The sequence below is a fragment of the Hyaena hyaena genome, unplaced genomic scaffold, assembly GCF_003009895.1.
Source record: "Hyaena hyaena isolate Hyena2069 unplaced genomic scaffold, ASM300989v1 scaffold_1573, whole genome shotgun sequence".
NCBI lineage: Eukaryota > Metazoa > Chordata > Mammalia > Carnivora > Hyaenidae > Hyaena > Hyaena hyaena.
The window spans coordinates 155,924-286,159 of NW_024082210.1; the positions used below are offsets into that span (position 1 = coordinate 155,924).

At 37.8% G+C, this 130,236-nt stretch overlaps 2 protein-coding genes across 5 annotated transcripts; one reads left to right on the forward strand and one right to left on the reverse strand.

Moving 5' to 3' along the window:
- Positions 1-19,949: 19,949 nt before the first annotated feature.
- LOC120226054 (hedgehog interacting protein) lies at positions 19,950-109,622 on the reverse strand. The gene is made up of 13 exons (XM_039224248.1): positions 108,842-109,622; positions 102,918-103,110; positions 96,481-96,637; positions 95,584-95,785; positions 51,574-51,725; positions 51,018-51,191; positions 50,263-50,406; positions 46,862-46,983; positions 44,218-44,341; positions 43,122-43,252; positions 40,086-40,167; positions 24,404-24,552; positions 19,950-21,693 (listed from the first exon to the last, which is right to left on the reverse strand). The coding sequence occupies exons 1-13, from the start codon at positions 109,118-109,120 to the stop codon at positions 21,500-21,502; spliced, it is 2,103 nt and encodes a 700-aa protein (XP_039080179.1). The 5' UTR covers positions 109,121-109,622; the 3' UTR covers positions 19,950-21,499.
- LOC120226055 (translation initiation factor IF-2-like) lies at positions 109,570-112,651 on the forward strand. 4 transcript variants are annotated; one of them, XR_005526931.1, is made up of 3 exons: positions 109,570-110,052; positions 111,633-111,728; positions 112,016-112,651. XR_005526931.1 is itself a non-coding variant. In XM_039224250.1 (2 exons), the coding sequence occupies exons 1-2, from the start codon at positions 109,584-109,586 to the stop codon at positions 112,039-112,041; spliced, it is 495 nt and encodes a 164-aa protein (XP_039080181.1). In that variant the 5' UTR covers positions 109,570-109,583; the 3' UTR covers positions 112,042-112,651. The 4 variants fall into 4 exon arrangements, 1 of the variants encoding a protein (XP_039080181.1); XR_005526933.1 differs by lacking the exon at positions 109,570-110,052 and adding an exon at positions 110,071-110,253; XR_005526932.1 differs by lacking the exon at positions 109,570-110,052 and adding an exon at positions 110,264-111,533.
- Positions 112,652-130,236: the final 17,585 nt, after the last annotated feature.

Below are 130,236 nucleotides of genomic sequence, written 5' to 3' on the forward strand. Positions count from 1 at the left end.
TCCATGTTTTAGCTATTGTGGAGAGTGCTGCTATGAACATTGGGGTACATGTGCTCCTATGCCTCAGCATTTCTGTATCCCTTGGGTAAATTCCTAGCAGTGCTATTGCTGGGTCATAGGGGAGTTCTATTGTTAATTTTTTGAGGAACCTTCACACTGTTTTCCAGAGGGGCTGTACCAGTTTACATTCCCACCAACAGTGCAAGAGGGTGCCCGTTTCTCCACATCCTCGCCAGCATCTCAGAGTGTTCTCTGATTTGCTCATTTTAACCATTCTGACTGGTGTGAGGTGGTATCTCAGTGTTGTTTTGATTTGTAGGGAAATGGGAAATTTAACAATGCCTGGGGTGATAAATGATGCTGAGTTCATTTAATGGACTAAGTGGAAATCTCATCTGGAATTTTAATTGTGACATAAGATCTCACCCTCTTCTCTTGACCCAGGCTCCAAACACAGGCGTTAGGTAAATAGTCAAAGTGGTTTGGATTTAAGCCAAAAAAGTTGCTTTGCCAGGTAAGTACTTTAGACACATATGTTATCTTTTATGTCTAGATCTTGTCTTTCCTTCCACATTCTCCGCATTTTGAGAAAAAGCTTTCCCTCTACACCTGTGTCTTCCCAGCATGTCCTGGACTGGTCTTCTGTAAACATTTGTCACTTGGTGCATTGTTGTAAGCGTCCTTAACACCATCCTGTGATTAAATCGGTGTTTTCTGGCCCTAAAGTCAGGTTGTATCATAGAAATGCAAGAGAACATGTAAAGGAAGGAAACCTCCAAATTTGGTCCTTCTCCCACCCTCTAACCTTCTTTCTTTGATTTTCTCTCATCATAGAAACATGGGGATGACTTTGTTTTGTTTTCGTATTTTTTCTAAAACTTTGGTAACCAAATTTCCCTTTCTCCTTTTACATTGTAGTAAGTATAATATGATATGAATGTCTTTTTGATATCTAGTATGGTAAAGGGGCTCATGTACAGGAAGCACATTAATATTAGATCTTAAGTCAAAATGAGTGGAAGAGAAATACTTTAAAACAAGCTTCTAGGAAGCCAACAGAAACAAATCAGATAATTTCCTACAATGAAACAAGTAAGTTTAGAAGTCAGTCTTCATATATATCTGTGATGGGAGGGGGTCAACAGTAGGTAAAACATGTGAGTTCATGTCCAGAAAAATATCACAATGCTTTGTGACATAAATGCTATAGACCTCCCATGTGATTTCTGTGTTTGATATTCAGCATGCCTTTGAAAAATCCTGTGGGCTATTTTTTTACCAAAGTTGGTAACATAGTGAGTCCAGCTAGATAGCAAGCAAGCTTACCAACAAAGTATGACTACATTGTAGTGTATGAAAGTCATCATCAGAAATAAATGTTTGAAAACAAAATGAGAATAAATATTATTAATTTGGCAGTCACGTTGTGGGAGGCAACACAAATACCTAGAAATTTAGAGTAATGAAGTCATAGTAATCTCAATAAGTTTTTTTGAAAAATGGATAGACAGATTTAAATAAACTCTAAATCCTCCCCCACCTTTTCTCCTTATCAGGGAAAAAAGACAAAAACAATATTGTTCATTATACTAATGAGATGCTGGGCTAGTTTGGTCAGTCAGACCTCAAACGAATTGCATTTATATCCATGGAACACTATTTTCAAAAACACATTCACTATGTTATCTTGTTTAATGTTTGCAGAAATGTGGCAATTATCTTTATATCCATTTTATCACTTATGAAATAGGTATAGATCATGATGTCTTCCAAATGTTAACCTTTCAGTGTCTCTTGAATATGGCATTGGAAAGACCACTGATCGGTGGCTTCTGACTTAATTTCCAGTGCTGGTCCAGCGAGTCCACCGCCAGGCCATTATCTACTCCAAATTACCTTGGGCCTCTAACTAGGAACACAGATTAATTAATTAATTAATTAATTTTAAAATTTATTTATTTATTTTGAGAGAGAGAGAGAGAACAGGAGGGAGGGGCAGACAGAGAGGAAGAAAAAGAATGCCCAAGCAGGCTCTGCACTGTCAGCACAGAGCCTGATGTGGGGTTTGAACACATGAACCGTAAGATCATGACCTGAGTTGAAACCAAGAGTTGGAGGCCTAACTGACTGAGCCACTCAGGCACCCTGATCACAGATTAATTTATAAAGTCATCATTAATTCATAGATTTCCAGTTAGAATAGCACATGATCTTGAATTACATTCTGAAGTCAAAGGACCATAATAAGAATTAGCTGCAGTAGCCCGTCCACCCCCATGTTCTCTTGCTGAGGCACTCCCCCTAGAAGAGCACTGTTGCTTTCTTTGAAGCCATCCAATACATCCACAATTTAGGTGTACTTCAACTTCAGTATTCAGTTAAGGCTTTCCCTTTTGCGCATGTCTACAGGAGAAAGAAGACAGCATTTAGTTTAATCCTGAGGGTTCTTCTTCTAACAGTTTGTAGGCTACTTTTGAAAGAACTGAAATGATCAATAGAATTTCTTAAAATGTTGCTACTCAAAGAGGAGTCCTTGGGGCAGCAATGTTGGAATCAGAATCAGCTTAGAAATGTAGACTCTCAGGTTCCACTTCATACTTAGTGAATAAACTTCTTTTCACAAGATCCCCAGGTAATTGGTAAGAAAGGAAATTAAAGTTTGAGAAACACTGGCCTATAAGACAGAATACTAATTAACAGGGCTGGGGATTGGGATTGGGGGGTCGGGGTCAGATACAGCATCTGAAGTTGAAGAAATGAACGCATCCTTTCAGAGCTTTGGTGTTCTGGAGGTTTGGTATGTGATGCCTGCTGTTCAAGGTTTTTGGCACTAGAGGGTGACATTAGGCTACATAGCTGAGGGAGCAAGGCCTCCCTCCAGGAAACAAATGGGCATCTTAAAATGAGGTACTATTAAACATTTTTGGTCTTGTGTTAAATTTACTCTAGTTACCAAATAATGACTGACATTTATTAGCATGAACCATGTGCCAAGCACCGGGCCAGGCCCTTTATGTGAATGGTTTCATTTAATCCTCAGAGGGGCTATTATTGCCCTACTTTAAAGATAAATTGGAGCTTCAGGAGATCAGGGAATATATTTATGGTCACACAGCTAAGAAGTGCTGAGAAGCGATGGATCAGACTGAGTCTGACTGTGAGCCTGAGCTCTTGGCTCCTCTCAACAACCTGCAGGGCATGCGTAATTAAATAAACAACTGTGACTTTGTTAAACAACTAAAATAGAAGAACAAAGAATTAAGTTAAAATTCTGTACATTTTTCATGCACTTTCTTTGTGAGGCAAGGGAGCACAGAGGTTATGTCTACAGGCTCTAAGGTTATTCTGTTCCACAGGAGCCACTAGGCAGGCATGGCTCTTGAGCACTTGAAATGTGGCTACTGTGGCCAAAGAAGTGGATGTTTCATTTGTTTAAACCTGACTGGTTTCCCTTTAAAAACTTGGTCCAGTTATTGGAAGCTTTTAAGGATGCTTGGAACAACTTGGGTATGTGAATCTACTTTTTCAACTGTCAAGTAGTTTTTATAAAAATTTCATGCCTGAATTAAAATGTGCTGTGAGTGTAAAATACAGACTGGTTTTCAAAAACTTGGTATAAAAAAGGATAAAAAATTCATTAATAATTTATGTATTGATTACATGTTGAAATAATATTCTGGGTACATGGACTTATATAAAATGTATTATTAAAAATAATTTCACCTATTTCTTATTTTACTTTTTTAATGTGGCCACTAGAAAATTTTAAATGACACACAGGGCTCATGTAATAATCCTGTTGGACAATGCCACTCCCAGAGCTAGATTGTTGGGTTCAAATTCTCATAGCTTAATATGAAATATTAATAGTCTTAAAAGCTACAAGAATGCTGTGCCTGTCCATTTCCTCATTTGTGAAGTGGTGAAAGAATATCTGCCTCGCATGGGAGGTTAAGTGAGTTATTATTTGTAAAATGCTCATTGGGTGACAGTTATACATGGGTCTTTTGTGTTTCTGCATATCTTATAAAGCAGAAGCACTGAATGCCTTTGCTCTGAATTATCTTTTTAAGTATGCTTACATAGCAAACAGCCTTGGAAAACAGAGGTAGCTTCTCCCTCTAAAGTAAAGATCAGGTCATTTTGCCTACTATTCGTTATAAAAGGGTTGGTGTTCCTAAGCTTGAAGTTCCTTTTCTGAAACTAAACCACGGTGTGTGCAAGTACTACTTGGCCCCTTCTGTGTTACTTTATGAAATTTGGGGCTCAGAAAACTGGATGCTGGTTATGGTTATTGTTTTGAGTAATAAACTGTCCTTTGTCTCTGAACCGGGAGTCTCATGTCTTCTGCCAGCATTCATCGTGAAATTGAGACAGGCTAATTTGTTAGCTTCCAAGAAGAGGGAAATCTCAGACCCTTCATAGTTCTTTATGGTACTTAGACTAGGTGTCTGGCACAGAGCACTACATAAGTATTAGATGTTTTTACTTTTACCCCCCACTTATTTCCATATGGTTGAGTTGAATTGCTACTGTCTTGTGCCTATTGTGTCTACTTCTATTGAGGGATAGATCTTTTTTTCATTTTTTCTTTGAGCCTGTGACATTCTGCTTGGCTGTACCTAATTGTTCATGCTTCACAGTTGACTTCACATTGCATGTGGTAAAATTGTTAGAAATGAATCATAGAGACAGCCTAATGGATTTGATTTTTTCTCTCTCTGAATGTTGTTGGTCATTGCTCCAAAATTCTTCTCTTCCAGGGAAATTTTATAGAACTAAAAATAAAGGCACATAGTGGCACTCTCATACTCCTGGTTCCTCTGTCTGTACTTTGGGAAGTTTGGCACATGATAAGAGTCAGCCACCATCACCTCTGTCCCCCAACATTCTGTGTGTATGGTGCTACTTCTTCATTTGTTTATACTCAGAGATGTGCGTACACATTATTACAGTGCATAGTTTCCACACATGCATAATGGTTTTAACTGTACTATAAAACTATACCTAGAGTTAAAAATTTTGTTGGTTTTGGTCAAAAGCCAATGTGAAAAATTTCAGAGTAAAGGGTATACAGTACTCCTTAGTACTGTAATAGTACAGTATACTATTTGGAATAAGCTATGGGATCAAAACATAAAGTCAGGGGAATGTGAAACATTTCAGTGTGAATTACATGTAAGGGATTATCAAACAAACACATCACCAAAGCATATGAACTGTACTCTCTCTGAATTGCCTTTAGGTCTGGTTTTTTTTTTTAAGTAGACACTCTATTTTTATATTGCTAATTTAAATTAAGTTTAATTAAAATTAAATAAAATTAAACATTCGGTTCCTCAGTCACACATTTCAAGTGTTTGATGACTGGATGTGGCTCGCTAGTGGCTACTATATCGGAAGCTGCAGACAGAATACATTCCTATCATCACAGGAAGTTCTACTGGGCAGCCCTGCTCTAAAAGCTCATAAATAGGGGTGCTTGGCTGGCTTTGTTGGTTAAGCATCCGACTTCAGCTCAGGTCACGATCTCAATCTCACAGTTTGTGGGTCCCAGCCATGCATTGGGCTTCGTGCTGACAGCTCAGAGCCTAGAATCTGCTTCGGATTCTGTTTCTCCGTCTCTCTTGCTGCCCCTCCTCTACTTGTGCTCTTTCTCTGTCTCTCAAAAATAAATGTGTTAAAATTTTTTTAAAGAGAATAGATATTTGAATCAGATGGTACGTATTGTTCTACAATGAGCAGCATTAAAAGTTGCTTCCAAGGCATTTTGAAATAATTCTAGATAAAGTGATTTTATATTTTTTAAGTCTATATCTTTATTTAAATATATTTATTCACAGTGGTGTTTTCCTTTAAAAATATTTTTCTCTTGATAGGAGTCTTTCACAGCGTTCAGTTATGATGATGTATTATCTTGGCACAATTTGCATAGCTTAAAACTAACATATATTTGTCTATGGTTACATGTTGCCCTAGCAACCCAGTTTAAGTTTATTTTGAACAAGTAGATGAATTCCAGCATACCTGAAAATATTGTACTTGTCTGTGCGATGATGATGCTATTGCCGAAAATGAAAACAGCAGCTATGGTACTAGCGGCAAGCAGCCCCAGCTTGACATCATGAGGATGACTGACTGCCGTGCACAAGTATTTACTCTGTGCCCTTGTGTACATTCTACTCAATGAAGCACAAGCCTGGAATTAAGATATAGGACATATCCTTGTTTCCCTTTTGGAGGCAGAACCATGTTTCCATCGAGGACAGTATTACTATTCTGTCCTTGCAGTTAAAGCAGCCTATAAACCATGCTTTAGATCCTTGCCCTTCAAAGTGTGGGATGGGACATGTACCAACAGCATTAGCGTTACCTAGGAATTTATTGGAGATCTAGAACCTCAGGCCCCACCCCAGACGTACTGAATCAGAATCTGTGTTTTAGCAAAGTCCCCAGGTGACTGGAGGCACACTGAAGATTGAGAAGCACTGCCTTAAGATAATGAAAATGAGACCTCAGTAAGTCTGAAGCCATTCCCGGTGCACAGTGTTATGAGTTGAACTGTCTCCCTCACAGAATTCATATATAGGAGTCCTAACCTTCAGTACCTCAGAATGTGTCCTTATTTGGAGATAAGTTCTTTACAGAGGTAATCAAGTTAAATTGAAGTCTTTAAGGTGAACCTAAATCCAAATACCTGAGGCTTGGCTAAAATTTTTTAAACAAAAGCTTTAAGATCTCTGTGTTTATTCATATGTTATATATGTGATAGATACGTGATGTTTTCCTATGTCTGGATTATACTGGCAAAATTAATTGACAAAGGGCTCTATTTAATTGGCTTAAAGAAAAATAAGTGCTTATGTAAACTAATCGAATTTTTTTTTTGAGTTCACATGATCTGAGATAATTTTGATAAATAAAGTCTCCTTTAATTTGTTGGTTTAGTAAAAATGGCACATCTTCAGAGTTATCAGCATGTTTGTTTGTTTTTTTAATTTTAGAGTGGAGGGGGGAGAGAGAGAGTGCATGTGGGGCAGAGGGGCAGGGGGAGAGGGAGAGAATCTTAAGCAGGCTCCACACCAAGCACAGATCCCAATGTGGGACTCGATTTCTACAACCCTGGAATCATGACCTGGGCCAAAATCAAGAGTCCAACACTCAACCGACTGAGGCACCAGTTGCCCCCACAGTTATCAGCATTAAATATAATGCCAATAAATAACTGATTCTAGCTGGGTTTATTAATCAAACAAGTTAATACTATCTCTGCTTCAAACAAGAAAATCCACTTGAGATAATGGCTAATTTTGCCTAATGTCTCATGAAGTTTTTGTGAGTAATGTAAACATAGTTATTGGGAACAAATGATATAGATAGATAAAAATGGGATAAGAATTTTTAGGTGCCAGGTGCCTGGGTGGCTCACTGGGTTAAGTGTCCAACTTTGGCTCAGGTCATGATCTCACAGTTCTGGGTTCGAGCCCTGCATTGGGCTCTGTGCTGACAGCTAGCTCAGTGCCTGGAGCCTGTTTAGGATTCTGTGTCTCCCTCTCTCTCTGACCCTCCCCTGCTCATGCTGTCTCTCTCTCTCTCAGAAATAAAATTAAAACATTAAAAAAATTTTTTTTAAGTTTTTAGGTGCAATAATTATGTTTTATGGTATGTATACTTAAAAAGAGTAGCTTCCACAGATCTTTTTGGTAACTTGAAACTGTTGGGTTTTGCTAAGTTAAATTAAATGTTGGAATTTCATTAAATATCTGAATTATTTTCCAAGCAAGATAAAACACTAGAACATTGATCACTGAACATAGGTTTATCTACTTTTGTCTTCCTACTGCAGAGAAATTAAAGATAAATTTAGGACTGTTAGTAAGCATGTCTTGTGCCACACTGAAAGACTGTACTATTTAAAAGGACATATGCTTCTAGATATTATAAAATGCATTTATAAATTTATTGGTCCGCAATTGCTTACTTCTTAGTTTTCACTAGGAATTAAGGATTCTAAGGGTTAAGAATTCTAATTCTAAGGGTGTGTATATATATATATATATATATATACACACATATATGTTAATATATGTATGTTATAGTTAATATATGTATGTTATAGATGTATGTATATATAACATATATATACATACACTAGTAGGAACGATAAGGAGGGAAGCAAATGACCATACATGAGAAGGCAAGGAAAGTAGGGTGTGCATTATTGGTAAGAGAATAGTAAGTTGTAGAAAGTTTGTGGAAAAGAAATCTTTGAAAAGGATATTTTTTAAATGTGTGGTCCAGCTACCTAAGATTAAACTGAATTTATTTAAAAATTAGTTAATATCAAAATCCACTCATGCAAAATTAGAGTTTGCTTTTTCTCTCTGTGAAAAGGACATTTTCTGGATTATTGGTCTGCTCTCAATAAAAAAAATTGTATACAAGGTTTATTTACCTTTAATGTAATTTGTCTAGCAACAGAGATTCTGTATTTTGCTTTTATCGGGTCATTGATTACTTAGAGAAGCTGAGTTTTCTCTATTAAAAGAGCAAACAAAAACCCAAACTCTTAAGTACAGAGAACTTCATAGTGACTGGGGAACCTACTTTACTGGTCAGGTAGTTGGACAAGTTTGTGCTGTTTGGCCAGCATTTTCACTGGGCATACCACCCTAACTCTTCAGGACTAATGGAGTGCACTAATGGCATTATAAAGGCTTAACTAACAAAATTGGTAGAAACTCTAAAAATACCCTGGCCAAAAGCACCACTGTTGGTTCTTCTGAATCTCAGATCCAGTTCTTTTGGAACCCATATACTCTCATCTTTTGAAATACTCACCCGATGCCCAATGTGCGCTGCTTACTTTAATCAACAACTGATAAAAAGACGATAGTTTTAATATTATACAGGCCTAATTGCATCTTGTTTTTTTTTTTAAGTTTATTTATTTTTAAGAGAGAAAGAGAGCATGTGCTGGAATGCAAGCGTGAGTGGGGGAGGGGCAGAGAGAGGGAATCCCAAGCAGGCTCTGAGCTGTCAGTGCAAAGCCCGATGTGGGGCTCAGCCTCACAAATTGAACTGTGAGGCCATGATCTGAGATGAAATCCAGCATCCAATGCTTAACCCATGTGCCCCAAGGCCTAATTTCTTCTGTTGAAAATAACCATACCTCAGTAGAGCAATCTTTCCACAGGGTGCTCCCAGGAGACAAAAACATCAGACATAATCTGTAGCCTGGAGATTCATCACTGGAAAAGACACCTTCAAAGACACCTTCAGAAAGACTTCCTCCCACCTCGCCAAATGGGACCTTAGCAGGGATTGAAGCAAATGACACCTGAGACAGATAGCTTTCTGAAGGTGACTGGGCCAGACTTGTGTACTTTTTTTTTTTTTTTTTTTAGACCTGGACTTGTGGGATGAGTACTGGGTGTTTTATGGAAACCAATTTGACAATAAATCGTATTAAAAAAAAAAAAAGACCTGTATACCTTTTCCTTGCTGTTGCTTCTTATTTTCTCTCTATAACAATGTTTTCATTCACCTTTCCCAATCTATTGCAAAAGGAAGAGACCTTTCTGACTGCTGGATCTGTCACCAGAGACTCCAATCTGTTCATTTCGTCAGAGACCTCTTCGCCTTACCTGTAACAGTTTCTCCTTAATCCCCATTGTCACTGTCAATTATGCTTGCAAGACTATGGATGTTAACTATTGGCTTAGGATATTACGGCTAGATGTTCCCATACCTTGCTTCAACCTCTCCCCAGTCATTACTGTACTAGCTCAACTAAGCACCTCCGTCTCTGAAAATTGTATGATATTTATTCGGCTTCCCATGTTCTTTTCCTTATTTAAATACAGTCTGTCTCCACCCACCCCCCCACCCAAGGGAAATGCAAAGGGCTAACTCCTTTTTGCAAGACTTTTTAAAAAGGCCTCTTTAGGAACGGACAGTATCTCACAGAATATCATCCCAGTGCCTCTGATCCCTTGCTTAAAAGGTCAAACATGAAATGTCAACTAATGGATCTTTCAACGACCAGACCTTAGCTAGAGTCCTCTGTTCTCCACCTGGCTTCATTTTTGTCTGTGGTGGATGGCATTTTCATGGGCATATAAATGTTTAGATATTGGGTGAATTGGAGGTCAATGTTTATTAGGACATTTAATTGTCCACGTTAATATTCATAACAACTCAGGAGCCTCCGACCGGTCTGCCTATTGGTCCATCCAATTAAGCCTCCATGGCCATCTTAAACAGGAACTTCCAGGCATCACACATGACTCTGGGTTTGCCCTAGTAGGGAGATCCTTTCTCCCTTGGGTCAGAGTAAGTGCCAGTGAACATCTATGATCAGAAATCTTTCCCCAACTTTAAAAGACCCAGCTGATTTCATAGCCAAAGCAGCAGCAACTCAACTATGATCACTTGACTCATTGACTAAGGCAGTTTGGGATAATCTCATTGCCCTGATTACCTACTTACTGAAAGTGACATTTGTACAATAGCTAGTACCACCTGTTGTATCTGAATAAATGCCTGTAGAGAGGTAGAAACTCAGTTATACAAGATCAGGGAACAAGTGCACTGATTACAACTAATTTCACCTGGCTCTCGACGATTCTTTGATTGTCAGTTGGCTACTTTTAGGTCTTAGGGTCATGATTTAGAACCATCATTTAACTTGGACTTGTCAATTTACTTTTAATTCTGTTTTGCGTAATTATTTTTAAACTTTGTATCTGTTGCCTGTCAAGTCTCTGTAGAAGTGATGCACTAAAAATAAAATGATGTTAGCTTAATGCTTTGAGATGATTTCCAATTCATACAGTCTAGACAAGATATGAACTTGAGAATGGGAAATGCCTGAGAGCCCCTCCTTCTACCTTCATTGTTCAAATGCAGCTTCTATGGTTTCCAACACCACCTACTCTCCCAGAATGTGGGACATGACTCTCAGGAATGGTCCTTCCTGGCAACAAGTTCATAGACAGACAAAAACATTTAATAAATAAATAATCAGATATGTGAGCACTGATGGTTTTCAGAAAAGATCTATATCCAAAGGGGTAAATATGAAAATGTGAAGAAAACCTGAATGGGGTGAGGAAGCAGTGAAGAGAGGGTTTTCACAAATGTACCATTTATCACAGCTTATTTCATAACCCCCCTTCCCCCCCACCCCCACAGGAAGAAGCTACTTTACCTACTCCAGCAGAACAACCTACCTAGCAACAACTCAGCCAATGAGAAGCCACCACAACCCTGAATTCTTGCTCTCCTTCAATAGATTTTTGTTCAAAATATCCCTACTTCCATCTTTCCCCTATAAAAGCAAGACCGTCTCTTTTGTTCTTTGAACTTGCTGTGGTTCACCATATTTTGCATGTTCCAAATTGCAATTCCTCTGCTATTTTCAAATAAACTCATTTCTGCTGGTTAAAGAACTGGCTATTTTATTTTTAAGGTTGACACTTCTGTATCATGAATTGTCCACTTTTAGATGATGTTTACCAGGCATTTATGCCCTTTTGTCTGCCCAGAATATGGTATCTATCTGTCAGGTAGGGTGCCCATAGCAGTCTTTTTGAGAACATGGTACATGGAAGAGAGAATAATGTTTCTGACAGTTGCAAAATTAGACATTAAGGACCCTGGAGGGAGTGGTAGTCTCTCTCTAACAGTGTATTTCTTCAGCACAAAGAAAATGATGACCACAGATTAGATGGTGTTGTAGAAATTTAGAGTGCGAAAAAGTTACAAGTAGAGAGGGAGGAAGGCAAACCATAAGAGACTCAAAACAAACCGAGGGTTGATGGGGGTGGGGGAGAGGGGCAAGTGGGTGATGGGCATATTGAGGAGGGCACTTGTTGGGATGAGCACTAGGCGTTGTATGGAAGTCAATTTGACAATAAATTATATTTAGAAAATAATCGATTTTACTTATTTAAAAAAAAAAGAAATTTAGAGTGAGAGCTGTGAGACACGAAAGGACTAAAAAATGAATCACACCAGGGTGGAAGAGCAGAAAACAACAATGAACCACAGAAGGTAGGAGGCTGGGAGACTAGAGAAAAATGAGTAAAAGCTTCTTTTCTTAGAAAAGAAACGTAGTAGTCAACTTACTTCTGCCTAAGATTTCCCAATTTCAGATCTGTAATCCACATGGATTCTGGGATTAGTAATATTAATAGCAATACTTGTTAGAGTTAGAAGGAGCCTTACATAAAGAAACTGAGTCCTGGTGCAGAGACTTACACAATATCACCTGGCTAATTAGGTGTAGATACAAGGCCAGGATCCCTATCTCACAGCCCTAGTCCTGGTTCCTGCCAATCTACCTGGCATGCGTGGCTTTTGGTAGCTGTAGATCATAGAACAGAGTGTCAATGATAATATAAATTGCTTTACACGAAGCACATGGATTTTGGATGAAGTAGTTTTAATTATAAGGCTATAAATATGTCAAAAGGATCTGACAACATCTTATTAAGTTACAAGAGTGAGCTCAAGTAGTTTCTGATGTGGGCATACTCCCAAGAAGAATGAGTTTTATAGTCAGGAGGTACCCAGGCTTCTCCCTCTGTCTTCCTGCCCCCTCTTTTCTTTTTAAATTCTGGTTCTTTTAATCATAGAAAATGTCATAGAGAAATCAAACATAAATCAAATTACGGATTTGCAGAAGAAAGAGTTCATCCAGGTTGTTTTTCTTCCTTTTATCTTCTCATTTCTTTGAATGATGGTAGGATTTAATTTCCAGAGCGACCTCTTTGGAACTCCAAATAGGAAAAACTGTATTTTTTCTTTGAGATACTAAGTGTAGCTGCTATTTTAAGTTGTATTTTCTTTGGAAATAGTACATTAGTCTAAAAAGATACATATATATAAAAGTGAGTGTAAAGAAGCAAATTCATAAAACTATCTCTTAAATTAGCTATCAGACTCCTAGACAAAACTAGAAGCTGATAGGTTTTGTTTGTTTATTTTAGGAGCTGATAGTTTTGTTTTATTTTTTAATGTTTTTTATTTATTTCTGAGAGAGAGAGACAGCGTGAGCAGGGGAGGGTCAGAGAGAGAGGGAGATACAGAATCTGAAACAGGCTCCAGGCCCTGAGCTGGCTGTCAACACAGAGCCCGACGCAGGGCTCGAACCACGAACTGTGATATCATGATCTGAGCCAAAGTCGGACGCTTAACCGACTGAGCCACCCAGGCGCCCCAGGAGCTGAAAGTTGTAATAGTACATATGTGAAGTATGAAAATTCTTCTTTTCTTAAATGTTTATTTATTTATTTTGAGAGAGAGAGAGAGAGAGAGCTATCCATCAGCACAGAGTCCAATGAGGGGCTCAAACTCACAAACTGTGAGATCATGACCAGAGCTGAAATCAAGAGTCGGATGCTTAACTGACTGAGCCATCCAGGCACCCCGTGAGGTATAAAAATTCTTAATGATAATTGTGGGAATGCCTTTTCCATTGGTAGCTGCCTAAATAATTTAAGAGTTTGTATCAGGTTTCCAGGTAGGATCTCTTTGACTTCATCTTCCCATGATTACATTGGGATTCAAGGCAATGAATTCTGAATGTGTTCTCTTACAGGAGATCTCATTGTGCTCCTTTGTAATTCCACTATGTTATCTCTTCTCATCTGTGTCTGACACACTCTTATTAAGACATGTATCACATTCTAAAAAAGGAAAACAGAAACCATTACAAAGGGAATTGAATGCCGGGATCTGATTACACTGGTGATGGCACTGCTGAGAAGCCAGTCAAGGGAGAGTGAGGGAACTCAGAGAGATTAGCAACAAGAAACCATCTGCATCTCTAGGCTGTTCCCTATGTATGATTATTATTTTCCTTAAGGCAAGTATGCAGGAACTGCTCTGTTAGGAATGATAAAGGTAGAAGATGCCCTCAGGAGATTTATGATCTGGTTGGAAGACCAGCCATGCGCAGGAAACACAGGGTGATTAAGGGCTAAGCTGTGGGGACTGAGACTAGAAGCGCAGTGCTGGAGGAAGAGAGAACTCTGGTGCTCCCCTGGCAATGTGGAATGAACTAAAGGGTGCCTTTCATGGGGTGATTTTGCCTAACTTAAAGCTGTTAGAGACTAATCGGACCTCAGGGACCCTGCTATGAATAAGCACTTTATAACAGTTTTTATTCTCTTAGAAATAATGATCTCGTATGGAGAAACAGCTTTTCTTCTCAATGAGTCAGAGATGTATTTATTCAGGAAGAAAGGAGACCCTGATAAAATCATTTTGCTCTTCTAAAGAGCATTGGCAGATTTAAAATTTATGTTCAAAGTACCATATCTGACCATACATATAAATACTCCTGATAGGGTTAACTGAAAGGAAAATGGCAAGCTTTGGGCTATCTGCAATCACCTTTTCACATGTCTCTCCCCTTCTACATACTTCTTCCCTTCAATTTGGACTCTCAGTACTCTCAGCTGCTCTTTTATTAATTCTTACTGACTTAAAGGGGTCAGATTTAAACTATTTACAAATTAGAATAAATTTGAATCAACATAACCTCTTATGGCCATCATATATATATATATATGGATATGTATATATCCATGCATATATATATATGCAATGAAACTGACCCTTAACATTGGCATATATTTTGGGGAATAAAATGTTAAAATTAGAACATGAAAAGTGACAAAAAGCAAGCATATTTTAAGGAAGTAGTTTGGGTACAGAATATTTGAAAATAAGCGTTTATATAATCATTCTAAATATTTAGGAAAAACTTTTGAATACTAAAATAAAAAAGAATTTTAGAATAGCACATATACATCAGGTCATAAGATAAAGTTTAATACATTTGATCATGTTAAAGGACACAAAACACAGCCAATCTAACCAAATTTCAGGCATGCATTTACATAAATATATTAAATTAAGAAAAGAAATTGTACAATTAAACATCCTTTTCACCTAAAAATCATTAAATCCACAGATCAACAATAAAAACCAATTCTCTGCATTTACCACTTCAAGATACAATCGTTCTATTTTAAAGATAACACAAATACACTTGTTAGAATTTATATGCATTATACATATATTATATATTACATAGATAGTGTGTATACATATGTAGTGTTTGTACAGATAGATAAATATATATACATGGATGTGTGCACACGTATAGATACACACAGATGTACTTTCCGCCATCTGTACTATTATTGCTGGACTCTAAAGTTGAGTTGAATTGGGGCTGTTTGGGTGTGATCGATTATTATCTTTTCCTTCAAACATGTTCATCATACCCACTGGGCTCACAATCCCCCATTGTAAATGTCCTTGCCTTTTCTATAGCACATAATCATGCTAGGCACTTCAATAAATATTTGTGGACTTAATGAATGGAAAGGTAGCTGAATAATAGAGGATTGATCAAAGAGAACTGAATGTTTTAATAACTTGGTTAAATAAATCAGATTAAGTCAAATTTAGAGGGATTATCTGAGCCAATGGCTTTGCCTGTTACTCTTCTAAAGAACATTTATGGAAATCCCAACTAGTACCTATATTAATCTGCTCTCTCAAACATATACCTGCCTTTACCACTTGTTCCCACAGCTTTCCACCTCCTAATGGAAATTCAAGCAAATATTTGTTACTTGTCAACAACCTAAAGGAAAATGAACAGCTAGAAGAATGAAAACATGTTAGAAGAATAATAAAGTTAACTATTCTTTAAAACTGGACAAAATTAATCATAAAGATAAAGCCAGGAGAGACACAGGGTGGTTTTTTTTTCAGATTTCCTTTATACTTATTGATGATAATGATTTGATAATTTCATTTTAATTAAATGGGTTTCTTTCAAATTAATAGTCTTCAACACGTCCTAGGGAATTAAGCCACCCAAATTCCATAGTAGCTTCGTATCATTTATCTTGTTACTATGTCATTCTTGGTGAAATGCATGTACAAAAATGTCCTGTGGCTATGAGATATGGAGAGTACCTGACTTCTCATAAGGCTGTTAATTTAATCTCTCAATAACAGTACTATGAATAGAATGTATTAATAGTATTAGGTTTTACTATACATGAAATAGTAACTTATTCTAGGAAAAGTCATGTCTCCGATTTTAAGAATGAGGTAAAGAAATGTCCAACATACATTCTGGGCGTAGACTACACCAAACCTGATCACACATTGTGCATATGAATGGAAACTATTGGCTAGTTGTTAGTGCAAAGGGAAACGTACCGGAATTAGTTTCTAATTATGAAGACAAAGCTTATTGTAAATTCATCCATTATGAATTTTCCATCACTGTCAATGTTCTGTTCTTTCTATACTATGTGGTAAAAATTGTGCTTTTTTAAACTTAACGTATTACAGTCAATTGAGATAACTCACCAAACATTTGCTAATTTGCATATATATATATATATATACACACATGTATTTTGATTTTAGGTAATATATAATTGACATATACAAAAAAAAATCCTTACTGAAACTAGATGTCTGGCTGTGATATACATAAGCAAATTCTAATAGGTTAGAATTCACGTTGAATTGATACTTTTTGTTTTTTGGTAGGTCAATGTGTAGTCTGGCTAAAAAATAAGGCAGTAACAAGTTTTAAGCCTAAGGCTTTATGTGGATACAAGGAATCCATTATTTATTCTTTATTCTTTCAATCCATTTTTATATGACCTATACAAAAGAAAGCAAGGTAAACGATGGGCATCTCTTGGGTTCATATTTAATTGGAGATTTTAAGAAAAGTGCTCATCTCACAAATGAATACATCTCTCATAGCAGCTAGGGAAGTGACCACTATGATTGACAAGAAGATGGCACTTGTGCTGTCTTGAATGCAGCTCACTGTCCTGAATAGTTATTTTAAAGCAATTTTAAAACTTAGGAGAGGATATTTAAGAGGATATTTAAGAGGATATTTAAGAGGATATTTAAGAGAAAGATATTTAAGAGAAAGAAGTGTTGAAGTTAGCTCCAATTAGTGCTTGGCAGGTTTTACGGTCATGGTTTCAGTATTTTTCATATTGAAATGTTTCTATTCTTCATTGTCCACCTTCTTTGACATCATTAATTATTGGAGGTATGACTACCTTGAGTTACAGTGAAGAGAAAGAACATAAGATAGCAAATATATTTTTTATAGGATACTCTGAAGAGGGCCTTTCTGAAAGTATTCACAGTAATAAGCCCACTCACTTCCTAGCGGGGATACAGATATATGTACATTTTCTGGGCATGGAACTCTGATCTGAGTTCTCTGGAAGAGAAATCAAGTCTCATCCCAGAGGTGGGGAAAGGAGAGATTTGGAATAATCTTCAAAACAGACTTCATAGAGATGGTCATGCCTGACTAGGAAACAGCTGCTAACTTTTACTACCATTAGCTCAAGCTCTTGACCAGGATATTCTTTGTGTTTTCCTGTATCTTTGATGGAAGACAAGCCGAGCTGGAGCATCCAGGCTTGTAGTCATTTATCCTTTTAGTTATTTATTTCGACAACTATAATAGGTCGATTTGATAGATTCATAGTTGTCTATGTTCTCCATGATAGAGTCTGAGCACATGTGACATTGGGAGATGGTGTTTTTCAGGAAAACAAAGAAAAGATCAAAATGAGCAAAATCAACAGCTATCTACCCCAGGACATTGTCATTATGGGTGTATTGAGGACATATCTGTTTAGTCAAAACGGATAGAAATGGAAGAGCAGGAAGAGGTAACAAGGAAGAAGGATATATGGGGGGGGAGGGGAGAGAGAGAGAAATAGAGACAGAGATGGGGGTAGAGATAAATACCATAGGTAACATTCTATAGAGACACTCAGAAACTTTAATATATCCATCAGCCAACTCCACCTGCCAAGGTATACTTATTTTTCCTCTTAAAAATTCGGGCTTGGTGTCTCTTTTTTGTTTCAAAGCTAAGAATGTTAGACTAATAATTAGGTTTAAGTTCATGTGTACTTTGAAAGACCCTGGATGTAGCAGCTCACCTCATATTTTATGCCTGGTAGGCTTGTTTACAGTTTATGATTCAGAGATTTAAAAAAATAATATCGAAAAGAAACATATTAAAGTTGTTGATACACTGGCATGTAGTTATTTTCAAAGAAATCAATAGACAAGAGGTGCCTGCTCTGAAGTATATAAATGAAAAAGAGAATGGTTTTCTATTCAGGTCGTGTGTCTCTGTTGTATGTGTATGTTTCTCTGCTCCTTGTTTAGGAGATAGTCCACTAATCTGAGAAAACTTCCATGTATTCTTTGTGTTGGAATAAGAGATATATTTTACAATAGCCATATTGAAACAAAATTCCAAGAAGGTATAGATGGAACTTTTTATCATCATTGAAGTTGTTTTTTTTTTTTTTTTTTTAACTCTTCCTTTCTTTTCAGCCTAATGATGTGCCAGTTCGGTTTTCTTCTCATTGCCTTAAATAACTGTCCAGAAAACAAGGTTCTATTAAGCAGGACAAGAGTTTGGCAAAAGCCGTGGTAGAAAGTTTTTTTCCAACCCTTTATAACTTCCATAACAGCATTTCATATTAAATTGACACCCAGGGCTTAAGCTCCAGAATGGACAAAGGGATAATAATATAAATTTTTCTATTTCTTTATTTTTATCTCACACATCTACATTCATACCAAGAACATAATTTTCTCCATTCTGATTGTGTGCTTTCAGAACCAAGTAGATGCTGCCATTCACATGATAAAACAGTAACTTTTCCCTAGCTCATACTTTTAACCAATTCCTACCTGCCTATCATGGATCATTAAAAAGAATTCTCCAGTCACAGTTTAAAAATCTGATTGGAAAAAAAAAAGGTCAAAGATTTTTTTGAAATGATCACTGAGTTTAAAATACGTCGCCATCAATTAGCCACTGCTATTTACTTCTCTCCCAAGGACAAAAAGAAATGGCTCCAACGACTTGACTTTCTTTGCTCGGGTTTAAAATCCATGGATCTTGCTATCTTCTCTTTTAGAAGAGTTTGGCCTTTTCTTCTAATGGTTCACAATAGAAAAGGCAGTGACACCTGGGGTACATATGTTTTTCTAAGACATCTGAAACTCTTTCACTTGGGAAAGGACTGTGTAAAAAGTCTGGGTCTGGTCAATTTAATATAGATATCTTTAAACAGGAGGACTAATGGCAATATTACACCTTTTCTTTTGGAAAGATTGTTTTGGAAGAGATGGAAAGATTAAGTGTGTAAGAAGAAACCCTGGATTTTCAGATTTTGCTGAATATATAGCAGTATCCTTATTGTTTTCAGTGAAACTATGAACAGGAGAATGTGTAATAAAACTGCACAATTTGACAGATTTAGACAGCTGGCTTTCTCACCAGAAGTTCACATTTTGTTAATGTCACCCACGTTGAATAAGGGATGATTAGATGGTAAGGTCCATTTACAAAAATGGTTGTCAGGACATTTTTTTTTTTAATTGTAAAACTTTCTGTGATGGAATTCAGTAAAAGGGCTATGAAGAGAAAGCGAAGGAGACAAAAGACTGCTATTAACCTCCAGATGCGGGCTACTGCAGGTTCATTGCAAGATTTGTCACACTCTTGGGCCAATGAAGTGTTAGTGTGACTGGAAGGGACCACCCCTTTTCTGGGGTAAGAGGGCAATTTGGTCTCCATGCTCATTTAATCCCGAGACTTCTTTGAATAGACTGTCAATTGAATCTAAATTGTGCAAAATTATGCATGCACTTTTTAATGCAGGCTATTGTTCACTAAGCACTGAACCAAGATTTCTCAACCCATTTCCATTTGGCATGAGGTCACTTGAAACTTAAGCAATCATATATGGAAGACAAGAGCAGTGTACTTAACCAACCTTTCTACGTAAATGCTCACTGTGCTTTAATTGCAAACCTCTCACTTTAAAACAATAGAGAAATACTAGTTAAGCGATTTTATTCTTTTTAATTGAGGTTCATATTCCCAAAGGTAAGGAACAGGCTTGGAAAGTCAGCCTGTGCTCATAATCTATACTTGTCTACAATTTAGATTCTGGAAGAACAGATGTTTACACAAGGGCAACCAATAACGGGTGTGTGCATGTCACGATAGATGTTTTCTCAGTAGTGCAAAGAGGCCTTATGACTTTGTTACAGTCCAAGGTGGAGAGCCGGCCTCAAAAACCAGTAAGAAAAATGTCTATCAGTCTTTTTGCAGCTTTAAATTAGATCATGGCATTTCTTTAAAAACCTGAACAGAACATTTACAGAAATGTATTCATACATTAACCAAGGAGGATTTTCACTGAGTTCTTAAAAGGAACATATACATTAAGACTCCTATTTGGCAAGAATTAGGATTTTAAAAATGTGTACAAGTGACAGCTTACATCGCCCAGATTTGTTAGAAATGAGTGAGCTCTTCTCCAGTGAGGTTCGTTCAGTGTGAAATCTGCAACGTTCTAATCACATATACTCTGACAGTCTTGCTATGGTGAAAAGCACTTTACATATGTTTAATACTGGAATTTTATAAGGATTGGCTGTTTTCTTGCTTTTTCATCTGTCATTAATGATTACATGTTGGCACAAGGGCACATTGCTAGATTAGATCCACAGCACATTAAAGACTGTTTGCTTTCTCACTCCCCTTCTTTCCAATTAAGTTGGTGAAAAATGTAACTTTAGTATTTTACAGGACAGGGCAAAGGTGTTTCATCTAGGTGATGTCTATATTATAAAAATAAAATAAAAAATATAAATAGGTAACACAAACCCAGTGCCTATTGTTAGATACAATATATAATAAAAGCAGACCTTTTAGGAAGATTGATTGCAGAATATGCCGTTATGATTTAATTATAAAACACTTGAAAACAATCTTGAGATTAAACTAGAGTAACCAGATTTCTCTGCCAATAAAAAGGTAAGTGGGTAACATTCTGTAATTGGATACATTGATACAATTGAAAATTATAATTTTATATCAAGTCGCCCATTTAGAAATTCATCAGGGAATTCTGAAACATTCTCTCACATTATAATCCTTTAATATAAAAATATTGCCTTTTTTATTAGATCCATCAGATTGCACAGTAATGTTTCAAAACTCCATTAAAGTTGACTTTAGTTATTACAGACAGAAAATTCCTGGGAAGTCAGATAATCTCTTCTGGTGACATAAAAATTCCGTTATCAATTTACAATGGAATTTCTGTGTAAATCACTCCACGCAAGGAAATATATATTTAAAACCCATCTGTTATGCAACCACACGTACAGGGGTTTTGAGTGTGTGTGTGTATGTGCATATGTGAACAAACGTGCCAACATACACACACAGGATCTGCACATTTCTGGAAATTATTTTTAAATTAATAAAAGAAAATGAAATCACAGGAAGTGTGTAGCAGGATAACAGTCTTTCTTTTTAATGACAGGATTAAAAATAAATGCCCATTGGAAAGGAATATTCAAACAGTCCCAGAAACTATACAATGTAACTTGTTAGATCCAGCAAATAAGATGTCATGTCAATGATCTGATCAAGAATACCTGCCCTGGTCACTCTGCGGATGTTTCTGTCCACTTGTTCACACTGAGGACCAAGATATCCTTTTTTACAGAGGCACTTGTTTGGTCGAACACAGACACCTCCGTGACGACATGCTGGGTCACATTTTGCTGGCAGGAAAACAAAAGGCAATAAAATCACACTCTCATTCTGCATGTCAGAAACAGCACCGAGCAATGAGGCCAACAAATATTTGATGAGTAAGGGAAGGGAGGGAAAGAAGGAGGTAGCCAGTCCAACAATGATCCAAAAGATAATAAAGAACAAGAATGAATAAAGGTTTCCAGACCCACAGTTATGTGGGAGCTAGAACTCAATAGAAAAAGGGAGGCATTTCTAGGGAAGCAGAGATCATGGGAAACCATTTCAATCCCTTGCAGAACTGACTCTATTTAAAATGAGGATTTCCGTTCCTTCAAATATCTCTACTCCGTAAGGGCATTTCCAACAGATGGCCTTTCAAATAATTCTATGTTCCCGTGTCTCCAGGGTAGGATCTTAATGTGGAAGGGCCTGGGCTGAGAGGGAGACCCAGCGGCTTCAGCATCTCCAGCGAAATATACAGGAACGGCTAGTTCTTAGTCTGGGTGAGATGGAAAAGCTCCCTTGGACTCCTCCTTCCCTTAGCTCCCAGGTGGTGCACAGCATTGCTTCCTCTCTGATGACACTTTGTAGCCCCTTCTGGGGCAGTGCAGTCGGTCAATCCTTTTCAGGGTGACTCTCCACACAGAATCTCTTCATAAAAGGATTTTTACCACAACCATATAGGTGGGAAATGTAAAGATTTACTGCTAAAATGAGATATAGAGATAAAATGGGTTTTAGAAGTTGTCTTTTACTGATGGGATAAATGAGGGCTGTGCAGCCACTGTGGACAGAAACAAATTCCTTGAACACGCGTCTTCATACTTTCAAGGGACAAGGTTATTTCAACCTTTTCAAATGCATTAATCAAAACCCAGGGGTCTGTGGTTGACAAATGGAAAAGAAAAAACAAGAGAATAGTTAGATAATTTTCTTTTTTAAATTTGTGGTTGATGAACTATGTTAGTATATGAATAAAGTTCTTGCTTGGGTCAAAAAGATCATGAATAGATTACTTTTATAAAATGGTTCTGATCTTACATATTCAAACTATTTTAACTGATTAGTAGAAAGATTACTGAAATAAAACTTCATGTAACCTCAAAGAATGTCAATTTTCATTTACATCATCTATTATTATTATTTATAATGGTATGTATAATGCTGCCTATATTCAAAATAAATTTGTTTACCCTCAGTTTAAACATACTATTGCTAGCAGGCATTCAAAAAATATTTATTATCTGATAACTTGAGATGACTTAAGAGGTTAGGCAAAATGCAAAGTAACGCATGAAACAAAATGGACACTATATAAAAGAAGCAGAGAGAATAAGCATTATCAGGCATTAAAGGGGGCAGAATGAAGATACATTATCAAGAATTAGAATATCTGTGCATTTGAACACTGATCCTTATTATTATTATTATTTTTTGGTCAACCAAGGAAAAAAGACAGAATGGGTAAATAAAATGTAAGCGTCTATTTTAATTAATGTAATTACCTAATTTTTGTAGACTTTTAATTATAACTCTCTCTTAGATATATAACCATAGTATTAATCAATCATGTAGTGTTATTAGTGCTGAATCAAATTAAACGTAAAATGTACACTGTGTATGTGACTTTAAATGTGGCCTACCTTTTGTTAGGCAAAATATAGACAAGTTATGGTTAGAATTTTTGAAACAAACTTATGTTTAAAATACAGAAAAGATAACATTTATACATAAAATATAATATTAAATATTAGTTTGACAAATTCTCATTGGCAAGAGATACTTTAATATTTGAAATATTTGTAAGTAATAAGTAATAGGTATATGCTGGTTGCTGACAATGCATTAAAAATGCATTTATTCTTATGTAAATCTCTTCCACTTTTACTGAGAAATAAGTGGCATATATCACTGTATAAGTTTCAGGTGCTGGGTTACCTATATTGCAAAGTGATTCCCGCAACAGATTTAGCTAACATCCATCATCTCACATAGATAACATGAAAAGAAAAAAAATTTCTGAAATGGATTTTCAATACATACATCTTAGACTCTGGGTATCTGAATTTATCTAATTTGCTTCACACCAAGTAGAATTTAAACATCATCACATGTAATTGAGGAAACCCCTGGTTAAAGGATAGAGTAACTGTGGAATAAATCTCTTCTGCTGTCTCTGAGCAGCTGCTTACCTAGTTGACGGTTCACAAGGGAATGGCAAAAAGAATTAAAAAATCTCATAATGTGCCTCTAGATAATTGCATTTTCCCCTTTTTATTTAGTAACACCCACTGAAAAACCCTGGTTTTAGTGCACTGTAGCAAGAAGGCAAGCAGTAAAGTTAGGGAGGGCATTTATGGGGTGTCTGGAAAATGCTGGCACTTGGAGAGGGGCTTTGCAAACACTAGGTCATTGGCTGGTGTGAAATCTCAAACCTAGGACTGAGAGCTTGTACAGATGAGCTAGTTGTGCCGTTTTCATTTTTCACCATTTGAAAGGACTCAATTATTTTAAAGTCTTTTTACATTTATGATTAACTTACGTAAGTGAATTGTTTACATAAAGAGAATGGGAAAGATTTCATTTGCAAGTTCAGAAACAAACTGAGCATTCATATTATAAGTGGCTAAATTCTGAAGAGTAGATAATTCTAGCAGAAAGAGCTGATGGTAAGTTCTTGAGTTCCTAAGGACTGTCCCATGCCCAGTCTTTTCTGGGCACAACAGACATACTAACCAATTCTGCAGAAGTCCCCTTCCCATCCTGGGGTGCAGCAGCACGTGCCCGTGGGGGTACAGTAGCCATTGCGACAGAGCCGGGAGCATTCTGAAGTCAACATCTGTGCGGTCTGTACCGGGGCTCTGCATTCCTCAGGCATTAGGGGTCTGCGCCAAAAGACAATGGTCGAAAGTATATTTTGGTTGAAAAATCAGTGTTGGGATTAAATCCCGTGATTATGTACCTTGCAAAGCATTCTTTTTTAAGCTACTCAGAAAGACTGACAACTCTCTGAGAACAGAAAACACACACCGATGAAGAAACAAACTAACCAGTTCAGAACCAGAGAACATCATAATAAATAGCACAAGAAACCTTATCATGATCAAAATTCATTGATTAAAAATGTAATTATATTGTATTGGTGCTTTCCATTTGATAGCTAAACATTTCCAGCAATTAAAATTCTTAAAATAAAGATACAGATTTTAAACTCCCCTCCCCCTCAGGTTTACAAAAATGTTTAGGAATAATATCTGAGATAGGTTTCACTTGTTATTGGCATATTTGGCAATATCACAGGGGTGAAGGCGTTCATGTAAATGAGCACTTGCAAGCCTAAAAAAAGCTTGGGAATCCACTTTTGTTTAATTTACATTTCTCATGAAAAACTTTTCTCAGAGTGACTTTTTCCTGAAGGGATATTGTGGGTTTGTGTGTTTGTGGGTGTATATGTGTGTACGACTGACTCGAATTTTCAACTCTTTATGCAAAAAATAATCCATATATATACATACATTTTCAGATCTTTTATTTTATCTTGATATGAAGAAAAATAATGCTATTAGCAGCAAACAGAAACATCGCTATCTTCTAAGTAAAAAGTCACCGACTTTGTTTTCATCGCTCTACAAGTGGTGTCACTTAGAGATGTCTTCAGAAGATTTTTATGGTTTTACTGTTTTTGAAATAAGAGGTTGTTTCTAAAGTGGGGCTAGAAGCATGCTCACAACTGCTCATCACCTAAGCTCAGAGAAACAGTGCAAAGTGGGATCCCTCTATCAGTCACCGTCGCCTGGGTCACAGGGTGGGGAGAAGGTGCTTTTCACTTCAGGAATGTAAACAAATACTCAGCACAGGTCAAATCACTGCCATTAGGATGGCCCCAGCAGTTGGACTCCTTAAGGACCATAACAAAGAAGGTGATAATTATAGGTCAAAGCTACCAGAAGACGTAAATGATATAGCCTTCTAAGAGAATCAAATAATTAGGCCCTGCAGACTCCTTTTTCTTGAGACAGGTGATCTTGCTCTGTCCCTCTGGCAGTGAAAATACTTTGGGGCCTGACCTCAGGCAGTGTCTACAATGACTCAAAACCTCATTCAAAGCACATAGTGACTTCTTTAGCTTCTCTCTCTGATAAAAGTCCCACTCCATGTCAAAAGTACTGCGTTTTGCAACCAATGTGACTATTCACAAAACTCCCTTAAATCTATTCAACCTCTTATTTAAATCTAGAAGTGGCCAATTTATGTGAAAGGTCCTCAAGGCATTTCATGGACTGAGCATATTCTCACTCAGACAACATGAATAATTTCCATGGGTTCCCCAAAAAAGGGGGTCTTTCTGGGAGTGAGGGCAAGGTTGGATGAGGTGGAGAAAAAGTAAAACGATTATGCCAAGGAAAAGTGGGAGCATAACTTTCACCTTCCTCTTTCATTGTTGACTACCCCAAGTCGGCTCTATTTCTTTCTCAATAAAATTCTTGGGGCAGCTGGGTGGCTTAGTCAGTTGAGTGTTCAGACTTTGGCTCAGGTCATGATCTCACAGTTCGTGAGATCAAGCCCATTCCAGCACAGAGCCCACTTTGGATCCTCTGTCTCCCTCTCTCTCTGCCCCTTCCCTACTCACGCTTTCTCTGTTTCTCTCAAAAATAAATATTAAAAAAAGTAAAGCGTGTCAAAAATATATCACAAGTTACATATGATGCAAAATATGTAGGCACATAGCTCATACACTACTTGACAATACGGTTTATGCCTGAGCAGATGAATTTAAAGAGGAAGAGGACACCAGGCCACCTGGATGATTCAGTCAGTCAAGCATCCGACTGCAGCTCAGATCATGATCTCAAGCCTCGTATGGGGCTCTCTGCTGTTAGCCCAGAGCCTGCTTTGGATCCTCTGTCTCCTTCTCTCTCTCTGCCCCTCCTTGCACTCAAAACTAAAAATTAAAAAAATAAATAAATAAAGAGAAGAGGACACCATTTACATCAAGAATATAAGTCACTTAAACAACAAACAGCAGAAGATGTCACCCATTTAAGTCGAAGTGTAGGGCACAGATTCCGTGTATACTGAGAAAAGGAATGAGGATGGGACAAATAAGGACCCCATGTGAAATACAATTCTTCAGGGCACGGGATCAGCTTCTTGTTTCCCTGCTGATCCTCACTTAGATGCTTTGACTATTTTTCACCGTTCACATATGTGGAAACTCAGATGGGTGGGGGGCTTCTAAGTTTTTTGCCTAAGATTTAGTAAATGTTTATCTTTCTGTGGATGTAACCATTTCATACATGGCCTTGTTTACTTTAGCTTATATAAGACTATGTGGCTGTTACATATAAACATGATTCCCTTAAGTTTTTATTTAAATATCAGGATGCCTTGGTGACTTGATTGGTTAAGCGACCAACTTCAGCTCAGGGCATGATCTCGCAGTCTGGGAGTTCAAGCCCCGCGTTGGGCTCTGTACTGACAGCTCAGAGCCTGGAGCCTGCTTCGGATTCTGTGTCTCCCTCTCTCCCTCTGTCCTTCTTCTGCTCATGTTCTGTCTCTCTCTCTCTCAAAAATCAAATAAACATTAATAAAATTTTTTTAAATATCTAGGAAAATAATCTTTTTTGTTTCCTTTTATGAAGTGGCCAACTAACATTCCTCACTTAGCATGTTAAATAAATGCTCTCTCTCTCTTTAAATTATTATTCTACTAGGGATCCTTTAACTGAAAATTTACAGGAAGGATAGCCCATCTCTTAGAGAACTTCACTTCTCTTAATGAGTGGGTTCTCCTATCTCCTTTCCCATCCCCATCGAAGTGAAAGCTTTCTGAAGGCCAAAGTGACATATCAACCCTCTTCAATGCCAGTCACTGTCTCGGGCAAGTACTGTGCTGTTCATGGGGATAAGACATAAATAAAACAGGGTTTCAATCTTCATGGAGACACCACGGAGAAGACAGACATTTGAATATACAAGTATAATGCAGTGTGACCTTTGTTATGATATAGGTGCATATAAAGTAACACAGGAATACAGACAAGGAAGCAACTGGTTTAGAACTGAGGGATGTTTTAGAAAGATGATATTTAAGCCACCGAAGTATTTTATCTCCTTCAACTACTTATATACATAGGAGCTAGGAAAACACTACAGAGGCATTCAATAAGTGTTTATTGAATGCATAGTAGAAACTTTCTCAAATGCTTTTTCTGGAATATAAATTTCAGGACAGATGTTTCCCTCTCTTCTGTCTTTCCAGGACCTAGAAAAATGTAAAGCGCATGGAAGATACTTAAAAATCTGTTGAATGAATGACTAAATAAGAATATGGAATGTCAAGAGAGTGTTTCTTTTCTGTGCTACTGAGTAAAGTTTAGGAATATATGGGCCATTTAGGGGAGGGTTATCATTAAAATCTAATTGTGATACTTTTATATCATAAGCTTAAAACTAAAAAAACACTTGCTATATTTCCCTCTATTGCCTAAATTAACTAAACTCTTACAAAATTCTTCTAAGGCATGGTCAAATTCATTTTAAAAGAAATATTTTTACACTAATCATATCCATACTAAATAAACAACAGACTAACAAGTACGCATAACATAAAGAAATATGATTGCTTATTTCCTCCAGCTGGGAATTAAGTCAATGTATTAAAATTCATTTTTCTGGTTATATATTTGGAAAAGTATGACAGAGAGTTTTGGTCATTCCAACCATCCCCTCCACTCACTCTTTGTTCTACTAACATTTCTTTTTTCCATTGAAAAGAATAGGGTTCCTTTACATGCAATGAGAAAAAAGACAAAGGAATAAAATAAGTAAATTTGAACTTTATTTTATTGTCACCTTGAAATAGACTATCATATGTTTATATAAATACTCCATATAGCCAACAAGATGGCATCTAAACAAAAATCTAGAGTACATACCTGTGATAGATTACTTCATTTTTCTTCTTATTTTTATTGGACTGGAAACCTCGGTGTTTTAATGTAGGTGTACTAAGGATTGCTTAAATAGTTCTGTTCTTCTTTTGAACAATTACTTTTTAAACTTTTAGATCCTTACCTCTACTGAATGAAGTCTAAGATAACTTTCAAAGTAGGAAACTCACCCAAAAAGATGTCTAGGTTTATAATAAAGAATATATCAAACCCATTTATTGATAATTATCTCTATAGTCCTCAAACTTAATTTAAATGAGAAAAACATACTTTATAATCTTTTTACACTTGACAATGAAACAGTAAGGACTTGTGCCAGAAAACTGCCAAATTCTTTAATGCATAAAGCATTGGTTCTGGAAAAACAATGAAAAAAAAAAAAGAGAGAGAGAGAAAATAGCTCTGAACTTATGTACATTACATATCCTATTACAATTTTTAATTTGTACTGTATACTTCTAGAATTCCAATTTAGGATGGATGGAGACAATTTTTTTTGTTATTTTTTTCCTAGACATTTAGATTACTACATTTCTCTATTCTACATTTTCTTAGAAACCTACTTTGTTTGGTAGTATCATAAAGGTTTAGGTACTTTCTTGAAATAAAGGAAGAAGTTGAGAAGCATAAGTGATTCACAACATATCACATGTGATGACTTTTTGTGAGTAGCTAAAGCCAACAGTGAATGTCTCTAGGTAGTGAGATTATAGATGGCTTTAACTTTATGATATTTAATTTAATAATCAGTCGATCAATCAGAAGTCCTCTGTGCATCTGTATGGAAGCAAAAGGATAAATCCTATCTGAGCAGGCCTGTTCTTAAAATTGAATATATCAGAAATCTGTCTATTGTGTGTTTTTTTTTTTTTTTTTTTACAAAAAGTAAAGGGACTCATTCTGAAATTCTTGTTAGGGGTCCAGATTTTAAATACGTGTTATTGTAAAACAAGGTACATAATCATGAGTAATACTTATTTATAAAATCCTGACTCATTAGAGGTTTCAGAAGCAGTAATAATTCTATAGCTTCTCTTAGTCAACAATCTGCTTAAGGGGGGAAGGTGATACAAGAACAGTCTTATTCTTTTATCTGTATTCAAATTGGGACACATGGAAAAATGTTCCTTTGCAATTGTAACCTTTGCAAAACTGTTTTTCTTCCATGCTTTTTCCTAGTCTCATGGGACAGGAAAACCTGATAAGTCTAAATGTTTACTACTCATAGTATGGTTCCAGACTGAAAGAACCAGTGTCAACTAGGACTTTGATAGAAATATAGAATCTCAGGCCCTGCCCCAGACTTACTGATTCTACACGTTAGCCAGTGTTTCAGGTGATTCACATGCATATTCAAGTTTGATAGGCACTGTTCTAACTTAGGGCCATTTCTTAGCCAGTAGCAATTAACGTGGCCATGAATTAGTGTGGCCAGGAGCTTCTCAGTAGAGAATGCTTTGCAACTGTATGACTGGATGGAGTCTTCGCCTCTGCACAAGAAGGCAGCCTCTGGATGCCACCATGGATTCCATGTTTAATGGGTAAGCATTTTGATGCACAGAGATAATCCATAACCACTCACCATATCTAAGACCAATACTCAGCACTTTTAGCTAAAAAAGCTAAAGGGATGGAAATGTCTCATAATGGGATAGGTTTTACTGTTTCCCATCTGTGTAGCTTGGGGCACAGGCATAAGCCCTAGCTTAGTAGAACTGTATCCTCACCTTTCACATATCCATTTTAGTGCCTTTCTCCAAGGTCAATATATAAATTGATTTTTTCTGAAGTCTGGATAATTTTCTTTAGTCTGGATATTCACTAAATTCTTGCTTATGTTGACATTTCTCATTTCAGTGTCAGTTTATCCATAAGGAGTAGAATTTTGGATTACAATGGATTTATAGCATGTTTGGGGACTACACAGCCATTATTGTAGCAGCTAGTAAGACAATACATTATACCAATTCAATCTGACCGTAAGGAATCTTATACATTCATAAAACAATCATATTCCAGGTAAAAGAATGTAGCCATGCAATATTGGTCTCATTGGGACTTCATGGCAGTATCGATAGCAGTATGTCTTTCTTAATAGTATTTCTCAAGTACTATTTGAGGTATCCTTAAGGAATGTTGTCCTTGACATTATACTACATGAAGGCTGCAGAAATAACTTTTTATATATGTCTCAAATAAAGGGAAAGATAATTTAAATTCAAGAATAGCTCTGGGGGCACAGAGGTGGCTCAGCTGATTAAGCGTCTGACTCTTGGTTTCGGGTCAGGTCAGGGATCTCGTGGTTTGTGAGGTCAAGCACTGCACTGACAGTGCAGAGGCTGCTTGGGATTCTCTCTCAAGCCTCTCTGTCCCTCCCCCCTCCCCTCAAGGTAAATAAACATGAAAAAAGAGAATGGCTCTGAACTTACATACATTATGTATCATATCATTTTTTAATTTGTACTTTGTATTTCCAGAATTTCAATTTAGAATGGAAAAAGCTGATGGCTTTTTTTTTTTAGACATTGCTTTGAATTACTACATTTCTCTGTCTGAAATGTGCTGAAAAAAAATTAGGCTGGGCCTCAGCCTTTTTCTCCGAGCCTAATGTTTTCTGCGTTTTGAGGTCTACAATTTAAATGCTGAGCATATGTTCACTCAGAAGTCATTCTGCCGGGCTTTAATACCCAGGTAGTTTGGGGTTGAGTGAGCACTAAACTCAAAAGGGGCAGAGGCAGTGATGATTTGGTGAAGGGAGTCACGAGGTTAGTGGTCTATGGCTAACAAGATGCTCAGAACTTTCACAAATACCGCTAAATTCTGTTCTATGGTTAAAGATGCAACCATAAAAAAACTAAATAATGAAGACACTTATACTTTCAGTAATTTCATATTCAACTTTATCCTCATGAGGCAATGCTAGTCCTGTTATTCCCCAAATTACAGGTGCAGAATATGTATAAAGAGATTATAGGGCTTTCACATAGCAAGTTACCCATAGTCTGTAACTGTCTCCTAGTGCAGTGTTCTTTCCACTCAACTGGCCCTCTTATTTTAGGAAAAAGGGAGCAGTGCACCCATATTTTAGCCCCTATTAATCTCTCCATCCAAATACTACTACCACAACACACAAGTATCTAAAAGTGTGTATGGATCTCCTTCATTCAACTTTTCAGGTTAACTCAATGTATATATATTTCCATGGGAAAATTAGGAAATGAAAAGTTATGTGTTTCCTCAAAGGGAAAACCTAGAAGAAACAATTAATGAAACTAGATGATAATGTCATCTCTTTTTACCAAAAAAAAGTCCAATTTTATTAAGCTGCATTCAATGTCTGTTGCATCATGTTATCAATTTCCTAAATTTAGAAACCAATCTACTCCAATTACTAGCAGTGAATACAGAAAAATAAGCATTTCCACTTTAATTCAATGTATATGTTCCTGAAAAATCTTCTATGCTACAAAACTGCATACTAAAAGTAATAGGGCTTATGTGAAGAATAGGGTTGGAGAAGACTCCTCAAGATCTGTGCAACTTTGTAACTAAAGGACTAAGAAAACAAAACCTAGTACCTCGGGAGAGAGCTCTGACAGCTGGAGGCTGCTTCAGCTGAGACTAGGGACACACAAAAACAAAATGGCGGTGGAGGTGAGCTTCGACCTCCCGGGAAGTGCAACCTGCATAGAGCTGGGCCTGCAGGAAAGCCTCTTGGGGCAGGAAACCTCAGTGCAGGCACTTATTTTCATTTTACCTCTCAGTTGAGAAGCCTCCTCTGCTTTCACAACAGTATGCCTGAGGATTTGTTCTTTTACTTCTAATAATGGCCATACTTGCTTGAAAAGCTACATAATTTCCGTGTTACATAGTCATTGCTCTCTTTTATATGAGACTTAGTGTTAAAGAAAATCACAGTGTAGCAGAAAGGACTGGGCCAGGGAGCCAAATCCTGGTGAATCTTACCCATCTCAGTATCCATAGTTTTCTGGACCATTAATACTGTAATTTACAATGTACAAAGTTCTTGCATAATTTTTTTTGCCCCAAAGAGTTATTTATCTCAAATAATATTACTTATGGTTTTGATAGTGTATGTGATCTCCCAATTTAAGATAAAACTTAGTTCCTTAGAGAAAGGGACTAAATTCTCATTTAGATTCTTCCTCTATAGCACCTACTACAATATCTGAACAAAGAAGACAGGTAAAAAATACTTGTAGATTGATAAAATCTCTTGATTTAATCATGGAGTATGCTCCATTTTAACAGTATACTTACCCTGATAAAAATAAAACTGAAAAATCGAAGTACAATAAAAAGTTAATGCCATTGTTCTTTAATATAAAGAAGGAAATTTATTCTTCTCAGAATTTTACGCCCAAAAGCAATTTTTAACTTAGACACTTAATTTATAAACCACAATTTATTAAAAAATTGTTAGATGCTAAATAAGAAATGTCTGTAATTGGGAAACTAGGACTATAAAACACCTTGATTACATTATAATTCAAAAGACTTAAAAGCTTACAGTAGTTTCTTTCAGAAATCACCAAAAATAAATCTTTTCTTACTTACAAAGCTTGTGAGGTACCAGTGTTTTAATTTTATATCATATGAAGGCAGAAATTTTAAATATCACTAAATGCTTCAAATGGGAAGCAAAAATTTGACACAAGTTTCTTTCTGTCTTTTAAAAGAGCACAAGAATGTTGGTTTAAATTCTCTTTCAAGACTATTAGGGGAACAAATTCCCAAATTTTGTTGTTACATTTTTTTATTCATTTGTCAATGTTGACAAAAACAATTCATGTAAGCAACAAATTATTTTTGAATTAGTAAAAAAAAGAAAAGAAAGAAAAAAGAAAAAGATGCTAAAATGAAGCTTTTCTTAGGGTACCTGGCTGGCTCAGTTGATAGAGCATGTGAATCTTGGTGTTGGGGCTGTAAATTCAAGTCCCATATTGGGTATAGAGATTAAAATCTTAAATAAATAAATAAATAAATAAATACATCTTCCTCTAGAATACATCTTTTTACCAATTTATGGAGCTGTTTTATGCGAGATTAAATCTGTCTTTATCTCAATTACTGCAATATCTGATGACATACTGTCTTACAATGAAAGTATAAAATATTCAGGAGATCTAATAATACTTGACTTGCTCCATTGCTCTAGGTAGGGGAGTAACATGGGAATTAAGAAGAAATGCTTTTAAGAATTTTTAACTCTTGGGGCTCCTGGGTGGCTCAGTCTGTTAAGTGTCTGACTTTGGCTCAGGTTATGATCTCACGGTTCGTGGTTCAAGCCCCATGTCATTCTCTGTGCTGACAGCTCAGAGCCTGGATCCTGCTTCAAATTCTGTGTCTCCCTCTCTCTTTGCCCCTCCCTGCTCACACTCTGTCTCTCTCTCTCAAAAATAAATAAACATTAAAAAATTATAAAAAGAATTTTTGACTATTAACCAAGGAATCTCATTTTGAAGCATATATTCTTCATTATCCATATTTTTCATTTTCAGTGGCAATTCAATCCAGTCTTCATGGCAATCTGTACAATTACTCTAGGAATTCATATTTCAACAGTTTCAAAACTGATAGTTTAAGAGAGACTACAATTAGTATAAAACAGAAAATTCCCTTGAATGCTGTGGTCATATGTCATATCTCCAGGAAATAGAAGAGATATATGTATATATATGGAGAGAGACAGAGACAGAGAGTGAAAGAGACAGAGAAAGAGACAGTGAGAGAGAGAGAGAGAAAGAGAGAGAGAGAATGCCTTATATAAGCATTTTAAGTGACAATAAACTTTTTCATAAATTATTATATAATATTTTCTATTTATTTCAAAATAGGTTAGGGGTCTAGGCAGTGTGGATGACCTAGATGTGGATTACTTGAGTAGGTTTCTGTGTATGTGCATATGTATCCATATGCAAATCCTGGTAAAGTATGACCAAAATTCCAGTTATACTTAGGTCATTTCCATACATTATGTATGCATGCTCCTTCATTCATCAGAAGTTTGTAGTTTGATCTTATTCAGTTCTTTTGAAATATTACCTTCAAAATTTCAAATGCCACAGGGCATCTTAGAAAGAATTTGTCAGTCAAAAGTTTGTTATGCATCACAACATAAAGTATAGCACATTAAGAACAAACTATAAGCTGCCGATGAGAATATTCCCATTTTTAGTTACCGCATATGTAGGAGAAGAAGAATAGCAAACATGGAAAACATGCTTTCTTGTCTTTTAGACTTCAAATCCACCATGCTGAATGGATTTTTATAGGGCATATACTTGTTCATGACCTCTAGTGTTAAGAAATTCTGTCATGTTTGAAAACTAGTCCCTAGCGGAGCCTGTGTCCCTGTTAATAGCTGAAAGGTCAATGGAGCTGCTAAACAGTTTGTATTACTGTCAGGGTGGCCATGAAAACACCGCCTGCAGCAAGGAGACTCGGCAGCTGGGTCAACAGGCACTGTGGGGGTTTATCAACCTAGGGGGGGCCCTTGCATAAAACTTTGACTGATGAATTGGGACTAGACTGGCTTATTGAGCTAAAGCCTCTCTATTATGTGTGACTTTCCTTAGGATTGCAGGGCTGCCTGCAGGCTCCCTGAGATATATGCGAAGGATAAACATCACTGATTTCCTCTTATGAAGTGATTTTTTTTTTTTTAAAGCACTCTTCAGCATCCAGGATAATAAGGAGTAGGATGAGGATATTAAGAAAAAAATAAACAAAAGGCAGTAAGTAGGGCCATCGAGGAGTGGAATGGGGAGGAGGCATGGGGAGCAGTTTTTGATACTGGTCACGCAAGAGTTTGAAGATACAACGTTTCTAGAAGATGACCTCTCAAGCCTGGAATTTGCATTGTTAATTTATAGACCTCTTAAGGGAATGGTCTGTGTGATGTGGCTGGATAACAGATAAGCACTATGTTAAAACAGAGTAAGACTGGCTACACAGTAATTAAATCAATATGATTGAGAAGAACTCTGTTTTACTGATTCCTAGAGAAATAACCCTGGAAACGTTTCAAAATTTTTAAAAAAGGTCATTTGGTTTAAGTTCATCTGACACAAAAATTAAAGCATCTTTGGCAGTGGTATGAAAAAAACTTGTGTTCTATAAAAATAAATCTTGGATGGTATGTAATTGCTAGAATTCCTTAATTTCCACTCCACACGAACATTTGTTTGGTTCTGAAAAAATGTAATTTAGAGCAAGCAACCAGAGCATGATGCTTGGACATTTGGAAACTAAGTATTAAGAGCTCTTGAAAGCTCCACAGACATCTTTACCCCAATTTTGGGAAGAGAACTGGATAGGTGAGCGATCACCTGAAAATAATTCTATTTTTTAAAAAACATATTTTTGTCTTAAAGTTTTAGTTAAGTAACCTCTACACACAACGTGGGGCTCAAACTCATGACCCTGAGAGCAGGAGTCACACGTTCTTCTGACTGAGCCAGCCAGGTGTCTCACATGAAAACAATTCTTGAATGCATAGGATGAATACCACCAATACTACAGAATGTACTATGTTCTAAATGTATTATTTAACTATCTAGAAAGCACTGCACAGAAATGAGGAAGGGGCAGAATGATCAACTGAGCAAAGGGGTACAGTAGAGTGAAATAATTTGATGAAGGGTCTCTCAGTAAGGAAGATTCAGAGACAAGACCAGTTGACATTGTGTCCTGACAGGATGGACTTGTTCCTAGTCTTGATTAGTCTTAGATGGCACTAAATTTTAGTGAAACTAAAATTATTGCCCACCTCCTGTACTCAGGGTATTAAAATCTGTTTTCTGGACATGTGGGCCAAAGGAGCTCCCCTAGACCAGGGCAGGCAGGACCCAGTACTAGAGAATTTCGAGGATCCAGTGATTTGACTCAGGAAGCTGGGTGATTCGTGTTGACTTGATCCTAACTCCACCCTGTCACGAGATGCAGCTGGTTCACCTTTGACGATATTCCTGAAGTGTGTTCAATGTTCTTTTCATTTTTTTAAGAGAGAGACAGAGTGCTAGCAGGGGTGTTGCAGAGATGGAAGGAGACAGAATCCAAAGCAGACTCCAGGCTCTGAGCTATCAGCACAGAGACTGACTCGGGGCTCGAACTCACAGACCACGAGATCATAACCTGAGCCGAAGTCGGACACTTAACCGACTGAGCCACCCAGGCGCCCCTCAATGTTCTAACATGGAGGAAAATTCATTCCTTCTCTACTTTTCCCTTAAATGACTCCTAAGTTCTAGTTAACCCTTAGGAAAACCTCGTTGTAGTGTTATGGAATTTTCATTTTTTAAAATTATAAATGATGAGTTTTGATTTTTCTAACAGGTTATCTTGCCATCCTTTCTGAGAAAGATGTCCACTGTAAAATGAATGTAAACTTGTATAAATGATTATGTAACATATAGCATTAGGCCAAATTGTCCTTATAGACTGAGGAGGTAATGCTGTAAACTAATCTAGTTTTGCCAAAATGACTTAAAAAAATTGCATACGGTTTTTAACCTCTCGTGTCTTTCTTATGTGTGAGTGTGTGTGTGTGTGCAGGGAAAAGTAGAAAAAACATAAATCTTATGGTGAGTAAGAATGTAACTTCTATGATACGAAATATAGAATATAAAAATTTTATAATTTGGTGCTATTCTCTTCCAGGACCATGAGTCATGTGCTGTTTGAAAGTAATAATTCTGAAAACCTTATTGTAACGAGTCTGGAAGCTCCTTCACAAGAATACAATTAACCTAAGATTTTAATTTGAGTTAGTTTTTGGTATAACAAGAAATGTGTATCTCTTGTTTCTTTTTGTTTTGGTTTTTTTTTTTTTTTTTTTTTGGTTGATGAGACTCTTTCTTCAAATTCTCTCTCAAAAGTTTTGTAGAAACAGTTTGGCTCTGAAGCAGACATCCTGAATACTGTTAAGCTAGTAATTAGCTCATGTTTCTAAAATAATCCCCTTCACATATACTAAAGTGTCTGCTTATATAGAACTTCAACTCATCTAGGGAGAAATACTATAATAATAAACGTTGGCATCCAAATTGAAACAGCATGAGGTTCCCAACAAATGTTTATGAAAACATTTGTTTTCTTATAGTCGGTTTAATCTTGAAATTTATGTCTATGCCTGTGTACAAGGACAGTGTGTTTGGGACTCTGTTATGCCCCCCGCCTTCTGCAAACCAAACACACATCTGAACCCTGGCCCCACACGTGACAGGACTCACCAGAAACAGGCACCGTAATGAGAAGTCAGGACTTTCAGGTATGTCACTCTAAGACCACCCTACTAGAGAAGGCCCTCAGATCACAAAGCCAAGGTCCCTTATGGAAACCCTGGCAATTAGACACTAATAATGGATTGAAGGTGTAAAATTCACCTCAGTTCACCACCAGCAGACTAAACAATCCAGATGACGAGAGAAAGGTTTGTGAGAAGGAGGAAGAATTCATTACAATACTACCAGGAAGCTTGTAAAAGCATATCGACTTTGACAAACATAATGAAATAACAACAACTATTTTGAAATGAAGGGCATTAGATCTGAGTGAAATCCCTAGACAGACACCATTATGAATCATTAGAATGCTTACTTTGTGAATTAACATTAGTTTGATTTTTTTTCTTAATATTGCCAACTTCAACCACCACTGGAGTGCCTGGTGTTTTTTTTTTTTTTTCATTCATTACTTTGCTTTTCATAAAGAGGACATTTGTTTCATACCCAAGGAGGAAAAGATCTACAACGTATAAATAGGTGCCTCTCTGATCGTGGAAGAAAATGATATGCCAAGAGACCATTTAGGACTGATCTCTCTCCTTTTTGTTCTGTAGTACCAAGGGCAACTTATATTTTTCTCAAGAAAGGTAGTGTTTTGAGGTATGACAAGAGGACAAAACTCTCTTATTTCGTTTTTTTGGGGGGAAAAAACATACACTGTAACTTACAGATAATATTTTTAAAGTGTAAGTTTGCTTTTAGCAAACTTTTTAGACTATTAGAATTTATTCTTCTAAAAGAGACATGAGGGGTGCCTGGATGGCTCAGTTGGTTGGGTGTCCGACTTCAGCTTAGACCATGATCTCACAGGTTGTGTGTTCGAGCCCTATGTAGGGCTCTGTGCTGACAGCTTGGAGCCTGGAGCCTGCTTTGGATTTTGTGTCTCCCTCTCTCTCTGCCCCTCCCCACTCATGTTCTGTCTCTCTCTTTCCTTTAAATATAAATAAACATTAAAAAAGACTTTTTAAAGAGACGTGAAATTTGGGAATTTAAATATGCAAATGGGCTCAGGAAGTTAAGTGAATACAGAAAGAATTTGAAATTCACAGCATGGTAGAGCTAGAGTCTGATGACAGTGCATTCAACAATAGTGGTATTAGAGGACACCTCGGTTCTGTAACAGTTATTTCTAAACTGATGACTAATATCTATTCGACAGTATATAATTTTATCAGCTTCTGATAGTTCTGTGATGGATGGGTTGAAGAGAGCAAGGGGGGAAATGTGTTCTTTAAAAGATTAAACATTCGGGGTGCCTGGATAGCTCAGCTGGTTAAGTGTATAACTCTTGATTTCAGCGCAGGTCATGACTGGTTCTTGAGATTGAGCCCCATGTCAGGCTTTGTGCTGACAGTATGGAGCCTGCTTGAGACTCTCTCTCTCCCTCTCTTTCTGTCTCTTCCTTGATCGTGCTGTCTGTCTCTCCCCCCATTAAAAGAAATAAATAAACATTAAAAAAATAAAAATTAGGGGTGCCTGGGTGGCTCAGTCAGGTAAGCATCCGACTTTGGTTCAGGTCATGATCTCACAGTTCATGAGTTTGAGTCCCGCATTGGGCTCTGTGCTGTCAGCTCAGAGCGTGGAACCTGCTCCAAATTCTGTGTCTCCCTCTCTCTCTGCCCCTCCCCTGATCAGGCTCTGTCTCTCTCTCTCAAAAATAAACATTAAAAAAGTATATAAAAGATTAAACATCAAGTCTTCCTCTTGCTGAGGTAAATGACAACATTTCTTTAGTTTCCATTTGTTTAGTCACAGAAGCCTGCATGAGAGCCGTGAGCTTCCAGATAGTTTTGAAATGAGGCTCAGATGTTGAAACTGCCAAATAGCTTATCTTGATTACCTGACAAAAAAAATCATACTGAATAGCTATAATGTCTGCCAATATGTTTCTAGTTTTCTAGAAGGAAAAGGAAGGTTTATTGCTTCCAACATGAAAGCCAAAGCCACAGCCTTTCACATCAGGGTTCACATAAGCAGGGTCAAGTCTAGTCCTCATAGACTGGATTCGAGGTTCCTCCCAGGACATTACTTAGCATATGGACAAGGCACAAGTGGTCACCTCTGTTGATTGCTAATTGCAATTCATCATCCCGAATGTGATGACACTAAAATGCTTGGACAAACTACTTGACTTGAAGGAATATAAAGAGATCTCACCTTTTGGGATCTACGATTTTGTAGAGTTTTCCATTGTGAGACTGGGTCATACTTTTACTACTTGATAGAATGTAAACTTCACCTATGAAGACAAAAATACAATAAGTTAATTTACAGTATTATAAGGCCTTCCTTTCTATTGTCTAAGCAGATATTTTATATAAATGAATGGATATTTTATTTATTTGTTTATTTAATTTTTTAAATGCTTATTTATTTTTGAGAGAGAGTGAGACAGAATGCAAGCAGGGGAGGGGCAGAGAGAGAGGGAGACACAGAATCCGAAGCAGGCTCTAGACTCTTAGCTGTCAGCACAGAGCCCAACATGGGGCTCAGATCCATGGACCATGAAATCATGACCTGAGGCGAAGTGGGAGGGTTAAGTGACTGAGCCACTCAGGTGCCCCAATAAACAGATATTTTATATTTATTTTTTATATCTATTTGAATATGTGTATACATATGTGTATACATATGTATATATGTATGTGTATGTATATGCATGTGTGTACACACACGTGTATGTCGTGTATCTGTATCCCTCTATATATTTCCTCACATCCTCAAGAAGATCACTTGCTTAAAAATGATGAGAGTCTCTGGGGTACCTGGGTGGTTCAGTCAGTTAAGCGTCTGACTTCAGCTCAAGTCATGATCTCACAGTTCATGGGTTTGAGTCCTGCATGGGGCTCTGTGCTGACAGCTCAGAGCCTGGAAGCTGCTTCGGATTCTGTGTCTCCCTCTCTCTCTTTGTTCCTCTCCCACTCACACTCTGTCTTTCTCTCTCTCTCTCTCTCAAACATAAATAAACATTAAAAAAAGTTTTTTTTTTTAAAGATTATGAGAGTCCCACAAGTCTACTTTCACAGTGCATCCAGAATTCAGTCACTTCTCTCTACGTCCTACTACTACTGCAGAACAAGCAGATACCAGTTTGTCCTGGATTAGGGCAGCAGCCTCCTAACTGATCTCCCTGTTTCCCCCTTTGTTCTTCTATGTTTAATTTCATCCACAGAAGATCTTTTAAAGCAAGTTACATCATTTAAGTTGAATCACGTTCCTTTGTTTCAGTACTTTCAATGAATGGCTTCTAATCTCTTTTAGAGAAAAATAAGTCCTGATAATGGCCTATGATGCCCCCCCCCCCCCCCCCGCCCCGTATTGCTCTGACCTTATCTGCAATGCTTTGCCCTCTTGGTCACCCCTCCCTAACCTCAATGGCCTCTTGGCTTTGTACACCTGAGGCAGCTCCTGTGCCTGGCTCCTGTTGAAGGAGGCCCCTCTGTTTCAGGCTCTTCCTGTCAGCTCCTGACTCAGTTCCTATCTCAGCTTCTGTTCCAGGCTCTACCTGTCTCAGAATCTGTCTGAAGTTGTGCCAGCCTCCTGTCCTTCACTAGACCTCCATTAGGTTGACTTTTCTTTCCCCCTTCAAGTTTGTACATAAATATCATCTTTTCTGACTATTTAAAATTGCACTTCTCCCAACGCTATCTCAATCCTTTTTCACACTGGGACTTTTCTCCAAAGCATTTATTACCAATTGACATTATATACAGATATCTATATCTATATACATATACATATGTATACAGCCAATATGGGGCTCAAACCCACGACCCCGAGATCAAAAGTTGGATGCTCTCCCAACTGAGCCAGCCAGGTGCCCGCATATGGCTCTTAAGTAAAGCCAAAGAGTATCACATTATGGCATAAGTAAGTGAAATCAAGTTTAATTTTAACTATAGAGTATACATGATGCTGTAGCTTTTGGACCGTAAGGTCTGTATATGCTTTATTTGTTACGTCTGCTCCCAACTTAGTTTTAAGTGGAGATAGATGTTTGGATATTTTAACCAATGGTGGTGACACTAACAGGATAATTGACGGTGACTCATTTGCAGTAAGGTCTGGGGAACTCAGAATGATTCAGTTACAACATCTAAATATTCATTTCTAACTGCCACAATTTAATCCTCATTTATATTTTAAAACCAGGGTTTGCTAATGAAATTTAAATTACATTACAGAGGATTTCAGTGAAAAAGAGTATCTCTTTGGTTTTCTTGAGCGGGCTAGGAGATACCAAGGGAAAATTAATTGTAAATGTTTTCAATGTTGGAACAAGAAAAGAACAGATTGGACTTCTTTTCTTTAAATCATTATATTCCTGTGGCTCTGAAATCCATGTTAAGCCCTTGTTAAACTAAGTGACTGGCATAAAACTATTTACTGATGAATCCCCAGTTTGGTGTATAAAACCAAAGCTGGACTCCTAGAGAAAATATTCGGATTCAGATGGGAAACACAACTCTTCTTACTTAACACCTAAAAGTCATTTCTGAGCCTAACGGAGCATAGAAGCTCTGGTTTGTTTGGGTGCTGATCTTTAAACAGTATCATTATGAAAGCTGTGTTTATCTCTATAATTTAAAATAAGTAGCATTTTTTTCTCTTTGATTGCATTCCAATTTCAACTTCTTTTTGCTTGCAGTTGTATACATTTTGATAATATTTTGTTCATTCAGAAGCTAACTTTTATTCTGTTGGAAAGCAGATCTACAAATTCAGCTTATCTTACACAAGTTGCATACCCCAATGGACCAAAAAAAAAAAAAAAAAAAAATCAGAAATAGAGGATAAGGTGAGACTCAAATTGCAACAATTTTTAAAATATTTGGTCCAAGAGACGTGGAAAGGCTTTCAGATAGAAAACAAATGACACAGCTTTACCTAAATTTTAATTAGATATTTAGGATTTTCTCTCATTAGGACTCAAAAATTCTCTTTTGTTCTTGCCTTCCATTTTCCTGCTTTGTTACTTTTATATTTATGGAGCAGAGATAGGATTGAAAGATGCCCAGGGAAAGATCATTGGGAGAGAACACATGCCTGGGCCATCTCTCATCTCCACAGGAGGTCATCTTTGCTGCAGGTTACCACTGCCAGCAAATGCAGGACGAGAGGGTTATTATTAAAACAGAGCCTCTTGGGCAAGGGAGTGAGAATGGAACTTAATAGAAATAGTTTGTACAGTACCTAATTCATCTTCTCCAAATCCCAAGATGTGACCTGAAAAGTAACCTCTACAGGAACCACTGTTGCCGAGACAGAGTGGTTTTTCTTGCCATTGCTTGCTCACTGGACTTTGCTGGAGGGTTAAGAAATTCCTACAACAAAAACATACCATAAAATTACAATGAAACTATGTGTTGGCTTTAAAAAAAAAAAAGCAATAAAATGCTCAGAATAAAGCTCACTAAATCATTGTTATGCCATAAACCTGGCTTCTAAAAGGAAAAGGAATATAGCCCATAATGTGTGCAAATGCTCTGAAATTCTCATGTGGGGAGAAAGTACTTAAAGATAATATTTTGTTTGGAGGGGGGCACTAAAAGTACCTGAGTATGAGAAAAGCCCTCCCCTTCATCCAGAGAATGATACTTCCTCTCCAGGACTAGACTCCATGCTGTGCTATTAATCAGAGAGAGGGACAGGGGGAAGATCATGGGGTCAGTACACTTTTCTAGTTCCTTTTAGTGACCAAGCATATCAGCTCTGCCACATGCCTGAATGCCAGTGACTTGGGAAACAAGATTCTTAATTTGGGTTTCGTCACAGAGTTCCTTCTAACTATCCACAATGTGACCTCTAAAATTCAGGCCAAAATGTAATTTTGTAGTATTCTTACCAAAAAAGACAAATTGAGTTCTACTGTAAAAAGTCCTAAAACGTCTGGCAAAAACAAAATTTCTTAGCCTTCCAGTTCCCAAATAATTTGGAAATATTTGTACAACTCAGGTATAACAATGGTTTTCAAGTTACTCACTATCATGGTAAATTTATTTTAAGGGTGAAGGGAAAAGTCTACATCATATGAAAAGTCCATCTGAAGACTTCTCTCCTCTTAAATATTATATTATGAATTTAATCAAATTTGTTGAAAAAGCATCTCTTAGGAAGTTCATTAATAAAACCACCATAGATAATGAACTAAAAGAAAATAATAATCTTCATATGTGTACCTGACCTGACCCCCAAAGGGAGACAATCATTTGAATATTTTATGGCAGTTTGCCCACTAATTAGTGGATATGGCATTTGATACATGAAATTACGGTATCAGGAAACCTACCCATTACGGTCTCCAAACACATAGCTTCCATACAGTCTTTCAGACTGGCAGCCTCGGTAAACAAATCCACCCACCAAAGGACCATTGCTGAATGGCTTGAATTCTAAAAGTGATGGCTCACTTTCTGGAAAGAAATAAACATAACATTAGATCAAATGAAACATATTTTTATGAAATAAAAGCAACATAGGCAAAGTAATATTATTATGGAAATTTATTTTCCATCTTACAAGCTGAATCCTTGTCATAGGTATTTAGTAAAAATAATTCCCATTGCTTAATAATATCAAATATAAAGAGCCTCCATGCACATCATACTGAAATGGAATGCTCTATTGAATGCTTGGTGTTATAATTGCCACACATACCAAATTTTCAATGACAATAGAATCTGGATATTTTGGAAATCATGGTTACTTACTTAAGAACCAAATACTGTTAAACAATTATAATTTTGTATTGTTTTTTTTGTAGATATGCCTCTGCATATATTTAGTAAATTAAGCCAGACTTCTATCAAGTTATATAAAATGTTTGAGATTTCATCTTTTTAATGGAGATAAAAGTATAGTGCATAAAAGGTCCTTAAAACCACATTTGTAGGGGCGCCTGAGTGGCTCAGTCAGTTAAGCATCCGATTTCGGCTCAGGTCATGATCTCACGGTTTGTGGGTTCGAGCCCCACATCAGGTTCTGTGCTGACAGCTAGCTCAGAGCCCGGAGCCTGTCTTTGGATTCTGTGTCTCCCTCTCTCTCTGACCCTCCCCTGCTCATGCTGTCTCTCTCTCTCTCTCTCTCAAATAAATAAAACATTTAAAAAAAAAACCCACATTTGTATATTTAAAAACATTGTCACTCAAGTAATATCTTCATTTAAACTATTTTAAGAGTTTTGTTTAAAGAGTTGTATGGTTAACAAAGTCTGTTGCAGCCAGTCTTTTTTAAATTACATGTGTATAGTCACATCTCAATCTTTCCATTTGTGTCATTATATAGTTGATATGTGTACGCTAATTGCAATGGAAAAGATGTAAAGCCAGTTGCAAATTAATCTGAGGATTACTTATTATGTGCTTAATGTCAAATAAGTCACTATCAACATGCAGTATTTAAGCAAAAGTTTTTGTGGAGAGACAATAATGTTAAAGTAATTGTCCCTTCCGATGTAATTAGGGTGAATATATTATCAAAAGTAGAAAAAATTAAGTTTTAACTAGTACACTGCAAGGTAGCATAACTTCAAGGTCATGAACTCTGGAGTGAGTCAGCTTGGGTTTAAACCCAGGCCCTGCCACTTTATGTTGTATGATAATTAATCTTTGTGTGCCTCAGTTTCCCCATCTGAAAAATGTGGCCAATAATAGTGTCTATCACATGGAGTTGTTCTGTGAATGAAATGAATCAAGTTTATAATGTTAGTACAGGGGCTGGCATGTAGTCAGTACTGACAGATGGTACTTTTGTTTTCATTTTTGTTTTCCACTTTACTGAAGTAAAAATAAATAAAATTCTAAAATATTCAAGGAGTACATTGTGGCAATTTGATATATGTACACTTGGGAGAGGATTCTGTGGATGTGTTTTGAAAACCTAACTATAAGGCTATCAATACTGTAGCCAGTTTCAGCTGGACCCCAATTAACGTGATAGGAGAATTTAGTTTAATCCACAAATATAGCCAAAATTCCATCAAACTAGTGACTCATGATATTTTTTTTCCAAACCACATTATTCTTTGGTTTGGCTTTTATAAGACGTGTGTGTGCGCACACACAAATACCTGAAAAAAAATAAAGTAAAATAACCGAATACCACATGAACTAACACAGCTGCTTCATTCCTGGTGCTAAATAAATATCTGTATTGAATGAGTAAATAGAAGAAGCAATCAATTTAATAATCTTAATCTACTGTGTTCCCTGACTCATAATAATTTTGATATATTGCTTCCTCCAAAAGGAGTAAATACTAAAACACTGAAAAATATTAAGTTTTTTGGACTTCGTTATTTTCTGACTTTATTTTGTATATCTAAAACACTCTAGTAATCATGTTAGTAAAAGTAATGTCTAAACATCCCATTTTCATGACTTGGGTAAATAACAAGTTTTCACGTGTCTATTGCTTTGTTTTCTCTACAATAGGTATCTTAAAGAAATTACATTACTATTTGAAACAAGTGTTTTCTAATTTTTTTTTTTCTAAAAGTTTTTCTAATTGCTGAGACTGGCATATTGGGTATTGAGGAATTTCTTACCTTTAACTCGTTTTTCTTGTGCTGTATGTTAAGATGTTAAGATAAATTCTGCCTTATATATTAAATAAATAGAAGTTACCCATCTTACTTCTCAGATGAGCAAAATATACACAGCTAATTTTTGAAGGTCCATTAAATTTTTTGGACCTACAGAGAACAGTTTAATCCATGGGAAAGGTAATTACCCAAATGGAACTCTTCGGGCTTGTAAGAGTCACTGGACCTTTAAAAATGTGTGCAATTTACTTGCTTACCACTGTTAGGTCAGTGTTTTTATGCTTTGCCAAAAGCAAATTCATTTTGTAGAAATCCTCTTCTTTTCAATTAATATGCTAAAATAAAACAAAGCCCAAACTAAAGCCAAATCAACAAATTATGCTCTACTTACCATAATCTTTCCCCTTTATTATCTGTAGAATTCTGGCTGATGATCTGTTCTTTCCATCGGAGTCTGAACAAAGTATTGTTAAATTGATGTTTATATCAGTGGGATGTCGATCCACAGCACATCTGCATAACAAAAGAGGGACATCCATGAATTCCTACCAGCGTATTTTCTAAACTGAGATTGGAGATTCCTGACATAGGAACCCCTTTGTGGGCTGGCAAGGATGCTGTGGGCTATTTCCTTGGATGCTCTGCAGAAATATCCTAATTTGTTTGATCACTCTGCTGAAGCTAAACGATCCCCAGAGAATATTGCCTAATTTCCCTTGGTATCTGTCTCTAGTACGAACATGCACATTGACTTGAAACATTTGTCGGTGTTATTATTAAGGACTATCGCATAAGTAATACACGGGGAAGGCACGCGAACCAGCAGCCGCAGCAACTCACATCTGCAACACACCAACAGCATTCGTTTTGGTAATTGTTTTGTGTTTGTATATGGAACGGCTATATTCTAAAGCTCAGGCTGCTCTAACAAAGGAAAGAGAGCACTACAATGTAGGGAATAAAATAAAACTGGTCCCCCGCAACCACTGAAGTCTCTTATTTTACGTTGACTCTATCTTCATGTCATCCCCAGTCTGGGGTTAGAATGTTTCTATGACTTAAGCCACCAACTCTCAACTCCATGAGTGCAGGGACCCCTCCAACTTCTTTATCACTGTGTTTCCGTTACCTAACTCAAACCCAGTGATATCAAAGGGGCTCAATATTTGTTGAACGTTTAACTCAATGACGGACTGGGCGTGTTGAGTTTGGGTTGCTGGAAAAATGAAGCTGTATAATACAATTATTTCTGAAGTTCTCACAAATGTGGAAAACAGTGTTGCTTTGTTTTCAGGTTTCTCAACTTTGACATTCTTGACATTTTGAGCCAAATAAATCTTTGAGTGGAAAACTGGAAGGAAGAGGTTCTGTCCTGAGCATGTAGGAAGTTTAGCAGCATGTCAGTAGCATGAACTCCTCCTCCAGAGTTGTGAAAACCAAAAATGTTTCTAGACATTGCCAAATATGCTCTGGGGGCAAAATCTTCCCATTGGGAATCACTGTTTTAGGTCAAAAAAATACATTAATGTCTTAACCAAACCAAACCTTTGGGGCTTCTAAATAAACTAGAAAACAAAACAACCTGGGAGTAGGTTCTGGGGCTTAAGACACATTAAGGGTCATATACAGCAATCATCTCAACAATAATAATAACAACAAAATAAAAACGGTTGCATCCGAATGATCCCATTCATAATAGGGAAACTCTAAGCCTGACCTGCCAAAGATGAGTTAGTTGTTCTGTGGCAGAACAGTCCCTGTATTGTCCTCTCTAATTCAATGATTCACAGAGTACAATGCCTGGCAGGGAACATGACACAGAGGCGATATGACTTAGGGTGTAACTAAATCCATGGATATGGAGAAATTTTTCCCATATTGCCTTTCTTTTAAAGATGGAGAATCTACGACAAAAGAAGGTCTGACCACTTTCTATCAAGAAAAGAGCAAATCTGGAAGAAAAGGCCAGGTCTCTCAAAGGTGGAGGTGCCGGATGCCATCCAGTCTAGTTCTGGCTGAATACTATGTCTGCTGAGAACCACTTGACCTTTCTAATCTTTAGTTTCTTATGGAAAAAAAGAGGTGGGTACATGTGGGTACTGGTCCTTATATATCTGTCCAAATCCACTGTAGGTCCACAGTGAACCCTAATGTAAACTTTGGACTTTGGGTGATAGTGATGTGTCCAAATAGGTTCTTCCATTGTAACAAATGGACTACTCTGGTGAGGGATGTGGCTAATGGGGAGGTTAGGCATGTACGGGGGCAGGGGGCATGTGGGAAATCTCTGTACCTTCTGCCCAATGTTTCTGTCTTTAAAATCGAAGTCTTTGAAAAACAAAAAAAGGAAAAAGGGTGGTACCTGATGCCAGCTACCTCAGATACTGCCTGAGTGGCATAAATGAGACAGTGTGTGCAAGCTACTGAGTTCAGCACTGTGCACCAAGGTGCTTAATACAAGTCAGCTTTACTGTTAGCCAGTAATTGTTTTACTTTCCTTTCTGCTTTATTAAATCATTCTCTGCTTGACACACTCTTGGAGGGAGGCACAGGCTCCCCGTTGCTGCCAGAGGAGGTAAGACTCCACAGCTCAGGCACCCTGCCATATGCAAGGTCTGTAAACTGCCTCATCCTGAGTTTTTGCACTGAGGGTCCGGGACCCCTGGGAAGGCTGCATGAAAGCCTCAGTGGGATTGTGGTGACTCAGGTTGCTCAACTTCAAAGTGCTGCTTTGCGGTGGTATCTGCGAGTTCTGAGCTATAGGAATGGAATGTGACAGTTTCCTCCACATCCTGAACCCACCGTAAGTACTCCCTGTCGCACAGATTTTAAGATCTGCTGAGATGCCAAAAAGGAAATGAACTGTAGGCTTGGACTTTGATGGAAGGGAGATGAAGGGCATGAGGGATTATAAAAATAAAAAGTTCGAGAAATACTCACCTTGCACATAGTGAACACTCAATAAACATTAAATGGCAATAATAACTTAGCTAGTAAATGAATGAATGTGGCCAAATATCCCATAGTATGAATAAGAGACCACAGATGGGATGAAGCTTTCATCACAGAATTGCTATATTATACTTTAGAGCATTTTTTAAGTGTACCCCAAATTTCTCACTCTACATACATCTCAGTGTTCCTTTCTGTATAGTTCACTGTAGTAAACAGTCCGTATGAATTCCTTTAGCATTTATCATTTTCTTTTCAGGTGAAAAAAATGTCCACATTGAGCTCAACTCCTTACAAACTGATACTGCATCATCATATTTAAGTGAAGCTGTGATAAGAAGCACAATTTATTTAAAACCTATCAGGTGTGTCAGGCACTCTACGTTGTGCTTTTTTTCTAGATTTGCTTTTAATCGTGACAGCACTTTCCAAAGCTATTACCACCCCCATTGGATGCATACAGAAATTTTCATTTAGAGAAGTTTAAGGAGAAAAATAAAAACATTTATTATCTAAATCTGAAAAACTGAAGTCTTAATCATTACACTAGTCCAACAGTGTTTAATAATAACACTCTAGAACTTTCAGGCACTTTTTCTCCATAAATTTGTTCTCTTCCATATGTCTAATCTGCTGTCTCAATCTGGTTCACACAGTAATAGAAGAGTGCTGAGATGATGAGCTGGTGTGATTTTACAAGCGGAACCTTGGACACCACCTGTGGCTGCTCTGTGCCTGGAACCCCTCATTCTCTTTACTGTTTCTGAATCCTGGCTGGGCTGGGCTCTATAGCAGGCAGGGACCGGGTGGGGGGCGGGGGAGGGCAGGATGTGCTCTCACCTTCCTGGATCGTGCAGGCCGTGCGCAAACACTTCTGGGGGCTGGTTGGTGCTGTTGAAGTGCGGGTTACTCCTGGGTATGGAATAAGGCACGTTGCACATATCTGTGTCCACGTCCAGCCGGAGCACCGACCCTGTGAAATCACTGAGAAATTGGATGACGAGGGTCAGTATTTTCTGCTTTTGTTACGTATTTCACCTAAACTAAATGTGGGAAGGTCGCTGGACAGTCAAAAAAAATCATTCCCCCATTTGAGACAAAATTATTAAAGTTACAAATCCATGTCGTGGGAAATGACACCGGGGATAGTTTGGTTTCGCACAAGCGGCAGCACGGCGACATAGCTCAGTAGTGGTCAAGGATTGCTGCATCACTAGCGCGCTGCATTTTACAGCTGGTCCTTATCTTTTGCCAATCCCTGGGTTTTCTGTGCCCCTGAAAGCACCACTGGACTTTGTGCGTCCCTCGTGCAAACCACGCAGCACTGACTCATTCTAGCACATCTGGGTATAGCGACTTCCAAAAATATCATCAGCGTATTACTGAATTTTTCTTCATTTTATAAATGCAGACACCCATAATAAAACTTAAATGTTTAACCAAGGCGACATAATTCTAAGACTGCCATCCCCACCCCCACCACCCCCACCCCCAAAGACAGCTCTTAACTCACTGTTTTGACCCATTTTCCCCTGGCTGGCAATTAAGACATTTGAACATCAAGGGGAAGTTTTTTGATTTTTTTTCTTTTTTACCTTAACCCATCCATTTCTTCCATATCATCCAGTGTGATCATCCCGTCACCAAGAATGATGTACAAAAAGCCCTCAGGGCCAAAGAGCAGTTGCCCGCCTAGATGCTTTCTGTGGAGTTCGGCAACTTCAAGAAATACTCTGGCTGTTCTCAAATCAACTTGATGAGGATTTTTTCTACATGGAGGGGAGGAAACAATACCATGATTGTTAAAGGTGTGAGGTGAATCCACTAAAAGTAAATGGTACACAGACAGGGAAGCAAACATTTGGTGTGTAAATAAGGAAACATGCTTGAAATGGAACTAATAAACGTGACTGAAAAATTATGTTATTTTCTAAGTTTCAGAAGTAACATTTAAGCTGAAAGATAATTGTGGAAAAATGCCAAAGCTATCATTTTTCTCAATTCTCTTTAAGGACATATAGGGGGTTTTCAGCAAGGTGGAGACTGTGGTTTAATTACGGTCACCGTAGCTTCTGAAATAATAGAAGAAGAGATAATGAGAAGATGAGATTGAAAAATATTTACGTTGCCGTGCATTTTAGTGAGTGATACCTGGATACTGTGTATTCCACAACTAGAAGAATGTGGTCATGAGGCCCGATAGCCCATCGTTCTTGGTTGGTGGTATAAGACACATACAGCTTTCCATTTTTCTTGTAATTGGGATGGAATGCAAGGCTTAGCAGACCTCTTTCATCTCCTCCCTGCAGTCAAATGAAAAACACAAAGAATTGTGAAGTTAATTATGTTCTTTATTGTGTTTCAACTGGAACCCCAAAAGAGTCTCTTTCTTTTCTTCTGGATAATCTTTGCCCAAACTCTTTTCTTTCCTTCCTTGCCCATTGCACCAAAAGGGATTATAAAACATTTCACTCTGCGGAACTCTTTAAGGGTTAGAACAAGACAGTTGTCTTGTGTGGTTATCTATGCGCAAGACTCTTACACCACTTTTGTCCAGTGATTTGTGTATGCAATCTTGGGAAGCTAGGAGGACAAGTTTAAGTGCTGTGAAGAATTCTTTGCTGGGTTACTAGGTTGCTTGTAGCTCATAGAAGACAAATAAAAAGGTTCATAATCAGCAGTCACTTCTAATCCAAGTCTCCCAAACCTAAAACACAGTGTGGGCTGCCAACTCCCACTGTCTTGGCAATATGTTTAGAAAACAGTGAAATTGCTTGTGTAATATGTAAACCTTTGTTTTACCCTGGAGGCATCTACATCACTTGTCACAACGATGGTGGTCTGTTCATCATAAGTAGGTAATAAGCAGCCTTGGCCTATCTACATAGGAATGAGGTATTTTTACACGTACCCTTTCACAGCATCGAGTTTTTCTTTAGAGAAGGAACGTAGAAACAGGAGGAGAGCTATACACCAGGACTGGGGCGGGACTGGGAGAGATGCTAGAGAGTAAAGCGAACACTAGGAAATAAAAGAAAGATCCCAAACAACTTTCTTTGTTATTACATGAATGTCAAGGATTGTATACATTAGGCATGCCAAATGCTGTAACAATTAAAACATCATCATGTTCTTAAATAGAAAGGCATTTTATCCTTATTTTCTGCTAATTCAGCTTGATGAAACTCAATACGGTCTTAGCATTTGCTTTATCCCACAAGTAGTCCAGGGATTTCCATAATGAAATTATAGTATCTGAAATTATCTAGATCAGAGACTTAAAAGTTCAAATTCTAATAAGCCAGCGAGTGCTTTCTCTGTAGTCTGAGGCATTATCTAAACTGGTGAAAAACATGACAAAGAAACTGAATGAAGCAACTGCTAGGACATCACCTTGCCCACGCTACTTCATTACCCATCACATCTCCTGAGGCAAACAGCTAGAAGTCACCCCTTGAAAGTCTTACAGGAGGGAAGCAGTCTCAAACACTACGACTTCTTCACAAGGTTGTGCTTGGTAACGGAAGCACTCTTTTGCTCTTCTTCCCCAGAAGAGCATGTGTTACTACCAAAGCACGGAGCTGTGTATGGTTGGGATTATACATCTACTGAAGAATTTAAAGTTGTAGGCATAGGGGCGCCTGGGTGGTTGAGCTTCTGACTTCGGTTCAAGTCATGATCTTGTGGCTTGTGAGTCAGAGCCCGGCATTGGGCTCTGTGCTGATAGATAACTTAGAGCCTGGAGCCTGCTTTGAATTCTGTGTCTCCCTCTCTCTCTCTACCCCTCCCCCCTTCATTCTCTCTCTCTCTCTCTGTCTCAAAAATAAATAAACATTACAAATGTTTTAAGTTGTAGGTATACAAGTTCACTTTTAATAAACACTGTTTGATTTATCTCTTGGATTAGAGAAAAACTGCTTTCAGAGAGACGCCATCCAAAGTAGAAACATCCAAACTTTTAAATAATAAAGTGGATGCAAATATTCCAGAACTACCTAAGTATAACTGGAGTGTTGAAAAAGCCAACCTCTTCATTTGTATGTCACAATATGCTTAATATTAATTTTAATCAAAACAATCTCATTGAAGGGGGTGGATCTAATGACTATGATTAAGGAAAATGGACCTCTATTTTTCAGATGATCTAATGGTGATTTTTTTTCTGATAGTGATTTTAGTATTGATTTGATGTTGCTTTTTTAAATAACTTCATTAAAAAGTTATCTCTTCTCATGAGATGTTGAAAGCTGGGATGCATGCCTAAGGATTGATTGTAGAAAAACATATTTAAACCTCTTTGGCGGATGTATAAGAAAGCTGAGGGGTGGGATTTAGTTTGTGATTAATTCCTCTTCCAAATGTATTTCACTTTAAAGCTGCAGTGCAGGGTAAGTACTTTATGCCCACTTCACAAATATTTGTGTCCCACAGTAAGGAGCTTTTGCTGAAAGCAGTTCTTTTGTAGTTTTTAATCAAATCATCTGGGATACAATTTGAGTTGGATAGCAGCATGGCTTAAAACTGTACGAACTGCTTTTCAGGAATTAAGAATGTAGAATTCATGCACTATAGAGAGACAAGGAAAGAGATTTAAACAAATCCACAAGTGACAGGAGATAATTGTTCACTTTAGAGATTCACCTGTCACATAAATGAATTTTATCATATCATATAAATGAAATCATTGGCATTTATTAAGGTGCCAAATATGGAAATGGAATGAAACATTTGAATTACAAGAAAATCAATTTAAAAATTAATTTTAAAAAGTCAGTAATTCTGAATTTTTTAGGATATAGGATTTACATTTGTTTAATTATTATATTACATATGATTTCATATTTTTTATTTTTTAAATGTTTATTTTTGAGAGAGAGAGAGAGAGCACTAGTGGGGGAGTGGGGGAGGGGTAGAGAGAGAGGGAGACACAGAATCTGAAGCAGGCACCAGGCTCTGAGCTGTCAGCACAGAGCCTGATACGGGGCTCCAACTCACAGACTGTGAGATCATGACCTGACCTGAAGTCTGACACCTAACTGACTGAGCCACCCAGGAGCACCTGATTTCATATCTTTAAAGTCAGCTTCCAGGTAGTGATCTGGTTGGCTCTTAGAAACACGGCTAATTATTCTTAAGTTATTTCAGAGAAATACTCACTTTCCTAACTATACCGCTAAAAAAGTTAATGTATTATGTGAGTATGCTAGAGTTTCTCTCAAAATTAGCTTTGTAAGCTCTGTAGTATAATGTGAGTCCTAAATGTTTAGAGATTGGGAAGGGGGATATATCACCACTGTCAGGAGATTAAAGTATCAATAGGCCAACATTCAGCTTGAATTGGCCTTCAGAGTTATGTTGTTGGTCTAAAGTATGTTACTGACAAATCATGATTTATGTCACAAGTACAAACCTATCTTTGAGGTCTGGATCATTTTTCAAGATCTGTATGAAGAAATATGTTGATTGGGCATGAAAGGTTTAATTCTGAAGCAGGATCTATTAGAGGCCACAATGCCAGAAACACCACTGGACATGGGAGGCTTCAGCAACATTCTTTCACCAGGAGACTGCCCAGCCTGATATCCTGAGCTCTGGTGCCTGGAGGTAGGGTAGGCCAACAGACCAGCTCTCCGGGCTCAGGGGAAAGCCCTGTGCTCACGTTACTGACTCTCTTCCTACTCCTCCCCGTCTTCTCTTCTCAATTATGTGTCACTTCATGGAATTAAGGATCATGCACTCCTTCCAGAAATGTCAAATTATCAAATTGTTTCTAGTGAGCATCTGGGGAGAATGAACCCCTAGTGATTAGTTCAGCCAAGCTGGCTAAAGAGGGAGAAAAACCATTAACAGAAAGGCAAATGGACGAATCATGGTCCAGGGAGCCATTCCTTTCAAAACCACAATGACTTCTAACCTTATACTTTTGAAAACATTAGCCAAGGTCCAAAATACTTATCTTGACTCATGTGAAAAGCAGTGATTTATCAAAACATTCACATCATACTTTGTACTTCATTATTAATACTGAATGCTTTATGTGTGCATTGCGCTTCCAGGAATGTACATCACTGCTAGAAATGGGCAACAAGTAATTCACAAAAAACACTTTAGTATTCCCTATTTGTGTAATGCTTTTTCTGTTTTGTTTTGTTAAAGTTAACTGTCTGAAACTTTTCATCCAAGCATCATAGGCTACCATGGGAACTTCCTTCCCCTTTATTCAACCTGCATCAACCCTGGGGGCAACCCCACAACCAAGCACAGGTAGTTGAATGATTTGAAATCATGTCCCTGTATACTTTAAAATCTTGAGCTTGACCCATGTTTCAGAGTAAATCATAAAACCCTCCTAGAGACGTTAAATAGGTAGTTAACTGCCTTTCTAGTTATCATTCAGCTTTCAGGAGCAATTTCACAGGGTCAACAGCAAAGAGACAGAAACTCCAGAGAGTATTGACGACGCTAATGTAAGTACAAGATCAGCTCTAGTCCTATAGTTTTGGAACACTCTTCCCTGATGAACACATCAAAATTCTAACCAATTGACTAAGAATATTCCTTTTCTTTGAAGAAAAGGGAAGCATCTATTAGAAAAAGAGAGGTAACGAGAAAATGATTAGAATAAAAAGGATTTTTTCTTTTTAAAATTTTTTTTAAAAAATTATTTTGAGAGAGAGAGGGACTCAGAATCCTAAGCACGGTCAGTGTGGAGCCCAATGTGGAGCTCACAAACCACAAGATCATGACCTGAGTCAAAGTCAGAAGCTTAACCTACAAAGCCACTCAGACGCCCCTTTCTTTTTCTTTTTTAAAAGAAATTGTGGGAATGGTCTCTCATTGATTTTTCAGAAAAACATTCCCTTCCTACTTTCAATGTGGTTAAAGTTAATTTTTTTCTGATTACTATCTTTAAAGTTTGTCTTAACCTTTTTCAGGGTTATATATTTTAAGACACAAGACTGGGCAGCACTGAACTAGAAGCACCATTTCTCATTTCTGCATAGTTTTTCTTAGTGACCCTGTAGCAAATAACTAGCTTCAAGTTAGGTGGTCTACAGAATGGCCTTATGGTATTGTGAAAGCAATGAAGTGTAAATTGAACTAAATAATGCAGTGCTAAGTTCAAGATGTGCCTTGTCATAAATAGTCTTTGTAAGAAGATATTTGTATTTAACATTCATTCAACAAATATTTATCAAATACCTACTATGTGTTAGGCATTGTACTTGGCACTAGGGATAAGATGAGACAATAAGAACAAATCTCTGTCCTTTAGAAGCTTACGGTATGCATGAAAGCAGATAACGAGGTCAGATAACAAAGTAAGTTTTTAGCTGTTTCATTCCCACCACACTTCTTTGTGATGCTGATATTTGGGTGCAGAGGAGAGAGTTAAGCACTGCTACACTATTAGAAATGTGCATGGCCGCAAAAATAAGTATTAAAGGGAATAAATACATATTCTGGGTAACTTTGGACACACAGGCTAGTTAGTATATTAGCACCTGAGGTTTCTCCACTCTAAAACTTGGAAAGGAAAAGAAAAAAGCTTGGTTTTATGAAATCTAAATTACCTGAAGAATATTAGGCAGAGTGTCTGCAAACAGTAAGACCATCTTCCAATTTACTTAACGCACATGACACAGGTATGAATGAAGACCTCTGATAGAATTGGCATTTTCTTAATAATGAAGGAGTTTCTGAGAATCAACATAAGGATAGATGGATGGTATTTTTAATTCTCTATAAAATATATACTTTTATCATAAGGCTGGTGATCCCATCTCCCTTTTTAAAAAAAATTTTTTTAATGCTTTTGATTTATTTCGAGAGAGAGAGAGAGAGAGAGAGAGAGATGGCATGAGCAGGGGAGGGTCAGAGAGAGGGAGACACAGAATCTGAAACAGGCTACAGGGTCTGAGCTAGCTGTCAGCACAGAGCCTGACCCAGGGCTCGAACCCACAAACCGTGAGATCATGACCTGAGCTGAAGTTGGACGCTGAACCAACAGGCGCTCCCCCCCCATCTCCCTTTTTAATTGTTATTCATATGTCCACATTTTGTTGGCACACACCAGGAAAGGAACAAGAGAACTTGGGAACTAACATGGGCCCCTCCTCGGGCAAACCTTTGCTTCTCTTAGACTACAACCTTTTGCAGTTCAGAAATGAGACATAGGTTTCCTTGAGAATTGTTCATTCAAAGATAATACTTTTGGTATTTGAATTCATGTTTTATTGCTGCTGTAAAAAAAATTACCACTAACTTAGTGGCTTGAAACAATACAAATCTATGATCTTAAAATCTATACTTTAGAATCCAACACGGGTCTCACTAGGTTAAAATAAATGTGTTTGTAGGCCTGTGTTTCTTTCTGGAGCCTCTAGGGGATTCTCCATTTCCTTTTCCTTTCCAGCTTCTAGAAATCATCTGGCATTCCTTGTTTTGAGTCCTTCTTCCATCTTCAAAATCAGTAACAGGGATGTATCTTTCTCCTGTGGCACCACTCAGACATCCTCTATTCCCTCTTAGACTTTTAAGAATTTGTGATGACATTGAGCCCATCCAGATAATCCAGGATAATCTCGCTATGTGCCGTTTAGCGATTCAATTCCATTGCAACCTTAATTCCCCTTTGCCATGTAAAGTAACATATTCTAGGGATTAGAATGAGGACATCTTTTGGGGAGGGGCATTATTCTACCTACTACATGGATGTTTTAATCTGTTTCTAAAAAAGGGTCCAAAGTACTTATGACCTGAGCCATCTTGGCCATGCCCTACTAGGAGCATCCTGAATGAGAAGACAAGTGAAGTACATCTACAATTTCACAGAGAGAAACTAAAGGAAAGCTTTGTCACAGCAAACACTCTCTCTTAGCTGTTAGTAATGAAAGAACAACCGACACCCTTCAAAATTAAGTGAGAATACCTTTCAGAGCTGAGGAGGAGGAGGAGAAGGGGAAGACCATCTGGTAACAAGTGGGCATATATGAACTCAGCCAGGAGCAAAACTGTTGTGTTAATCACAGTTAATCACAGAATGCAAAGAAGGTAAAACTTAAATGTAGACAAACTATTTCTACTAACTAGAGGATTTTAAGCTCACTAAAACTATTATTTTGCTTTATTCATAAGTTTTGAAAAATACTGTAAAGTGTTAATTTCTTCACAACTCCTGGAAAAGATGAGAAACTTTTCAGTAGTTCCAAGAGTCTAACTTGGTCTTAGAAGAGGAATCAATTCCCTGAGGATCCTGAGTTAGCTTATGGGTAGGGTAGGCACGGGGTGTCTTTTGTTATTCACAATAAACCCTGTCAGCATTACCTGAGTCTATGCTAATGAAGGGGCTCTGGGTGGGCTCTTAGATAGCTTCAGGATAAGGACAGGTAGCCAGAGGAACCAAAAACATGGAACCTTCAGCAGATTGGAACCTTCAGCCTGACCCCACCAACACCCCCTCTACCCCGCCCCCAACCTCCAGCCTCCAGGGAAGGAAGAGAGATGAAGTTGAGTTCAATCACCAGCACACATGATCTAATCAACCACACCTAATGATTTGATCAATCATCTATAAATTCTCCATAAAACCCCTAAACAACAGGGTTTAGATAACCTCTGGGTTGGTTAGTGTACTGAGGTGCTGGGAGGGTAGTATGAAGCTCCACATCTCTCTCCTCCATACATTGTCCTGTGAAACTCTTCCATCTGGCTGCTCCTGAGTTGTAGGCTTTATAACAAACCAGCAATAGTAAGGAAAGCAATTTCTTTAGGTCTGTGAGTTCTTAAGCCTGAGGAGAGGCTTATGGGAACCTCTGAATTTGTAGTCAGCTGGGCAGAAATGTGGGCAGCCTAGGCACCGTTTGCAGCTAGTACCTGAAGTGGAGGCAGTCTTGTGGGACGAAGCCCTTAATCAGTAGTGTCTGGGCTAATTCCAGATAGTTAGCATCAGAATTGAAGTGAGTGGTTGGACACCCAGCTGGTGTTGGATAACCGGTTGGTATAAGGAAAAAAACTCTCTCATTCGGTGTCAGAAAACACTCCAGAAAAAAGTCTAGTTCTTTAGCCCATCCTCCTTGCTGGGAAGGAGATCATGATCAACCCTATCGAAGAATTTGAAGCTAAAGAGTACTCAGGAAAAATTTGGTAGTCTTCCAGTCATGCAAATCTTTCTTGGCAATTAAGATTTTTATAATATATCTTGTGTCATTTTGTTATTCACTCTTTTGGCTTTCCTCACTTTCATTATCCTCTGGGGATGAAACTGCAAAGAACACACGGAGGACCTATCATTTATAGTACTAGTTTTCTCCTTTTCTTTAAATTTTCCTCTATTTTTTTTTTCAGATTTGGCTTATCTTTTAAGTATGTCTTTAACTTATTCCAATTATCCTCTTAGTTTTCTGATAACTGGATGTTCTTTAAGGCACTGTCTTGTCTCTTCAAGACCTCATTTCTGCTTAATTGTATTTACTCACTGTTCTGGTTCTCCAAGAAATTATATACAATTTTTTAATGCTTGTAGGACCCAAGCTCATCTCCGCCACACTCCCTTGACAAAGAAATATGTCGGTCCTGTTTCAAGCGAAGTTGGAGAGCTGCTGGAGATTTTAGAAAGTGTCTCATGAGGTATATGATTTCTGTTATGCATGTAGCAATTGGTGCATGTTAAATCTATGTTTAAGATCGTACATTTTGTCTTTTGAAGTAAATGCAAAAACAGGCTAAAAAGTACAAATGAGAGCTATTCTGGATGAAAACCACTAGACCACTAGCTTTCCTCAACAATTCACTTCCCCACTCTTTTTAAACATAAACAAAATAAATCAGTCACGCTGGGTTTAAGTTATGACCTACACAGAGGAAAGATACTAGAAATGGTACTTTTCTAGAAATCCAGCCTCCCAGTTGCTTCTTAGTCCGAATACTAATATTCTTTTGATATCTCACACCTATGGGGGAAAAACGTATAAACACACTCAAATGTACACTTAAAAACTATTATGGTCAGGGGCGCCTGGGTGGCTCAGTCGGTTGAGTGTTCAACTTTGGCTCAGGTCGTGATCTCACAGTTGTGAGTTCGAGCCCCACATCGGGCTCTGTGCTGACAGCTCAGAGCCTGGAGCCTGCTTCGGATTTTGTGTCTCCCTCTCTCTCTGCCCCTTCCCCCACTCTCACTCTTTCTCTGTCTTTCTCTCTCTCAAAAATAAATAAACATTATAAAAACTATTATGGCCATACTATTTTATTATGGATGTACATGATTTATATAAACTTCATATTTGTGAAATGGAATGGTGTTTCATATTTCTATTTTCCCCTAAGCTTCTTACCTATTTGAACTGTGATATTTGATACAGTATGGCACGTTAGATAGTGGATTGACCTGGACCTTTTACTTTGTCTTGGCAGTAGTCAACTGCCATTGAACTGGTCATATATGCTTCCTAAGGAATCCAATATGATGCTAGGAAATGGCTTGAACACTAGGGACCATTTGTCTTAATATGTGTCAAAGGATAATAATATCTGTGGTATTCCTAAGTTCAGTTTTCCAAAACATTGTCTCTAAAAGAAAAAGAAGTGTTTCAATAAAATTAAACTGTGTGAAACATCTATTTGAAATAATAGCCAAATAATAAAACTACAAAAAGTATAAATTCTCAAAAATGAAATCCTAGCCCTAAATGCTTTTTTGAAGAAGGAAAATTTATAGAGATGTTGTAAATATTTAGAGAAAGCACAACTCTTATGCTGTGTGTGTAGGCTGCATGAAAATAAATTAACAAGAGTCTGGCAAAAACTGTAATATTCATGGGAATTAAAAATGAATACAAATGATAATTCAAAAAATTTTTGTAGCTATACTAAACTTTGCTATTACAGCTTAGAGGTTTAATACTTGTTAGATCTTAGATTTGAAAATGTACACATTTCTAGACAGAACTGTAAACAGATAAAATATTGGGTAGCTGCCTTGTTGGGCACAGCAAAATGTCAGATATGTAAATTAGGAACTAGAACAATTCTCCACTAGGCTGCAAGCTTCTTGAAGACAGGGATCTCATCTTGGTATTTCCAGTGTCTTACAAAGGAGCTCCTTGACAGTGGAAGCCTTGTTATAGAAGGTAACACGTATTGAATTTTTATTATATGCCAGAGACCATGCTAAGCAATTTTCAAGCATTATCTTGTTGAAACTTTATAATAACTCTAGAGTTTAATACTATTTTATCATTGTCTTTATTTTCTGGAGAAGGACACAGAGACCTAGAGGATTTGAGTAACTTGCCCAAAATGCACAACGAGAAGTGGGCAAAGCAGAGATTGTCTGTGATTGAAGGATAAATAATGTAAACTATTAGTTTACATCGCCTCATCAACTATTTCCTAAATGAAGAAATGAACAAACAATGGATAGGCTGTAGTTCCTGTTCAAGGCTTGGGACATTTTTGAAATAGCCTTATTTAAATTTCCAAAGCTTTAGGGGCGCCTGGGTGGCTTACTCGGTTGAGGGTCCGACTTTCGCTTAGGTCATGATCTCGCAGTTCGTGGGTTTGAGCCCCGCGTCGGGCTCTGTGCTGACTGCCAGCTCAGAGCCTGGAGCCTGTTTCAGAGTCTGTATCTCCCTCTCTCTCTGACCCTCCCCTGCTCACGCTGTCTATCTCTCTCTCTCTCCTAGAAATAAATAAAACATTAAAAAAATAAATAAATAAATAATTTCCAAAGCTTTATGAGGGAATAAAATGAAGGTTACACCTCAGTTATTTTAACACAAAAGTAAATTTAGGTTTTAGGACAATGGGGAGATAAACTGACTATCTGTGAAATATGCGTATGTTTCTGTGAAACATATGTCCTATGTTTCTGTGAAACATATCTGTGAAATATATGTCCTGATTTGTGTATATGTCCATGGTATAAGTACTTTTACCATGGCCAATTTCAAACTGGCAACATGATGTCACTGATGGGTATGTGACAAGATCAACACAATTAGCTCTTGTAAGCCCATCACTGCCATTGTAGAATATTTCTATTCTCCTTCAAACCTCTTTTATTCTTTCTCTCCATTACTATTGTGCTCCTTTCTTTTATTCTCTTGCTTTAAAATTTTAATATACCTTTCCCTTTCAATGTGAAGCACCCAAATATTTTTGTGAGTTAAATGGGGGGTTAAAATAACTAAATAAATCATTATTTAAACATGAGGGAAGAGGTATTTCTTACTGGTTTTTGAATGAAACATACATAAAAGCTAACATACCACCAAGAATCCTTTCAAGGGGGTGCTTGGTTATTTAATGTAGCAAGTGAAAACTTAGTAAACTATCTTTCTGCCCTCTCATAAAGTTGCTCAGATAATTAAAGAATGTGAAATCACTTTGTAAATTCCAACATACTTGTTGAATAAAAGATAGTGATTATAGTGAATAGAGAGGTCAGAGCCATCCTCAAAGTCAACTGACCTGTAAAATAGCAAGATTTTAAAAAGGAATGTAATTTTGAAATACAGCATGCATAGTCTTACATTTTCACCAGGTAAGGAGTACGTTTAACTTATGTACAGGAAGTATTGTCTTGCTGTGTATCATTCAGAGAGCTTTCAGACTTTGGAAAATCCCAGGCACGGAAAGGAACATTTATACTTCTATTTAACACCAGGCTCACCACATAGTTTTGATAAAGATCATCCCACATCTCTTCAGAAGATTTAGATGGTATCTGTTACCAATGGCTTATTTATAAGTGATTTGCAAGACTGGAGGTAATATGAATTTATCTTAGAGTTGGAATATACATACTTGGCCACCACAGGAATATTATTTTTTTCTTAACTAAAAAAATATATATAGTGTTCAGATACTCTAAAGTTAAACATAATTTCTTTTTTTATTTTTCCTTAATTGAGAGAGAGAGAATGCATGCCTGCGCATCGGGAGGGGCAGAGCGAGAGGGAGAGAGAATCTCATGCAGGCTCTGCGTGGAGCTCAGGACCCCGAAGTGGGACTTGATCTCACGACCCTGAGATCATGACCTGAGCCAAATTCAAGAGTCAGACACTCAACTGACTGAGCCACCCAGGTGCCCCATAAGTATTTCTTTAGTGAACAAATCAACCCCAACATTTGAGTGTTCTCTAATGATACCATTACAGATCACAGCGATCTTTCCTGTCTACCAAAAACTTACTCTATCTAAAAATGTACTTCCAAGATTTATGTTAAAAATATGCATTCTTGATATTGACAAACAACTATGAAAATGACCTCAGAGCAATATTGAATAATATAATACATTTATATGAATAAAAGATACAGAATTTAGATCGAAATTTGCATATTAATTATAAATTAAGGAAGAATTTAAGATTATTCAAAAAGTGTATGAGACAATGCACATCCATTCAAAAATAAACATATCTCCCCAAATTAGGTGATGTTACAGAACAAAGGAAGTATTTATATTTGAGGAGTTTCATTTTTTTCCATTTTTTACTCTCTCAAGGATTTCCTTCACAGGATCATTTTCTTTTTAATTTTTCAAATTAAATATTTTTGAGAGAAGGAGACACAGTGTGAGCAAGGGAAGGGCGGAGAGAAAGGGAGACACAGAATCCGCTCCGGGCTCTGACCTGTCAGAACAGAGCCCTATGCGGGGCCCGAACCCACGAACTGTGAGATCATGATCTGAGCTGAAGTCGGATGTTTCACCGACTGAGCCACCCAGGTATCCCCATAGGATTCTTCTTAAAGTATTTATTTTTTAAAAATTATTAAGTTGAAAAATATTGGACAAGACTTGTTAGTAATTCCTATAAACCCCTCGAATTTATTTTACTTAATGAGTAGGAAAAAGATGTCTTTCTATTATTGTCTTGCAGCTTAGAAATATCTTTCTTAGAATGACTTGGTCTATAATAAAGAAAAATAATTTCGCATACTTTATTAATAAGGGTCTTATGAAAATTAATAATTCTAATGTTTGTAAGAATAAGAGCATTTTTTTATGGAATTATTAAAATTTTAATTAGAAAAGTAATGAAATAAAATGGACTAATAGGATTTTGTATACCATCCTTAAAGCTAAAATCTTTGAGGCATGAAGTCTGACTATTTTGTTTCAAACATGAAACCTACAAGTATAAGGCATGTTTCCTTGAGAGTTTCATCTGATCTATACCTGTTTGGTTTGAAAAGTCTTTTTTCTCCTGTCAGAAAATGGAGATTCAGTGTCCTTTCAATGAAGAAAATCACAATATTGAAAATAAATGCTTAACTACAGCAGAGAGTAGTTTTTAATGAATTTGACCTCTTGCTTTTATCAAATTTGTTGTTTATGATGTGTGGCTAATATGGTGGTCATGCAGCTAAAAGCATTATCTTCACATCATTATATAGAAATATAACACTAGGATACTTGAGTTTCGTAGCCATGTTTCACCACTCTTTGCCATTATATATTTCCTATTGTTACTCTAATAACTCAAATTGACTTATATGAGAACAAACATTAAACAATTAAGTAAGATTATTGCCTTGAAAAGAAACTTTAAAAAACAAAACAAAACCCAAACCATTTAGACCACCAAGGAGCACTAATAAATTTAAGAAAATATGAGGTTTCCTTTATGTGACTTCTCCTGAAAAGTTAGTTACGCAATAGATTGCTGAAACTTCAAGGTCATATAAAAATTATGGTACTTCAAAAATTATTTTCTGAGTGGGGTTTGTATTTACATGATTTATATGTCAACTAAACTTGCAATTTATCAAAATAGCAAAAATCAAATTCTTTGCATCTCTGATACTTTCATTAATCACTATATTGCAAAATGATCAAATGCAGAATTTTGGTGACATAGCAACACTAAAAGACTAAAAAATGATCTATTTAAACATTTTTACATTGAAAAACCATTCCTATTCCAAAATAGGAATACAAATCAACATCTAGAAAACACATTTTTGCTGTGTCTCAGATATCCAAATTCAGCAACTCTTTTTGATATTTTACATATTACATATTTATACTAATTTTGAATAAAAGCAATGATATATATTTCTGAAAAATGCATCCTTAATGTTAAATTATGTAACAATTTAAAATACAAATTTTTGCAGTTCTATGTTTTCTATAATCAGGAAAGTATGATACTATTCCCTTAGAATAGAATAAGTGTGGGAACGATATATTATATGTATCTGAAAAATCTAAAGTCCACATTAAAGATAGGAAGCTAATTATAAAATCAGAATAGGATTTATGGAGAAAGATGAAAGGGAGGGCTTGGATTTCTTAAGTTCAGAAAAGAAAAAGGGGCCCGTGGGTGGCTCAGTTGATAAAGCATCCAACTCTTGATTTAAAAAAAAATTTTTAATGTTTATTTATTTTTGAGAGAGAGAGAGAAACAGAGTGTGAGCAGGAGAGAGGCAGAGAGGGGAGAAACACAGAATCTGAAAGGCTCCAGGCTCTGAGTTGTCAGCACAGAACCCGACGCAGGGCTCGAACCCATAAACCTCGAGATCATGATCTGAATCAAAGTCGGACGCTTAACTGACTGAGCCACCCGGGCGCCCCCCAACTCTTGATTTTGACTCAGGTCATAATCTCACAGTTCATGAGATGGAGCCCTGCATTGGTTTTCACACTGATGATGCAGAACCTGCTTGGAATTCTCTCTTTCTCTCTCTCTCTCTCTCTCTCTCTCTCTGCCCCTCCCTCACTCATGCTCACTCTCTCAAAATAAATATATAAACTTAAAAAAGCAGAAAGAAAAAAATCTGAGTACACATACCTTGCCTCAAATACATGAAGATGAATTTTAAGGATGACAGTCTGGCTGTTCACCTTTTCCATGAAAGTGTCACAGTAGGGTGGTTTTCAATGCAAAGGAAGCTCTGTTTCCTATAATTCTTAATATTATGCAAAATTTACTTTATATACCTAGGGATACTATAATTTGGGGCCAAAAGTCAGAATTTGAGGAAACTTCTGATATTTAAATTGCATGAGATAGTTTTCTTAGTTAACCCTAGGGAAGAGCCAAAGAATGAAAGACAGACTAGAGTTGTCTAGTGTTTATAATTCAGCACATGTAGCAATTTGAACAAAACTGATAGCACACAAATGCTTCCCATTTTAACGCACAGACTCACCATGCAGAGAAAGGGTCCTGGTTCTAAATCAAATGAAGTGTTTATAATGATTTCGCTTTTCTGACCATCAGCACCCACTCTCTGCAACACCTGTGATGTCATGGCCATTTATCTTTGCTTACAGCACACGCCTTTCTCTCAGATTCCCAGCACTCCACTCAATCATCAGGGGTAAATATGGTAAGCCAGTTGCTTCCACGTCATTGTGCATCAAATTCCTATTCATTTATGTTTAAAAGCATGGGCTCAGGAGTTTAGATTGCCTGGATTTGGAACCTGGCTGCTTCACTTGTTAGCTAGGATACCACACCACTGTCATATCATTTTGTGTTGACTGTTCCTACCAGTGTCCCTACACCATAAAGAAGTCTTCTATGGAGGTCAAGTCTTATTATTTTGTGACTGTACCCCGGCACTCAGCCCAATGACTGATACCTAATAGGCACTGAACAATTTGTTGTGTATATGAATAAAAGACTATAAACCCTATAGTTCTATCTCATGCATTCTGTATATCTTTATACTACTCTCTTTTAAGATTTAATTTTATCGAATAAGTCATTTAAAAAGATTTATCTAGAAAAGGTATGACTTCCACTTGGTATTGGTAGAACAAAGGAGTATATTGCTAACATGCACAATAAATCGTTATGAAAAGACTTTCTCTAATAGCAAGAAGTAATAGGCTATAAAATATTAGTCTAAAGTATTTTTTTTGAGTTGGAAACAAAAGTGAAGCAGTAGTTCAGACAAAAATAAAAGGTAATTATTCCCCATTATGAAGTTTACGAAATTTTATGCTTTACAACCATGTTGTTCTTCAGGATAAATGTGTAAAAGGCAACTAATGATAATATTGTAGTCCTAGAATCACTTCCTAGGATAATGTCACTAGAAGACATAAGGCAAAGTATTAGGGAGTAACACTAGACAGTTTGTTTTTTCATATAACTACTTGTCTAGAGCTTCAGAGCACAAACACTAATAAAAGTCAGTCATCATTATGATGTCATTCTCATAATTTCCTTAGAAATAAACTAGCAAGTACAAAAAATATTTATAATGTACGACATCATCTATGTGCCTTTCCATTGCTTAAACTTTGGGTTATATTTAGTGAGTTTTCCTGTTTGTTATAAAGAACTCCTTCTGGGTGAAATAAAATACATTAGTAAAAGTTTTCTGAAGTCAAACTATCTTTTCAAATTGTATATGTGCAGGTGTAGCTTAAACACTATGGGCTGAGACCACTGTATGCCCTAACCCAGCATACTGTGAAACGACTTTTTTTTTTTTTTTCATTTTTGCAACCCAAACTCTTTGGAAGGTATTCATCTGTCATTGAAATGGTTTCAGTATCTAAAATCAGCTCCCAAAAGCTATCTGCCTATTCCCATGGCATGGGCCCTAGATGACATTTACAATGCACCAAACTTTATGGAGAAATGAGTGCTCTAATGACATTTATAGTTAGTTTTTGATGCTCTCACTTTAAACCCATAAAACATGATGCCCTTTATCCACATTCAATTTATAGGTAATTACATCTTACACAGAATAGGAGGCACAAGAGAATTGAGAAGATTTGTGTATATGAGAAAGAATTCTCAACCCTTCCAATTTTGCATATAACTTCTTAGATGATGCATTTCCTGACTCCCCATTCTCCAAGGGTTTCATCTGGCAGGATTAATTAATATCTACAACTTTACACAGTTTCTCTGGCATTTAACATGCACCCCATGACATGTGTCTTTTGCAGTATAAAAGAGACTTAGGAGAACAAAAGAATGAAAGAAACACAGGTTTCTGCAAATACATTAGAAGGACCTAACGCTTCCCCATAAGTTCTAATATTTAGACTCTCTATTTATTTTGGCAGAAAAGTCAAACTTCCCACTCACCCAGGCTGGGAAAGGCTTATCTCACCACAGGTGAAACTTTTCCCTAAGAGCTGCATGAATAATGCATTTGCACCTGTTGGCAGCTTACAACTTCAAAAAGAATCCATAATTAATTCTACAGAAGGGCACTCTGTCAACCAGTATCAAACTGGGGCTCTTTTGGCAAGCCACACATAGCTTCCTTTACAATTCATATTGTTCAAGGCCAAATCAAATGTAGCTACTTTTTCTGCTTCAACAAGTTAGTCCAAGGCTGACCCCCACTTGGAAACAGAAGGTGCCTCGAGCAGGAACTTGATGAGTCTAACTTTCTATAAGTTTATTATGTAATGGTCACAGAAGACAGCCCCATTGGAAATCTGTGCTGATTCTGAAACAAAGTTTTTTTCAAATATTCATAGATTGGATTTTGGATAGTTACCAGATGAACTTTGCATTAACTGCTGGAATAAGACAGTATGAATCTGAATCATAGTTCTGCCGGTTACTAGATATTTATTATTCGGAAGTTTACTTAACTCTTCCGAACGCGAGTTTTCTTATCTATAAAATAAAAATAATAATGCCCAGATTATAGGACTATTGCAAGGTTTAAATGGACGCATATTTTGTAATAACTCTGAAAGGTAGTGGAATTTCAAAAAGGTGCGTACCCCTTCTCTAAACTACAGGTATGTTGAAGACTGGCTGTATAAAATATGCATTTGCCAGATACTATATTCAGCCCCTTGATTTATTTGGCCAGCATCATCTGAAGGGTCATACTTTACACTGAATGGCAGTTCTTCTCTACCCCAAAGCACACTTCTTTTATGAAAGTAATGTTTTTTGCAGTGTCACTGGGCAGGACACTGAAGAGATTATTAGGATATCGAAGGAGACATAAATTGGATTACCTGCTATATTATTCAGTTGTAACCAAGGGATGACGAGGGGACTGGCCAAACATAACGGTTACATAGCATGACAAAACTGTGGTATATTACCAAAGAATAAATCACCCTTGCCCTGGTGACTTGATCGCCCATTTTAAGCCCATCTGTCATGGAGCCTAAGAAATAAAGAATAATACCTTGAACAACAATGATTTGGAAAGAAATCCAAGTTAGGCATCTTTCTTTTCAGTGTTTATGCTTTCATATATACTGTGAGAAACTTTTTGTCCTGTGACTGTTGAGCCCAGGGTAAAAACTATCAGGAACCTCTGATAACCACACAAGCTGCTTTGCCCAGAATGCTGTGGCTTTATGACAAGCCCATAAAGAGCTCTGCAGTCTCAATCCTTTGTCCCCTTCTCTCCACTCAGTCATTTACATCTTTAATGACCTTTTAATAATCTATATAAAGTCTATGACTTACTAGTCTAAGCTGCTATTAGAAGTTTTATTTTAAAGCACAATTTGATTTGGATAAGCAGATAGCAAACGCTTTCCCAAAAATTTCTTTTAAGAATATATCCTATTTTTACTTTGTCTTCAATATTGTGGACACATCTTTAATCCTCTATTTTTTTCCCATCCTAACTCCAATAGCATCTTTAATCCCGAGACACCCTACTCTTTTGAAAGATACACTTAATGCACTCAGGATCACAGATAACAAAATTTTGCATTTTAACCAGCCTTTTTCCTTGAACAACTTTTATGTTGTTTCTACTGATTTTTTTAAACCTTGCAACATTTCCCCAAAGACTGCTTCTCGCTAATTTCCTGGCTCTTAAAAAATTCCTTTTCTTTAAGTTTGGTGTCATAATAATACTTCTTACAGCCTCCAGGGAGGATACTGAACTTAATTATATTATGGCCACTGTAATTTGGTGGGTCAGCCACACTTACTTCCTTAACCAATTCATATGCTACTCAAGGCTAAACCAAGAGTAACCTCTCTTTATGCTTCAGCAACAAGCTGTTCCAAGAAAGCCGTTGTTTATAGTATTGAGAAACTGTTCCTCTGAGCCACATCCCAGTGTAATGTTCAGTTGGCAAAAAGAAGGTTGTATGTTGTTCAACACGGAAATCTGCCTCATTCGACCACCCAAGAGGGCAGCAAAAATAAGTCACCTAGTAAAGGTGGTCTTTTATACAAAGGTCAAACAGAACTTTACTGGAAACTTTGGGTGGACTGGAAAGTCCTGGCTGAATATAGTGAACTGCATAATTTAACATGAGCTCAAGTTTTACTGTATAAGTGAAGCTTATTGCAACGCTGATGCATGCTCGATTATGTTTTTTCTTTAAGAAACAGTGATTAAAAAAAGAAAAAAATGAAACAAGATGGCTTGTGCAAGATACTGCTTCTAATCCTGACATAAGCCTAGATCAGCCCCTTTCTTACTCCCGTTTTTCTTTTTTTCCCTCTTTTTCTCTTATTGGCAATGGTCTGTAGTGACAGACACCTGCATTTCCTGCTTTTCTTGAAGACTGAAAAGAGAAGATAGCAGATAAGTAGGAGAGCAAAAGAAGGAGGCTTGGTCACTGTGCTGCTTCATCAGGCACATGATATACTGAGTTACAGTTAACTGACATTCTCTTGAGTTTTAAAACACTTTCGCATTTAGTCATTTTGTTGTCATGATCAAAGTCACTTTTATATCTATTTTATGATAAAGAATTAATGATTAGATGTGGTATAGTTAGGGACATTTTGTCATTTTAAAATTATAAATTCTTTTTAATGTTTATTTATTTTTGAGAAAGAGAGACAGAATGTGAGCAGGAAGGGCAGAGAGAGAGGGAGACACAGAATCCGAAGCAGGTTCCAGGCTCCCAGTTGTTAGTTAGCACAGGGCTCAAACTCACAGACCCTGAGATCATGACCTGAGCCGAAGTTGGACACTTAACCAACTGAGCCACCCAGGCGCCCCATCACTTTAAAATTGTAAAACATAGGGTGACCATTTGTCCTAGTTTGCTTGGATGCATTTCTGGTTTATGTTCTAGTAAAATCAAGAGACTTTTACTCTCAAAAGTATACCAGTTCAGATGAGAAATTAAATTGTCACCCTTATTTTAAGACATATTTCATCTGCTAAGCATGGGCAAAGGAGGATAATTCTACAAAGACACTCTTTAGACAAAAATATCAGTTTTATAGAGTAAATGATGTAGAAGGCGGGAATACAGGAAGATGACGTCAGTATGGTACCTGTCTTCTAGGAGCTTATGGTCTACATGGAAAAATAATGGTAGTGTAACATGATTAGTCTTATGATAAGGGATGTAACTCATAAGGTATGTTCTCCTGCAGCTTTCTTTGGAGCAGAAGGATGGAGTTATATATAGACAGTGTTGCACTGTTAATGGTAGAAAGCAGCAGTATGTCTAGGGGGTCAAGATAATGAGTGGGGATTTGAGATATGTATAAAAGTCCCAGGTGTGCCTGTGATGATGCCAGGAAATCCAAATGTAAGTCATTTAGAGTAGGAAGTTGCAGAATGCAATCAAAAGCACCTATGTTTTCTTTTAACCCACCCCACACTTAGAATGCTCAAAAACAGTTCTTGTTAATGGTGTCCGAAAAAATGCAAAACTCTAGGAAATATACATCATAAGAAAATTATAATTTTTTTGATAGGACTAAAATGTGCATTTAGACAAATATACTAACTTTTTAAAGATAGCCCTAATTTTGTTAAGATATTGTATAAATGATAGCCTAGCGGTCTTCAAAGATTTAAAGCAATATAACTTCTCAGAGAGGAGTGTACTGAGAATAACTAATTTATCATCTAAATTTGGGGTCAGCCAACTTTTTCCTACTGGCCCAAATAGTAAATATTTAAGGTTTTGTGGGTCATATATGCACTCTGTGACAACTACTCAATTCCACTGTTGTAGTACAAAAGGAGCCACAGAAAATATGTGAACAAATGGTGTGGCTGTGTTCCAATAAAACTTTATTTATAAAAATAGGCAGTGGGCCAGATTTGGTCTGTAGTTTGCCAACCCCTAATCTAAGTGATTACCACATAGTATGTCTTAAGTATAAGACTTAAGCCTTTACTCTAGCCCATAAGCTATATAATATCCATATGTGTTGAAGTAGTTGGTATAATCTGTTACATGCTTTAAGTTCAATTATTTAACTATAATCTAAATTTATTTTCCAAGGACCAACCATTGTAACAACAGTGACCCTTTGTTAATCATTTATCATTATTAAAACAAAAGAAAATGATGTAATTAGCTCCAGTTTTTGAACAATAGGGCACCTTTTATATTCAGAAATTCATAAAAATATCATAATTATTCTTTATTTCATCTACAAAAATGAAGAGTAAGTAAAAGCATTTGCTTTGGACATTCATCTTAAGTGAGGATCAAGGTTGAAAAATATTTTATCTGTTCAATCTGATCTAAGGTTCTTTATTTTAAAATGAAAATGTGGAACATCACATTGCATATGAATAGTCTAAGCAAATTAATAACATTTCAAAATTCTTGAACAAGAATGTAAAAGCCCGTGATCCAACAATGGAGCTTAATTCTGGAAGTTACTACTCCTACTAAAGTTATTACTTTAGAATTGTGTCCCAAATTACAAAACCAGAGATTCGTTTCCAGTGCCCAAACTCTCTCAGGTTTTACATTTCTTTCTGTTTTCCTCTTTGAACTAAGATTCTCAAACTTCCTTACCATCACAATCTGCATTTGAGAAAGAGCTGAGAAAAGTCAGTTTTCTCTGGAACATTTGCGTTTTAAGAGATCAAACTAATAAATTTTTTTCTGTTGATCTTTTAAAATATATTTCATCTGGGGCGCCTGGATGGCTTAGTTGGTTAAGCGTCCGACTTTCACTTAGGTCATGATCTCGCGGTTCGTGGGTTCGAGCCCCACGTCGGGCTCTGTGCTGACTGCCAGCTCAGAGCCTGGAGCCTATTTCAGAGTCTGTATCTCCCTCTCTCTCTGACCCTCCCCTGCTCACGCTGTCTCTCTCTCTCTCATAGAAATAAATAAAAATATTTAAAAAAAATAAAATATATTTCATCCATTCTCACTTTTGTAAATACAATTTTAATGTCTTAGTGTCATCCTTTAAAAAAAAGATCTCATCTGCATTTTGTTTCACACATAGAGATTGTTTCCCAAAAATAACTAATCATCAACAGCATTAGTACTGCTGTTTCATGTCTCTCTTCCTTTAATAAATTCCATTTAATTGAAATATCAATGAAAAGTGAATGCAATTGTCTTTCTATTTTGATATTTGAGGATGTTCTGAAAGAAATCTAACCGAGGGGGAATAGGTTGGCAACAGTAGTGCCATGCAGACCTTCACTTTGTGTTCATGGAGAAATACTGTGTTTTCTTTCGTGAAGAGCATCTGAACAACCAACAGGTATTGTCTTCCTGACATGAATCCATCAGTTGTGCTGTCTAGACTTCGGGGTATGTTATGCCATGTATTTTCTGCCCTGCAAATCTGTTTCCTACCCTGCTATCAGTTTCCAATTTCTCAGTAAGTGAGCCCGTAGAGTGCCCTCTATTTTCTCCATATTTCTAATCCACTCTTCATTGTCACTCAGAAACACAAACGTTCTGGGAACACTAATAGCAAAACATCAGACTTGTTAAATAGTGAAGATTAATTTTACATGTAATTCAATGTCAGTCTGATACTGTGTGGCTAACCAACCTCAAACAAATTATTTTGTTTCTCTAGGCTGTCGTTTCCTCAACTGTAGAATGAAAGATCTAGGTTATGTGATTCCAAAGGTCTATTCAACTTCTAAAAGTTTCATGATTTCATGACTAAAGTACACGGTGCCTAGTGACAGCTATTTTCTTTGAAGCTCGGAAGCCATTTTTGCTTAATTTTGCTTTCCCAGCTCCATCTCTAGAAGTTGATGTTGAACCAACTGCCAGAGAAATGAAACGCTGAAGCTCTGTACCGTGTGATCTAGGAGGTCCGCAATCTCTTCCAGGCATTTTTGTGATCCAAAAAGCTTTGAAAAGCAAAAGCTTTCTTACAAGTTTAGTGCAAACTTATTTGCCAGCAAAACTAGACCTGAACTCTTGTAAACCATTTTATAGTCTTTTTTTATTCCACTCAGTTTGAATATCTGGATATTTTTTGGTACGTTATTACAAGGTGCCATCCCAGACCCCAGCAGGATTGTCAGGTAACACAGAATATGTGAGCTGCCTTGACTTAGGATAAATCTGAAAATCCCAGAATTCTGAAACTCATCTTATCCCTAGGGTTTCATGTAAAGTATGGTGAGAGATGGCAGACCTGATATATTTCTAATGATGACCTGAGTACTACAATGCTTCCAATCTGGCACTGAAGAATAAATAATGCTTGGTATTAATTTCATATTTTTCATCACACTTTCAAGTGCATTCTTTGAAAACTGATAATTTTCACCATGTGTCTTAAATTATTAGCTGATCAAAATATCCAGTTAATAAGAAGTCCCCATTCCCATAATGGATAAATGGAAATTTTACACATTCTACTATTTTGTAGGTCAATATTGGGAACAATCAGACAGCCTCATTTATACCAAATAAGTGAACAAGTAAATGGAAAGATATTTGAATCTGTTGAGAAAATAACCCTGGTACACAAATCCGAAAGTCCTCATTCCTCCGTCTTTCTTTCTTTTTCCTTTTTTTTAAGTTTATTTACTTATTTTGAGAGAGACAGCTAGCGCACAAGCAGGGGAAGGGGAGAGAAGAGGGGGAGAGAGAGAATAATCCCAAGCAGGCTCCACGCTGTCAGCACAAACCCAGGAACACTGAGATCATGACCTGAGCCAAAATCAAGAATTGGACGCTTAACCAACTGAGCCACCCAGGCGCCCCATCCATCTTTCGAATACTACCAATCTCTATCTAAATGTTTACAATTAATTCATTGTAATCTATCAAAATACAAAGAGAGCACTTCTGGACTTTTCCCAATTCCTCTGGCTCAATCCAAAGAAATGCAATAAACATTAGCTTGATGAATGAGTCCATCAATGAATGAATGATACACCTAAAGCCCTCTTCCCCATGTGGAACTGAGCCACTTTTACAGATCTACAAGACATTCAGTAAGCTCCTACACAGAAACTCTTCAGAAAATAGGTTATTCCTCTAAACAGAATTCTACAATTCTTTCATCTTTTCGATTGAACCAAAAGTAGCTTAATTACCATCTCCTAGTTAATAAACCTCCGGCTGGATCCCACCTGGACCTTCCAAGAGTGAAAGGCCAGTTTCAAAAAGAAATGCCTACCCATCATATGACATAACAGTGGCAGAATGAACAGTCTGACAAGGGGTCAGGGTAGTGAAATAAAGCAGAAGGGTCAAGTCATTTCAACTTTCTACATGAGTGCATTAACACTGCTTTTAAAAGGAACAAATATGACTGAGAATGGCATAATATGTGTTAAGGAAAACAAGTAAACCTTTTAAGTGAAGGTTTATGAGAGCTGAGGCATGTTTTCAGGCAAAAAGAACAAAAGGGAAATTCTGTCATATACTTATGTAATACTATTCCTATTTAAAACTCAGACAGATAAGATATACACTAGTTTCTTTTCCATTGAAAACAAATTAACCTGCTTTTTGAATGCTAATTGCATTAATATGAAAAACATGTTTAAATGTGACAAAGGCTTTTAATGAGAAAACAAATGATTACTTTAAAGATCTTCCTAATTGTTAGAGATAAACGTATACACCACCGTGGGTAGAGTCAGGATTTGTGCTTTTCAAACTATCTCTTGCATTCATTTAAGGAAGAAACAAGAACACATTTTAGTATGCATATTAAATACCTAGCAAAGGCACAATAACAGACTCATATAAATATTCAAAGCATAAAAAAGTACAGTATCACTCTTTAAGTAGTTTACCGCACATTAATCACACTATTATGACTGAAGACAAATGAAAACATGCCATACTTGTTTATCAAAGTTAATTAAATTGCACATAATGGAGCTCAACTTCAATGGAAAGAGAATGTGAATTTTATAGCCATAGGGTGCAAGATATTCCAAAACTACATGTTATGAAAATACAAAACCTTACCATTAAATGTTTCATATTCTATAAGCATTTTGGAGACATTCCCTACATACATCTGATATCCTTGTAGATTTGGATGCACACTCTACAGTGACTCACCAATAAATATGATTAATAGGTGGAGTTGAAATAGAAGTTTTACAAAAGCCTTTCAAAATAAGAAGAGGCCTGTGGGCTGTGTAGATGTGTTTCATACAGAGCCTCAGCTACCCTTTTTTGGAGCAGAGTCATATTTTGCAGCTTAGAAGTTATTAAGTCAGTCTCTTGGACCCTGTTGTTTCTGGTAATTCAGCAACGCTTCTTGATGCATATTTTACTGGTCCATCATATCTGGGTATCTTCATCTACATGTATTAAAAGTGAACGTGGACACAAGCAAGAAACTAGTATTAAGTGAACATTGACAAAGCACCACCTAATTAGGTATATCACCAACAGAAAGCATTAGTTGAGTTGCTTTGCAATCGTTGAATGTCCCTAAAATATGACACAGATGAAAGCTTAGTAATAAAAACATGGGGAGGAGGGCAAACAATTAAATATTAAAAGCTTGGACTCTGATTCAGAGCAGGCTTAGCTGCCCCAAAAGCATGAATGTCTGTTGTTGTTTTTTTTTATATATATATTTTTATTTACTTCTAGGAGAGAGAGAGAGAGAGAGAGACAGCGTGAGCAGGGGAGGGTCAGAGAGAGAGGGAGTCACAGACTGAAACAGGCTCCAGGCTCAGAGCAGGCAGTCAGCACAGAGCCAAACGCGGGGCTCGAACCCACGAACCGAGAGATCATGACCTAAGCGAAAGTCGGACGCTCAACTGACTAAGCCACCCAGGCGCCCCGAATGTCTGCTGTTTAGATGGCCTAGAATCCATGCCCTCTTCCTCTAGTAGGAACACTTTGACTTTCCTCTGGGGCATTACCCTTTTCATGCTTGCGGTTCAATGCTTTGGGCTATGCTGATCTCTGCCTCTAGCTCCAGGGAAGGGCATAGGACCCGGCCTGGCCAGTCACAGCAGCACATGTTCTGAAACTCAAGAATGGCATCAGTCATGAGACTTATGTTGGAACTCAAAGGAAAAAGCAGCTTGCACTCCTCTGAATTACACTGGTGAGACTGGGGCTGCTACAGTCTGTGCCACGGGAGGAAAGTCTGCCCAAGAATGAAGCTAACGCAAGAGAAACCCATGCCAAAATAGGAGAAAGCAAAGCCAGGAGTTGTTTTGTTTTGTTTTTGGAGGAAGCCCGTTCGAATTGAGTTTCTGTTTTTCCTAGGATCTTCTTCCCTTGCATGCATTTTTCAATTCTTTCTAGATTCAGTTCTTAAGCAGTTTTTGCCCTCTGGACAAGAAAAAGCTCCCAAATCCCCTACAAGGGGAAGTAGGGCAGTCACAGCAGCCTGAAGAAGTCAACTGGTTACAGAGAAGCGAACCACATAACTGGGGCGTGGCCATAATTGTCCTTGTTGTCTACCATAGAAAGAAACTCAGAATCTTTGGCTGAGTGTATAAGACCCTTTATGGGTCCTGTCCCTTGCCTCACATTATATGTTTAGGCTTATCTCAATCCCTACTATGTCTTGACATTGAAAGGGTCTTTTCTCTTTTTCGGCCATACCCTTTAAGAGTTGTTTCCTATGTACCAGGTAATTTATTGTTTCCTCTCCCTCATTAGAATTGAGTTTCTCTTACTCGTATTGCTTTTCTTGCCCACCATCCATTTCTTGTGGTCAGAGCACTCTGATTTTACTATGGGGAACTATCTTCCAGGTCCTGGGTTTTGAGTTTGGTTCCAAAGATGAATTCAGTACTTAATACATATTATTAATTGTTTCTTGGTCCAAGTTTAATGGTAATAGGATAGCAAGTCTCCTGACAAAGACAGGGTAAGAGCAGGCTGTACTGATTAAAATCATCAAGGTACCTTCACACAAAATTTTTGATGAAGCAAAACAAAAACAAACACACAGACAAATAAAAACCACCTGGCCATATCTTAGCAGGTGCAGACATGATGACAAATACATGCTTTTGGTAGGATTAAAATAAACAGCCCAAGACAGTCTAAATATTAGTGTCTTAACACATATCTATATTCTCATTCTTATTCCCAAATTCAGTTCAAAATTGTGAGTGTGCCATTTTCTCAAGTAAAATCTTAGGGCTATCAACAAGTTACATCTACATTCTGCTTCACTAATTAGTATGTTTTCCAGATCCAAAGATAAACAATTGGGGGTGGGGTGCGGGTAAGAGGACATTCTGTGCTGAAATTTTTGGAAGCACATGCATGTGTACTCCTAATGTTAGTGTCATCAATTTAATATCGTCCCCATCATTTAAAGATTCCTCTCTGTCTGTTGACAATTCTTTTACCATGAAGTTTCTCTCCTGGGTGGCATTTAAGCTATATTTAAAACTTACATCTTGTTTATATATGCTCTTGAGCCAGAACCTTTGATTTACAGGAAGGAATTTGCTGATCTCTTTCCTTCCCCACTAAAAAATCACTGACGTTATAGTAATTACTTCTACGACTGTTATTGTTGATCTCTTCAAAGGGCTGAAATGCAAAGCTTAGATAGTTTAGCTTTGCTTGTGCTATAATATGAAATTGAAATAAAAAAGAGCATAGAAATATTCTATATTTACTCTACACACTTACACTTATATACCTAAACATTGTCTGATTAAAAATTAGGTGTGTAATTTGAGTACTAGCTTATCTTTAGCAATATTTTATCCAGCCATGCAGGGCTCTGATGTATGCATATATACATAGAAGTATGTATATGTGTAAATGTGTAAATACTACATATTTTTAAACCATGTAATACACTTATAGGCAGCAAAACTGAGCAGTGAAATATGATTTTTAAGGGAAGAATTAAAAATACCAGCCCATTACGTCATCCAAAACTATTGGGAAAAGAAGAGAACTTAGACTTTCATGTGCATAAAACATGAACATCTGGGTCAACCAAGTTGTGCCCTGATCATTAATGGACATTTTGTATTTTATATCTTGTAAAAAAAGCATTATTTCCCAATATTTTCAGTCTAATATAGCCAAATAATGGTATATTTTTTTTCCATCCAAAAGTGAATCTAAATTCTTCTGTTTGATAATTCAACTGTACATTATCATCCCAAAAAGCACAATAAAACCTTTCTCATGATGGAAACAACAGAAAAGTTGACAAGACTTGTTTCCAATAACTAAATGTTTTGTGAAACATTAAGTGAATTCTGATGCAATATTGTCATTCATCTTTAATAGCTCCTATAAATTTTCAAGTGCCACAGTAAACTCAAGTTAGCAAAATTATGGGATTAAACTTTCTACAGTGTTTTCCAAATGTCACCCAAGGCAGTCGTAATTTGACTATGAATCCGTTTTGAACTCATTTATATTTCAACTCATTAAATGTTTGGTATTTAAAATTAAACTGTAACGAATTATAGAAAGGGAAAAATTAAACTAGAAATCAAAAGCTTACTGGCATGCTTCATCTGGAAGTTTAACAACAAATGTGTGGCTAATGCTATCTTATGGGCACAAGAAAGGTCTCACTTTTCATATGATATCCAACAATGTGACTAAATGCCTCCCAGAAATTTAGAATTAGAAATGCAAAGGTTAGATAAAGTTAAAGGTCATCCCTACAGGCAAGAGGGGGCCAGCTCCCTACCAAGTTTCTAGCAGACCTGCTTCCCTAGGGCACATCATAAAAGTAATTTACTGACAACTCACCTTACCAGGGGTCAATGGGGGCCTCAAGTCTTCTGGAATTCACTTTTAAGAAGCATGATTCAGTGGGGACAACTATTGGCCCTAAAGTATTTATGCCGAGAACAAATGTCTGTCAGAATTAAATTCTTTGTGTGTGGTGGTTTCAGACTTAAAAAAAAGATGTGTGGCCTGATGAAAAGCACATATATTCTATTCACCGAATTAAATCTTAGAATGAATACTGGTTAATTGATTTATTAGGTTTAAAAAAAATATTCCAGAAGTCCAAATAGACAACACAGCCTAATAAAGTGGAGAATGCATTTACCAAGTTAGTTAAATTATTTTCAATCTTTTCCAGTCCAGTTTTGTCTTATGCTGGAGGCAAAAAAATGCATTCACGTTATTTCAAAGAAAAAGAAAAATGTCATTTAAACCAAGCCAAGAAAGTTGACTTACTTGAAAATTTTTGCAAGAAAATTGATTTCCTGATTAAAACAAATCTCCTGCTTTTCATGTTTTTGATAGTGTTGACATGAAATATTTGGTTTAATATTAGGTTGGGATGGCTTTTCCACATTTAAAAAAATTACTTAAGGTTAAAAGTGTGCACTGGACAAAATTAAAGCAGATTATCTGACACTGTGTGTGGGATACAGCTCTAATCTTTACAGTGCATGGAAACGAAGCTGGTACTTTCAATTGCACAGCACACATCTCAGTAATAACAGGGGATGAGGCATACAATTTCAAGGAACACCCACAATGAAAATTATTCTTTCCAAACAGAGAATTGTTTTGGAATAAGTTAGGTTAATTGGCACCATGGGATTTCTCTCAAAGAAACACAGAGCCCTGAAATCCTTACAAGTGCAAGTAAAATGATCAAGCATTACCCTCTTTCCCTTTTCAATTTCTCACATCTAGTCTATTCTATCCACCACTAAATTAACTTTTGTAGTTTCACAGGCAGGTAGAAAAGGAGATCTTTTTTTTTTTTTTTCCCCAGCTGAATTTATAGCCCCAAAGACTGGTTAGTTAAATGAGGTTTAGTTGCCATCCACAAAGAAGAAATTCACTGAGTATATCTGGGAATATTCTACTTGAGAGTGAATTTTGGTTACTTTACAAGTAAGGCCATTATTTTATCATTTAAATGGTTAGAAATTCCTTCCAACAACATTTGCATATCCTTCTTATTAGAGGTCCACAGTTTTGTATTCTGTCATCACATTAATCCTCTCTGACTTCAAGACGACTGGATTTGGCCTCTTGTATGCTAAATCCAAGTGTAATTACCTTTTACTTTTTTTTTTTTTTTTAATGTTTACTGATTTTCTGGGGCGGGGAGAGGCACAGAAAGAGGGAGACACAGAATTCAAAGCAGGCTCCAGGTTGAGCTGTCAGCACAGAGCCCGACATGGGGCCGTGAGATCATGACCTGAGCTGAAGTCTGATGCTCAACCAACTGAGTCACCCAGGTGCCCATAAGTGTAATTATCCTTAAAAAAAATAATCATCTGACTCTTTTTCTAGACTTAAGTTTGCATTTCCCAAAGAGGTTTGTGTGTGTGCACCTGCACACACATAGTCTTCAGTTGTGGTTACTATTTTCAGGAATTATCATTTACAGCTGGCATAGAGTGAGCCCTCTTCTTTATATCATCACAATTAATATTTTCCTATAATTTAGGACCTTTCACTGGAACCCACTGAATGCCCTATGTTGTTAATGTACTGAGTTTGAAATTGGTATTTTAAAACTATGGGAAAGAAGGGGCACGTGGGTGGCTCAGTCAGTTAAGCGTCCAACTTGGGCTCAGGTCATGATCTCATGGTTCATGGGTTCGAGCTCTGCATAGGGCTCTGTGCTGACAGCTAGCTCAGAGCCTGGAGCCTGTCTTTGGATTCTGTGTCTCCCTCTCTCTCTGACCCTCCCCTGCTGACATGTCTCTCTCTCTCCCTCAAAACTAAATAAAACATTAAAAAAATAAAACTATGGGAAGGAAGTTAAATTCAGTAAACATCATGTGTAAACATGCTTATATTAAGTAGGATAAGTGTCTAAATATTCCTACAAGTTTTGACCCACCAGAGGTTGGAAATGAAAGGAACTCAGTCATTATTGATTCTCTCATTTATAGGTGAAAAACTGAAGCTTGAGCGGTCAATGACTGGCCCATGAGACAAGGCATATTCACAGGAGAGCTGGTGCCAGAAGTCAGTATTCTATATCCCTGCTTTCTCTCTTGTCCTTCCTAGTCTACACTCAACAAGGCTGCTATTGATATTGTTTAAACAGATTAAGTCCGATCATGCCACTCTTCTGTTCAAAAAAAAAATCTTCCAATGAGTCCCTATTTCTCTCGGAGTAAAAGCCAAAGACCCTAGAATGTGTGAGAGACTGCATTAAATGATGCACACTTCCTGCCCCCATCAACACACAGATGCCCAATTCTGTGACTCATCTCCTAGATCTACTTTTCTCTTTCTCTACTCAGCTCCAGAGTGGTCTCCTCCACAGCCCACTTCAAGGTCATAATATATCTTCACCTTCAGACTTGAAGGTTTGAAAACTTACCAGCCGTTAACCCTATGCACTAAAGACACTGTTCTGCCATTATTATTTGAAACCTGAAGTCTCGCTTCATGCTGAGTTATGCAGCTTTTAAAACTTTAATTGGAGCGATGGTGACTATACAGAAAGGTGAGGGCACTTACTGGTCAGCGTGGTAAGGTGTTCAGTAAGCTCTGTATTGGCAGGCACTGATGGAGTTACTGCATCAGGACGAAGAAATTAAAAAAAAAAAAAAAAAAAGCAGAATAAGGCAAAGTTAGCCTCACACTCCCTGAGCCTGGGCAAGCATGAAGCTCCTAGTGCCTGCATGAAGCAGTCACGCCGACTGCTTCTCTTTACCATAATTCCCTTAGAAAAACTTGGAGACTTGCACTGCTTTCTATTTCACAGAATTTGGAGCTAGTAAGGACTCAAGGTATCATTTAGCCTAGTCCTCTGACTTCAAAGATGAGGACACAGAGATCCTCGAAGGTCAAGCAGACTATTCCAAGTCACACAACCACTGGCAAAACTGGTACCCTTGTCTCGGCAGTGGATGAGTGTTATGGCCACGCAGTGACTAGTTCTCACACATACCCAAGTGAGGTGGGATAGAACAGGAATGTAACACATTAGGGATCAAAGGTGTTGAAAATTGATGCTGTCGCCAAAGGTTTTACTTGGGGTAGTGCCTCTAATGATTATTTACAAGAGAAGAAGCTCATCTAATCAGTCATGTCCAAAAGTTTTGTTTTGTTTTTGTTTTTCTGCAGAAGTTTTATTATGTATTGACATTTAATCAAAGTCCAAATCTTAAAACAGACAGACAGACAAACACACACACACACACACACACACACACTCATACACAAGCTTCCTTGGACAAGGAGACTTTCACTGTCTTTATGTTGCAATTAAAGAGCTATACCAGCTATTGTGTAAATCTTTTTGGAGCTAGCCACATTACTGCAAGTCACAAAATCCTAACTAAGATCAGCCCCAGGTGAGACTCTGGGTATAAATACGTTATTAATGTCATGGGGTCAATCTGACCTTCCAAACCCCTGGAGATTTAAACAGAAGTTTTAATGGTGATTAAAAGTGAGAAAAACCACAGAGCACTGGATAGGAGAGAGAATGAGCTATAGGGCTTTTTCAACCTCGGGTCACACAGTTGAATCCAGTCTAAGGTATAACTTAGGACAGATGTTCAATGACCTGCATGTGGAGGGAAGTCATTTCAAGTTTTGTTTCACCTTCTTCTGAACAGGTGTGTTCACATTTATTCAACAAATATGCTTGAACTGTGAAAGTCTCATCATCAATTTTTTTCATAGAAAGCCTAAGATTTAATGGGAATTAAATTTGGTTATCTCTTCATCCTTTTTAGAATAGTGCTTTCCTAACTTTTTGCTAACCTCAAGAGTCCTGTCTTTTCTTCTCTTTTTAAGGAATTTTTTTGAACAGTTTCAAATTGTTGGCTAAGGATTCTGAGAACAGATGTGTTTCCCCTATCTAGAAATAGCCTGAGGACATATGTAATTTTATTTAAGTTTTCAATTCATTTGGATCAAAGTTGCTTTAGGATAAGAGGCTGGTTTAGAAACAACTTATTAAAATTAAAAAATAAAGAATTTAGCTTCTCTTAGAGAGAAAGTTGGAATATTTGATATTTGGATATTTGAAAGGAATACTTTTTCTCAAGTATTTTGTAACAATATATAAACTTAATATCCTTTGTCATAATGTTTCATTTTTATATTAGCTTCAGTTTATTGGGTTCAGTTCACATCAGATTATATAATTTCAATTGCTAGCAATGATGTAATTAATTAAATTAATTGATGTTCTCTTTTCCTACATATATGTATGTATGATAGAGTAATTAGCACATATTTTATCTTCAATAACTGGTTTTTTTACAGGACTTCTGTGATTTGAAATTTAGGCCTGTGGAATTACAGATTATTTTATTTGTTTAAAAATTTTATTTATAAATTCTAAAAATTTAAATTTTTTTTTAATTTTTGGAGAGAGAGAGAGTGCACAAGGAAGAGAGGCAGAGGGAGAGAGTCTTAAGCAGGTTCCACACTCAGTGCAGAGCTCAAGGCAGGGGTTGATCCCACATCTCTGGGATCATGATGTGAGCCTAAATTAAGAGTTGGATACTCAACTGATTGAACCACCCATGTGCTCCTACACATTATTTAAAAATGAGTGAATGGATGAATAAAATTAAATTGTATATGTCATGCCCAGATAGAGTAAAATGGAAATTTATTAGCTAAAGAATTCAAATTTTACCTCCCTTTTGATGGTAATTCCTGAGAGCTGCTGTGACAAAATGTGTTGTCACTTGGCATCACAAAGTCATGCTGGGATACGAAATTAGATGATTTAGAAAAAGATTTTCTCAAGCTGTTCTCATTATAATACATTACAGAGTGGCCTTGATAAACAGCACTTTTGTTTTCTTTTTTTTTTTTTAATTTTTAAATGTTTGTTTATTTTTGAGTGAGAGAGCGCGCATGATCAGGGAAGGGGCAGACAGAGAGGGAGACACAGAATCGGAAGCAGGCTCCAGGCTCTGAGCTGTCAGCACAGAGACCTACACGGAGGTCAAACTCTCAAACCTGCGAGATCATAACCTGAGCCAAAGTCAGACACTCAACCAACTGATCCACCTGGGCACCCCAGGACTTTACTTTTCAAAGCATATTTTGATTGCAAAGTCCAAAGCTGATTTTTATCTAGGCAGTGATCTGGTTTTTAAAAACACTTTACATATGTCCTCAGTTCTGGCCACCTTGACGTTATGATAGTTCAACATAATCAGACTTTATAGACTTAAAAATAACTAAAGGTCAGCTGATGAATACTACCAAGAAATAAACTAAAATGTATTGTAGTAATTGATAACATATTTATTGGATATTATTATATATTACATAAATAAATCCATCTATATATTTATTATATAAATCCAAAATCAAAGAAGTCTGTTAAAAAGCAAAATGCTACATAAACAAGAGAGAGCTAGCTGAAGTCATTACATTTTTATATTCCTGCACCTGATCCCTAGTACATTTCACTGATGTTTGTGGTTGTTTTTGTTTAACTTTGAAATTTTCCTTTAAAGTTCTCTCTTCCCTAACTTCATGGTATGTTTTACTGATCTGCTTTTCTTTCTTTCTTTTTTAAAAAATGGTTATTTATGGGGCGCCTGGGTGGCTTAGCCGGTTAAGCGTCCGACTTTCGCTTAGGTCATGATCCCGCGGTTCGTGGGTTCGAGCCCCGCGTCAGGCTCTGTGCTGACTGCTAGCTCAGAGCCTGGAGCCTGTTTCAGTCTGTGACTCCTTCTCTCTCTGACCCTCCCCTGCTCACGCTGTCTCTCTCTCTCTCTCTCCTAGAAATAAATAAAACATTAAAAAAAATTTAAAAAAAATGGTTATTTATTTATTTTGAGAGAGACAGCCCAAGTGGGAAAGGGACAGAGAGACAGAGAGGGACAGAGAGAATCTCAAGCAGGCTCTACGCTCAGCATGGAGCCTGACGTGGGGCTTAGTCCCAGGACCATGAGATCATGACATGAGGTGAAATCAAGAGTCAGACACTTAACCAACAGAGCTGCCCAGGTGCCCCTGATATGCTTTTCAAAAACAAAACAAAACTTTGTTGAGTAATATACTTTCTGTATTATGACATTACATGTTAACTTCATAGCGGCTTTGCCCAACTGCTTCCCTTCCAAATCCTGAGATTCTACATCTTGCTTTGAGTAATAGTTGCTAGTGGGCAAAAATATGTGCCTTCTTAGTTTTCAGTCCCAGTATATTTCCTTTGCAAATCCTACAATTTATTAACTCTATGGCAGATTGACACAAACTATGTTCCAAAATAAACACAGAAAAAGACCTTCATTACTATAATATCCAGGCTGAGAAAAACTACTATGAAAACAAGGAAATTCTGGTGAAAGGTTGCTGCTGTCCGCATGGGTCGGCTGCTTTGTGCTTAGCCATCCTTAGGCATGAGCCCTGAGGAACTCTAGAACTGGGGAGTTTTGCATCATGAGGTAGGTAGCAATGCCATTTACACCTACTATCAAGAGGCAATGCTGTAAAAAAATGAAGGTATGGTCTTTCTGTAGTAACACACTTAAATAAAAATACAGTCTGTTTATCTTTTTAAGTTAAAGAAAACTCACACACACACATCAATACAACTTTGTTTCCAAGGGACTGCCACATGATTTTGGGTGCAAATGCTAATGCTATCACAGAATTTCCATAAATTATCATTCAATCCCAAATGAAGGGGGCTGTTAAATACCAGGGAGCATAGTTACTTCAGTGGCCCCTGGAGCTTGTGAGTCATTTGGGGGGACTGGTCATGTTTTCCCTCCTTCCCCTCCTTTTCAAGTTAGTAAGATAAGAGCTAATACTTACAAAGTATTTCAGATTCATGTGAGATTGTGCATATAAAGTGTTAGGTGCAACCTTTTATCTCTGTTCTACAGATGAAGAAACTAAGACTAGAAAGATTTGCCCAAGGCCAAACAATCAGCATATGGTGTGGACTCAGTGACTGGAACCCACATTTGTGTGCTTGACGCTAGATCTCGGCTGTCCGCCTCCTCACTGTCCTGACAGCCGACTGGAGCACTACTGAGTGCCTGTCACCAATCTCTGTTTCTTGAATGCACTTCTCAGTCCTTCCTCCAGCGCAGCCAGCTGACCAAAGGCACAGAGTAGGAGAGTGCTGGGTGGGGTTGAGAGCGTGGCATCAGTTAGCTGCTTTGGAAATCAGGCTCTGGTGCTGGCTAGCTGTGCTATCCTGGGCAGTATACCTAACTTCTGGGCCTCAGACTCTTTGTGTGTGCAGTGGGATACTAATACGTGCCTCACAGAGTTACGCCAGGATTACAGAGGTAATCTCGGTCATGGCTTAGCACAGGAAGCGCTTGAAAAAATGGTGGTTATGATGAGTTAGAATGCAGATTGCAGTATACTTGTTAACGCAGCTGGCTTGAGGACTGTAGTTTTGGGAAAGAAACGCTACTGAATGTCTCTAAAAGGAAGTGCAATGCTACTTTCTACCATTTACGGATAGTTTGGGGATGCCTGCTCTTTCCTTTCATTAGATAATGCAGCTACTGGAAAGCAATCACAGGTGTTATCAACAATAGTTCTTCTTTCTTGTCTTTCTAGGCAGATATAGTGAGGTGGCGGCAGCCACGATCACACAGATGCTTTTTAAAAGTGGCAGACACCTTCTCTGGGGTCCAGATTTCTTAGTTTTTCACTTGTTTTAATGATTACCACAGACTTCTGAGATTTATAGGCTCTATTTCCTCTGCCCTTCAAGTCTTAGATAAATATAAAGACATTAATGTAAAAACTTTCCTCACCTCAGCTGTGACTTATGGGATCTAAAATGTAGGAGAAGGCAGGCCTTTCTCTGCTCAACTGGAGGGACATTACATCTGCCACTTCAGTTTCTGCTTCAGTAAAAAACATGATGCATGATGGAAAATAATTTATAGATTAAACTGGCTTACACAGGCATGTACCATATATATACTCATTTATATTTATTAAAATGTTTTATCAATAGTAATGCAAATGCCAAAATAAAGAAATAAGAACACCAGAAATGAAAACTAACTTAACCAAACAAAAAATTACACTGAGATAATTTCACATTACCAAGGGAATTTTTGCTTTACATAAAATAATTTCTCTGTGGACATTCCAAGTGGATTTGAGATGAGATTAAACTTATAGAAAAATTAAAAACATTTTTCACAGAGTACACGGCATTTTGATGTAAAGTGTCAGCGACACTCAATAAAAAGTAAGAGAGTTGGTTTAATATATCATTAATTACAACTTTGATATAAAAAAATAACTGAGGACTTAAATTTTACTTGCAATCTACATTTTGTTTACATTTTAACTTAATGGTTTGGAACCAGAATGTTACAGGTCAAAAAAAGGAAGGCATTTAAAAGTTTTTGTTTGGAGGAGGACTAATTAGTTAACTAATGAACGACTTTCAGAATGAAGTTATCTAATGGTTATTTCCACCACTACAGCAATTCTCTTTTAATGCAGTAATTTGGCCAAACACTTTAAATATTAAGTATCAAATGCTTTTAAATTTTGCATATATACAAAAACATTTTAGGATGGTGATTTCTATTGTAATATTTACCAAATATATTTTGTAGATTTCTTTCAAAGGAACACATGCTTCCTTCCAACCTAGAGTATGCTTGAAAGCAGACTTCTAATGATTTTCTGAGGAAGTATCTGACACACGGTCCAATCAGAGCCACATGCATTCGTGTGCATGCTATGTTTCCACTACACTTTGGAGAAATAAACTGCTTCTCACGTCTGCTCTCACTTATTTCACTCGAGCAAAAACATACTAACATTCCATGGGCTGCATGCAACAACATAGCAAGCTAAAGGCAGAGGAAAACATGAAAGGTTAGGTCTCGGACAACCTTCCAAGAAGCAGGACATCAGCCCCGATGGATTGACGAGCACTTGGATTTCATTAAACTTTCGATGCTCATAATTATGCGTGTGATTTACAAGCATGTGAAATCAGAGGCTGCCCCAGTGGGGCTTGCCCCGGCACACCCTGTGTCCTCCTCCACATGCTCCTATAGCTCCCGGGCGCCCGGGCCACTGTCTCTCAAGAGTCCCACCTCAATGGGCTCAGTCACCCGGACAATCAGCAGCTTTCAGCCTTATGTCCTCTCCTCCCCTGGTAAAAGGATTGCTTCGAAAAGCATCTTTTGAAATGAGGATCCAAGTAGATAGAGAGGGACAGGAGTCCAGTCACACTTGTTCCAGTGACAGACAAGTCTTTCGGCTTTGTCTGCTGCACGCTGCAAGCCAAAAGGGCTGCTGTGGGTGTGAGCCCCTCCGTCTTCTGGCCGCTCATGAGAACTGAGTGGCAGAGAAAGCTGCGTGTTAGTTTCCTTGAGGGGCCACCCTGTAGGTAACAGGTGCAGGCTTGTCCTTACTGCACACACACAAAGCTAAGGCTGACTTTCAGATCCTTGGAAGTCAGGAGAAGTTTGGTAAAATGACACTAGACTAACTTGCAGTGTCATTTTTACAAGGGTTTACAGATATAAAAGCAAATTACAGATTTTAGGAACAGGAATGATAATGTTTTGCCAATTAGTTGAATTCCAGAGTCCAAAAGGAACAAAAAACAGGAAGAATTTTAATGGGTATAACAATTGTTCAAATAGAATTATTGAGATTTTAAATATTATTTTTCAAAACTTCAAGAATCTTACATGGCACAAAAATTAACTGCTCTCTTCACTCAAAGTAGACAGGTAATATGTACAGGCCAATTAAGTGACAAGAAGTCCAGGATAAATGACTACCAGTATTCAACCATTTGTTCCCAGTGGTCATTTCAGTAATAGCACTTGGCCATAATCTGGCAGAGAAAATGTGTCTCATTCAATGTGTAACTGACCCACGGGTTTGGTTCAGTCTAGATCAGTAGCTCTCAAATTGGCTACATATTGAAATTGCTTGGGAAAGCTTTAAACATATTCATGCCTAGGTCCCAATCCCAGACAGTGTGATTTAATTTGGGCAGCAGAAATTTTGAAAGGTTTCTAAGGCAATTATGCTGGGCAGCCATTCTTGAGAAGCACAGGTTTGTCAGTCCCAAAGACTTCAGGGAGATGAAGTTGGTTCTGACACTTGCCAGATCTGATTCAGAATTCAGATAGAAGCTCAGTTTACAGATTTCACACTAGCAGTATATATTTTTTTAATGTTTATTTATTTTTGAGAGAGAGAGAGATAGAGACAGAGCACAAGTTGGGGAGGGGCAAAGAGAGAAGGAGACAGAGAAACCAAAGCAGGCTTCAGGCTCTGAGCTGTCAGTACAGAGCCCAATGTGGGGCTTGAACCCACGAATGATGAGGTCATGACCCCAGGAGCTGACTGAGCCACCCAGCCACCCCTCACACTACCAGTATCTTAAAGAAATTTTTACCCAGGGAGATAGAGGGTATAATTTTTTAAACTTCTTCCTTGAGAATAAAAACAACAACAACCAATGCATGTACACACATATACACATCCACAAATGATGATTTTAAAGACTGCTCACCAGCTGAACACTTGGGTCATTCTTCAGTGTAAGTGTTAGTGGTTAGCTTCTATAGTGCACTATAACCAAAACGCAATCAAATCACTACATACTTTTAAAACATTTTTCTGGGGCCCCTAGGTGGCTCAGTCAGTTAAGTGTCCAACTTCAGCTCAGGTCATGGTCTTTCAGTCTGTGAGTTCGAGCCCCACATCGGTCTCTGTGTTGACAGCTCAGAATCTTGAGCCTGCTTTGGATTCTGTGTCTCCCTCTCTCTCTGCCCCACCCCTGCTCATACTCCGTCTGTCTCTTTCTCTCTCTCAAAAATAAATAAACATTAAAAAAGTTTTAAACATTTTTCTGACTCACTCTTTACTTGGCAACTTCACAAAACATCTAGGATTTGAGCTGTTGTGAATAGAATCATCTTTTTCCAAATGAAATGATAGTTTCAATTCATATGGCACAGAACTTATTCCATTAATCCAACTCCACAATTTACTTCCTATAGCAAAAATAAGTCATGTTGTTAGCTTGTGTTTTGCATTTTTGCATTTAACTTTGGTTTGGTGAGACATAGACAATTATGCATACTGAAATCTCCTGCAATATATGCAGCACAATATGGGTTTTTAAAAATAAGATACCGTATTTTTAGCTTCAGACAAGACCATTTAGGGAAAAGTTGGCTAAGTTCCCTAGATGACTGTCTATGTTGATGACACTTCTGTGAAGTAGAATCAGAGCTGGTGGGGTGCCTGGGTGGCTCAGTCAGTTGAGCGTCCAACTTCGGCTCAGGTCATGGTCTTGCACTCTGTGACTTCAAGCCCCACATCAGGCTCTGTGCTGACAGCTCAGAGCCTGGAGCCTGCTTCAGATTCTGTGTTTCTGTGTCTCTCTCTTTCTCTGCCCCTTCCCTGCTCAGTCTGTCTCTCTCTCTCAAAAATAAATAAGCATTAAAAAATTAAAAAAAAAAAAAAAAGAATCAGAGCTAGCAAAAGGTTTGAGGAAATCAACCAAGTGCAGTTCCTTGCCACAAAACAGGTGAGTCCTTTACCAGGTGATAGAGATGTGTCTATTCTTAACTGACCATTAGCAGGAAAGGAATTCCAGATTCCCCTCTAGCAAGCCCTAGTTTTTAGAAACTCTTATAATCAGAAATTCCTGTTTATGTTTGATTTAATATACTCAAACTGGGGTGTAAATAAATCCCCTCAATTACCACCATGGGGGGATCTTCACTGTGGTTTGTCTTGTTTTCATTTCAAACATAGGAAGTTTGGGGTTGGTATACGTTATTAATTTCTGCGATCTGAGTATTACAATCAATACCTTTGTCCGTTAATAAAGCTTTATGGCCTCTCTTAGAATTTTAAAACTGAAAGAACAGAGAAATGATATACATAGTAATTTATGAACATTCTATTTATGTTATCTATATAAAATGATTGTTGACAAACTCAGAATACTGCCACGAACACACTAACCATTCATATATCAAGAAGCCTGAAAAAACTACTGTGAAATAGTTTGAAAATGTTCTTACTTCAGAAGACTCTGAGGGGCATATCACAAAAACCAGTGTGTGACCAATTCATGAATGTGTTGGCATCTGCCCTATCATACCAGCAACAGCCTCTTCTAATACTTCCAACTCATGACTTGTGATGGAAGTTTCATGAAGCCTAAGATAAAGGAGAAATGTAGGGGCGCCTGGGTGGCTCAGTCGGTTAAGTGTCCGACTTCGGCTCGGGTCATGATGTCAAGGTTGGCGGGTTCGAGCCCCGCGTCGGGCTCTGTGCTGACAGCTAGCTCAGAGCCTGGAGCCTGTGTTCGAATTCTGTGTCTCCTTCTCTCTCTCTGACCCTCCCCTGCTCATACACATATACACCCTCTCTCTCTCTCTCAAAAATAAACAAAAGATAATTAAAAAAAAAAAAAAAAAAGGAGAGATGTAGTGTCACCCACCTGAGGTACACAAGGCTGTGGTCTTGTTACTGGCTACACAGTACACACTCAAATATCCAAGTGATAGATTCCTATCGCTGACATCACTAGTGCCAAACTCCAAAGAAATTCAAATATTGCACTTTAAAACATGTCGTATTGTGTATTCTACAAATGTAGAATAATGGATCTTGAAGTTCGTATTTAAGCCCTAAAAGCCCTGGAACTATCCAAGAAAGAAGACTCAAGAACTTCTGCAGAATTTCCAGAGGCCCGCAGAACACAGACAGTACAGGCTCACAGCACTGTCAAAACCTGGCTCATACAATTTTGTTTCATGATAAAATGTCTCAACGTCGGAGAAGATAAACTTTCATTCATTACCCCAATGAGAGGGCACAAACTGAAACAGAGGCGCTCTGAAGGAACCCTAATTAAGAGGCAGTCATTCTTTTAGGCAGTTCAAGTAGAAAGGAGAATATCGGTTCTTTACTTCTTACAACAAAATTGAGCCCATTTCTTACACCTGCATTTTACCATACATTATCTTTTTAATACCAACATTTGTATTCAAATAACGATTAAAAGCTATATGTTATTTTTTTTTAAAAATGTTTATTTTTGAGAGAGACAGAAAACACATATTGAGTGGGGGAGGGGCAGAGAGAGAGGGAGACAAAGGATCTGAAGTGGGTCTTGCACTGACAACATGGAGCCCGATGTGGGGCTTGAACTCATGAACTATGAAATCATGACCTAAGCCAAAGTCAGATACTTAACCAACAGGTGCCCCTAGATGTCATTCTTTCAAATACTTGAAATTATATTCTAAAGCCACTGACGAGGAGTATTATGATTTATGTCCCTCATCTCAGTAATGCTCTATGAATGGACATTAAGGAAGTCATTCATGAGCAGGGTAATAATACATATAAGAATGATAAAGCACATTATTTACAATAAAATGGAAATACGGGAGTCACTCTAAATGCTTCATAATTAGGAAGTGGAATACCCAGAGGAGATAAAAACTAGGTTTTTGAGAAAAGTTTTCAAATTTGGTAACATACTCATGATATATTGTTGTCAAAAAAAAGAAGGTTAAAAAGATGTATGTATGGTTTGATTTCAATTTTATTTTAAAGCTTCTTTGGAAAAAAGCTGCAAGGAAGCATGTTTTTGTGTGTTTCCACATTTATTAATATCAACCTGTATTACCTTTGCAGTCAGGATAAGTTCATCTAATTTTAACATAAAAGCTGGAAGTATATCAAAACGTAAGTAGTAATTCTTTAAGTGATGAGATTATAGATGATGATTTTTAAAATGTATTCCCCAATTTTTTCTTTCATAGAGAGTATGTTAAACTTCCATAGTAAGAAAACTAAACTGCTAGTGAGTAATGTATTTGCCGCTGTATCTTAATTCTTGGCTCTTTTAGGTACCACTGGCAGTGAATTATCAGAACACATTTCAAAAAGTATTTATTGAAGTCTTATGTGCAAAACACAAATGCTTCATTTTAAAAGACTTTTGATAATTTACTGTGAATTTTAATGAAAACTTTTATTGGAAGAAAGTTGAAACTACTGAGTTAAACAGATTTTCCAAATGATCTGTGTGTTGCTGCTGAAGTGCTTTTCTTTAAAGGATCAAAAGTACCATAAGGCACTTCTTTCATGCAGGATGTCCTGGTGACACTGACAACACACACTTGAAACGGGGTGGTGTCAGCAATGTGGCAATCCCTGTATTCTAACGGAATCGCTCCAATTATTTAAATGGTAAATAACAAATTGGTATAAGGGATATTCCTATATTTTTTCTGTTTCTTTTGGTTTTGATGTTCTTGCCTTTGAAAAGAGCTCAACAAAGCAAGGAGGAGTTTATTTCTATATGAATAGAAGAGTATAAATCCTCCCTTAATTTCTTTCCCCAGGTAAAACATGAAAAAGACAACCAGTTCTTCCCAAATCATACTGTTACTTTGTTTCAATCTAACTTAGTCATGAACTGTTGAATGTGCCTCGATTTTAAAATGCCACAATTTCCTTTATAGCTTAGTACTGCCAATATTATAGCATGTTACACTCTTGTAAAACAAACTTGACAATAATTTTATTTATATGCCACTAGATTATTTAACATTAGGATTCAATCGGAGAAATGAGAAAGAAGGCAATATGGATTTATGTAATATAAAGATGGCTACTTACAGATTAAAACATTTGACTTACCTGTAAAAACATTGTACAAGGAAGGCACAGTATAAGGAGCATTTTTTTATGATACAGACTCAAAAACAGACGCAGGAAAAGAATGGTTTGCTATTGCCAAAATAACCAAAAGACCTCTTTGTTTCTACTAGCAAATGCTGATACACAATTCTACATATTATGCCTGTCAAACAACATTTAAACAGGTACTTTATAAAACCAAGACTTAGTTTAAGTGTGTAAATTACATAGGGAAAGCATGTCAAGATATCAATCTCATTGCACTGCTTAATAGTCACCAAATAACATTAAAAATTTAATGTCACTGTCCCAATTCAGTTGCCATAATTATTGTTCCCTTCTGTTGTCTTATTTTCTCCTTAAATATTCTTTCTTTTTATTACAAGTACCTCCGGTGAGAATGATAACACTAAAATAAAATTAACATAGCCAGAGCAAAGATAAATAAAATTTAAAAAGCCAACCTTTATTCCACTTTGAACAAGTTTGTGAATGTCCAAATAAGGCTCCTTGAAAATTTCTCCTTCAGGGGTAAGTATCTTCACGTAACCTTCTTTCTCCAGAATGAAGAGTCGGTGCGAGCCATCCCCACTATGCAGGGCACCAACAGGCTGCCGCAGCCCACTCACCACCTCCTGGATACAGAAGCAGTTGTGTTTGTGCTTTCTAAACAAATTAAAGAAAACCAGTAAGCTTTTCTTGAGGTGAAGGAGGCAAAGGATGCACTTAACATCCTTTCCAAAACATATTTCCTCTAGGCATCAATAGTTTTGAGAATCAGAAGGTGCTGTTAACCCAAAAGTCACGGTAGGATTCTTTTAAATTGCTTTCAGTGGAACACAGCCTTCTACCAGAAAGTCAAAGAGAGGATCAACACAAAATTTCAGAAGTTCATTATCTTATCTTTCAGTGACTGTAATTAAAATTAGCTTTACTCACAATAATTAAGCCTTACAGAAAGACCCTCAGAGGGAAGGTTCTAAGATCTATTTAGAAAACTCAGATTTGCTAATAATAATTGTGCTGAATAGTTCCATAAGCTAACAACAAGCATAAAGTTCAAGTTTGAAACTATAATCATGAAATTCACAGGAATCATAGAGAAGCCAAACTCACAATAATAAAAGATAAAAAGTCTAAGTATTAAAAGCATTTAAGTGAGTGTGATACGAGCGAAGCAAACTACACAAAAGAAAGAAAAAGCATCTGGAGGATAGAGCTCCTGGAATCAAGCACAAAAAACAGTTGATTCACTAATAAAACCACCAGATTTGTCAGTTGGTATTTTGCTTTGGTTTCTGTTTTTTTTGTGTGTGTTTTTTTTTTTTTTTTAAGATTAAAGAGCATTTATCTTTATGAACCTGCTGATCTCTTCCACTTTGTCATATTCTTCCATCTGGTCCAAGTAGTTAGATGCTGGTCCTCTGATTTGTTTTCTTGGAAAATCTGGAAAGCATAACCCACCATCTTTTCTTGCATAGTAAAAGCAAAACTCATCAGCAGTAGTTTGGAGGAAACCTTTAAAGAAATGCAAAAAGACTCATTAGAGATATTTAGTGTCACAGTAAAAACATTCTATATGAAAGATACAGTAGAGGAAAAATATTTTTTAGAAAGTATACAAATATTCTAGGAAAATAATAAAAGGAAAGAAAACGATTTTTTTGCTTGGGATTTTCATTTTCTTAAAACAAAATTTAAGAATTTCAGTTAAAATGAAATAATATTATACTGGCAATATTAAAAGACTCATTTGAAATACACATAATACAAATCTAACAGTAATCTTGTTATTGCTATTGACTCTGTTTCTAAGATTCTACGGTGCAAATGTTGTAAGTTTATCTGATCACTATTCAGCATTTTCCCCCGTATAGTAAAAATAACTTATTAAGAAGAACAAATTAGAATGAAGGAAGAGATAGGCTATTAGGTGCTGATTTGGGTCATTTTACAATTCTTTTTGCACTGTCACTCACATATGCTTAAATAATAAATCTAATGAATATCACAAGGTCCTTATATGCTATAATAAGTGACTGGCTTGCAGCAATTGTGCTAAGAACAGAGCCTCCATTTTCAAATATGTAGATGCCTCTTTCCTACATCTCACTTATAGAAAATAATGATCATTTTGCGAAACAAAACTATATTTAAAACATCCCTTCGATCTTCTCAACCAGAAAGGTAGTATACCACCCCTCACTGAAAAAATAAAGGATAACAAGCTGAAACAGAAATGCAAAATTCACTTACTTAAGGAGATCTGAAGGAAAGATGTTTTCTCTTTTCTTACATATTGAGAATTTTTATCAAATAAAACCAGCTATACTTGACTAAAAAAGAAGGACTTTATGACAAAAAAGAATTTTGACATCACTGTCACAATTTGAATGATCAAGCACTGGCTTTTTGGGGGATAGGGCATATTAATAAGATTCACTTCCAAATCCTAATGATTTTTGCTCTCAGGATATGATATGGCTACCAGAATCGACCTTATATGATGTCCTTACTTCCTGCTCTCTGGTGTCATAGCTTTTTGCATAATGTTTTGATTTTTTATCTAAGAAATTAGATTACTGTACACCTATCAGCTTTGTGATAAAGGTACCATGTAACTTAGCTGATGTTTAGAAGTTATACAATGGATCCAGGTTTGCAAGGATTTCTAAGAACAAGAATTGGGGACAACCAAGTGAGACTTATCAATGAAACATGAAAGGGTAAAATTTTATTTTCTGTGCCCTTGACCTAGGTCCTCTCAAATCAAAAACTAATCTTAGAATTCTGAGGATCTTGATGTACATTTTGACCTAACTTTTAGATAAAATGTATCACCTTTCCATTTCTGAGACAGACTCCTCAAGGCCAATATTTGATTAGGCTAGTAGGAAACATCTTCTTGGAAACCAGGCAAGTGAGAGCAGATGTCCTTGAGAGAAAGAGGGAGGGACTGAATGGAGGCATGGCAGCTGGAAAGGGTGTTCCATGGGAGGGGCAAGGCAGCTGGAAGGAAGTTACCTTTCTTTGAAAAACTCAGGGATTAGAAATTGGGGAGAGGAATGAAGACTGCATAGCATTTCCTCTTCTTCAGCAATTCACTGTTTACAAAAGATAACTTTTCTCCTCCATCCTTTTCTGGCTAAGAATATACTTGAAAACTGCCCAGTAATGTTGAATAATCATGTTTGAGGTAAAAAGAAGAGAAGGAAAACTGAGTTGTTAAATCAAACCTTTTGCAGTTTTGGGCTAGATCTTTTTTTGGACACACACACACACACACACACACACACATACATACACACAAACACAGCTCCCATCAGGCAGCAACATTTCCATGCCAATAGTCATACTATGTATATATTTATAATTGAAGATGAAAATGAGAAATTTTGTTTCAACATGAAGTATGCCTGCAGGATCACCAAAAAAAATTTCAAAGTGCAAGGGAGAAGGAATTTCAAATTTGCTTAAAAAAATTTTTTTTTTAATATTTTTATTTATTTCTAGGAGAGAGAGAGAGAGACAGCATGAGCAGGGGAGGGTCAGAGAGAGAGGGAGACACAGACTCTGAAATAGGCTCCAGGCTCTGAGCTGGCAGTCAGCACAGAGCCCGACGTGGGGCTCGAACCCACGAACCGCGAGATCATGACCTAAGCGAAAGTCGGATATTTAACCGACTAAACCACCCAGGCGCCCCTAAAAAATTTTTTTAATGTTTTATTTATTTCTGAGAGAGAGACAGAGAGAGAGAGAGAGAGAGAGAGAGAGAGAGAGAGACAGCATGAGCAGGGGAGGATCAGAGAGAGAGGGAGATAGAGAACCTGAAACAGGCTCCAGGCTCAGAGCTGGCAGTCAGCACAGAGCCCGACCCGGGGCTCGAACCCACTAACTGTGAGACCATGAACTGAGCCAAAGTCGGATACTTAACCAACTGAGCCACCCAGGAGCCCCTCAAATTTGCTTTTTTTTAAAAAAAACTATCTGTATTTCATCATTACAGTCTGCAAACCAATACCATCTCAAGGAGAAATTAACAAACAATGCTGATGACTGATTCCATTTTACAAGGAGTTATTAGCTGGGGACAAACATGTGGAAGGGAGGAAACATTTTCAGATAGAACAGACAAAGATTAATAAGTATAGATTCATAAACTCTATGGTTCCAGAGGTACTATGTTCTCTTACCAAATTAAAAAGAGAACAAAAAACAAAACTGGAATTCACAATGAATTACTCCTAGCTTTTTATAGACTCTCAGCATACTGAATAAGTATGAAAGAGGGAGTCAACTCAAAAGACTTTTACATAAAAATATGGGCATTTTCTTATAATTACAAACATCTAACATTTTCATTAATACTTTACCTTCAATGATCTGATTTTGTGGACAGTGATGAATAAGATATATTTTGCTGTGAAGAGCTAAAAGGGACCTGGTTTCAGGACACTGGGCTTACATTTACTGCCAGGGAAGATATAATTTACCAAATGGTACCCTTCTATTTGGAACAATACCCCGAAGAGCATTTTACTGCAGATGGGTGTTTAGTTCAGTCTGGATCATCATAGTTTGATCAAGTCTACTAATGATGGAAGTACACGGATTATTCCAGCAACTTTATTTTTTTAAACTTCTGATAATTTATTAAATATCTGAGACCTGTAACCTTTGTCCTGGAGCACGATGAATCCAGTCCCACTATACCACAAGTACCCCATAACAGACTGATGTAAACAAATATTCTCTGTGGGGTATTCTCAGCTCTAGCTTTTCTCTCAGCATGTATGCCAGTGAAAAGTTATTTTCCTCCTTATATATGCTGTTCATCAAATAAAGAAATGAAACAAAACCCATTGAGTGTAAGGCTTGCACTTTCTAATAGAGGTAGTGGGTTTTGATGTATCTATCCATTCAGTCTGGCTTGCTCTCCTAGGGAAGACACATGTGTAAGATATCTCACTGGGGGCAGGACTGACTATGGACTAGAGAGACTCAGTGGAATCAAACCCTTGACCTTGGCCTCATTAGCAGCAGGATTAAACCAATCAAACTAATTGTATACTGACAGTTCACACTAAATAACCTACAGCTGAAGAGATGGCCATCTAAGAGGGATAAAAAGTCTATCATGATACTCGTGATAACAAGTATAAAGGATGAACAAGGCAATGGCTGTTCTTCTCTACACTTCCCACAGAGTGCACTATGCCATCACTGAGCAAACAGCAAAGCATCTTCTTTGCTCATCACAGTGCAGCAGGAGAAAAGACCTGTGACGCTGACCAAAGAGCTCCTGTGTGCGGGGTTTTTTAAATGCATTTTTGTTATTTTTAGAAGTTTTAAGAATTTACTTCGCTAGGTCAATTCACAGCTGGTGAATATTATGATTCATAAAACACTAGTATATCCGCCCCATGTTAGCTTTTCCCATTTTTGGAAAATAGGCAGACCATGAATGTTTCTGAATTAAAGTTTTTAAAAAGTTTCTTTCCGATGTGCATGTATTCCAAAGTGACAGGTGGTGCTCTCTCAAAGTCATGAAGGTGAAGCAGAGGGATAGATCAATTTATGTATTTATTTCTTTACGTACTGGGCAATGGGAGGGAAATGAAGGCGTCTCGGAGATTATTTTTCCTCTCTCTCAACCTCTGTCAGTATTTGCCTTAGTGCTGTATTTTTACATTTTTGATTTGCAGAAAGATGAGGCTGTTCATGAGAATAGACAAATATACTGACTTCTTACAAGGAAGAGTCACAAAGTAGCTGTTTTTCACAATTTTGAACTCCAGAGAAAAGATAAACCATGTCATGAAGTAGAACTGAGAAGGTGAAAATATTAAAAATTTGTCTTGAGAGCAATTTCTGAAAGATAATTATCCTGGAATAGTAAAGAGCCTTCCGTGCTGGAGCGAGGGCTGAGGCGAGGATTACCATCTTACCTGCCATACTTCAGAAAATGGTCAACTGTGTGTCAAGGATCAGTCTGGCTAACAAACTGATTAACATAAATTAACACAAAGAGTGTGTTGTTATAACGCACTTTGGGGACAAGTATTTAGGATGATTACTAGCATTTGACGGATGCAGGAGAAGCCCCCGCCTCTTGCTGCTAGCGCCTTTGGCCTGTCCCTGGAAAGCACCCTTGCTGCCCTCTCTACCATGGGAGGAGAGCTTTCATCTGGTTATCTTTCAAGGCAGCCTGGGTGGCCACCAAAAGCACTTGACATCTTGATGCACTTCAGCAGTTTTACATATATACAAACTTTGTAGAAAAATAAATTTGTCATTCGTCACCACATATGTTGATCTGGGGAGCGAGGTGCTTGCAGTTCTGGCTCCTGCGCTATTCGCTACACTCTCTCTTCTGCTGGATATTGCTTTTTGTTGTTTGTTTAGGAAGCTAAAATAACTTCACATAGATGGAGACCTTCTGGGTGAGCCCTTAAATCCAGCATAGTTGTATTTATCTCGGGCAGATAAAGGCAGAGGAAAATGTTAAGTGTCGGTATTCTTTTCAACTTACATTGGTAAAGCCAAACCTTCAAGACTTGAAATTTGCAGCAAACCTTCATGGTACCTAATCTGTTGTCGCTTCTCGGCAGGCCTTCTAGGCAACCGTGACCTATTCTACTTTGCTTTTGGGGAACATGATAAAGAGGAAGAAACAGCTGGTTTAGGAAAAGCCTTACAAACATGGCTGTGATTTATAAAGACAATAATAATATTTTCACATGAATGGGTTTAGATACATGTTATGGTACACCAAAGGAAGCAAGCAATCCTAGTCAAAATGTTTTCTTAGGTTATTGTGAGAGCTTTATAAAAAAATATCTACACTTCTCTGGGTCAGAGAAAAATGCAAAATATGCATAGCAGTTAAAAAAGTTCTCCAAGGGCATCCTACAGTTCTCAAGGCTTGTCTTTTCCTTCAATGCCATTTAGTTTTATAAACTGTTAGCTTCAGTAGATTTGTTTGTGTGTGACTTTGCTTAACTAAACAGAATCTGTCTCGTTAAATTCTTTTGTATCTCTCTGTTGATTCTTCCAACTAAAGCAATAACAACCAAAGTTTACAAACTTTTGATGGTAAAATTAATCCATGTCCAAGAATCTATATGTTTATTAGGGTCCAAAATATGGTAGTGAGCAGGTATATTCGTGATAGTGTCAACCTAAGCACTGCTTTATCTATCCTATCACTTCCTCACGGCACAACTTTGGTTAAGGCATTAACTTCTCCTGAAGCTCAGTTATCCTCGTCTGTCAAATTGGGATGACTCCACTTTTCGTACCTGCAGCATAGAGTTTTTGAGGAGCAAATTAGTCATTACATGTAAAGGTGCCTTGTAAGGTGTTACTTTTTTGGATGTCTAATGATACTTTAATTAAGGGAATACTACCTTAAAAGTCTGTGGACCATCTGTACTTATGTATCAGCTATGCAGAAGAGGAGGCTGCCTTGATATTGATGCTAATGGGTGAAGAAGACATCAAGAAATTTGTACTGATAATCCATTGTGTGCAGATTACCAACTGTATTATCGCTTTAACAAGAAATGTAAAACATCCCATCAAAACCAACATACTGTTTGTAGACTGAAATCATAGTAATCCTTTTGGCAGCAGTGAAAGGTTACAAATTTGTAAAGGTTAATTGTGAGGCAAAAATAGTTATTTTGGAAGGTGAGATAAATTTCACACTCCCAGAAGCAAGCATTTAAGATCAGGTATCTTGTAAGGATATTCTGCAGTAGTTTATTTAATTTATCCATTTTTTTTTTTTTTTTACCTGGGATATGGCCTCGGCAAGTATAAAAGAATTCTTTGCAATAGTCTTTGCAGAGCAGGGGAAGTACAAGTTCTCTTTCCAAGGCTTCTCTTTCAGGTGAGTTGAACAGGCTCTGAGAATGTGGAGAGCAAAGCGCACATTTGATTTCCTCCAGTAACTTCCCACATTCTGTGTTGTTGGTAACAGAAAATATCTGAAAGCCATAAATCAGAAACAAACTTCTTTTTATTCATGTGAAGTTAGGTTTAGTTATGGGTTTTTCTTTTGTAATCATATAAGTAGAATAGTATAATTTAGCCAATGCAGTTGTCTGAAAAGAATTACCATGTCAGAAACACAGGATGCTTTTAATAAGGATAGAAGTACAGTCTCAGGCTGGGATGGGGGAGCAGAGGGTAAGGATGCAAAAAAGTGCTTCTTACTCTTGCAAATCAAAGCCAGTTTATCTTTTGGGTATGAACCATTAAATGCCAATTATATTGAGACCATTTAACCCTTTATCCTTTTACTCTGCGTCAAAGTGCACAGTGACTAATATTTGACTTTAAAATTCTAAATACCTTTATCCAATTGTATATAACGCAAAATTTTTTAAGAGATGATCATTTCTGTCTTAGGTAGAAATGTTTTTCACTCTTAACATTCCTAATATGATGTTCTCAAAGATATTACTTGAATTACATTTTTCTAATTTCAGTTCATTTTCAGTCTACAGATTGCATAGGGAAAGTTTCCTAAAGTGCGGGGAATGTTACCTTTTCGTGTTGTAGAAAAATAATATCTGAAGTTGAATAAAACTGGTTTAAAACCAATTTTTATTATTCATTTTATCTTAGCCAGGAAAAACTTTCTAACTAGTTCCTCAGGTATGTTATATGCGTGAATAAACACAGGAGTTTAATAAAAGTGCTTTTGTATAGGATTTAGTAAGTTTTAATAAAGAAAAGGAAGACTTTTATCTTTGTTTATACAGTATTATGTCTTTTTTTCAGTAAGACCAATTTGGAAGTTACTGATTCACTGAAGTTAGTAATTTGTAGATAAAATAGGTCTTGGTGTCTAGTACTAACTCTAAAAAACTAAATTCAGGAGCTCCTCTAATAAGTGTAGAAGACAATACCAGCAGAATATTTGAGACATGAAATGTAGTGCTGTCTAAGCAAGCATTTATTATTCATAATAAAATACATCATAATGGGAATGAATTTTATACCTTTTCTCTGTTTATGTAACTATATTTATACTTAATTATTTCTTTAGAACTAGGAACTGAAATTAACATTTGAAACTCTAGATCACTATTCAAAGCAAATACTTGATTCACAAGTTGAGGTTCTAATTTGAGTAAATGGCATGGCTTCTATTTTTTTTAGGATAAAGATATTCTAGGTGATCATAAAATTTGGACCTGAAAGAACAAAGCAGCTAAAAAAAAATCATTGAATACAAGCATGCTGAAATTTCAGCTTGCAGTAATTAAAAGCTCCACAGAATTCACCCTATTATATATGTACATACATATATATGTACATATATATGCTTTGTATTGTCACTGTAACATTCAGAAAAGTTATTATTAATCACAATTATATTTACATGCTGATTTTTATCAATTTATTTAAATGACAATTGCTTAAATGGTTAAAGTTTTCTAAAAGGAAACATACGCCAGACACTTAGAATTTGCATTCCAAGAATGTTTTAAATGTCTTTTATTGTCCATACTCTGGCAGACCTCACCAGATCTATTCAATATTAATACTGTTCAACTTTGTTCTGTCTGTTTATCGTACAGCAGTCCCCTAAGAACAAAACAACTGCAGGATGCTGAAGCCACCTTTTTTGCTGGCTGGGAAGCTGGAATGTAATTACCTTTGGTTTTATGGAGAATATGCATACTTCCATTTTTTATAGCTGAAACAAAATGATCTCCGTATACTCTCCCAGCTGCTATCCAGGAAGAGCTTGATTTTAGTGCCTAAAGAATTTTGTCTTTTACAATTTTTGGAATGTGTCCTGGCCACAAGATCTCTCATCAAAAGTTTCAGAAATAGGATTCAATAAATTATCTGAAATCGAGTATAATATTATTCTTTGTAAAGTTTCATGCTGTTCCGGCCCAGCAGGATGGTAACATTTTGCTCTGTGTGAGGTCTGCAGTGTAAATACCTATTTGAAGATAGATAGAGCCATCATTCTGGCTTTGGTTTCAATGAACCAATAGTCTTACTGAAGTCAATTAAAGTGACTCAGCCCAAGCTGCAACTCTGTTTTAGACAGATGAGTACTGGTGTGTGTAGGGTATTTTCTCTTCTTTTTTGCCAATGTGCTTGTGTTGATCTAGGTCCTTAACTTTATGCCTGACAATGTCATCAATCTTAAGAAGAAATTTAAGCTAATTTCCTGTTTCGATTTTTAAAAGCTATATATGAAACCATCAAATTATAGTGGTTTAAACTAAATATACTTTGAAAGTCATGTAAAACTTCGAAACATTATTACAGCATGCCTAGTAATGACTGTGGCTGTTGCTGACTAATTTATAACATCTGCAGGTCATCCTTTAATCTCTGGCCACAAGAAAGTAAAATTCATAGAAGAAAGGTAAGATAAATACTGGAATGCACAATGAAGCGTGGCCTACCACTATAGCTTATCAACAAATAGTAAAATGGGTGACAGAGACCTTCTGTATTTCTCTTTATTTATCAAGTAACTGAACAAAGAGGATAAAAAGGCACCCACATGGTTTCGATGAGCAGACAACAGGAGAAAACACATGACAGTATATTAAGATGTCGCCTTAAGATCACTCTGTACACAAAAAGTTATTTCTAAAAATCATATGCCTACAAGGTTGTTCAGCTGCTGGGCAGAATACATGCGTCTCTGCACTATAGTGCTGGATTATGTCATTAAAGAGTTCAGTTTCAATTTTAGGCTAATATGTAAATAGATCATTGTACTAAGGCAGCTGTTAAAGGGACCCCAGGATGAGTTATTTGTTTAGTTGGATGTGTTCAACAATAGCCTTTGTCCCTGAAAGAGCCAGAGCAAACAAATGATTGTAAAAGGGCACACTTGAAAACAATTACTTTTCACCCATTCCTTGACAGCTTTGGCTGTGAAACCACCCAAGGTAGAGAGAGCTTCTATGCCTCTCTGTGGCTACAAGTTAAGTTTTAGAAATGGGGGTATTTCAGTTGGCTGCGGATTCAGTTTGGCTAGTGGGAATGAGGTCCTTTTAGCATGCTGTATTTAGGAACTGCAAAAATACTGCCAAGACAATATAACTTCCTAAATTTTGGCAGTATTTATTTATAATGGCAGTCAACAATCTCGTTACGATACACAAAAAAATTAAAATGTACAGTAAATTAAAATATAAAAGCATAATACCATGGCCAAAGAATTGAACTCAATGCTAGTTCATTACATTAAAGAAAACGTGTCAGTTTGGAGTCTGGATTTAATTGCACAGCTGGGCATGCTCCAATATTCCTACCTATTTTGCTACTATCTGTCTATAAAGTTTCTTCCCATAGAAGAAAGATGTGCCTATAGTTTCTTGAAAAGTTGCAGAAATCTTTCTGGAGATTTTTTATTTTCATAAACAAACGCAGGCCCTTTCAAACAGCCATCATCTCTCCTGTACACACATGAAATAAGACCCTAAAATATATTATAAGCCAGGAAGGCTTAGTGGAAAACAAGGAAACACTGAAGTTTATTATAAAATAACATGTTTTAAAAACTATTAAAACTTGAGAGCTAACATAGGTCAAGAATGCACATGCATAGCTATATCACTTCTCTGTTTTGAACAATTTGAGTATTGTTGGTTTATAAAGCACTTGTAATGGAACTAGCAAAGTCTAGTGTACCGAATTTAATTCAGACACATTTTCCAAATGAGTAGGGGTTTGTTGGAGATTGGAAGCACGTAAAACGGAAAGGAATGCGGATAGCTAACGTGGCAGATTTCTTCTTAAAGAGTGATTTCTTAAAAAAAATTTATATAACTCCTCTTAAGGGTTATAACTCCCTTCAGTCTCCACCCCAGCCCCCCCCCCCCCCCCCCCCCCCCCCCCCCCGCCATCTCCCCACTCTACTTAAAGTTTTCATTCCTGCTGTCCCTGGTAGAGTTCCGTATTGCAGGGGTCTGGAGATCACTGGTGCATTCATGGTGTACATTGCACACAGGGAGACTTAATGGCAAATATTTCTAAACCTTTCTCTGAATCTCCTGGTTCTTTTGGGCTCTTGGTAACACCCTGCAGATGATGTGAATGTAGCTTTTTTTGTAATTTAATTCAATTACCACACAGGAGCTCAATGACATTGTTTTGAATAAAATGCTGGAATATCTGTTCCCTGAATCGCAGACTACTGCTGCATATGGTAAGAATAAAGAGAGAGTTGCAGCTGAAAACCTGCAGCAAGACAGTTCTCACTCATCTGGGAATAGAGGGAGTTGGACAAATGCTCCCTCAAAAGGCATGAACATTTGGACAGAGCTGGGGACTGAAAGAGAATGATGTTCTCTAGTTTCACCCATTAGTGAACCAACTAACAAACACAATGGTGTTGTTGTTATTCTTTTGCCATAAGCAACAGGACTCTGTGTGTGGGCAGCAGTTTAGTGGGGAGGAGGATAAGTCGACCCCTTTTTGTCCTATTGATTTTTTCCTATTTGCATGACTTGAGCAAATTAAATGATGCAATATGGCTTTTTGTTACAAAACAAAGTGAGAGATACCACCCAGACACATATGTTGATTCGTAGGAGCTGTTTACATGAGAATAGAGTGAAATCTACCGTGAACTGAGCATAAAAATTAGATTCAGCCTGGGTATTTTTTTTTTTTTTAATGCCTGGGCCAGCAAGAATGAAGCACAAGTTTTCCAAGAGTCTCTCAGACCTTGACAACTGCAGTGTTGTAACAGAGGAATTCTTAATTAAACTTAAAATGGGGAGCGGGAGGAGGGGGGAGCAAAGACACCTGATTGTTTATTTCACGTGCAGTGATTGTTAATGACGGGATCCCCTCTTTCCGTTGGCAGTACAGTAGACAGCACACGCTGCTGCATCCCATGACAAGAGAGATGTTGCAAACTCAAAAAATAAGCTTGCCTTCACACGCCATCAACACTATTTCCTATTTGTTTAAACTCAAGAACACAAGGCAAGTGTAAATGCCATTGCTCCTAAAACAAATTTCTAGAGAAGATCTTCCTAGACAACGAACTGCCGTTAGAAACCCTGAACTTAACAGTGTTTCAAAACATTACCAACTGAGGCGGGGAACTGTCTCAGTTTTATGTGACAAACACGCCCCAGCAAAATCTTTCGCCAGTTTTTCGGGTTCTCAAGTGGAGCACCAAGAGTTCCTTTTCGCAGCTTAAACTATTGTAATGTAAGACAACCCCCTCTGACGGGGCTGAGGCTCGTAAACCAACCATGCTTCAACATCCTTTACGACTCAATCCTGTTCCTCACCGAGCACGTGGAGAAAACTGCACACATCTTGTTACCCTAGAAAAATAAACCGGAAACCACAGCCACCTTAATTTACAGTTTTCACCGCAGCCAGTGCCCGATTCGGTCCAAAACACACTGTTAATCGCGATTCTTTTAAAACATTTACCCAGCCCAGAATGCGGGTACCGCAGAAGCTGCTCTTTTCTGAGACAGGCAGTGCTGCACAGCATCCCGACCACGAACTCTTGGGGGCGGGAGAGCTATCTGCGCACCCCAGACGAACACACAACCGAATCACACGAGCACTTCAGAAAAAGTTACCCCAAAGAACTCTCCAAGCAGGTTTTCGCCCTCCTCGCGGCCACCAGCATTTCTGGAGCCCCTGGGAGCCCCCACCTAGCCAGCATGTCAGTCTCGCGTCCGTAGGCGGCTGCGTGCTTACCTTGTTATCCAGGCGCCCCCACCCCGGGCTGTCACTCCGCAGGCAGCAGGACAGCCGAGGGTAGAAGCCACCGCAGGGCATCTCTCCCCCGCTCAGCAGCTCCAGCTGGGACATCATCCGCCTATCTCTCCTTTTCAGGCGCTTCGGGGGGTTCCCGTTCAGGCACCTTCTCCTCCGCGCTCCGCTCCCTTCGATTCTGTCCCCAAACTTAGCATCTCCTTCAAAGAAGCCCAGAGCCACGGCCAGGAGCAGCAGCTTAAAGGAGAGCATCTTCAGCATCGTCTGCCCCGAGCGGCAGGGGCTCGGCGCGGGAGGCTGGGGGGGAACGCCACTGCCCACCAGGGGCACTAGGGCGCAGCTCCAGGAGGAGGCTGCGGGGGACACTCGAGAGGCAGAGAGTAGCGCCGGGGGCGGAAATATGTAGAGCGATGCAACTTTGCAAAAAATAAAAGACAAGGCGACGGGTCCAGTGCCTTAGGGGAGTCCGAGGACCGAGATAAAGTTGTGCAGATGACACCGTTTGCAGTTGTGCCAGGGTCAGTGGGGTTAGGGGCTTCCTGCTGCGGCTGGGAAGTGGGAGGAGGAGAAAGAGTTGGAAGAGGAGGAGGAAGAAGAGGAGAAGACGGCCACAGAGGTTCACTTGTCCGTGTAACTGGAGTTGTTTAGGTGAGACAGTAGCAGGAACTGAAACGGCGGCGGCGGCGCGGCAGACGCAGGCAGGGCCAGCGCTGGGCTCTAGAAGATGCTGAGGTCTCCTCTGCCGGCGGCTGCAGCTTCTCACGCAGCCTCTCATGTTTCGCTCCCTCTTTTCTTCTTCTTTTTAACTAGCGCGCGGGGAGGCGCTGCCACCGCGCGCCCCTTGACGTCACCGCTCCTCGCGCGCCCCCGCCCGGGCCGAGGTGGGGGCGGAGGGGAGGGGGCGGCCCGGGCGCGAGCGCGTCCCCCGGGCGCGAGGGCCTCGCGGCGGCGGCGGCGGCGGCGGGGAGGGGCCGCAGGCCGCGGCGGCGCCCGGAGGGGGAGGGCGCGGCGGAGACCTCGGAGCGCGCCTCGCCCGGCGCCCCCGGCTGGGGGCGTCGCTGGCCCTGGTGCTCGGGCGCGCGGGCCCGGGGAGAGGGCGCGGCGCGGAGGTGGCCCGTGGCTCCTGTCTCTTCCCCAGAGCCCCTTCGCACTCCCCCTTGCTAAAGGCGGCTGGGCCGGGGCTTCGAGAACAAGTGAGTAAATGTGGGCCGCGGGAGGTGAGGAGGGAGGGGCCCCTTCTAGAGCCTCTTCTCCTGCGCACCTGGGCTGGCGAGTGGGGGCCGGACGAACCAAGTGGGCAGGAGTTGGCGGGAGACGGCTTTGCGTCCCTTTCCCTCTCGGGCCGCACGGACTCTCCCTGTTCCCCGGTGATTTCCAACGGGAAGCTCAAGTCGGTAAAGATCTTCCACGGGGTCTGGTTTCGAGGCGGGGGTACAACCCCGATCCTGCGAGCCGCTGAGTAGGTGAAGATAGTTTGAAGACTGCTCGAGAAGTGTCTACCCCGCCTGAGGTGCTGCGCGCTGCTGAGGTGGCACAGCGCGTATGCATGCATGCGGTGGGGTGCCGGGACCCCCAGTCCTGCGCGCAGGGCCTGCCTGGGCGCCCCTTCCGAGGGGACCACCTGTGACCTGGAACCCAGCTGGGCCCCGCCCGCGCCTCCCCAGAGAACGATGGAGCGCACCCCTCGTCAGGTGGACGACCGAGAAAGCTGGCCGCTGAGTCAGCGTTCATTTTAAATGGGGGGCAAATTGTGGGTAGATTTCCCCGGTGGTGTTACTACAGAGGCTACGGAAGCATTAGTTCTGGAGGAAGAATTAATCAGTAGGTTTGCGGGCGTCCAGAAGCGGGATGCCCTACGTATCCTGTGTACCTAGATATTCACCTTTCCCCCAGCTAGTCACAGGCTGTGTAAAAGTGTTTCTAAAAAGATCTGTACCTTATCAAGAGTGGTGACTTGACGTTTACGCGATCCCCGCAATTTGGCGTGAGGATGAGCCGATGCAGGTTTGCACACAAAATGTGCTTTCTGCCCATTGGAGTAAGAGGGAAGCAGATTTTCTGGTAGGTGGGATTTTGAAAAAGAGATAAGGCAGTTTTCCAATTTTGGCAATGGAAGAATGTTCCCCATATTTGGATTTGCTTCACTTTCTAGTACATAAACTCAGCCAAGCTAACGTGAAAGTCGATGATGGTGCAAGTGGACAGCGGATTAAACTAATTACTGTTAAAGTGGCCTCAGTGGTTAGATATGACTTCTGCCCCTTTCCGTTTCTGGACCTGGATTTACTGGTGAAGCTAGGTTTTTCCTCCCCGAAGAGGTGACCGCTTCAGATACCTGAAAAAAAATCTGCTGCAGTATTTGGGTCCAGTACTGAGCTCAGTGTAGGTTTGGGACGTCAGCCTTAACGTTTCTCCCAGGGCCTGTTGTACGTACATGAGTTCTTCCTATGTGTGATTCCAAATGCTACTTCTGATCCCACAGACTGCTTTATCTGACATTCTTCCTACACCAAGGACTTTTAATATAAAATAAATCATAGAACTATAAGGGCTTAACACTTTAAACTCTCATTTAATAAACAGGAGAAGACGGACATTCCATCAAGATTAAATCATTTGCACAATCTCATCTAATTAGGCAGCTTAAAAAACAGGATTTAGGGGCCCAATCTAGGTTGGTTTGCACTATCCAGTCCTTTATTCCCAAATAACCAGTTTTATGTTCTGTTTCCAAAAACAAAAAAACAAAAAATCCTTTTAAATTATATTTCAGTGGTTTGAGCTCCCACTCCAAGTGATGAATTCATCTTAGTAGTTTGGAACAGGCCTTCCTTATGGTTTGTACTTCAAGACTAAGGACACCTAAAAGGTAAATTAATTTCGGTTTAAAAAAAATTATGTGGCTATTATAATCTGTGACCCTATGCTTTAAGGAATAGAGTTTATAAAAGATTACTGAAATAAGACAAACATGTTCTTTCTTGTAACATGGGAGCTAGAATTGATCCCATATATTGTTAGTCATGACAGTCAATAAATCGGGTCACTGATGATATAACTCAGCTTATGTATTCTCAGTGCCACTGTTATAGTCACTAAGCAGTGTTATACAAGTAAACTCACTTCTGATTCTTTTTTTTTTTTTTTTTTTGCCAGAGGGAAATTGCATCGTTCACCTATAGCCAACTTGACAGCATAATTTTTAGGAGTCAAGAATCGCCATTGGGTTTTTGTCTTAAGATTAAGCCTTAAAAATCCACTTGGATGTGTCACAGCTGTGTGCACACCTGCACCTGAAAATGGTCCTCTATCAAGGCGCTCTCCCTCTTCAACTAAATCAACAGCAGTGGTTTGAAGAAGAAGGGACCCCCTATCTGACCAACCTCAGCCAGACTAATCAAATCAGTCTTTGTGAGCAAGGGTCAAAGCTGTGCAACGGTGGCCCCATCACGCCTTTCCTGAGCAGCCCCCTCTAAGATTGGCACCTGCATGCAGATCATACCCTGTATGAGGGATGGATTGAAGATTCCCATGAACAGATTAGGTTTATTGTAAAAGATGAAATCTTTGACTCAAATTGAAGTTAATTTCATGGATAAAGCTCAAAGTATTGCTCTGGATATAAATTATGTTTGTATGTATTTATATATGTATGTATATACTACTGTGGATCTGAATTTTCTTTGTGGCCATTTATATAGGTATGTATATATAGTTTGTGGATACATGTTTCCGTGTTCCAGATTAGCACAGCTTAAATTTAGTAAATGTTGAAAATAAAATTATTTTGGATATTGGGGTCAGTTTTATATATGGATTTCTGGCCTTCGCAGAAATATGTACTACTACATTTCAACAAATATATATTAAGTACCAGGCACTGGGCTGAGCAATATATGTATAGTAATGACAAATATACACCCTGCTTCTAAGTAGTTTATTATCTAGCAAAGAGGATAAATGATAAGGTCACAAATTAACTTATGATTATAAATTGTGGTAAGGGGTGTGAGGGACATGCTATGATGACGAATAACAAGGCACACTTATTTCACATGGAGTCACTGAAAAGTCTCTCTGTGAAAATGACATTTCAGTTGAGACCTGTGAGGTGAGTTGGAAACAGTTTATTTAAACTTTAGAAACTACTATTTAAAGTTTAAAAACATTTAAAGTTTAGAAAGATTTGAATTCAGAATAGAATAGGAGATATTTAAGGGGAGGCACAGAATGAAAAGGTAGCTAAGAAAGGAGAGAGGTTAAATTCATAGCGTGGTTTACAAACTCTAGGAAACTAATGAAGTTACTTGTCATTTCCTTTTGCAAGTACCTAATCCTCATTTATCTTTCTGACTTTCTTTAAATCTTGGATTTTTACTCAACATCTAGGGATTATTGTAGTTTGAATGGCCCTTCAGCCATTACACCTTATCTAACCAGCACGCGTTATGTTGTCTTTGTTTTCATTTGTGCATTGTTGATAACTGGTGAAATTTTTTTCATTCATGGGAGTTAAATATCCATGAGATTTTGAGCTCTATGAATGTAGGAATTGCATTTCCTTCTTGCTGGGCCACCCCAGTGATGAGTCCCATTGTACAGTGTCATAGCATTCATACTCCTCATCATCCTGCTCATACAGTGTCATACACCTGTCTCATCATACAGTGGCCAGTCTCTTCATAAATTCTGCTGGCTGAGAAGTCTTATTGGATTTAATACTTTTTTAAAAAATATTTTGAGAAACAGAGAGAGGGTGCAGTGGAAGGGGCCAAGAGAGGAAGAGAAAGAATCCCAAGCAGGCTCTGTGCTGTTAGCATGGATCCCAATGCAGGGCTCGATCTCACAAACAGTGAGAGCGTGACCTGAGCTGAGATCAAGACTCAGACACTTAACCAACAGAGCCACCCTGGTGCTCCTCAACTTAATACTTTTAAAGGTCAGAAATTAGAGAAAATATTTGCAATATGAAAAATCTAAATTGTTAAACAGAAGGGAACACACAACTTAAAGTGCACTATCATTAAAGAATTTCAAGAGATGCTGTTATAAAGTGCAGGTTAGAGGAAGGGCAGCCAACAGAGCTAAAGAATAATCACACATCTTTTTAAAATTAAACATTCATTACAGTTCAAGCACACTGACACAAGGTAGGTCTGCTGGCAAGGGTTTTTCTACAGTTACTCTGTCTTCCTTTCAAAAGTTGGCACTTTCTGTGTGCCAGACCCTGCTCTGGGCACTGGGGGCACAGCAGTGGACAATGATTCTCTCATGGAGCTTGCAGTCTACTAGGGAAGGCAGTAGATAACACGGATATGACATACACCAGAAGGTGATGTTTGCTATAGAGGAAAGAGGTTATGGGAAAAGAGAAGGCAGGAGTTGAGAGACATATTAATTTTGTATACATTGTTAAGAAAGATGTCTCCAGAGGTACGGGCAGAGACTGGAAGTAGTGAGCCACATGTATGCAGATGTCTACGAGCATCGGGGAAGTAAGTCAAAGTCCATGAAGCAAGCATGCGTAGTACATCTAAGCATTAGCAAAGAGACCAGTGTGGCTGTGACTGAGGAGATGATGTGAAAAGCAGGCAGAGAAGTAGCCAGGGGCAGGGCACAGATTGCACAGGATTTTATAAGCTATATTTCCGATTTTGGCTTTCAGTCTGAATGAATGATGAACTCAGGGTCCTTACCAGAAGTAAAGAAACTGTGTTAGCTATTTCCTATATCCACAGCGTGATTTAAATGTGAGGCAGTTAAATGGGTGTCAGGAAACTGAAAAAGCAAAAAGGGAACACCAAAGTAAAACAGTAACTGCAAGGAGCTGCTCCCATCCTTAGGGACTGAGAAGCAGGTAGAATGGAGATTAACAGAACCCAGAAGCTGACCAAGAGTCCTGATGGCCCTGTGGAGATAGGGCTGCAGCCCAGCACGTGCAGGTACTCCCCAAGGTGGTGGAATGAAAGATTATGGCAGTGCTGAAAGCTAGAGACTTTAACCATCTGCCACTTATAGGGTATATTTGTTTCTAAGACCACCATAACGAAGTTCCACAAACTAAGTAGTTTAAAACAATAGAGAGGTATTCTGTCACAGCTCTGGAGACTGTAGGTCTGAAATCAAAGTCCCAGCAGGCTTGGTTCCTTCTGAGGGATATGAGGGAGAATCTATTCCGTGCCTTTCTCCTAGTTCTGGTAGGCTCAGGGGTTCTTTTCCTTAGTTTGTAGATGGTCTTCATATCATATGCCTATGTCCATATCTGTCTATGTGTCCATATTTCTTCTTTTTGAATAAAGGCACCAGTCCTTGGATTAAGGTCCACTTCCTCTTGATCACCTGCAAAGACTTATTTTCAAACAAATTCACATTTATAGGTACTGGGGGTTAGGATTGTAATATCATTGGGGGGGGGCAGGACACAATTTAATCTGTAACACAAGATAAGGGGTTATTGCCAGAGTGATGCAGACAGGAACAGCAAGGTAAGAGGAAGGAACAAGTCCCTTCTGTCATCATTTTGCCTTATTTGCTTTATTGCCTTTATATTTGCAATACTCTTTGGCAGTTGAATATCCATGTGTAACTTCTGACTCCCCTCAAACTTAACTACTGTTGTTGATTGGAAGCCTTACTGATAACATAAACATTCAGTTAGCAGGGGTGCCTGGGTGGCTCAGTTGGTTGAGCAGCCGGCTCTTGATTTTGGCTCAAGTAATGATCTGATGGTGGTGATAATGAGACACCATGTCAGGCTCCGTGCTAAGCATGGAGCCTACTTGAGATTCTCTTCCTCTCTCTCTCTTTCTCTCTCTTTCCCTCTCCCTCTGCCCCTCTCTCCCACTTTTGTGCTCTCTCTCTAAAAGAAAAAAAAAAAACAAAAAGACATTCAATTACCACATTATTTTGTATGTATGTATTAAATGCTGTATTCTTACAATAAATCAAACTAGTGAAAAAATGTTACTAAGAAAATAAGAAAAAATACAGTGCTATACTGTCTTTATTGAAAAAAAAATCCTCATATAAGTGAACCTGCACAGTTTCAACACAGGCTGTTCAAAGTTCAACTGTATTGCCTTGTTATCCTTTTATTCTATAGAATCTGTAGTGATGTCATCTCTTTAATTTCTGATACTGATTGTGTCTTCTGTCTTCCTTCTTGATCAGTATGACGGAAAGTTTATCAGTTTTGTTGCTTTTCTCAACAAGATTCTGGTTTCACTGATTTTTTTCTATTTTATTTATTTACTTATTTTGAGAGAGAGAGAGAGTGCACAAGTAGGAGAGGAGCAAAGAGAGAATTCCAGGCAGCCTCTACACCATCAGTGCAGAGCCCAATGTGGGACTTGAACTCACAAAACCATGAGATCATGACCTGAGCCAAAGACAGATGCTTAACTGATAGGGCCACCCAGGCTACAAGCCATAAGATCTTGACCTGAGTCTAAATAGGGGTTAACCATCTGAGGCACTCAGGTGTCCCAATGACCTATGACTTTTAATTGAGGTGTTTAGACCCTTCATATTTGGTGTAAATACTGATCCAGTATGGTTTAAAATCCTTTTCCTTACTATTTTCTTTTTATTTGTTCTGTCTATTCTTTATTTGCTTTTTATTTTTTTCTCCTTTTTTTATAGACTGAGTATTCTTATTTATTCCACTTTGTCTCTGTTATTGGTTTCTTAGCTATAACTTTTTCTTTTTCTTTTTTCTTTTACGTTTACTCTACTGTTTGGAAAATCTTTAGCTTATTATAGTGTATCTTCAGTTAATATCATACCACTTTACATATAATTTAAGAAACTTACCAGTAGGGGCACCTGAGTGGCTCAGTTGGTTAAACCTCCAACTCTTGAGTCAGGCTCAGGTCATGATCTCGTCATGGTTATTCAGTTTGAGCCCCTCATTGGGCTCTGCACTGACAGTGTGGGGCCTGCTTGGGATTCTCTCTCTCCTCTCCCTCTGCCCCTCCCTCACTTGTGCTCATGCATGTGCCTTCCCTCTCCCTCTCTCTTTAGACAGATTTTTGTTTTATAAGAGAAATTTGAAAATAATAATAAAAGACTTTCACTTCCATACACATACCATTTCTGATGCTCTTCATTCCTTAGTATAGATCCACATTTTTATCTGGTATAATTTTCCTTTTCCTGAAGAACATGTGTTAATGGTTTTTGTAATAAGTGTCTGATTGTGATGATCTTATATTTAGTTTTAGGATATCTGGAAAAATCATTCTTTTTCCTTGTTTTTTTGAGAGATATTTTTTGCTGGGTATAGAATTTTAGGTTGACAGTTTCATCCCCCACCACCAGTACTTTAAAGATGTTGCTCTACTGTTTTAATTATATTTTTCTAACAAGAACTTGTTCTCATTCTTATTTTTATTTACTTACTTGCATATTATGTATCTTTTTTCTCTGGTTTCTTGTCACATTTTCCTTTTACTAGTGGGTTAAGCCCTTTAAATCTAATATACCTTGGCGTGGTTTTCTTCATGGTTCATGTGTTGGGGGTTTGTTCAGATTCTGGATTTGTGGATCTATAGATTCCATTAAATTTGCAAAAATTTTTGTCTATTATGCCTTTATGCCCCCCGCCTGTGGGGATTCTGGTTACATGTATATTAAGCCAGTTGTGTTCTTTTTTTGTTTGTTTGTTTAATATTTTTTGTTTATTTTTAGGAGAGAGAGAGACAGCGTGAGCAGGGGAGGGTCAGAGAGAGAGGGAGTCACAGACTGAAACAGGCTCCAGGCTCTGAGCTGGCAGTCAGCACAGAGCCTGACGCGGGGCTCGAACCCACGAACCGTGAGATCATGACCTAAGTGAAAGTCGGACGCTTAACCGACTAAGCCACCCAGGCGCCCCAAGCCAGTTGTGTTCTACGGCTCACTGAAGCTCTCTTCATTTTATTTTATAGTCTTTGTTTTCTCTGTATTTTATTTTAGATAGTTTCTGTATATTTATTTTTATTTATTTATTTTTTAATGTTTTCATTTATTTTTGAGACAGAGAGAGACTGAGTATGAGCAACGGAGGGGCAGAGAGAGATGGAGACACAGAATCTGGAGCAGGCTCCAGGATCTGTGCTACGGGCTCAGTGCGGGGCTAGGACCCACTAACTGTAAGATCATGACCTGAGTCAAAGTCTGATGCTTAACCAACTGAGCCACCCAGGCACCCCAGTCGTTTCTATATATTTAAGCTGACTAGCCTTTAATTCTTCAATGTTTAACCTGCTGTTTTTCCCATTCCAGGTATACTTTATTTCAAGCGTTGCATTTTTCATCTCAAAACGTTTGATTGGGGCCTTTTAAAAATCTTTCAAGTGTGAGGGGTGTCTGGGTGGCTCAGTTGGTTAAGCGTCCGACTTCAGCTCGGGTCATGATCTCACGGTTTGTGGGTTCGAGCCCTGCGTCAGGCTCTGTGGTGGCAGCTAGCTCAGAGCCTGGAACCTGTTTCAGATTCTGTGTGTCCCTCTCTCTCTGACCTTCCCCTGCTCATGCTGTCTCTGTCTCTCAGAAATAAATAAAAAACATTAAAAAAATTAAAAAAGAATCTTTCAAGTGTGTATTTCATCTGCTCAATCTTTCCTCTACATTATTGAGCTTATGGAATAGAGTCACACTACCTGTTTTGATGTCCTTGTTTGGACAGTTGTATCATCTGTGCCAGTTCTGGGACTGTGTTTATTTACTGATATTTCTCTCTATTATGGTTTATATTATCCTACCTCTTTGCATGCCTGGTAGTTTTTAATTTAATTCCTAACGTTGTGATCTTTACCTTGTTAGAAGCTTAATATCCCTATAAATATTCTTGAGATTTGCTCTGAAGTGCAGTTAAATGACTGGGTAACAGTTTGATCTTTTTAAGCCTGCTGTTAAACCTTGTTAGGTGAAACCAGAATTACCTTTAATCTAAGGGTAATTTTCTCCACTACTGAAGTGATACCATTGTACCTGCTCCTCCTGATTTTCCTTTCATTATGAGGTTTTCCTCTGTGGCTGTTTAGAACATAAAGTATTCTTGGACCTGTCTGAGATCTATGTATCTGTACTTTTCAAATAGTTCTTTCCCTTTCCTCAGACAACTTCTTCATAGTCCTATAATACTAAAAACTCAGCTGAAAACTTTAGGCATATCTCTGTGGATCTCCACAGCTCTCTTTCTATGCAGCTGTCTCTTCTCCAGTACTTGGCTTTTTGAACTCCACCTCTTGGCCTCTCTAGACTACATGTGTCTCTCCTGTCAACTCAAGGTTACTGCCTGGTTCTGTTTATTTTCTTTTAATTTTTTTAATGTTTTATTTATTTCTGAGACAGTGATAGAGACAGCATGAGCAGGGGAGGATCAGAGAGAGAGGGAGACACAGAGTCTGGAACAGGCTCCAGGCTCTGAACTAGCTGCCAGCACAGACCCCGATGCGGGGCTTGAACCCACAAACCATGAGATCATGAACCGAGCTGAAGTCAGACGCTTAACCAGCTGAGCCACCCAGGCGCCCCCTGGTTCTGTTCAGATTCCTTTCCCTGCACCATAGCCTGGAAAATCTGTCTGGGCAGTATGCTGGGACAGTCATGGGGCTCACCTTGCTTGTTTTCCCTCAGGAATCAACATTCTCTGCTTACTTAGATGATATACAATGCCTGAATAGCTTGTCCAATGTTTTAGTTTTCATGGTTATAACATTATATTATTAACTGCTTAGTTGTTTCAGGTGGCATGGTGAATCCGGTCGCTGATACTCCATGTTGGCTAGGAGCAGACATCTCACAGCATTTTTTTGTGTGTGAGAGTTTTTGATAACCAATTCAGTTTCTTTAAGGATTTAGGAAAGGACAGCAACCAAGTAAGTGGGGGATTCGTTTCAGTTTCTTATTGTCAGCCAGTGTTCATGTCTTTCTGCCTCATTAGACCTCTAGCTTCCAATAACCTATTCCCACCTGAAGTAGTTGTCAAGAGCTTGTTTCGGTATATTTCCATTTTTGCTCTTCATTCTAAGTAGTGATCCTAACTACATTTCCCTTTCTTCTAAGAAGCCCTTTTTGCTCTGCCACCTTTTGTTTTCAGAGCCATGCAAGGCCTTTCTCCCAGCTCTGTTATTACCCTGGGGAACCCTGACTCTCAGAATGTTTTCCCCTCATGCTCCAATAGCAACAGTTACTTATTTTGTTTATGCTAAACAGTGTGTTAAATTTATTTAGAAAACACACACAAAAAACCTTTTTCTACTTTTTTTTTTTTTTTTTGCCTAGAGGGTAACACCTGGCTGCTGTGTATTCCAAATATAGGGATGGAGAAATAACAGCAGACTTTGAATGCATGCTTCTGTTTTCAGCCCCGTGTTGTACTCTGCTGTCCATCGCACCTGGCATCCTTGAGTCAATAATCTCCCCTAAGTTCTAAAAGGCAGAATGGGGGCGCCTGGGTGGCTTGGTCGGTTGGGTGTCTGACTTTCGCTTAGGTCATGATCTCGAGGTTCGTGGGTTCGAGCCCCGCGTCGGGCTCTGTGCTGACTGCCAGCTCAGAGCCTGGAGCCTGTTTCAGAGTCTGTCACTCCCTCTCTCTCTGACCCTCCCCTGCTCACGCTGTCTCTCTCTCTCTCTCCTAGAAATAAATAAAACATTTAAAAAATTTTTAAAAAAAGATATTAAAAGGCAGAATGACTCCCTCCTTGATTGCAGCCTTTTCATTTTTATTCTGGGCTGTGTCTTTTCCTAGCCTACTCACTTATCCTCTCTATTTCCACCTTCCAGAACTGTGTTGAAATAGTTGATCCATTGATAAACTCCCTTATGTCCTTCTCCCTGCTCTGTGTTTACCTCTTCGCTTTTAAAGTGGTATATTCTTATTTTAATGGGAGCTGAGGAATGAGGGGAAATTAATCCATATGCTCAGTTTGTAATCTTGCACTGGCACTGATTGCTTTAGTTACTAAAGGTAAGGACCATTTTGTTTCTGTAACTTACAATTAATTCTTTAATTCACCCTACTGACCAGTTCCTTTCCTTACAGCTATATCTTTCTTTATTTCCGCAAATCCAATCTCAGCTGATTTTCCTCTTATTTATCTGGATACTACTCCTCAGTCTTCACTTCCTTTCTACATCCCTTTGCGTGTTTTTATACCCCAGACTTCTGTTCTAGACCTTCTCTGCTTAATGTGCATATTGAATACTTGTACTTTGATATTGACCCGGTATTTCAAACTCAGCACACCCCAAACCAGACTTGTCCATTTTACTTCTAAATCTGCTTCTCACCTCTACCTCCTGCCCTGATGAACAATACTTCCATGCCTCTAATCACCAAGCCAGACAGTTAAAAGCCATCTGTTTTCCCCCTTTCAGATACAATCGGCTGTCGTGTCCTGCCTGTAACATGTCCTAAGTATTGTTCAAACTTACTCACTTCTTTCTATCCTCTCAGCTTCTGCCTCATTTATTTCTATTATTATTAATTTTTTATAACAGGAAAACTTAAAGTAAAATGTTTACTACCTGTCACTCAGTTTCAACAATTATCAACATTTGGCTAATCTTGTTTCATCTCTAGTTTCTTCTTACTTTATCCTTTCACTGGATTATTTTAAAACAAGTTCTAGGTGGGGTGTCTGGGTAGGCAGTCAGTTGAGGGCTTGACTCTTGATTTTGGCTCAGGTCCGATCCCAGGATTGTGTGATCAAGCCCTGTCTCCAGCTCTGCACTGAGTGTGGAGCCTGCTTAAGATTCCCTCTCTCTCTTTCTCTCTCTCTCTCTTCCTTCCTTCCTTCCTTCCTTTCTTCCTTCCTTCCTCTCTCTCTCTCTCTTTCCTGCCTCTTTTCCCCGCTCACACAAACACACACACACACACACACACACACACACACACACACACACACTCTCTCTCTCTCTCTCTAAACAAACAAACAAACAAGTTCCAGGTGTCCTACCATTCATCAGTAAAAACATCAGCATTCATTTCTAAAAGGAAGAAAATTTTTTAAACATAGGCACAGCACCTTTATCACCACAAAATCATGACATTTCCTTAATAACATGTTTATATATCCAGTAAATGTTTATATTTCCTTAGTTGTCTCATAATTTCTTGTTTTTATAGTAGATTGGTTCAAATCTGGAACTAAAGGAAGAACCACACATTACATTTGGTTGATATTACTTTACTGAGTCTCATTTAGTCTAGAGATTCCCCCTTCCTTCTGTTTTTCCTTTCCATGTATCTGCTGAATGAATCAGGTCATTTATCCTATAGAATTTCCCACACTGTGGATTTTTCTGATAATATCCTCATGGTATCTTTAAGGTGTTTCCCTATCTCTGTTTGTTCTATAAACTCATATTTAGATCTAGAAGCTTGAACAGAATTTTTGTAAGAATGCTCTGTAGATGACTCCTATTTCATCATTTCAGGGGACATATAATATTCCAGTTTTCGGTAGGTTAGTGTGTTATCATACTAATCCATCCATTAAAACAATCCCAATAACCTTTCATCTAATGGTTTTAACAGCTATTGATGAGCATTGCCTAGGTCTATTATTTATTAGGAACCTATCATTTCTTACCAGATTTACAGCAACAATTTCTTAGGGTTTCCACATCTATAATTTCTTTTCCCCAACTTGATACCATTATACTTATTGCCACTAAATGGATTTTTGTACACTACATATCATTTCACTCGACTCCCTGGATAAAGTTCTTCAGTGAATTTTTAGTGAATTCATAATAAAATATAAAATCTGTAGTAAAGATATACAAAAGCCTTTAACTCATGTTCCTCTTTCATTTATATTCCATTTCTATTTAATTTATTCATAATTCATTGTAATTATTTTGCTGTATATAATTTATCATAAAACAGCTTTTAAAGACCACCTATTAATTAGGGCTTATTCCAGGGCACATGGGTGGCTCAGTTGGCTAAGTGTCTGACTTCAGCTCAGGTCATGATCTCACCGTTTGTGAGTTCAAGCCCTGCGTCAGGCTATGTGCCAAACGCTTGCTCAGAGCCTGGAGCCTGCTTCGGATTCTCTGTCTCCTCTCTCTGCCTCTCCCCTGCTCGCACGCTGTCTCACTCTGTCTCTCAAAAATAAATACGTGTAAAAAAAATTGGGGCTTATTCTTTATACATTACATATTATATTTATTTATTCAATTCAACCAAATAAAATTTTAATTTTTTAATTTAAATTTTAGTTAATTAACATACAGTGCAATATTGGTTTCAGGAGTGGAATTCAGTGATTCATCACTTACATATAATACCCAGTGCTCATACCAATAAGTACCATCCTTAATGCCCATCACCCATCTAGCCCATCCCCCACCCACTTCCCTCTATCAACCCTCAGTTTGTTCTCTATTATTAAGAGTCTCTTGTGGTTTGTTTCCCTCTCTTTTCTCCCCCATCTTTTCATGTGTTCATTTGTTTTGTTTCTTAAATTCCACATATGAGTGAAATCATATGGTACTTTTCTTTCTCTGACTGACTTATTTTGCTTAGCATAATACACTCTGGTTCCATCCATGTTGTTGCAAATGACAAGATCTCATTCTTTTTGATCACCGAGTAATATTCCCATGTTTGTGTGTGTGTATACCACATCTTCTTTAGCTATTCATCAATTGATGGACATTTGTACTCTCTCCATAGTTTGGCTATTCTTGATAATGCTGCTATGAACATTGGAGTGCATATATCCCCTTGAACCTGCATTTTTGTATCCTTTGGGTAAATACCTAATATTGTAATTGCTGGATTGTAAGGTAGTTCTATTTTTAGGTTTTTGAGGAATTTCCATACTTTTTTCAGAAGGCTGCATGAGTTTGCATTCCCACCAGCAGTGCAGGGAGGTTTCCCTTTCTTCACATCCTCACCAACAACTGTTAATTCTTGTGTTGTTCATTTTAACCATTCTGATAGGTGTGAGGTGATATCTCGTCATGGTTTATTTGTATTTCCCTGATGATGAGCAATGTTGAGCATCTTTTCATGTATCAGTTAGCCATCTGTATCTCTTCTTTGGAAAAATATCTAATTATGTCTTCTGCCCATTTCTTAACTGGGTTATTTATTTCTTAGGTGTTGAGTTTGATAAGATCTTTATAGATTTTGGATACTAACCCTTTATCAGGTATGATAAATACGTGCTCCCATTATGTAGGCTGCTTTTTTTTGTTGATTGTTTCCTTCACTGTGCAGAAGCTTCTTATCTTGGTGAAGTCCCAATAGTTCATGTTTGCTTTTGTTTCCCTTGCCTTTGGTAATGTGTCTAGTCAGAAGCTGCTGCAGCTGAGGTCGAGGAGGTTGCTGCCTGCGTTGTCTTCTATGATTTTGATGGTTTTCTGCCTCACATTTAGGACTTTCATCCATTTTGAATTTATTTTTCTGTATGACATAAGAAAGTGGTCCAGTTTCATTCTTCTGCATGTTGCCATCCAGTTTTCCCAACACCATTTGTTGAAAAGACTGTCATTTTTTCATTGGATATTCTTTTCTCCTTTGTTGAAGCTGAGTAGACCATATAGTTGTGGGTCCTCAACTGAATAAAATTGTATTGCTATATATAAATTCCCTAAGGGCAGAAACACCAATTAGCAGATGACATTTACATGAATTTCTTTGTAGATAGTCGGCCTTCTCTAAATATGTCCGATTGGTCTTTAATCATGCCTGAATCATTGATGGAGTGGGGATGGAATCATGTCTGAATCAGATGGAGTCCATCTGCAACACTCACTGCACTTGGCCACAGCTGCAAGAACGGTGGCCTGCCATTGTCATATAGCCTCTTTTGTGTATCTAGCTCCACATCGAATGTGTCTTGGAGTCTCCAAGACTTTGCTGATGTGCCATTGAAAATTCTCAAGTCAATGATTTGTTCTCTGCTCATTGATTGCTGTCTCAGGGGGAGGGACAAAATGAGAATGGAGATCCCTGGGTGCCTGCAACAGGAGTCTTTTTGTAGATGTCTCGTGATGCCTAGAAGTTGTGCCTCTTGGCATTGAATGTTGTCAATTCAAACTTATTTTTTTATAAAGTTTTATTTAATGGTAGTGAGTTAATCTGTTATTTTTATAGTATATGCTAGAGTTTTTCCTTAGTAAATGTCAGTTTCTTATAATACCTGAATCAGCTGCAGTGGTATAATTTGCTAATACATTTCCCTTCAATGGAATTGGAAGGGTGAGCTAATGGGACCAGAGGGTGTTCAGAAATGGTGCTTAATTATAAAATAATGGAAAACAGTCTACATCATGAAATTACCTCATAAACAGAATGATTGCAACTGAGATGATTCAGTAATTAATGATTACATCAAGTAAATTAACTCATTTGTATCTCGACCCTACATAAATGATGTGAGAAAGTATAATACCTTAACTATCTAAACAATTAATAAAATATGGAAGACATTATAAATTCACAGAATTGAAAGCCCACACAGCTATAGAATTAATTATTTTAGTGTGCATTAGGTGTTTTGGAAACTGAGCATTAATTTTCTGGCTTTGACTCATGTTAAGACCACCCTGTAGGAAAGTTTAATTCCTCAATGAGTATCTATTTATCATTTAGCTAAATGTTTGGCAACTAAGCCACCAAAACAACATATGCAAATCAACGTGTACTAGTGATTGAATGAAAACATGCTCTGTTTCTAGATGTGTTTAATTCAAGAGTAATGTAAAAATACTAAGATTTATTTATTCAAAAACAGGCTACTTTAATCAAGATGAAGAACTAATCCTCAAAGATACTAGGCTATGTACAATTTTGACAATTTGACAATCTGGCAAAACATTTCTTTGAAAATATGAAAGATAGGTACAATATGAATCTAATTAAATCAAACTTAAATATATGATCATTTAAACATTTTCAAACAAACATTTAAAACATTATTTATCTTATAAATAATTTTCCTGGAGAAAATTTATGTTATAGAAACCTTTATCGTGTAGTTTAAAGTGTGGATTTGCAGAAGCCTTGTGGTTATTGGTCTGGTCGGGGACAAATATATCTGTAAAAGAATGTTCTGACTAAACCAAAAACTTAGCATTTAAATTTTAGGGCCAAAGAAATCATTACATCTAAGGCAACAATATATCAAAATGTGATAGAATGTGATACAGTTAAAAAATTATTTGTGTGGGGTGGTTTGAGACCACAAATTTGGCCTTATTCTAAAAGTCATGAATTGCACGTATTCTTTTATTTTCAGAATGAGTGGTTTACTCATCAAAGAAATTCTACTGTTCTTTGTTGGAAATATGTCCAAATTTTATGTCCTGGCCAAGGGCATGAAGTTCTGCAGACATTTTCATTTATTAATAATTATAAACACCTGGGCATTTTGTAGACATTACAGATATTTTTACATGCACAAATTTAGGATAAATGTTGGATAAAAAAGAAAGCTTTTCAACTTTAAATTCTATTTGTATTTCATACGACCATAGGTTCCACAAGATTCAGTCTTTTGGTGTTTTGGTTTGTTTACCTTACATAAAATGTGATTTTTCTATTTAAAATATCTGAAATATATATATGCTCAAATATCAACTAGTTTTTGAAATATGTTTGGATAGTTTAAGTGTAAATTAACCCAAATGTCAGGATATCATATCCTTTAAAACAGATGACTTTATTTTTTTCTTTTTTGGTAAAGGAATGGAGAGTTGTGGGTTTATTCTTGGGAACATGAATTCGAAACATACTGAGCTAGACCTTATTTTCCTATGAAAAATAATTCTATTTTAATCACCAAATGTACATTGTTTATTTTTCTTAATGTTTTTATTTATATCTGAGAGAGAGAGAGAGAGAGAGCATGAACAGGGGAGGGGCAGAGAGAGAGGGAGACACAGAACCTGAAACAGTCTCCAGGATCTGAGCTAGCTGTCAGCACAGAGCCCAACGTGGGAGATCATGACCTGAGCTGAAGTCGGATGCCCAACCGACTGAGCTACCCAGGCGCCCCACATTGTTTATGTTTTTTAAATAATAGCTTAACATGACTGATATGTACCTCAGGAAGAATAATTTTATTTTCATCCTCACAAAGTGAGAGTCTCTGCAGGTGGAATCAACCCAAAGGCCAGCACTACCGATGGAGGTAGTCCTCAAATGTCATCACTCACATTACGAAAAGAAAACTTTTAAAAATGTGTTGATCTTGTGAAGTATGGATATTGATTTAGTGTCTCTTCAGGAAAAATTTAGATCATGTTTCTGTACAATGTTGCATTCTGTAAATTTAAAAGAAAATTTTTAATGTTTATTTAGTTTTTGAGAGAAAGAGAGACAGCACGAGTGGGGGAGGGGGCAGAGAGAGACAGGGAGACATAGAATCAGAAGCAGGCTCCAGGCTCTCAGCTGGCAATCCAGAGCCCGACGCAGGACTCAGCTCATGGACCATGGGATCATGACCTGAGCCAAAGTTGGACACTCAACTGACTGAGCCACCCAGTCACCCTACATTTTGTAAACTTTTAATCCAGCCTTATCTCATTTCTTTGAAAAGTAGGATTTTCCTCTTCATCTCTGCTGGGACGTAATGATTTTCTCAATTCTTTTTGTGCTATTTTACTTATACAGATGAGTGGCTATTTTTTTCATATTGGTTTTTCTAAGAGCTTTCTCTCTTCAGTCACCTATATGACATTGCTCTCTAGTCTTTGAATCCATTTGATTAATTACTTTTGTGAAATGAAAGTTTCTTGAATGGAAGAGCTGTATTTGAGCCCTTACTTTATACCAGATGCAGCAATAAGTGGTGGGGTTTTTGTTGTTGTTGTTGTTGTTGTTTTGCATTATCATCTCATTTAATCATTGTAGTGACCCTGCACTGAAATAAATACATTTTACATAAAAGAAACAAAAACTCAACTGGGAAAAAATTTCCCACGGCTGCATAGCTAATAAATCACAGAGCTATGGTACAAACACAAACGTCCGAAAACCGTCTTCAGTCAGTTCACGTGGTGCTTCCAAAAGAGCTGGCCTGTGATGATCATTTTATTCTAAACACAGATGTCCCAGTGTGGTGCTTATCTTCTCATTATTAATCTGAGACCACATCTCTCTGTATATGCACTGCTAAGAGTTCTTGGTCCTTGCTTTTATCATGTGTCTTTAAAGTCTGAAGCTCATTGCATATATGTTCTTAGTCATTGTGGAACAGATAGCACAACCTGTTTCTCTAATTCTCCGTATTTCCACTGACCCCTTCCTTCACTTCACCTTCTCTATCTCCTCCTGAGATAACACCTTGTGCTTTGTCACCACCTCTGGTTTGATATTTCTCTATTTGACTACATCCTCTGAATTAATTATATATGCTCTATAACAATATCATTACAAACTTGGCAGCTTAAAACAAAACACATTTATTATCTCTCAGTTTCTATCAGTTAGGAGTACACGCTTGGCTTTCGGGTCTCTCAGTGCTGCTCTAAGGGTGTGGACTGGGGCTCCAGTCTCATCTAAGGTAAGACTGGGGAAGGATCTGTTTTCAAGCTCATGTGCTTGTTGGCAGATTTCTGTTTCTTATAGGCTGTTGTACTGAAAGCCTCAGTTTCTTGTTAACTGCTGACCAGAGGATGCTTCCAGTTACTTACCACATGACCCATGATGTGGGTACATGTTTCAGCTCACAACATGGCAGCTTGCTTTTTCAAAGCCAGCAAGGGAGAGAGAGTGTCCCCTTAATATGGCCATTACAATTTTGTGTAATGTAATCATGTACATCTTATCATGTACATCTTGTCACCTTTGCTGTATTCTATTGATTAGAAGCAAGATATAGTCTTGCTCACTCTCAAGGGAAGAGAAACACACACAAAAGCGTGAGCACTAGAAGGTGGGCATCATGGGGGGGTCACCCTAATGTCTGCCTGCCCTTCTATCCTCAAGGCTTCCTGCTTAACTATTTCTGCACTGTCTGTTTTACCTCATTTGGCTTTCTAAGCCATTGATCTCTCTTCTTTCTCTGGATGTATCAGTTTCCTCCTATTTTCACCTCTCTCATTGTCCTCCTTAGATTAGATTCCTTGCTCCCATAGTTCAACTCCTGCCTTGCTAACGATTCCCGTGACCCTTTGCCTATTGGCTGCAATTACCAGAAAAGACTTGAACCCTAGGTAATCCCAATAATCCTTCTCCCCTGAGTCTAAACTCAAATGGCACTACTATAAATCCATGCTCACAAATTCAACTTGGCTCTCAACAACACTCAGTGATTTTATCAGGTTTTCCAGCTCAGTTTGCTTTCTCACTTTCTACAATAAATATTTCAAACTTTCCTCACTCTTCTCAAATCTCCAAGCCCCACCTCCCCAGCCTCTTTATTATCAGCATAAGAATTTACCTCTTATACTTTGCCCCTTAAAACAAGAAACCATCATATGGGATTTTTCTTGACTTCTTGCCACCAAATTTACAAATCTTCCTGCATCTGCCTTTTTTTCCACTCTCACTGGACAAAGTGTTTTGTTTCCTATAAAATATCATCCTCCACCTGCATCTCATTCCTACTTTAACATATAGCTTCAACCTCTTCATCTTTACTGGCTTCTTCTCATTGATACTTAAATATGTAAATATTTAAGCCATTCCTTGACCCCATGTTTCCCCTTGCAGCCACATTCTTATCTTTCTTTTCCTCTTAACAGCCTGATTTCTTGACTGAATTGTCTACACTCATCTTTACCTTATTTTCCACTGGCTTTCCCCTCCATTCCATTCTTATTTCCAATTCCAGTCTGTCTCTGAAGTGGTTTCTGCCAGTCTTATCCATGGCCTCCCAGTTACTAAATCCAAATAATGTTTCAGTCCTCCATTAATTTAGGCACTCAGCAACGTTCAATAGAGTTGACCATTCTTTTCTTAAAAGACAAAATCTTTTTTTTTGTCACATGAGGACACATGCTGTCTTCCCATCCTGGCTATTTCTTCACACTCTTTTTTAGCTAGATTCTCTTTCTCTATAAAACCATAAAGTGTTGTCATTCCTCCAAATTCTGTCCAAAGTCCTCTGGTCTTCTCATTTTCACTTTCCACTCTCTAGGCAATCTCATCTACTCCTGTGGGCTAATTTCCATTACTATGCCAAATAATTCCAAATTTATATATGTAGATTAGGTGTCTCATGTCACTCCAGAATTGTTTTTTACATTTCTTTTTTTTTTAGACTAATTTTATGATTTTATTATCACATACTAAGGGTGACCTAAGAAACAATGTATTTAAGTAATTTTTTAATTTTTAAAAAATTTTTTTTTTTTTACAAATAGTTTATTGTCAAATTAGTTTCCACATAACACTCAGTGCTCATCCCCACAAGTGTCCTCCTCCATGCCCA

Bases quoted from the DNA above. Each gene is read 5' to 3' on its own strand.
- LOC120226054 (XM_039224248.1), bottom strand. From the start codon at position 109,120: ATGCTGAAGATGCTCTCCTTTAAGCTGCTGCTCCTGGCCGTGGCTCTG. The intron at 44,342-46,861 runs GTAAGTAGAGCA...ATTTCTTTCCAG, and splicing joins AATAAAGGGGAAAGATTATG to AAAGTGAGCCATCACTTTTA. The intron at 40,168-43,121 runs GTACTGTACAAA...TTGTCTTCATAG, and splicing joins ATTTGGAGAAGATGAATTAG to GTGAAGTTTACATTCTATCA.
- LOC120226055 (XM_039224250.1), top strand. From the start codon at position 109,584: ATGCTGAGGTCTCCTCTGCCGGCGGCTGCAGCTTCTCACGCAGCCTCT. The intron at 110,053-112,015 runs GTGAGTAAATGT...TTTTTTTGCCAG, and splicing joins GGCCGGGGCTTCGAGAACAA to AGGGAAATTGCATCGTTCAC.